The 132,188-nt window shown below is 36.8% G+C and overlaps 18 protein-coding genes across 36 annotated transcripts; 9 read left to right on the top strand and 9 right to left on the bottom strand.

Annotated features, from left to right (window-relative positions):
- Nucleotides 1-3,172: 3,172 nt before the first annotated feature.
- On the top strand, nucleotides 3,173-13,290 carry LOC306844413 (myosin heavy chain, fast skeletal muscle-like; the record flags this gene model as incomplete). The annotated part of the gene is made up of 39 exons (XM_079376513.1): nucleotides 3,173-3,376; nucleotides 3,472-3,615; nucleotides 3,730-3,886; nucleotides 3,999-4,026; nucleotides 4,125-4,236; nucleotides 4,391-4,483; nucleotides 4,580-4,643; nucleotides 4,728-4,826; nucleotides 4,981-5,084; nucleotides 5,195-5,333; nucleotides 5,419-5,537; nucleotides 5,649-5,798; nucleotides 5,880-6,050; nucleotides 6,153-6,459; nucleotides 6,542-6,612; nucleotides 6,702-6,789; nucleotides 6,925-7,042; nucleotides 7,411-7,534; nucleotides 7,616-7,752; nucleotides 7,845-8,100; nucleotides 8,211-8,453; nucleotides 8,532-8,708; nucleotides 8,833-8,978; nucleotides 9,061-9,151; nucleotides 9,223-9,612; nucleotides 9,693-9,819; nucleotides 9,920-10,038; nucleotides 10,114-10,310; nucleotides 10,382-10,565; nucleotides 10,657-10,822; nucleotides 10,933-11,057; nucleotides 11,138-11,446; nucleotides 11,529-11,732; nucleotides 11,818-11,943; nucleotides 12,024-12,194; nucleotides 12,593-12,697; nucleotides 12,773-12,868; nucleotides 12,954-13,085; nucleotides 13,270-13,290. 39 exons carry the CDS (start codon nucleotides 3,173-3,175, stop codon nucleotides 13,288-13,290), a joined length of 5,814 nt encoding a protein of 1,937 aa, XP_079232639.1.
- Nucleotides 13,291-14,442: 1,152 nt separating this feature from the next.
- On the top strand, nucleotides 14,443-20,116 carry p4htmb (prolyl 4-hydroxylase, transmembrane b). 2 transcript variants are annotated; one of them, XM_079376546.1, is made up of 10 exons: nucleotides 14,443-14,752; nucleotides 14,991-15,363; nucleotides 15,451-15,532; nucleotides 16,274-16,464; nucleotides 16,624-16,720; nucleotides 16,881-17,043; nucleotides 17,193-17,378; nucleotides 17,557-17,647; nucleotides 17,760-17,883; nucleotides 18,765-20,116. In XM_079376546.1, the coding sequence occupies exons 2-10, from the start codon at nucleotides 15,016-15,018 to the stop codon at nucleotides 18,983-18,985; spliced, it is 1,503 nt and encodes a 500-aa protein (XP_079232672.1). In that variant the 5' UTR covers nucleotides 14,443-14,752; nucleotides 14,991-15,015; the 3' UTR covers nucleotides 18,986-20,116. The 2 variants fall into 2 exon arrangements, with proteins under 2 accessions (XP_079232672.1, XP_079232673.1); XM_079376547.1 differs by having other exon boundaries at nucleotides 14,977-15,363.
- On the bottom strand, nucleotides 19,998-27,864 carry slc26a6l1 (solute carrier family 26 member 6, like 1; the record flags this gene model as incomplete). Its single annotated transcript, XM_079376533.1, has 19 exons — nucleotides 19,998-20,357; nucleotides 20,473-20,618; nucleotides 20,706-20,760; nucleotides 20,841-21,263; nucleotides 21,613-21,723; nucleotides 23,745-23,837; nucleotides 24,074-24,143; nucleotides 24,260-24,366; nucleotides 25,065-25,160; nucleotides 25,297-25,374; nucleotides 25,460-25,573; nucleotides 25,656-25,803; nucleotides 26,010-26,092; nucleotides 26,403-26,555; nucleotides 26,643-26,807; nucleotides 26,975-27,150; nucleotides 27,307-27,417; nucleotides 27,491-27,630; nucleotides 27,731-27,864. The coding sequence occupies 19 exons, from the start codon at nucleotides 27,862-27,864 to the stop codon at nucleotides 20,334-20,336; spliced, it is 2,427 nt and encodes an 808-aa protein (XP_079232659.1). The 3' UTR covers nucleotides 19,998-20,333.
- A 1,368-nt stretch (nucleotides 27,865-29,232) lies between these two features.
- Nucleotides 29,233-34,063, top strand: kbtbd12 (kelch repeat and BTB (POZ) domain containing 12). Its single transcript, XM_079376538.1, has 6 exons — nucleotides 29,233-29,386; nucleotides 29,599-30,766; nucleotides 30,964-31,234; nucleotides 31,453-31,603; nucleotides 31,914-32,111; nucleotides 32,250-34,063. Exons 2-6 carry the CDS (start codon nucleotides 29,685-29,687, stop codon nucleotides 32,417-32,419), a joined length of 1,872 nt encoding a protein of 623 aa, XP_079232664.1. The 5' UTR covers nucleotides 29,233-29,386; nucleotides 29,599-29,684; the 3' UTR covers nucleotides 32,420-34,063.
- On the bottom strand, nucleotides 32,504-36,218 carry ccdc36 (coiled-coil domain containing 36). 2 transcript variants are annotated; one of them, XM_079376543.1, is made up of 8 exons: nucleotides 36,043-36,197; nucleotides 35,731-35,820; nucleotides 35,418-35,574; nucleotides 35,080-35,247; nucleotides 34,905-34,953; nucleotides 34,713-34,800; nucleotides 34,418-34,515; nucleotides 32,504-34,320 (listed from the first exon to the last, which is right to left on the bottom strand). In XM_079376543.1, the coding sequence occupies exons 4-8, from the start codon at nucleotides 35,229-35,231 to the stop codon at nucleotides 33,298-33,300; spliced, it is 1,410 nt and encodes a 469-aa protein (XP_079232669.1). In that variant the 5' UTR covers nucleotides 35,232-35,247; nucleotides 35,418-35,574; nucleotides 35,731-35,820; nucleotides 36,043-36,197; the 3' UTR covers nucleotides 32,504-33,297. The 2 variants fall into 2 exon arrangements, with proteins under 2 accessions (XP_079232669.1, XP_079232668.1); XM_079376542.1 differs by having other exon boundaries at nucleotides 32,505-34,320; nucleotides 35,080-35,231; nucleotides 36,043-36,218.
- Nucleotides 36,219-37,101: 883 nt separating this feature from the next.
- On the top strand, nucleotides 37,102-41,474 carry cUnh1orf159 (chromosome Un C1orf159 homolog). 4 transcript variants are annotated; one of them, XM_079376573.1, is made up of 8 exons: nucleotides 37,102-37,160; nucleotides 37,635-37,710; nucleotides 37,866-37,950; nucleotides 38,134-38,217; nucleotides 39,037-39,171; nucleotides 39,328-39,353; nucleotides 39,463-39,493; nucleotides 39,707-41,474. In XM_079376573.1, exons 2-8 carry the CDS (start codon nucleotides 37,648-37,650, stop codon nucleotides 39,811-39,813), a joined length of 531 nt encoding a protein of 176 aa, XP_079232699.1. In that variant the 5' UTR covers nucleotides 37,102-37,160; nucleotides 37,635-37,647; the 3' UTR covers nucleotides 39,814-41,474. The 4 variants fall into 4 exon arrangements, with proteins under 4 accessions (XP_079232699.1, XP_079232701.1, XP_079232702.1 ...); XM_079376575.1 differs by having other exon boundaries at nucleotides 39,000-39,171; XM_079376576.1 differs by lacking the exon at nucleotides 37,635-37,710 and having other exon boundaries at nucleotides 39,000-39,171.
- A 3,539-nt stretch (nucleotides 41,475-45,013) lies between these two features.
- Nucleotides 45,014-46,365, top strand: LOC306844437 (RING finger protein 223). Its single transcript, XM_079376566.1, has one exon. The coding sequence runs from the start codon at nucleotides 45,018-45,020 to the stop codon at nucleotides 45,690-45,692; it is 675 nt and encodes a 224-aa protein (XP_079232692.1). The 5' UTR covers nucleotides 45,014-45,017; the 3' UTR covers nucleotides 45,693-46,365.
- A 791-nt stretch (nucleotides 46,366-47,156) lies between these two features.
- Nucleotides 47,157-53,112, top strand: LOC306844417 (uncharacterized protein). Its single transcript, XM_079376531.1, has 4 exons — nucleotides 47,157-47,249; nucleotides 49,008-51,494; nucleotides 51,572-51,688; nucleotides 51,827-53,112. The coding sequence occupies exons 1-4, from the start codon at nucleotides 47,240-47,242 to the stop codon at nucleotides 51,892-51,894; spliced, it is 2,682 nt and encodes an 893-aa protein (XP_079232657.1). The 5' UTR covers nucleotides 47,157-47,239; the 3' UTR covers nucleotides 51,895-53,112.
- LOC306844415 (arginine-glutamic acid dipeptide repeats protein-like) lies at nucleotides 49,022-62,192 on the bottom strand. 5 transcript variants are annotated; one of them, XR_013781914.1, is made up of 19 exons: nucleotides 62,057-62,192; nucleotides 61,171-61,219; nucleotides 60,807-60,931; nucleotides 60,543-60,642; nucleotides 60,191-60,289; nucleotides 59,959-60,039; nucleotides 59,719-59,872; nucleotides 59,471-59,563; nucleotides 58,514-58,710; nucleotides 58,251-58,427; nucleotides 58,025-58,135; nucleotides 56,705-57,852; nucleotides 56,278-56,488; nucleotides 55,233-55,923; nucleotides 55,001-55,141; nucleotides 54,468-54,645; nucleotides 54,115-54,196; nucleotides 49,815-49,874; nucleotides 49,212-49,236 (listed from the first exon to the last, which is right to left on the bottom strand). XR_013781914.1 is itself a non-coding variant. In XM_079376518.1 (18 exons), the coding sequence occupies exons 1-17, from the start codon at nucleotides 62,080-62,082 to the stop codon at nucleotides 54,163-54,165; spliced, it is 3,615 nt and encodes a 1,204-aa protein (XP_079232644.1). In that variant the 5' UTR covers nucleotides 62,083-62,192; the 3' UTR covers nucleotides 49,022-49,236; nucleotides 54,115-54,162. The 5 variants fall into 5 exon arrangements, 4 of the variants coding, with proteins under 4 accessions (XP_079232644.1, XP_079232643.1, XP_079232645.1 ...); XM_079376518.1 differs by lacking the exon at nucleotides 49,815-49,874 and having other exon boundaries at nucleotides 49,022-49,236; XM_079376517.1 differs by lacking the exons at nucleotides 49,212-49,236; nucleotides 49,815-49,874 and having other exon boundaries at nucleotides 51,746-54,196.
- An 881-nt stretch (nucleotides 62,193-63,073) lies between these two features.
- On the bottom strand, nucleotides 63,074-70,271 carry LOC306844431 (alpha-enolase-like). 5 transcript variants are annotated; one of them, XM_079376556.1, is made up of 12 exons: nucleotides 70,074-70,271; nucleotides 68,388-68,476; nucleotides 68,187-68,282; nucleotides 67,491-67,549; nucleotides 67,310-67,379; nucleotides 66,664-66,797; nucleotides 66,135-66,357; nucleotides 65,847-66,044; nucleotides 65,550-65,751; nucleotides 63,752-63,860; nucleotides 63,590-63,648; nucleotides 63,074-63,474 (listed from the first exon to the last, which is right to left on the bottom strand). In XM_079376556.1, exons 2-12 carry the CDS (start codon nucleotides 68,470-68,472, stop codon nucleotides 63,408-63,410), a joined length of 1,302 nt encoding a protein of 433 aa, XP_079232682.1. In that variant the 5' UTR covers nucleotides 68,473-68,476; nucleotides 70,074-70,271; the 3' UTR covers nucleotides 63,074-63,407. The 5 variants fall into 5 exon arrangements, with proteins under 5 accessions (XP_079232682.1, XP_079232681.1, XP_079232680.1 ...); XM_079376555.1 differs by lacking the exon at nucleotides 70,074-70,271 and adding an exon at nucleotides 69,218-69,581; XM_079376554.1 differs by lacking the exon at nucleotides 70,074-70,271 and adding an exon at nucleotides 69,345-69,554.
- Nucleotides 70,272-72,486: 2,215 nt separating this feature from the next.
- LOC306844444 (peptidyl-prolyl cis-trans isomerase-like 1) lies at nucleotides 72,487-79,594 on the top strand. The gene is made up of 5 exons (XM_079376579.1): nucleotides 72,487-72,733; nucleotides 77,772-77,829; nucleotides 78,565-78,719; nucleotides 78,973-79,041; nucleotides 79,298-79,594. Exons 2-5 carry the CDS (start codon nucleotides 77,774-77,776, stop codon nucleotides 79,516-79,518), a joined length of 501 nt encoding a protein of 166 aa, XP_079232705.1. The 5' UTR covers nucleotides 72,487-72,733; nucleotides 77,772-77,773; the 3' UTR covers nucleotides 79,519-79,594.
- LOC306844424 (sodium- and chloride-dependent GABA transporter 2-like) lies at nucleotides 79,523-86,302 on the bottom strand. Its single transcript, XM_079376540.1, has 14 exons — nucleotides 86,024-86,302; nucleotides 85,315-85,449; nucleotides 84,851-84,991; nucleotides 84,322-84,409; nucleotides 83,963-84,095; nucleotides 83,627-83,761; nucleotides 83,384-83,487; nucleotides 83,048-83,172; nucleotides 82,631-82,743; nucleotides 82,397-82,534; nucleotides 82,099-82,201; nucleotides 81,917-82,017; nucleotides 81,611-81,781; nucleotides 79,523-81,429 (listed from the first exon to the last, which is right to left on the bottom strand). The coding sequence occupies exons 1-14, from the start codon at nucleotides 86,190-86,192 to the stop codon at nucleotides 81,313-81,315; spliced, it is 1,773 nt and encodes a 590-aa protein (XP_079232666.1). The 5' UTR covers nucleotides 86,193-86,302; the 3' UTR covers nucleotides 79,523-81,312.
- An 11,047-nt stretch (nucleotides 86,303-97,349) lies between these two features.
- LOC306844931 (fibroblast growth factor receptor substrate 2-like) lies at nucleotides 97,350-104,517 on the bottom strand (the record flags this gene model as incomplete). The annotated part of the gene is made up of 6 exons (XM_079377378.1): nucleotides 97,350-97,778; nucleotides 99,197-100,114; nucleotides 102,226-102,347; nucleotides 103,015-103,176; nucleotides 104,116-104,302; nucleotides 104,452-104,517. 6 exons carry the CDS (start codon nucleotides 104,515-104,517, stop codon nucleotides 97,350-97,352), a joined length of 1,884 nt encoding a protein of 627 aa, XP_079233504.1.
- Nucleotides 104,518-107,747: 3,230 nt separating this feature from the next.
- Nucleotides 107,748-109,123, bottom strand: LOC306844581 (uncharacterized protein). Its single transcript, XM_079376817.1, has 3 exons — nucleotides 108,936-109,123; nucleotides 108,495-108,656; nucleotides 107,748-108,402 (listed from the first exon to the last, which is right to left on the bottom strand). The coding sequence occupies exons 1-3, from the start codon at nucleotides 109,018-109,020 to the stop codon at nucleotides 107,768-107,770; spliced, it is 882 nt and encodes a 293-aa protein (XP_079232943.1). The 5' UTR covers nucleotides 109,021-109,123; the 3' UTR covers nucleotides 107,748-107,767.
- A 1,223-nt stretch (nucleotides 109,124-110,346) lies between these two features.
- LOC306845341 (translocator protein-like) lies at nucleotides 110,347-116,992 on the top strand. 4 transcript variants are annotated; one of them, XM_079378074.1, is made up of 6 exons: nucleotides 110,360-110,625; nucleotides 112,222-112,364; nucleotides 113,573-113,613; nucleotides 115,205-115,378; nucleotides 115,521-115,659; nucleotides 116,036-116,992. In XM_079378074.1, exons 4-6 carry the CDS (start codon nucleotides 115,206-115,208, stop codon nucleotides 116,210-116,212), a joined length of 489 nt encoding a protein of 162 aa, XP_079234200.1. In that variant the 5' UTR covers nucleotides 110,360-110,625; nucleotides 112,222-112,364; nucleotides 113,573-113,613; nucleotide 115,205; the 3' UTR covers nucleotides 116,213-116,992. The 4 variants fall into 4 exon arrangements, with proteins under 4 accessions (XP_079234198.1, XP_079234200.1, XP_079234199.1 ...); XM_079378073.1 differs by lacking the exon at nucleotides 113,573-113,613 and having other exon boundaries at nucleotides 110,378-110,625; XM_079378075.1 differs by lacking the exon at nucleotides 112,222-112,364 and having other exon boundaries at nucleotides 110,394-110,625.
- LOC306845342 (ubiquinol-cytochrome-c reductase complex assembly factor 2-like) lies at nucleotides 116,534-118,983 on the bottom strand. The gene is made up of 4 exons (XM_079378076.1): nucleotides 118,704-118,983; nucleotides 118,228-118,302; nucleotides 117,835-117,904; nucleotides 116,534-117,569 (listed from the first exon to the last, which is right to left on the bottom strand). Exons 1-4 carry the CDS (start codon nucleotides 118,839-118,841, stop codon nucleotides 117,460-117,462), a joined length of 393 nt encoding a protein of 130 aa, XP_079234202.1. The 5' UTR covers nucleotides 118,842-118,983; the 3' UTR covers nucleotides 116,534-117,459.
- Nucleotides 118,984-119,029: 46 nt separating this feature from the next.
- LOC306845343 (mitochondrial import receptor subunit TOM6 homolog) lies at nucleotides 119,030-119,401 on the top strand. The gene is made up of 2 exons (XM_079378077.1): nucleotides 119,030-119,162; nucleotides 119,280-119,401. The coding sequence occupies exons 1-2, from the start codon at nucleotides 119,068-119,070 to the stop codon at nucleotides 119,374-119,376; spliced, it is 192 nt and encodes a 63-aa protein (XP_079234203.1). The 5' UTR covers nucleotides 119,030-119,067; the 3' UTR covers nucleotides 119,377-119,401.
- Nucleotides 119,402-124,588: 5,187 nt separating this feature from the next.
- On the bottom strand, nucleotides 124,589-131,553 carry LOC306845051 (protein DDI1 homolog 2-like). Of its 3 annotated transcripts, none has more exons than XM_079377582.1 (10): nucleotides 131,170-131,553; nucleotides 130,117-130,243; nucleotides 129,781-130,041; nucleotides 129,563-129,689; nucleotides 129,322-129,449; nucleotides 128,926-129,054; nucleotides 128,730-128,833; nucleotides 128,262-128,454; nucleotides 127,525-127,576; nucleotides 124,589-127,270 (listed from the first exon to the last, which is right to left on the bottom strand). In XM_079377582.1, exons 1-9 carry the CDS (start codon nucleotides 131,305-131,307, stop codon nucleotides 127,566-127,568), a joined length of 1,218 nt encoding a protein of 405 aa, XP_079233708.1. In that variant the 5' UTR covers nucleotides 131,308-131,553; the 3' UTR covers nucleotides 124,589-127,270; nucleotides 127,525-127,565. The 3 variants fall into 3 exon arrangements, with proteins under 3 accessions (XP_079233708.1, XP_079233706.1, XP_079233707.1); XM_079377580.1 differs by having other exon boundaries at nucleotides 124,591-127,270; nucleotides 129,549-129,689; XM_079377581.1 differs by lacking the exons at nucleotides 124,589-127,270; nucleotides 127,525-127,576 and having other exon boundaries at nucleotides 128,122-128,454.
- Nucleotides 131,554-132,188: the final 635 nt, after the last annotated feature.

The following is a 132,188-nucleotide window of genomic DNA, read 5'->3' as shown; positions in this document are numbered from 1 at the left end:
GAAATTTGCTGTGGGCCAATCTTTTAGATAGAAGATGATTCACAATATCATGGCGCACCTACTTCTCCCAATCTGTGGAATAATGACCTGCTACTTCAACATGCTCCTACAGGTCTGTTGCCTTCTGTCCTCATACCTTTCTCTATGGTGAAACCTCCACTTGAAGACTGGTTGAAGACACACTTCATCCATGTGTATTTATCTAAACCATAACCAAAAACATAAGACACTTCCTATATACTATAAATCTGTGCCACTCCAGTTCACTCTTTTATTGTTTGCTTCAGTATGATAAATGATGTAAGCTGTTTTGGTTCTAAGGTAAAGTAAGCTAAAGTAATTTAAAATGTATTATATCGAACCTTTAGATTCATACATTTACAATCAACTGTAGACTCATCGTCCTCACGTTCCTTGTCACATTTGTTAAAATGAGAACCTTTACAATCTCCTCATCTTATGAACAGTATCCAAATTGTTTTGTGCTGGTGGTGGCTCAGAAATTATGCACCATTACATGAAATATATGTTTATGTACATACCTTCCTTCACCAATCTAGAAGGTTAATTCCATATTTAAGATATTTTATGTTTGGGAAGCTCAGGGCTTACTCTCTAGAGAAGTTTGTTTACTTACAATTATGTTTATTCAGCACACTGAATATGACTTGCAGGTTCACTATATTGCTGCTTTCTTAACGTTACATTTAAGAATTATCCCTTAGGATGAAAACAGCACCAGGATCTTTTTATCCCTCAGGTACTCATTCTACCTGGCCTTGGTTTGAAACCAATATTTTAGAGAACTGCACCCTGTGTGTTAACACAAAAGTTTAAAAGCACCCCAAACCAAGTCTGTGCAATATCATGCAACTGCATCAAAAATATTATATAAATGAAAATATAATGAAAATGTATACTTATCTGTGGTGGTACGCAAAGGAACCCAACTGCATCCACCAAGAGAAAGAGGGACTTTGTAAGCAGCAGATCTTTGCACGGTTAATAGTGTAAATGTGGCATCATACTCACACATTGAACAATAAAGCAAAGCCAGTACAAACTCATTTGTCTTTTCCCATGAGAAGCAAAGACGCTGTATTATATTTCAAAGTCCTAAAATAAGAAGCCGCAACGACTTGAAACTATGATACGACTGTCTCATCCAAGAACCATTGTACCAACCCACAATCTTTAACGATGCACACTTGCAGGCTCTTGACAGACACTAAAACACTTGGATTTTGTTTTGCAATGTAATGCAGGAAGTTCAAGACACAATGAATCCCCTGAGCCTGCTGCTATTTGGTGGGTCAAGACTGCACTGGTGGCTATATTTGTATTTTGTCCAAATAAGAATGTAGTGTTATGGGTGGGTGATCAAGTTTCACATTTTATTCAATATATCTCAAGAGTAACTCCCCCACAATTTTTAAAGCTTTCTGCTCTTTGCCAGTATGGGATCACCTTTCCAGTGGAAAGACTAACCTTAAGACTCATAAAGCCTACTTTAAATCTAATCTCATGTTACACCTAACCAAACAGAGGAGAACTATCAGACTAAAGAGGTCCTGATCCACAGGTCTGGAAGGTCTTGATAAAGTGTCATTCTGTTTGAGGTTTTCATTAGAAAATATTACCCATTTGATTTCAGATGAACATAAATGTACATTGATTTATGCATAATGCATGTCTATTTCAAACCTTAAAAGGCCATGCACACATTCTTCCAGCACTCTCAGTGTGGAAAGGGACAGCTATTAGCACACAATGACTCAAGTTGGCCTGTTGACATCAAGAATTTTGTCACCACCTTGGACTTTGTTTAATCCCCAAGAGAGGCCTGGAGAGCCTCAGCTGTTCTTAGCAAGGAAAGGCATGATCTTTTGGCATCCCTGCTTGTGTCTTAGAGGGACAGAAGTATACCAATTTGATTTCTTTGTAACATGTCAAATTTGTAAGGCTCCTGCAACTTTACACCAGTGACATTTGAGGTCTTCTCCACAACGAGGTGGATGACTTATTATTGCCAGACATTCTTAAGACAGATTTACAACTGAGGGTTAGATGCACTGACTTGCGCATCGTGGTTATTCATTTGCTCTCCTTATTTGTCTCTACTGAATTATTTAAGTTAAAAATAAATAATTAATTATCCAATGTAGGCTCATGATTGAGGATGTTTGGAATATAGTTTTGTCATTTTGTTACTTGATACATTTTTGTGCATACAGTAATGATGCGGATTCTGACCAATAGTGACAAGTAATTCATAACAGTTCAGAATTACATTTAAACACTTTAAACGGGCAAAAAAAAATTCTCCACTTTTCTGTACTAGACAATAACAATTTGAAGAGATAATACCATCTCGGAACTCCTTCTCAGTTCAAGAGATAAAAATAATACAGTGATGCTGAAGGGGACAAATGGAAGTGGGCAAACAGGACTCATGACCAAAAATTAGATGCTGATATGTGCTGACAGGACACTCACACTGCAGTATAAAAGAGAGCTTTTCCAACTCCCCCCTGGGATCATAACTACACAGCAAAGGTAAGTGTTTGGACGCTAAGCCACAAAGCAGATGCTTTCTCTACACACAATTCAGCTTTTTCTTTTTGTTACTTTGAACAAAAAGGGATATTTTAGGCCTTTTATTCCAAATTATAACATTGTGCTCCTCAATGAAAACTAATGTTTAGTGCTAATTGTAAGATATTATTTTTGCTTGATGACTTATTTTATATTTTGGGCAAATTTCAACTGACAGCAAATGTCTTGTTTTAGTTTACAGTACACAGAGGTGGTGAATTACAACATCAAGATCAAGTCCTAAGAGTTGGTGCAAAACAAAGGTAAACATGGTGCATCTTTTTAATTAACTTTAAATGCTACACAATGTGGCAAATTCGTGCATAACTTTTTTTTTATCAAGGTTTTTGACATTCTCAACCACCATCCCCCAAATATGAAGTTATATTAATATATATGATTGAATACTGTAGGATTTTTGGCTTTGGGTGACAAGTTAATCAACCAAGTACTGGAATATTTGACACTTTAGTCTATTGTTAAAGGGTAATATCACACATGCATAAATGTAAATGATCCTTTGAATATAACTTGCATTACAAACAGTATTGGTTGTTCTTCTGTCAGAGTTCCAACCATGAGTACGGATGCGGAAATGGAGTGTTTTGGCCCTGCGGCCATCTACCTCCGCAAGCCAGAGAAAGAACGACTGGAAGCTCAAAATACACCATTTGATGCCAAAACTGCCTATTTTGTGACTGAACCCAAGGAGATGTACCTCAAAGGGGTCCTCAAGAGTCGGGAAGGTGGCAAAGCTACAGTGCAAACTCTGTGTGGCAAAGTGGGTATAAGAGATACTTACATGAAATTTGACAAATTAATTTTATAGCCATCTGCATTGCGTTTTTGATAACTGTAAAATGACACTCCTTCCAGACCATCACAGTGAAGGAGGATGAAATTTATCCAATGAATCCCCCCAAGTTCGATAAGATAGAGGACATGGCCATGATGACCCACCTCAACGAACCCACTGTGCTGTACAACCTCAAAGAACGTTATGCAGCATGGATGATCTATGTACGTAACCAAAAATGCTTAGTGTTAATCTGCTTCAAAAGCATTGTGCTGTTTTACTTATAAATCAATGCAATGTCTATATTTAGCATGTGAAATAACATTAATCTCTTGCAGACCTATTCCGGGTTGTTCTGTGTCACTGTGAACCCCTATAAGTGGCTCCCAGTGTACGATTCTGCAGTTGTGGCAGCCTACAGGGGCAAAAAAAGAGTTGAAGCCCCACCTCATATCTTCTCCATCTCTGACAATGCCTATCAGTTCATGCTCACTGGTATGAACAAAATAATGTTAATGGCTAAGTTCAATGGCTAAGATTGTTAAAAGATATTGTTTTAAAAAACACTTATTCTGAGTGTAATAAATTACTTTCTTCTCTTTTGTAGATCGTGAGAATCAGTCTATCCTGATTACGTATGTATTACATATAAAGTATTTTCACCACAAATGCAATGTGGTAAGCAGAAACTGCAGTCTGATGCATATTATAATATATTGTACCATATTTTCAGTGGAGAATCTGGTGCAGGAAAGACTGTGAACACCAAACGTGTCATCCAGTACTTTGCGACAATCGCTGTTTCTGGACCGAAGAAGTCAGAGCATGTCCCTGGAAAAATGCAGGTATATATGCTTTTTGTTTGCCTATATGATAATGAGGATGGATTTATTAAATTGTATAGTCATCAATCAAAAACAAAAAAGTCTTGGTAAAATTAGCAAAGCAGTAGAACACTTGACTTTGACTGGCATATCTAACACATTATGTGCCCATCAGGGGTCACTGGAGGATCAAATTATTGCAGCCAACCCCTTGCTGGAAGCCTATGGAAATGCCAAGACTGTAAGGAATGACAACTCTTCCCGCTTTGTGAGTACTGAGCCAACTGCCATGCTTTACTAAGTGTTTTGGTTCTGTAATGGAAAACTGTTTTCTAATCAATCTTGCATCTGGTAAAATCTGCAGGGTAAATTTATCCGAATTCATTTTGGCACCACTGGAAAACTGGCGTCAGCTGATATTGAAACTTGTGAGTCCTATATTCTTTCACAGATCAACTATTTAATATTGGCATTCATTTTATCCCTCTGACAATCATGTTATTGATCCATAGATCTGCTGGAAAAGTCCAGAGTAACTTTCCAGTTGTCTGCTGAGAGGAGTTACCACATCTTCTACCAGCTCTGTACTGGCCATAAGCCAGAACTGCTGGGTAAGAAACTCTAAATTATTGCATGTGATCATATTTTGCCATATTTAATTTGAATTTAATACAGTTCTTCTAAAGAATGCAAGAACAGATAATATGAACATTCAATCTTTGAATTAGTATAAAGTCTTTCTTTCTTGTCATATTCTTTTTGTAGAGGCTCTTCTGATCACCACTAACCCATACGACTATCCCATGGTCAGTCATGGTGAGATCACAGTCAAGAGCATCAATGATGTAGAAGAGTTCATTGCAACTGATGTAAGCAGAACTTACAACTTGTCGAGTAATTTACATAAAAAGCTTATTTTGTATTTGCGATGCAGCATCAGCAACATAACAAGAGACACATGACTGTTTCTGAATTGCAGACAGCCATTGATATCCTGGGCTTTACTGCTGAGGAGAAAATAGGCATCTACAAGCTGACAGGAGCTGTGATGCATCATGGGAACATGAAGTTCAAGCAGAAGCAGAGGGAGGAGCAGGCCGAGCCTGATGGAACTGAGGGTGTGACTTTATTTTAACATTATTTTAAAACATTAAACATTATTTTAATAATCTATTAATAATTTACTTTAAATATTTTTTCCAGTGGCTGATAAAATCGCTTACCTCATGGGACTGAACTCTGCCGACATGCTGAAGGCTTTGTGTTATCCCAGAGTGAAGGTCGGGAATGAATTTGTGACCAAAGGTCAAACTGTTCCTCAGGTGTGTGCACTTAAAAATGTATAATTAATGATTGCATCACTGAATTTGTAAGAATATACCGTTTGTTTTTCATGAAATGGAATAAAATGGCATCATTTTTTTCTAAATTAGGTGAATAATTCAACCATGGCTCTGAGCAAATCAGTCTATGAGAAAATGTTCTTGTGGATGGTTGTCCGAATCAATGAGATGCTGGACACCAAACAGCCAAGACAGTTCTTCATCGGAGTGCTTGACATTGCTGGGTTTGAAATCTTTGATGTAAGTTTACAAGAAAAACAAATTGAATCTGTTGCTTTAGCTTCTTGGTTCTGATACTGAATTATTTTGTGTTCACTACAGTTCAACAGCCTGGAGCAGCTGTGCATTAATTTCACAAATGAGAAACTGCAACAGTTTTTCAACCACCACATGTTTGTGCTGGAACAAGAGGAATACAAGAAAGAAGGTATCGAGTGGGAGTTCATTGACTTCGGTATGGACTTGGCTGCTTGCATTGAGCTTATTGAAAAGGTAACAAATTCAACTTTAGGACATGGTGTTTTTCTTTTTTTAGCATAATTGCTTTGCTTTGATTCCTTTTCCTATCTCAAAGAACTGTGCTCTTTCTTGCAGCCAATGGGTATTTTCTCCATCCTTGAGGAGGAGTGTATGTTCCCTAAGGCAACAGACACAACCTTCAAGAACAAGCTGCATGACCAGCATCTTGGCAAAACTGCATGCTTCCAGAAGCCCAAACCTACCAAAGGCAAGGCTGAGGCCCACTTCTCCTTGGTGCACTATGCTGGAACTGTGGATTACAACATCACAGGCTGGCTGGATAAGAACAAGGACCCTCTGAACGACTCAGTGGTTCAGCTGTACCAGAAGTCTTCAATGAAACTGCTGGCTCATCTGTATGCTGCTCATGCTTCTGCTGAAGGTCTGCAAAACAAATTCACACATTTATGACTGAAACATTATGCAAATATAAATAGTTCTTTACTATACTGCTTCATCAACAGCTGAATCTGGTGGCAAAAAGGGTGGGAAAAAGAAGGGTGGCTCCTTTCAGACCGTATCTGCTCTGTTCCGGGTAATGATTTGGTTTAATTTTACTCCTTAATATTTTATAATATTTTTATTACTGGGTGATAGCTAATCAGTTTATTCTTCAAACAACAGGAGAACTTGGGAAAACTGATGACCAACCTGAGAAGCACTCATCCTCATTTTGTGCGTTGCTTGATTCCAAATGAGTCAAAGACTCCAGGTCAGTAATTTTTGTTTTCATGTTAGAATACAGAAAAGCATGCAATATATTTAAATTAGTAACTCTGTGTTAAAATGAACATGAGCGACTTTTATCAAATCAATAATCAAGTTTATTGAACTCTTTTTATTTGAGGTCTTATGGAGAACTTTCTGGTCATCCACCAGTTGCGCTGTAATGGTGTACTGGAAGGAATTAGAATTTGCAGAAAAGGTTTCCCAAGCAGAATCCTCTATGGTGACTTTAAGCAGAGGTAATCAATGTACATTATGTATAAATATGTCTTACAATTTTTTTTTGTAAGACATATTTATGTCTTTTTGTATTGAAGAATCTGTATTTTTCTATATGAAGGGCATGTACCCACAGCTAGTAATTTGCACAAAAAAGTGTGCTTTCTCTAACACACATATCTCATGGGCAACAAGATCTTATAAATTCGGAAATTCACATACACAGATTTTACACACAAAAGCATGTGTGTAAGATTAGTGGGAGAGACTGGTGTCCTTTCATGTATGTACCATTCAGGTGCAAATTTCAACTTAGTATGATTCCAAAACCACATTACTGAATTAATTCAAGGTAAATATTGTTATATTTTGTATGTCTTTTCTTTAGATACAAAGTATTGAATGCTAGTGTCATCCCTGAGGGCCAGTTCATTGACAATAAGAAGGCTTCAGAGAAGCTTCTTGGCTCCATTGATGTGGATCATACCCAGTACAAGTTTGGACACACCAAGGTTAGGATGTTTACAAGACTCTCCAATCACTGTTGATTATGCAGTTGTCACTAACAATATGAAAACCAAACCAAATTTCAGGTGTTCTTCAAAGCTGGGCTTCTGGGTCTTCTTGAGGAGATGCGAGATGAAAAGCTTGTTATACTTGTGACCATGACTCAAGCACTTTGCAGAGGCTATGTTATGAGGAAAGAGTTTGTCAAAATGATGGAGAGAAGGTAGTTTTTCTTGAAATAAAAAAATACATTAGGGGAGAACACTTCATATTCACACACAGGATCTGACCATTTCTTCTGATTCTATGATCCAGAGAGTCCATCTTCTCCATCCAGTACAACATCCGCTCATTCATGAATGTGAAACACTGGCCATGGATGAAACTGTATTTTAAGATCAAGCCTCTGCTTAAGAGTGCAGAGACTGAGAAGGAAATGGCAGCCATGAAAGAGAATTTTGAAAAAATGAAGGAGGATCTAGCAAAGGCACTTGCCAAGAAGAAGGAGCTGGAGGAGAAGATGGTTTCCCTGCTGCAGGAGAAAAATGACCTGCAGTTACAAGTGGCAGCTGTAAGTTTTTCACCGGCATCCTGCTGAAAAGATCACAAATAATCAATTTGTCTTTATAACGTAACAAATGCACAGCTAAAATTAAAATCAAATGATGCTCTAATCAACAGGAAAATGAAAACCTTTCTGATGCTGAAGAGAGATGCGAAGGACTAATCAAAAGCAAGATCCAGCTGGAGGCGAAGCTTAAAGAAACAAATGAAAGATTAGAGGATGAGGAAGAAATGAATGCGGAACTGACAGCCAAAAAGAGAAAACTAGAGGATGAATGTTCTGAGCTGAAGAAAGACATTGATGATTTAGAGCTTACTTTAGCCAAAGTGGAGAAGGAGAAACATGCCACTGAGAACAAGGTTAATATCTTGAGAAACAGGTTTTGGTACACTTTCATTCAGATTGCAGTCACTGAAATTATCCACTGTATCTCTTAGGTTAAAAACCTTACTGAAGAATTGACATCTCAAGATGAGGTTATTGCTAAGCTGACTAAGGAGAAGAAAGCCCTCCAAGAGGCACATCAGCAGACTCTTGATGATCTCCAGGCAGAGGAGGACAAAGTCAATACTCTGACAAAAGCCAAAGCAAAGCTTGAGCAGCAAGTCGATGACGTGAGTTTGAAATGTAACAAATTGTGCAAATTAGTACTCACCTGTCTGGCTGTTGTTAATCAAGCATGAAAATAATATTCTGGAGGAAAATTATGCTTACCAATCTTTCACATTTGTGAAACAGCTGGAAGGCTCTCTAGAGCAGGAGAAGAAACTCCGTATGGACCTTGAGAGGGCCAAGAGAAAGCTTGAGGGTGATTTGAAACTTGCCCAGGAATCCATAATGGACCTGGAGAATGACAAGCAACAAATAGATGAAAGGCTGAAAAAGTGAGGAACTATCTTATCCTACTTACCATTATTATTCAGACCCCTTGTTAACTTTCAGAATAATTATGATATTTTTTAACAGGAAGGACTTTGAATCAAGTCAACTTCTGAGCAGGATTGAAGACGAGCAGTCTCTTGGTATTCAGTTCCAAAAGAAGATTAAAGAACTTCAGGTCACTCAAAGTGCTACTGTGATTTTATGCTTATTCCTTAACTGTAACTCATCAAAGTTATGCTACCACAGGCTCGTATTGAGGAGCTGGAGGAAGAAATTGAGGCAGAACGTGCTGCTCGTGCAAAGGTCGAGAAGCAGAGATCCGATCTCTCCAGGGAACTTGAGGAGATCAGCGAGAGGCTTGAAGAAGCAGGTGGTGCCACTTCTGCTCAGATTGAGATGAACAAAAGACGTGAGGCTGAGTTCCAGAAACTACGCCGTGATCTGGAGGAGTCCACCTTGCAGCACGAAGCAACAGCTGCAACTCTTCGCAAGAAGCAGGCCGACACTGTGGCAGAGCTGGGAGAACAGATTGACAACCTCCAGCGTGTGAAACAGAAGCTGGAAAAAGAGAAAAGTGAGCTTAAAATGGAGACTGATGACTTGTCGAGCAGTATGGAGGCTGTTGCCAAATCAAAGGCAAGTATTAATATGAAATATTGGACAAGAAACAGCACCGTATTGTGTAAAAATATCCATAAACGAATTGTGTTTTGCAGACAAATCTTGAAAAGATGTGCCGTACACTGGAAGATCAGTTGAGTGAGTTTAAGACGAAGCATGACGAACATGTACGCCACCTCAATGATCTAGGAGCTCAAAAGGCAAGACTTCAAACTGAAAATGGTAAGTATTATGTTTTTACAGACGGGATAATAAAATGACATTCTCTATACAAACACCGATACAACACTGCAGTTATTGACAATCATTAAATCCATGCAAGGTGAAATGGGACGTCAACTAGAAGAAAAAGAGTCTTTAGTTTCTCAGCTGACTCGAAGCAAACAGGCTTTCACTCAGCAGATTGAAGAGCTGAAGAGGCAAATTGAGGAAGAAGTCAAGGTGAAGAATTAGCATTTTCCTAATGAATGACCTTATGAACTGAACTTACTGAATAAATGTTTTATTGTTTTAAAGGCCAAAAATGCCCTGGCTCATGCTGTCCAGTCAGCACGACATGACTGTGATCTGCTCAGAGAGCAGTACGAGGAGGAACAGGAGGCCAAATCTGAGCTCCAGCGTGGCATGTCAAAGGCCAACAGTGAAGTAGCTCAGTGGAGATCCAAATATGAGACTGATGCCATTCAGCGCACTGAAGAGCTTGAGGAAGCAAAGTAAATTAAATCACCTGTTTAAACAGGAAATAAAGTAGAAACAATGTCTAACATTTCATTGTTGCTCTTAGGAAAAAGCTTGCTCAGCGTTTGCAGGATGCTGAAGAGTCCATTGAGGCTGTGAATGCCAAATGTGCCTCCTTGGAAAAGACCAAGCAGCGACTGCAAAATGAAGTTGAGGATCTCATGATTGATGTGGAGAGAGCAAATGCTTTGGCTGCCAACCTTGACAAGAAGCAAAGGAACTTTGATAAGGTAAATCAACCACGTCTTTTGCACATTATTTCAGTTACATTTAATATTGTTGTGATGCACCTCACCATGTATAATGTTCAATGTCATAAAGGTCTTGGCAGAATGGAAGCAGAAGTATGAGGAGAGCCAGGCAGAGCTGGAAGGAGCCCAGAAGGAGGCTCGTTCTCTTAGCACAGAACTTTTCAAAATGAAAAATTCTTATGAGGAGGCTTTGGATCAGCTGGAGACTCTGAAGAGGGAAAACAAGAACCTTCAACGTATGTACAATCATTTATTGCAGAATTGTCCTTTTCTTTTGGTTTTTAAATCTTCTATGGAATAGTATGTTTCAACCCACTGTTAATCATGTGCTCTTTCACGTATACAGAGGAGATCTCAGATTTGACTGAGCAGCTTGGTGAAACTGGAAAGACTATTCATGAGCTGGAAAAAGGAAAGAAAACTGCTGAAATGGAAAAATCTGAAATCCAAGCTGCACTTGAAGAAGCTGAGGTAATATGGTGCTTTTTTTAAAAATCGATTATTTCCACTGTTCTAGCAAACAATTCCCTATAAACTACTCTAATTTTCAGGCGACCCTAGAGCATGAAGAAGCTAAGATTCTTCGTGTTCAGCTTGAGCTGAACCAAGTGAAAGCGGAGATTGATCGGAAATTGGCTGAGAAGGATGAGGAGATTGAACAGATCAAGCGAAACAGCCAGAGAATCATTGATTCCATGCAGACCACCCTGGATGCTGAAATCAGAAGCAGAAATGATGCTCTGAGAATTAAAAAGAAGATGGAAGGAGACCTCAATGAGATGGAGATTCAGTTGAGCCATGCAAATCGCCAGGCTGCTGAAGCTCAGAAACAGCTCAGGAACGTCCAGGGACAACTCAAGGTTTGTTCTGTTACAGCAGTGTAGCACTGTCTTGATCTGACTAATGAGATCAGAAGACCTAACTATCTCTTGATTGCTTCAGGATGCTCAACTCCATCTTGATGAGGCTTTACGAGCACAAGAGGACATGAAAGAACAGGTTGCTATGGTTGAACGTAGGAACAACCTGATGCAGGCCGAGATTGAGGAGCTGAGATCTGCTCTGGAGCAGACAGAGAGAGCTCGCAAAGTGGCTGAGCAGGAACTGGTGGATGCCAGTGAGCGAGTGACTCTCTTACACTCCCAGGTAAGAAGAAGAATTTGCTTTCTGCAATTTTTTAAGGAATAACTCATAATCTATGTTATTTTTAACATTCTCTCACTTTCTTCAGAATACCAGTCTTATTAACACCAAGAAGAAATTGGAAGCGGAACTTGTTCAGATTCAAGGTGAGATGGAAGATGTAGTCCAGGAAGCACGCAATGCTGAAGAGAAGGCAAAGAAAGCAATAACTGATGTGAGTAAAAACGGTCAACTACTGATTTACATATTTTTATTAAACAAGGAAACTGAATTCTGAGTAAAACATTTTTGCAGGCCGCCATGATGGCAGAGGAGCTGAAGAAAGAGCAGGATACAAGTGCTCATCTTGAGAGGATGAAGAAGAACCTGGAAGTTACAGTCAAAGACCTGCAGCACCGTCTGGATGAGGCTGAGAGTCTGGCCATGAAGGGTGGAAAGAAGCAGCTCCAGAAACTGGAGGCCAGGGTATGTAGCTATACACATAATACATGACATTTTTAGAGACTTAACATTGGCTAATTTTGCAGATGAATGATGACATCAGTATAATTAATGTTTTAAAAACTGGGTGGAGGGCCTGAATCATTCAACGTACTAAAGAAAGCCCTGCGCTGAAACGTTTGCATTTTGTCCTGCTGGTGATACATGTAAAATAAAACGATAAAAGAAGACTATTTTTGTGAATGCGAATCATGGTTTTATATGCAAAGTAACTAAAGAGATTGATGCATCAAAATAAAGTATTAAGTGACGAAAGAGTGCGGTGCAAATGGCTTTGTGGAATATACACATGGAATATACATTCACATATTTTATCACAAGCATAAAGTCAGGAATAACATCAATTATAATCTGTGTTTCAGATTCGTGAGCTGGAGGGCGAAGTTGAAGCGGAACAGCGACGCGGTGCTGAAGCGGTGAAAGGTGTCCGCAAATATGAAAGAAGAGTGAAGGAACTGACTTATCAGGTACTCCATCAAATACAAATATGTATGTAGGCATGATACATGGTCCGATTAAGGCATTACATTTTTCTGATGCAGACTGAAGAAGATAATAAGAATATTATTAGACTGCAAGACCTTGTGGACAAACTTCAATTGAAAGTCAAGGCCTACAAGAGACAGAGTGAAGATGCTGTGAGTAATTTTAAAGTTTGATGAGTGGTGTGCAGCAAAATATTCTGGATATGACGACCCTAAACACGTGTTATTTCATTGACAGGAGGAACAGGCCAATAGTCACCTGACCAGGTTCAGAAAGGTGCAGCATGAGCTGGAGGAAGCCCAGGAGAGAGCTGACATTGCTGAGTCCCAGGTCAACAAGCTGAGAGCTAAAAGCCGTGAATTGGGGAGGGTAAATATCACACTTTTATTTAGTTCATTATTTGTGCTCAAGCATTTTGTTATTCATACAAAAATTGTGCATAGGCCTAAACCTTGTAAACAGTATCTACAATATTAAACATTATTAAAAAGTACAGTAGTGTGCTCATTTTGATAATGCTTCACTTTATTTGACTTTTTTCATTTGTTTACAGGGTAAAGAGGCTGAGGAATGAACCTTTTGAGAAAGAGAGTGGGCAGAGAAACAAGAATATAATCTGAAATCCTTGTAACATGTCCACAAAAATCAGTAACTAATAAAAAAACTGTTCATCTGAGGTATTTTTGTGTTTTGTTTTTGTTGGTTACATTTGTATAGCCTATATGATATTTAAAACATAATTGCATACATCAATATCTGTGTGCATGAGTCCAATAAAATTTATTTTTGAGGAAGTCCAGATCTATAGACGTGGGAATACAAATACCTTAGCACATCCCAGCCTAAAGCTAAATGGAGCAATGTACTGAAAGACATGTATAATCCTTCTGTAGAAAAACCTACTGAGAGAAACTTTGTTCAAAACCATGACAGCCATCACTTACCTTAAAACCACATTCGCATCCAGCAAATAACTCATAATCCACAAGCCACATCGACAGAATTATCTCAGAAAGATTTTAAAAGGTTGCAACAAATATTAGAAAAGAAACACAATTTCTGGGGAACCCTAAGCAAGCAGTAAATAAAGTTATTTTTTTAACTCACTATTTTATTCAGTCTCTTTTCTAGATACGATTTGCCTATATATGACCACCAGGGGTTGCTATGCGCTACTTCTCGCTCAAGCTGCAGTACAACCCGCGTCTGTCAAGGGAAGTCCTCGTTCCCTCTATTCGGTTCTTTCGAGCAGTTCATTTCAAAGAACAAGTTCAAAGAACTTGGCAGTTCATTTCAAAGAATTTTTTGAAAAAATTTTTCAAAGCAGTTCATTTTCAAAAAATTATTCGCGATGGACGTCACGTGGTCCCGTGCCGTGACATACGCTAAGAAATAATTAATTTACATTACTTGGTTTTTGTGCATTCTAAAAGTAAAACTGCCACACAATCAATTTGTAAACGTATTTCCAGTATTTTGTTACATTCTGCTATTCGACTAATTTTCTTTTCACAATATTAATCAAAAACCACTGTTCACTCCAATTTACTAACTTAATCATTGGTTAAAAATCGTTCATCGTTAAGTCCCGATTCATCAACGGATCGTTCAGGGCTGCGTTTCTCAAGGTGTACGATGCTTTTGGGAAACGCAGCCCAGACAGTTGTGGTTCGTGCACCTGTTCAACCGACTCCTTAAAAGATTCGATTCCGAAGAACGGCTCATTAGAGAATCGGACGGTGGGAGATGAGCAGTTGTCAGGGGAATGGCGTCCCTCGAGAGTCCAGTCAGCTGCACGTTCACTTCGAGACGCACAGCTAAGGAAGCTGGCAGATAAATTCTAATCATTATAAGCAGACACTACAAGACACTCATTACAGGGATTTTGAAGAGAATGAATTTCAAAACGGTGCGTCGGCGCAGGAGACTAGAAGCTGCGCAGTTGCTATAATAGTCTCGATGTAAACAAGAGAGTGAATGTTGACAACTGGAAGTGCTGAGTAAGCCAGAGAGTCTCACGCTACCACAAGCCGGAGGTACGCTTATACTGACAAAATAAAATGCCTTTATACGCAGTTTAAATGCGCGAGCATATTTTGCTCTCTGTTTGTGTAGTTAATAAGCTTGTTACAAAACTAGCCTTTTTAGTAGCAGGTTAGCCAGTCAGCTACTCTTCTGGGTGACGTCTGTTTTAATGCGGGATTTTCTATCTGTCAAATACCAGCTATGGCTTGTGTCGTAATATTCTTGATTGAAATAGTGTATTTTAAACAGATCAATAAAAGTCTCGTCTGTCACAATGATGGAGCCCCAGGACAATATTGAGGAGGATAACGCCGCAGCATCAGCACCATCATCACCGCCACCCCGGTCTCTGCGCCGTCAGCGCGTCTCTCTGCAGAAGAGCAGCGTGTGTTCTCGCTCCTACTTCATGGTGGTGATGGTTTTTTTCCACGTTTATATAATCAATGTCATTGCACTTCTGCTTTATGTTCATTATAATAACGGCTCTAACGCGATAACGGCAAACCGGGAGTTTACAAGCAGAGACAACAGTCCTAAAGTTACCGGAGCGTCTAATCCTCCGACCCCTGCAGACTCGGGCTTCCCTCGAAATATGCATCTTCCTCGCATTGAAGGAATACGGGTAAAGGGTATAAGATGATTTGGAGCCCTGTGAGTACTCTCATGTTCTTTGGTCTTCCAAAAACTACAAAGTCTTTTTCATTTTTAGGTGGGCCATGTCCAAAAAGTGTCACTGGTGCCAGGGAAAGTCCATGAGATGAAGACACTCAGTCTAAAGCCCCTTCTGTTTGGTAAAGAGTAAGACATGTTGCTAGAAAAGAATAGTTCACCCAAAAACTAAAAATGTCATTCATGTTGGTCATAACTCGTATGATTTTCTTTTAGTGAAACACACAAAAGGTGATATTTAGCAGATGGTCCATAGTTTTCTTTTTAGAGCAATAGTTATATTTATCCATAGTTACTCTTAACTAGTAAAGTTTTAACAATCATTTTAATTATAAGAGAATAGTGACGTCCACAACAGTTAAAACCATAACAGCAGAAAGTAACTTTACCTTTGGAATGGAATCTTTTCAGAATGATTTTTCCAGCGGATGAATATAAACATTGACAACCAATCAGAATAGAAAAGAGCTTGAGCATTTAAAACAGCAGACGACTTAAACACAAGTGCATGCTTATAATAAACTAAATGCATATCATCCCATTGGTGTGGCTGCTCATATCATATTGTTATTATGCTTAGTGTGAAAGAACCTTAATAACGCTTATAATTTACATCCACAAAAATGCATTGATTTCATTAACAAAAATGTTTCATTAATGATTCCCAGTATGCTCAAACATGAATGAAAAACATGAATGGTATCTTTGAGGTCATTTTTATTTTTGAGTGATCTGTTAAAATGAAAACTTACGTTTCTTGTTGAGGTATGCATTGTTTGCAGTCTAAGTGTTTTTGTGTTTGTTGAGTCCTTCATCTGCATGAAACATCATTGTGGCTGTGTTTGCGTTTGTGCTTGCTGCAGAGATCCCTGAGTTTCTGTCAGAGGACGAGTGTGGTGTAGTTGTGCGTCTGGCTCAGCTGAAGGGTTTGATGGAGAGTCAGGTTATGGTCCCTGAAGGTCAAGAGGAACTTAATCAGCAGCTCAACCTCACTCCTGAGGAAATCTTCAATTTCCTTGACCTCAACCAAGATGGCCAGCTGCAACCACATGAGGTCTGTTGACAGTCGCCAGTGTCTGTTGAGCCTTAGTTTTGCAGTTTGGCAATGCTGAGAAAATGTAATGTGTGGAATATCTTGCGTTTATCTCTGTTTGTGTTTGTGCATTTACTTTATGTGTAATCTGTAACTTGATTGCCGTATTCTCTGGTGTAGATATTGACACACTCTCGAGTGAGAGATGGACTCTGGTTAACTTCTGAGAACCTTAAGGAAATCTATGATGGCCTAAAGGTTGATCAGGATGGAAATGGTAAAGACTGAAACTGGAGATCTTATTTGAACGTTGCAGCTTAACTGATAATATATCCGATAAGAGGACACTCAAAAGATATAAAGATCATAGATCGCCAATATTTGTTGAATATGAGTACCCATATATATGTTTTGAGTATATGTCTCTTTTGACACAGGTCTCTTAAATTTAGAGGAGTTTAGGCATCTGAAAAGTGATGCCTTTCAGCGTTTTCTGCTACAGCGTGGGGTGGAGAGGAGCCAGCTGGTGAGGAACAGCAGACACACCTGGCTCTACCAGGGTCAGGGAGCACATCAGGTTCTTCAAGACCTCCGCAAAAGGTGTCCACCAATTTCCTTATTTGCTCTCCTATTGTTCACCCATCAAGTGTGCTGATTTTCAAAATCCACTCATGTGCTTTCTTCATGTATCTCCTCCCATCCATTCTTCTCAGTTTGTATTAATGCTATATCTCTTTATGTCTTTCAAGAGTCACTTGTTTAACACGACTACCAACCTCACTGGTAGAGTTAAGTGAACCTCTACAAGTGGTGCGTTATGAGCAGGGTGGCCATTACCATGCTCATCATGACAGTGGGCCAGTGTACCCTGAAACAGCCTGCACACACACTCGCCTCGCTGCCAATACCACCTCCCCATTCCAGACGTCCTGCAGGTAAGACAAAGAGATTAAGATTAATATTTTACATGTAATCATATAATGGGATAAATAATATATAAGCATTATCACACAAACAAAAAATGTATATAGAACAATAAAATGATATTGTTTATACCATGTAATATCAATTTCAGACAAAATGTGGAATGCTGTATTTTTAATTTTTTTGCAGGTACATCACAGTTCTGTTTTACCTTAATAATGTAGAAGAAGGGGGAGAGACCACCTTTCCAGTGGCAGATAATAGGACTTACGAAGAAGCGGTGTGTCCTATTGAATAAAGCATCTTTGCATGTGTATTTGTGACTCAAATGCAAGAATTTTGGGGACGTGCGACAGACGATAATTGGGTGCATATATCCGTGTGTTTCCCAGTCACTGATACAGAATGATGTGGATCTGTTGGACACCAGGAAACATTGTGATAAAGGCAACCTGAGAGTGAAGCCCATTAAGGGCACGGCAGTTTTCTGGTACAACTATCTCTCCGATGGTAGAGGTAATGAACATAACTTATAGGCTATTTTGTAATGCATTGTTTTATTGTTAATAAAATGATTAAAAATAATTTTCAGCAAATGAAGTAAAGCTGAAGTAAAATATTAATATTAAGCAAGAAAACTTGAAAAACTTCAAAAATGTTATATAAGCTAAAGTACTAAAACTATTAAAACAAAGCTTTACAGAAATATTAAAAAATGAGTTAATAAAAAATGACAGAAACATAAAAATTGCATGAACTTAAATTACAAAAATGAAAACTATTTCTAAATTTTAGTAATTATTAAAATAATATGTAAATAATGCTAAAGTAACACTGTTTTGGATTAAAGTTAAGTGAAACCTAATGTTAGTGTGTAATATTAGTCTATTGTTAGTTATACTTAAATGCTATCTGCCTAATTGTTTGATACAAAACATCATGCTGTGGTATAAAAATGTTTCTAAAAGGTGTTACTCAGCTTAAGTGAATGATGAATTTGTGATAAATTACAAACTTGTAGTACTGTAGATACAGTAGAGTCCAGAAGCATGACTTTTCTAATTTAACATTTGTTATCATTACAAATTGTATTATTACCACATCTTGAGTGAAAAAGTTAACTGAAATATTTATATAAATTTCAGAATGTCTTTGTTCCCATTTTCTTAAATGATAGCAGCATGGTATGAACTCCACAACTTTATTCAAAATCTATAAATCCATCTCCAGCATTATTTAAGAAAGATCCAGGAAGCATCTTATGGAGTTACATTTGGTCATGAATTTCTTTAAATGTAATTTTAATGTGGTCTCACACTGTTGATTGACCCCTCTGTGAGAAGTTACTGCATCTAGAAAATGTTGTTCGTCATCTTGTGCTGTGCTACCCTCTGTAGGTTGGGTTGGTGAACAGGACGAGTATTCTCTTCATGGTGGCTGTGTGGTGACACGAGGGACTAAGTGGGTTGCCAATAATTGGATCAATGTCGATCCAGACTACCAGCGGCAAGCACGCTACCAACAGTTTGTTTCTCAACAACAAGAGACACAAGAGCAAGAAGAACTCATTTCAGAACTGAACTCAGACCAGCACATAGAAAGGCACCAAGACCTATAAACACATGCATATATCCAGGTACAACAATGCACATATATACACATTCACTTCTGTGTTACAATCTATGTATAGTCATTCACTTCCTCTTTCACACACACATCCAGACACACAGTTCATTGTCTCTGCATCACTCATACACCCTGAAGCACTGACCTCGTACCAACAAACACAAAAATACACTCGACCTTTGTACTGTATGTTTGGGTCGCTCTTCCCTAAGTACACACATTTGCACACAATAGAAATTTAGCCCTACCAACATTTCCTCATTTTTAGAATTGAATGAGCTTTACTCAACCTCCAGTGGTCCCAATGTTGGAGCTGGAACTTTTATTGGGTTGGATTCAGGGATAAGCAGCCTGAGATTTATGCAATTGTGAAAGACAATGCTACTGTTCCTAATATAGATATATGGAGGCATTATTGTTTATTTTTTCATGGGAATGCAGCCATATTCGATGACTTTGTTTACATACAGAATGACACTCTACTGTACCTTCCAAAGGCTGAACACACCGCAGCTAATTGCAATGATAGTAAATAGAAGTGCATACAAGATGTGTAGCTCTTCCCTGTACATGTTTTGACTTGTGATTTTGGTGACTTGCAGCAAATAAACTGCTGTCAGTGTAAAAGCAAACTTCACAATTGCTGGAGGATGTAGTGTGTACTGGCCAAAGAGTGTAGGAAAAAAAAATTGTTATTGCTTTCTAATGAAGCGACATTTACACTGACATCTAAATCACCGAACACTCGAGGAAAGTTATCTGCAGGGACACTCAGTATTGACTAGTTCTGTCAATGGACTACAGGTTAGTTTAATTATAACTGTTAACAAAAAATGATTAAGAGTTTTAACCTATGTAACATCTAGTCAGCCTCCATCTCTGCCAGGATGTTTCTTACACTTATGTCCTCTCAGATGTTCCTGAAAAGAAGCATGTAAAACTTGCACAATCTGTATGATTTGTTTGAATTTCAATCATTTATTTTGTAATGTTTTTTCTTTGTTAATTGCAGTGCATCCAAAGACTGACTGAGGTTAACTTATTTTATTTATTTGTTGTATTGATTGTTTCTGTTAAAATGCACAGAATCACTTTGTCAATAAATTAATCTGACCAATCAGAGACTAGGTTGTTTTCTTTAAAACAAACAAACAATCTAACATTGCATTTTCTATTTTAACATTTGACATTGTGCAAACAATTTCTCATAAAATGGTATCTGTATAATTCACAAAAATCCTTATAGTTCCTTATAGTTAATCCTTTAGTTATTTTATATATATATAGCTTTAATAAAATCAAAAGGGCTTGTAGAAGAAGAAGGAATCAGATGACTTCTGTCATAGTCGGGTCCCACTCATATCCTAAAATCAGAAATTTAAAATCATGTATATAACTCATTTATATATTCCACAATAATTCCACGTACTGCATACTGTAAGAGAATGTGATATTGAGTTCATATAATGGTGAACCTACCAGAACATTCTCATAGCTGTGGATGATCTCAGATCCCCGATGCTTGAGACAATACAGAACTGCATCATGCACAGTAGCAAAGACACGTCCTTCAGTGATGACATCAGAGAAGAAGCCACCACGTTCAAGCTGTTCCACCACCAGTGCTTGGGTGAAAAGAAAGCATTGCCCAGATATTTTTCAATCATTCACTAAATGAAACATTCTAAAACAGTTCACTGTGATACTCTTACCTTGACAGCCTGCCAAGTAGATATCCACGCCAATCTCGCCAAAATCGTGGAGTGTCTGCAGTAAAAGATGGTGATGAGAGCTCGGCTGAAATGCACAGTCACTTTTCTCAGTGGGACTTTTGAATCACTACTTACATTTCTTAATGTCTTAATGGCAACAGTATCAATAAAGTTAGCAGTGGAGAAATCCAAGATGATGGAATGGATGTCCCAGGTCCACTTCCCCAGGGATCCCAGAGAAACCCTCTCCAGGTCCCGGCTTAAAGTGTCCTCGCTGCTGGAGTCCAGAGTGGTGGTGTCCCCATCATGTAGATCTGACACTGACCCCAGGGTGGTGGTGTCAGGGTCAGTGCCCTTAAGATACATCCAGGTGTGATGGCCATCAGATGTCCTCGCTGTCTCGGGTATTACAAACACTGTACTGTTTTTCCGCTCTCTCCAGCCAAGCTCTACCTCTCTGTGTATGTCTCCATTCGTTTCCTTCAACTGCCCTGCTTCCTCTTCCACTGAAAATACAGCTTTTTTAGATCGCTGAGAGGCTTCCCTGAAAGCTCTTTTCTGTAAAGAAAAAATGAAATTATGATTACATGTTGATAAGTTGGTGTGATACTATAATATACACAGCACACATATAATAAATAAATATGATTTCACTAAGCTCATTAGAATGAATTATGGGACCACCTTTTCCACAAAGGTGAAGCTGCCTAATAATTTGGACAAAATGAGGTATCTGATCTCTGTAGGCAGCTCACTAGGTTTTTGGAACAAAGCATAATAATACAGGATTGGGCCTAGCTCAAGCTAATGGAGCAGTAATATAATTTTTATAGCATATATGTTATATAATATAGCAACATCATATAGCAAATAATAACCATGAAAACTATTAGCAGAGATCATCTACCTGTCTTTTAGCCTCTCTTCGGGCTCTTCGCTCTGCTCGCCTCTCTCTGCGTCTCTGCTTGGCCTCCTGCCTGCGCTTATAGGTGAGCATTTTCCCGATGTCCAGGCCACTCTTTGCATAAACAACAGCAATTGATATGCATTAGCAAAAAATTATACAGTGGTTCTCAACTAAAGGCCCCCATTGTTCACAACAATATTCAAAGATTCCCTAGCCATAGTTTTGTTTTCAAAACTTATTTTAATCTACGGAAACTCATTTCTGTAGATTAAAAAAATATTATAATAATAGTAATAATAACTAGAATGTACATTTCCTAAAGAAAATGTGAGTGGTGCTTGCCGTGGCAAAACTCGGCACTAGGCCATCAGTAGAGCCTTCGGCATGATTGTAGAGAGCCAACTCCCATGTCTGTATGATGTTGTGGAGCTGAGATATGGCTTCTTTATGTTGCTATACATAAAGTATAGCAACATAAAGTGAAATCTGTGAAATCAGTGAAATCTGTCACTATAACAAATTCCTTGTATGTGTAAACATACTTGGCCAATAAAGCTCATTCTGATTCTGATTCTGATTCTATACGGTTGCTAGGGTGCTCTATATGGTTGCTAGGGTGTAGTTGCACAGTCGCCATGGTGATACTTACAGACTGGCTTTTCAGCCCAAACAAAAGAGGCCACCCCATATCTATACCACTTTCTGGTGCTGAGAAATTGCTTATTCATGTGTTCGTTCAGTTGCTAAGGTACTCTAAATGGTTGCTATGGTGTGGCTATACAGTTTATGGGATGGTATTTAAAGACTATTTGACAGTCTGAATCAACAGAGCCCAACGCCATGTTTCTACAATGTTTTGGTGCTGAACAATTGTGTGTTAATGTCCTTTTACGGTTGCTAGGGTGCTTTAAGTGGTTGCTAGGGCATAGCTCTGAAGTTGTCATGTAAGTACTTCAGTAGCCTCTGTGACCTCCTGATCCAAAGATATAATCTCACAAATTTTGTGCCAATGTTAAGTCTATGGGACTTTTTCGCCTAAATTTTTATAGCTATTCACTGCTAGCATGTGTAGCATGCATGAGAGAAGTCCTGTTTGTGGACTCAAAAGAGCAAAACCTGCTTGTTTCTATGACACTTCTATCCAAAGATATTCCTTTTGATCTGTTTTCAGTGGAATGAATCAGTGAATGAATGAGGTCTATGGGGTGGTTGCTAGGGTGCTGTAAGTGGTTGCTAGGGAGTGGCCATGAAGATCATAGGTCATTACTTATTGATTACTTAAAAGATGAGTCAAATGAGTGTGTGTGAGTTACAGAGAGAGAGAGAGAGAGAGAGAGAAGGGGTTCCTAAGGGCCTGTGTGTGTGTGTGTGTGTGAGAAAGTGACAGTCGAGATTCAAATTCAATGGGACTTTTTTGCCTGTTTTGTCATCCGCTGTGTGAACATCGTAGGTCCGATCACTTAGAAAAGATATAGCACACCTCTCCTCAATGAGCCGGTCAATTTGACACCCTATTCATGGGTCTGTGACAAACGGTGCGGGAGGAGTAGCGAACCAAAAATTTTGTCCAGAAGAAGAATAATAAGAAGAAGCAGAATAATAAGTATGCAAGATAACAATAGTGATGCCTTGCCTTTGGCAAGCACCACTAATAATAATAATAAAATTTAAAAAAAGTTCGGCATTCCAGACATTTACATTTCAGAAATCCAGAAATATAATTTTTTTACTCACAATTTGTACGACAAAATATTTTAGAGAATGATACAACTAGTATATATAAATATTCATTATAAATATGCCCATGGTATGTTAACATTTTATTATTTACATAATTTTTATAGAAAAAGTCTAGAAAACATGGTTTTAAAAATTGGACTACCTCATATATCCAGGTTTTTCAACCTTCAATTGAAGTCTCTTCAAAGGAAACAAACATATATATATATATTTATTATTTGAAATTGTTTTGGTTTAGTTTAATGCATATTTTGTCTTATTATAAATTTGTCCCCTTTTGGATGGAATGCCCCTTTGTGGGCCCCGGCCACTAACTGAAAACCACTGTTATAAGACATTCCAGCATACTGAGTATAGTTTATGGTTACCAAGTTCAAATAAAAAATATTTACCTTTTTTTTAAGGGCCTCAAGATAAAGTTCAGCATTAGCGAAGTACATGGTGGCAGAAGAGCGAAATATGGTGATACCTGGTACCTCCCTCACCTGCAAAACACAAAGCATGTTTGTGATAGATCTGCTTAGGTAGATACATTGATTACAAAAGGTCACAAAGGGGTAATGAAGTCTAGTTTGCTTTTAAAACTGTCCTGGAGTTACAGTGGTAATTGAGTTTTAATAAACATAACTAATTATTATGCAAATCATTAAAAATGGTGCACAGTTCAACATTCCAGTGTAGTCCTGTCTGTTAAATGGATAAATGTCCATGTAAATCTCACCTCCTTGTGTGTCTCCATATCTAGATACAGCTCAGTGCCAGGGAGGTGTCCCAGCAGCGAGTAACTGGGCCTGAGAGACAGAAAGAAGTGAAGCGATAAGGTCAGACATGATGCAGTAAGAGAATAGAGTAGATGACAGTGGTGAGAAACACTGCCGAAAGATTAGAAGTAGGGAAAGACTCCAACCGTTGAGTTCTGAAGATAACAGTCAGCAGAGCAAAACCCATGGAGGCACCAAGACCCATATCCAAATTAAAGAGCACAGTGGACACAAATGTCACCAACCATATCAACTACAAACACAAAAAAAAGAGTGGAGACATGAATAGGTACACTAACAAACCAGCAATCATGGAAATTATCAACAGAATTAAATATTAGTGGTGCTTATATGCAAAAGTCATCAGTGCCTGTTTTCTATATGTGTGTGTGTGTGTGTTTATGTGGTTTATGAGGACACAAATTGTATAATGACATGGGTATGACAGAGGTATTACAATATGAAGGTGGTTTATGAGGACACTGCCTATGTCCCCGTAATTCAAAAGGCTTAAAAAAAACATACTAAAATGGTGTTTTTTTGAAAATCTAAAAATGCACAAAGTCTCCTGTGAGGGCTAAGTTTAGGTGTAGGGTTGGTGTAGGGCAATAGCACACACAGTTTGTTCAGTATAAAAACCATTACGCCTATGGAGAGTCCCCATAAACCACAAAAACCAACATGTGTGTGTGTGTGTGTTTTTAAAATCACATTGCTATGTGATGCTATTACTATGGGTTTTTTTCTGACATTTTATGATCCTCCAGGCAAAGTTTGATCACTTGGAAAATAAAAAACAAACCCCCTTTTTAAGGCACGCATTCTGTCTTCATGAATATAACGCTGCAGGACAGGTTTAATACTTTGTATATAGGTTCAGATAAATCTCAGTAAGCACCACTAAACATTTGTAGCTGAAAAAATACCTTTTATGACTTTATCAGAACTTACCAGATCAATCTTACTACTACGCCACAGTGTGACTATATCGTAGTACTGTTTGAACATTCCCTTCATATTCACAAATACAATGGCGGCAAGAACTGCCTAGACAGACACACAAAGAATTTAAATTGTATTTCACACTTTATTCATTGCTCGTACCAAAATAATGAATCTAAATAAAGCACAAATAGATTGGTAATCTTACTAACAGACCTCACAGAGGTTTGTTGACACATACCTTGGGCAGCTCTTGAAAAAGTGAGCCTAACTTTAGTACCGTCACCAGTACTATTACAACAGACACTACTCCTGCGATCTAAAACAACGCAATGTGATGAAAAAACATACAGTAGATATATAAATGCATGCATTCATAGTTTGTACAAGTGCATTTGTCTTGCCTGTGTCTTGCCTCCTGTGCTTTCCTGTATGAGACTGCGAGACATTGAAGGACAAACTGAAAAACACTGGAAAAATCCTCCTACTGTATTACTGAGACCCAAAGCCACCAGCTCCTTCAACACAGTGAGAGAAAGACAGAGGTCAGCTGTGCCGTGACATTATCTGTTTATCCATGAGTTATTCTGATTTACCTACCTGGTTGCTGTCTACTTTGTAACCGTGTTTGAGAGCGAAGGTTTTGCCCAAAGAAATAGAAATTGCATAACCAACAATGGCCATGGCAAAAGCATCCAAAACCACCTCAGAAAAGACATTGGTGTTTGGAATGCTGGGAGGCTGAAGTCTGAGAAAACACACCAGAGTTACCAAAATAATGCATGTGTTATAATAATATCATCATCATAGAACCATTTCTGCAATATTTTATGATATAGAACTTGATTTGAAGAAAATTTTACTAGTGATGCTTGTCATGCATTGCCTTTCCCAAGCACCATTAAAAAAATACTTTTTATAAAAAAGAAACATATTTTAGATGTGAAAACTCACCCACTTGGGATCTCACCAACAACTGATATCTTATAGGTTTCATTCAGCCGAGTGTAGAACGATATTACTGTCGCTACCACAATCTAGCATAAAAACATACACATTTCATGAGCTAAGGATAAAATGATGTTAATGATTCCTGTGTAGTGAATGAGAAGCCAGACTAGTTGCAATTAGTTATTGCTAGGAGATATGACGCAAACACTATAATGAAGAAAGTTGAAATGCTGACTACACAGATTAATAACAGAGAGGGCATTAAGGACAGGCACTACTGATAGATACAGAGTCACTAAAGAGTAAAGATTTAATGAATCCTATAAAACAAAAATAGTACAACGAAGAAGAAAAGCAGATGGCATTTAAAATTGACATTTTTCATTGATTACGTACAATGCAGAGCTCCACCGGAATAGGCACCAGTAGTTTTTGCCTGAGCGCAGTGTTAAGCTCTTTGGCAGTGATGAGAACCACAATGGACACAATACTGGCCAGCAGAGTTGGGAGATGAGTCTCTGGCAACAGCATAAACAAGTCTGCTAAAGTCTGCACAGAGAAATTACAGAGAATTAATCCTTAGGTATATATGCATTGAGCCATGTACATCCAATGCATGAATTTGATTGTACTCACATAGACAATAGACAGTGGTCCACTGAAGCGCTTAGGTGAGACTCCAATGATGTACTTTAACTGGGCTACTACAGCATGAGCAGAGGCAGCTGTGGTATAAGCTCTGACCAAGGGCTCTGAGAGATAAGTACCAACAAACCCAAACTGCACCAAGCCTAATACAAACTATGAGTGAAAATACAAGATTATATTAAACTGAGACAATAAATTGAGACGTTATAGTTCATGATATTTAAATGGACCACTGTATACAATAGAATGTTGTGGGTTAAGGTATATACATTTTTGTGTGTAAGCATCAGCCTGTGTTTATATGTGTGTGTGTTTATCACCTGAATAAGTCCTCCCAGTACAGTGGCAGCAGCAGCAACCTGCACTCTGTAGAAGTCTCTAGATATGATATCCACCTCCTCAGTCACATTAGTGCCATTGTAAATAAGGAAATCTGAATCGGGGGCCAGTCTCTCTGTCACACTGCCAATCATAATACTGAGGATGGTAAATGTGCCTATGCGAACACAAACACATAAATACAAGTCAAAGCTTTATGAGCATCAAAAATAGAAAACTTGACAATTCAAAGAATTGAAACAACGCATTTTGACTAAATCAAATCAACTGAGGTTAATAGGTTTCAGTAATATTCAAAGATAAATGATCTCACCTATAGATATGTGTCTGGAGGTCCCAAAAATAAAATAAATTAATGGAGGATAGAGGGATGTGTAGAGTCCAAATACTGGAGGTAATGAAGCCAGCAAAGCATATGCCATTCCTAAAACACACACAATGTTTTAAACAGCCACAAATAAAGATTATATTGTAGGTCATTAAAAACTTGCTTTCACCTTGTGGAAGGTGCATGATGCCGACACTGATGCCAGAGACGAGGTCTGGCATGCCATAATCCCAGATGGAGTAACGGGGCAACCAGGACAGAACAGGCAAGAAACCAGCTATGCTACGTTTCAGTCTGGGTGTAGAACAGCTGGTATAGAAAGAAAGGAAAAATAAACATTGATTGAAATTGGTGTCAATGCTGCCTAATTTCTTTCAAACAAACCTTTGCTTTAATGGCTGTATCCTACCTGAGTGATTTCTTCAGCCGTTGAGAGATGGGAAGGTTGATCTGGGAAGGGTCCATTCTCTGAGATCGCTCTTTCAGCCTCTGTTCATCTATAATCTCTCTCTGTACATGATATTCTGTATGTCCTGAGTCCATTTTCTCTATTTTGTGCTGTATAGCCACTATAAATAGTCTCTGTCAAGACTTAATTACAAACCACAAAATTACACTGACCTCCGTCTCGATAAAACTTTACCTCTAAACCTGTGAGGGTTGTTTAAAAGGGAACACAATGGGGTTGGCTTTTATTAAAAAGAGGCTGTGCTTTCTAACAATAATTAACTTAAGAACAAGTAATAGCACATAATAATTTAAATAGATATGTACAATTTCAGAAGAGTTAAGCAAAATAAGCAAACAAAAATATTGCCAGTGTCATTATAAGAAAAAAATAAGTGCAACAAACTGATAGTTCTATCTTTCAACTGATAGTTCCATCTTCAACCCTTTCAACTGTCTTATTTTAGTGCAAATGCTGACTCAGACTTTCCTCTCTTGTTCATTAGTTAGTTTTTGAACTGATGAACTGCAATGGAAACTTTTTTAGTGTTCCGGTAGAATTTTCCTTTGTGTTGTGCAGCATATTATAAATTGATGACTTTAAAAAAGAGGACAGGAAGAGATGTTTTGACGTCATTCATCCTGTAACTTTGCAACACATGAAGTGGTCCTTAAAAGGGCTTAAAATAAATGGGATGGGGTTGTACAGAGGGGTTAAAGGTTTAACATCTCTCCTCTGTGGGTAATATATTAATTAATAATTGAGTAGACTAAAGTTTAGACCTCTGTACCGATTACACTTATGTTACTATTTTCATATTCACAAATAAACATTGGGAAGCTACAACAAGAAATCAGTTTGTTTGGAGTTATCATAGTTTGAGTTCAGGGGAAAATTTGTACACACACACAACAAAAAAACTTTTTAAAATAAACCAATCAATATATAAATGTCACATGTTGGAATAAACATGGCAAATTGTAGAGTTCAAAGGCAAATTTACCAAAAAACAAAACTATTATTTATTTAAAAATAAATAAAATGTGTGTGTTTAATATTGTACAATATTAAGAAATAATAATTCAATCTCATAGTTCTGCTTTATCAATAATAAGATAATACTTATATTCAGAAATAGCTATAATTGCATCAAAACTAATGGTTAAGCTGCATTAAGGAACAAATGCTTACACATAGATCATAGATTGTGTTGTCACTTTAAGAGCATGATGGGGTGAAATTTGACCTCAGCTCTCATGAGGGCCTTTCCCCCAATGTCATGCCAGAAATACTTAAACATAAGCAATGCAAAGACACTAAGCAAAATTACAATATATATACACATAAAAAACCTTCTAGACATGCTGTAATATAAAGTAATATTCTGTGTTCAACAATACTTGTTGAATGTTTTTCTTGTTTCCCCCCTTTGGTCGTTTGACAAATCATGGTCTATAATTAGTACTGTTGCTTAGCTGGAATGGGCATAGAAGGTTGAGCATGCACCCTCTCCCAGTGTTTACTGTCAGGCGCAAGGCAGCCAGCATGTTTGTGTCGAGTGTGGGTAATGGACGAATTGTTGCCTGAAGGCAGACACCACAGGAAGCCAGAGATCTGGTACGATTCACTGATGCATGTACTAATATAATGCAATAGACTTAGCTTGTTGCCAGTAACGTGACTGATACTGCCTTCTTTTGACATGTCGGAGCATTGACCTGTTTAGCACTGACCCTTAGAGCAAGATAAAATTATTGGTGCATCAAAACGAACTAAATATGCTTTTTGTTTTGGCTAATAATTTGTTTTGTTTTGTTTTATCTCTTCAGATACAACTTTTGAAGGACCTCCAGGATGTATTTAGGCTAACGGTAACACTTCTCTAGTTTTAAGCTATCAAGAGACAAAAAAAAAAATGGATTTGAGAGCCAAACATGGTTTGACGCTTTTGGAACAGCTAAATCGAATGCGGGATGCTGAACAGTTAACAGATGTGGTTCTAGTCGCTGAAGGTGTTAGCTTCCCATGCCACCGTGCGGTGCTTTCTGCCTTCAGCCCCTACTTCCGCGTAATGTTCACCTGTGGCCTGCGTGAGTGCACCAACCGTCAGGTGGTGTTAAGAGACATGCCGGCCCCAAGCCTGGCCCTTCTGCTGGAATACATGTACAGCTCCAATCTTCCACTCACCACAGCCAATGTGCAGGGAATCTCTGTTGCCGCTTTTCTTCTACAGATGGATGATGTTTTCAGTCGTTGTCATATCTACATGATTGACAACATGGATGCTTCCAATTGCCTGGGCATCTATTATTATGCCCGTGATCTAGGGGCGGAAGAGTTGGCCGACCAGGCTCAGCGCTATCTGCGACAGCACTTCACTGAAGTGTGCCTTGGGGAGGAAGTGCTGGAGTTGGAGGCACACCAGTTAGGGGCATTATTGGGCTCAGACGATCTTAATGTCTCACGGGAAGAGAGCATTTTGGATGTGGTGATGTGCTGGGTGAAGTACCGTCCAGGGGGTATAGGCTCAGAGGAAGAGAACCGGGCCAGGCATCTTCCAGAGCTCTTAAAGAAGATACGTCTTCCACTGGTGGGTGCAGATTATCTGAAGGGGACTTTGAAACGGAACACAGCACTTTTAGCTGATGCCGAATGTCTTCAGATAATGGAGGAGGCAGTCGAAGCAGCGAGCTTGGATTCGGATGCTCCACCCCGTCGACTAAAGCTGCGCTATGGCATGGAGACCACAGACCTCCTGCTCTGCATTGGTAATGACGGCGGAGGCATTCGCTCACGTTATGGAAGCTACACAGAGCGTAGCTTCTGTTATGCTCCCAAAACAGGACGGACTCTTTTCATCACCTCCCCAAGATATGGTGATGCGCTTGGATATGTCTTTGCTGGGGTGGTGACTGAGAAGAATAACATTATTGTTGCAGGAGAGCTGGGAGCAAGAAGGATGTCAAGACAGAAAGACAGAAATGTCGAGATTTTCATGTGAGGCTTCGGCAGGAGAAAATTACAATAATACTACATATGCTTTCAACATCAAATAGATGCAGGCAAACCTTAAACTAATCTGTTGATTACAGTACCTAAAAATAAGATTAGAAAATTTGATAAAATCTATCACATTTTTACGGACAGTAAAAGAATCACAGACAAGAATCTAATATTTGCTATGTCCCTTTCAGGTACAACAAGGAAGCTCAAGGATCCTGGAAACACTTGAGCTCAGCAGAGTATCGTGATTCTTACGCATTGGGCTCTTTGGGAGAAAACCTCTACCTGATTGGGGGTCAAATGAAGCTGAAGAACCAGTTCCTCATCACCAACAGTGTTGAGCGTTGGTCTCTACAGGGTGGACCATGGCGTAGTGCTGCCCCTCTGCCCATGCCACTGGCCTATCACAGCATAGTTCGGATGAAGGGCCGCCTGTATGTGCTCGGGGGACGGACGCCACAGGTAATATACCAAAATAGTGCAAATTTGCCATCTTTATGGTACAATCTGCAAATATATTGCACAAGAAGAGTCATGAGAATATAACATTTATGGAGCAAATAAAATAAATCACTATAATTTGGAAAATAAAAACAAGTGGGGATCATAGTAACTGTCTGTTTACTGCCTTCTCTCTTTCCCTCTAATGCACCTGTCCTGCCATGTCTCATGAACGACAGTCATACCGCACAGATGACGAGCCTGACCGCATGAGTAATCGCCTGCTTGAATATGACCCAGAAACCAACAAGTGGAGTGAACTTGGCCCTATGAAGTATTCAAAATACCGTTGCAGTGCAGTTGCACTCAATGGGGAAATCTATGTACTGGGTGAGAACGTTAACAGGATGAGTACAATGTGAAAACTTATTTTATATAAAGGATAATTTTGGATTAACTTAAAGGATAAAGGATTAATTTAATACTGCTCAACACAAGAAGCTTATGATAGTAGTTATCATTACAATGGTTCACTCACTTTCATGAAAGCATAATCTTACCCATGTGTGAGACCTTGACGCCATTCTTCCAAAATGTTGCTTGTTTCAATTTTACATTTATTGATTCACCTTAAGGGAAAAAAGTAATAAAAACAACCTAGGCATAGCCCATAAGTGAATTTCAGTGTCTCCTCCTGCAGGTGGTATTGGGTGTGAAGGTGTGGATCGTGGCCAATCACGTCACTGCCTTAATGTAGTGGAGATCTACAACCCTGATGGGGATTTCTGGAGGGATGGTCCTCCTTTACCATGGCCTCTCCTATCACTTCGCAGCAATGCATCAAATGCTGGTGTTGTTGATGGTAAACTTTATGTCTGTGGATACTACAAAGGAGCAGGTAAAATATGTATTGTAATATCAGTATCAATTGATTTACTTCAGCCTTCAACCTGATGTTAAATTCATGCAATCACAAAATTCAATTCAACACCCATTTACAACATTTAATTAAAAATGTACTCCACTCTTTTCCAAGATCGTCATGATACCATCACTAAAGACATCCTGCAGTTGGATCCCTGGGAAAATGTATGGACTGTGGTGGCAAAGCAGGCTCTGATGCATGACAGTTATGATGTGTGCTTGGTGGCAAATCTGAATCCTCGTGGACTCATGCCCCCTCCTGCTGACTTGGTAGAGGAATGACAACACTATCTATCCAACAGTGATTTCTCATTTAAACCAAATATGCATTTTTTTCATTCACAAGACAACTGAAAACTATAGATATAGGGAGAGAAAGGCTTTAATAAATAGTTATGAAACAATTTTAATTTACAATGCTGCAAGTGCGTTAATGATTATAACTATGATACATTTTAAATTTTTGGATTTCAGATATTACCAATAGCTAAGGTATATAGTATGAGTTAAGATATGCGTTGAAGATTTTGAGATACTCACAAAAGTTACAGATCAGATTAAGTAACACTCCAAGAAGCAGTGCTAAAATATGATGTTACTTTAATAGCAAAGTAAATATGTATTGCAGAGTTGCACAATACAGTACATGTACTGTAACTTTAAGCAGTCAATGCAATTTAATGTTAATTTGTAAAACTTAACAATGGCGAAATCTGTCAAATTCCAACTGAAAATAAAGTTGAATATAGTTTAAAACTATTTTATACCTGTTGATGTTGCACTAGGGTTGTCTAAAATATGTGTAAGACCTAAACAAAGTATGCACAAATTTCTCAAACATGCCTAGTTACAGAATGTGCTTGAATGTTATTGCTTTAGAGTCATACAGCATGAGAAAAACAGAACAAATTGTTTTCAGATCTAGCAAAGGCTGCCTATTTGTCTTTATGTTTTTATAATCCATACTTCAAAAGGAATCAACAAGGTAAAGCAACAGAAGAGGAACATGTCTATAGCAAGGAAAGTGGTTAGAGAACAAGGTTTGCATGTTCACAGGCAATTTCAAGTTCTAACTTTCAAAAAAATGAACATAGGAGATACTCTAAATAATGTCTCAAATGTAAGTGTAATCAGAATACAGTATGGAAGTATTCTGCATCTTATTCTGAGTCATTAGTGAAGTCAAAAAGCTGCCAGAGGCCACCTTCTCCTTCTATGACACTAGCTTTAGGTTCAGGCACCACATTTTCCCATTCAGACATCTTGTATTCCACCATCATTTGGGAGCTGTCTGTGTCCTCAGACCACAAACTGAAGGGGTTTAGTGGTTGTTCAGCAACACACCTACTGACAGGAGCTACGGTGGCTTGCTGCTGTAGTTTTAAGCGATTCTCTGCAACAGATTTGTTGGTCATTTTCCAGTAATCGCAAAGAGAAGCCAAAGGCTCGCTGTCTTTTTGTTCACACTGAAGGTCTTCGTTCTGCTGGCTGTCCTTTGAGAAATTTGCTCCTTTTTTTCTAACCGGCTGTCTTTGTGGGAGAACAAGGGCTCTCTTTTTCCCCCTATAATTCAGTGATTTTTGGCGCCTCTTAGGTACTTTCAGTGGTGGCATCGCATCAGTGGCAAATCGGTTCTCTCTCACATGTAGTGGTTTTTCAGGCTTCAGGTCTACATACTGTCCTCCATGTTCCTCTATGGATGCAAAGGACTGAACATCCACAAGTGGGCTTGAAGGTCTGGTCTCAACTAATTGTGTGTCCCATAAACTCTGCGAAGCATCAGTGGAAACCTCCTCTGTGACTACTGTCTGCTGTCTTTCTTCAGGCAGAGCATGTGCATTTATCTTTCGTGTCTTCTGTGTTGTGAGTGGACACTGGTTCTGCTCTGCTGCTTTTCCTGAATAAATGACAGGCCTGTTGCATATCATCTTGCTCTCGTGTTCTTTTTCAGCTGATATGACACAGAACCTCTCTAATAAACCAGGTGATGTCTGGACCTCACTGTCAATCATTCTAGCCGAGCCAGGTCCTGTCATCGGCTTGTGAATAGAAATCAAAGCACGAAGCTGAGACAGAATTTTTCCCAGCATGCTCTGCTCCTTGCTCTGCTCTGCTTTCAGATGTTTCAGATCCTGTTGGAGGTTAAGCATGCCTGAGCTCAACTCTTCTGCAGCCAGACTGCTCTATTTAATAGAAAATAAATGTTGCTTTATTACCAATGCCAATATAAAATACATTATTGAAAGCTTTGCATCGATTGTCGGTATGTGTAGTCCTTACCTTGGCATCCCGGTCTCCCATTTCTATTTGTGTTTGGCTCTGCAGAGTCTCAAACTGATACGTTATACCTTCTTTCACACTGTTCAAATAACCTTCAACTGCAATAGACAACGTAATGTCATAGGTTATAAATAAATAACATTTACAACACTTATTTTAAAAATTTGTATCTGATCAAATGATCTTTAATGATATGATATCAGTGGAATTTAGGGTGCCAGCATAGGGTAACTGTTAAGAACCATCTGCATATATTTAAAAGAATAAACAAAACATAGATGGAAAAAAATCATACTTGTTTTTGAAAAAGTATCCAATTTCTCCATTACAACTTTGGTTATGTCATTACTTCCATCAATGCGATTTAACAAAGTCTCTCTGGTCTAAAAGGGAAGAGGTAAGTCAATTATAGTATTGAAACTATGACTCTGTGCAATATAAACTAAATGCATTAAACACGCGTGTGTGCCCTAAGTACAATGCTTACATTTTCCAGAGATTCCTGCAGTTGTAGAATTCCATGAGTGAGAATTTCCCTAAAAAGGGAAAAAGTTATATTAAACAATACGATGGGACAGAACCAAAACTACGTGAAAAACTGCAATAGGAAACTAGAATAGAATAGATTTTCACTGCACAAGGATTAAGAGTAGACTAATTACCTTTCATATTTTTCTTTGGCTTTTCTCTTCTCCTCCTCAAATTTGTCCAACATGCCAACAAATTTGCTACTAGTGAAGTTTGAGATTTTGCCATCACCACCAAACAAAAACGGCTTAGAACTATAACTGCTGGACACCATCATTTCCTTCATCTGTAGACGATTTAGACTATTTAGAATTAATATGAAAATTTAAATATAACATTTTACAGACTTGTTCACAACAACATCAGTTTTGTGGGCCAAGGAAAAAAAACAATCAAGTACATGTTCATTTTATTATACCTGATAAAACATGTTCTACAGACCAAATAGATAGTTTAGGCCTGAAATATTTACCTCCTGTGAGGTATGCTGAGAACCTCTGCTCTGTCCACTCATCTCTTGAGTAAACCCTTGTGAATTGTCAGGCCACATTTGAGAGCCCAACAGAAACTGGGAGTCACTCAGGCTGGAGTAGTCACTGGTTCCCGGACCCTTAGCAGTTTTTATCCCTCTATAACAAATAGAGCGCAGAATACACAAACATAAATATAAACACTACATTATTAGGCCCTATTTCAGGATCATTAATTGGGTAAGTGTAAATAATAGTAAAAGTAAGCAGACAAATTCTCTAGTAACGTTACAGAATTCAGTTATGAGACGTTACCCAGAAGTCGCGGGGATATTCAGCATCTCCTTTATATTCCACACATTGGGCTTCATATCCAGGCTTTCAGTGTCAACACATCTATTTCCACTAGAAATAATAAACATGAAATTAAAATGATGATTTGATTTAAACAATGACTTTTGTTTTCAAAAATATTCCAAAATTTATCCGAGCGAACGTAAATTGTCAAAAATGACGGTTCACGCGCGAGGTCGACGTCTCCCGTCATTAAAGCTCAGCTACTTTTCACGACTAACTAACGTCAGCGAGAAAACAATCGTTAGTTAATTTCAAAGAAGTGATACTTACCAGAAATTTACTTGTTTGATATGCAGTAATGATTCTGAGGCAATGTAAATAAATTCTGGTGTGAGTTGATGCTGGCAGTTACAGTTTAATGAAGCTTTTAACAGACTGCGGCGGTTTTCCCGCGCTACGGAATTCAAATAGTTCGCGCAGCCAGTAAATATTTACCTCTGAAGTTCTCCATTATTTCTAGGAAAGGTCGATAGGTGGCGCTATTTAAATACTTATAAAGTGTGCGAAAATATTGTCGTTTCGTTTATATCACAGTATAAATTAATGATATTAGTTTTTTCATGTTTATTTCATTTTAGTTTGCATGTAATTTTTGTTAGATATTTATAAAATATAATGACATTGATGAAATTATAATGACAATATGATGGAATTGTATAGTGTCTCATGTAGCTAAATCTGCTAGTTATATTGTTGCGACATAAAAAATCTTAGTGCGGTGGTAGTCAGTCTAACTGGACGATCAAATCATCTGTGGCAAGCCGTTTTGACTTTTATTCCTTCTCAGGATATGAACTCAAGAGTTAGCATTTTAACAAGTGAAAATTGAATTGTTGATATCAAGAATTGACATTGTTACTAGTAGAAATCTAATTCCTGATATCAAGAAATAACATTGTTACTAGTAAAAATTCAATTGTTGATATCAATAATTCATATCCTGAGAAGGAATAAAAGTCAAAAAGGCTAGCCATACACCATCATGTTGAGAGCTAATAAACTGTATCCTAGCAACCAAAATCACTAAAGCTAATGTCTTCTTGATAAAAGTCTTCAGAGTTTAGAAAATTTAAAGCAGCTCATTCTGATACTGCATCTCACATATATCCATTAATTTTATCATGAAAATACACCGATATGTTTTTAAGTAGAAACTCTTTTAATGCCACAATGAGACATAAAATCTCTAACCTTACAACGCTATTGACTTCTGATATCTGTTTCTTACATTAGTTACTAAATACAATTCGCATAATTTTTTATTACTAATAAAAATATATAATAAAAGCTGTCTAATAAGCTACAACAGTGAAAGACTTGTATTTTGGCAATGCTGTTTATTAATCAGGAAGTAAAGTCACGTTGTCAACAGAACTTGCGCTACACGGGTAAGTTCAAGTGTTTATGATCATAAAATCTGGTTTATGTCGTCGGTGAACGAAACAGTAATGACTATAGACTGTTTTGTGTCATGCCATCCTAGTTATCCATACAGCAAGCTAAAGTTATTAGCCAGCTGCTCATAGTCTGTTGAAGAACTTGTTTGGTGGGGTAACGTTAGCGCTTGTTTGTCGTACAGTATGTCTTTATAACTAGTAATAAATGCCATTCTTTATAGAATATACACCCACCGACCGAGAAAATAAATCTGCATTACTAGTGTAGATTTAAACGCCTCGGAAGGGGCCAGTCGTGAGATGATGACTTCTGCAATGCCTTGATGGGTCACACCCCTATAGTTTTATTTAAATATATAAAATGACATGTTAAATTTAACAGAAAACGGATTACCTCCAACTGTGGCATTTTCGAACATAATCATAATGGGTTTCAGATCCATATTGACTTCATCTAACCCACAGGAGTAATCTCATCATGAGTAGAGTCTACTACATCCTCAGTGCTGCTCTTTTTGTGTTAGAAATACCAGAGACCAAGGTATCTCTTGCTTTTCTCTTCAGGAATGTTTTCACACAACATTCAGTATGTGAGAGCCATAATTATTGTAAATACATTGGTTACTGTAATTCTGTGCCCTAAAACTGAATCTAAGATCTCTTCCAATCTTGATGTATTTTTGATTTGTGTTTCAGGCGCTGCTAGAAAACTCCAATGACTGTTGTGAAAGAATAAAGAGAATGAATGAAACCTGTGGGAATATTACACTCTGTGATCCTGGTATGTTTCTAGAGTAATATCTTTAGCTAAATTTAAACAGAGCTGAAAATATATGTGCCTTTTTAATGCAACATGAGCAAATTAACACATGAGCACATTTTGTTTCTGTGAAATGTTATATGTAATTCTCATGGTCATTTGGTATAAATTATATATATTTTGTAACCTTGAATACTCCTCTAGGGCTCCTTCAAGTTCAGGAGAACAGTACATTTTGTGTGTCCTGTGACTCAACGGAGCAGGGGAATTCAACTTTACTCAACTATAGTAAGTGCTGTGACATTAAAGAACTTCTCTATATTTTAGAAGATTGCCCGTAATGTATTTTTTTATATAAGTAAACACACTTTATGTACATGCATGTATCATTCCTCTATCTTTCTTTATTCAAATGTTTAAGAAATAGTTCACCTAAAAATGTAAATTTGCTGAAAATGTACTCCCCTTCAGGCCATTCGAGATGGAGTCTAGATGAATTTGTTTCTTCATCTAAACAAACTTGGATCAAATTTAGCATTACATCACTTGCTTCACCAATGGATCCTCTGCAGTGAATGGGTGCCTTCAGAATGAGAGTCCAAAGAGCTGATAAAAACATCACAATAATCTACAAGTACTCCACATAACTCCAGCCCATCAATTAACATTTTGTGAAGTGAAAAGCATTTTTTGTAACAAGCAAATTTAAGAAGTTTTTGACTTAAAATCGTTGCTTCCACCTAAAATACGACTCCATAATCAATAATATTGCTTTATCCAGTGAAAAAGTCGCCTTTTTGGAATCAGAATACAAATATGTACAAATCAAGTACCATTTACAAGGAAAAACAATCCAGTTCTAAACAAATATGTCAATGGATTTTGATGTGAGAGGACAACAGGGGATTCACTGGAAGAAGCATTAATTTCAGCTAGTAAATTTTCAGCAAATTAGTCACAGGATTTTAATCACAGTGATTGGTAAGTTACTACAATTGTTTAATGCTAGTTATGTGGACAGACCACAAAAACAGCTTTAAAACATTTTTTCTATATTGATTTGCACTCAGGAATCTCATCGTCTGTGCAATGTGTCTGTAATGGCAGGTGGTCCAGGTGTAGCAGCTTCTGTCCTTCTAGGAACTCTACTGATCAGCCTGGGTCTCATCCTCTCGGTTGCATCTTTCTTTTACCTTAAGCGGTCCAACCGCCTCCCTGGTGTCTTCTACAGGCACGATAAGGGTAAAAAAAAGTCTTAAAAGCCATAAATATTTAAATCCGTTAAAACCTTGGTTGACTTCGTTTACCCAACTGTGTTGGATATTTTATGTATGTATTATTATTGGTAGTGTTTTGGAGTGGTTTTTATTCAAGATGAGGTGTCATTTTATGTTCCAGCTTTTATATTCCAACCAAGTGAGACGGTAAGACATCTATAATTTATTATTTTTTTCTAAATATTTTTGATGCTATATAAACAAACACAGTATTGTATGGATACCAAAGTACTAACTTGTTCATTTGTCTAACAAGGCTGTCATGATTCCTGAAGCTACATCATCAGGTAGGAGCAATTTGAACTTCTGTATAATCTGTATTTTAAATTTAATCAAAGTTCCAAAGTGGTGGTGCATTCTAATTCCAACTGTGCTAAATTCCAAAATATTTATTGGGAATATCTGATTATTAAAAACTTTTACATGCTGTGTTTAATGTATACTGTATGTTGAATGTGACCCTTCTGTTCTTACTCCTGTATCTTTTAAATCATCTACAGTTCGCAAGCCAAGATATGTCAGGAGGGAGAGGCCGTCAGCAACATCATCAGCATCCAGCAGTGCTACTGTGGCAACAGGGGCAGTAACCAAGGTATACAGTGTGTGACCAGCCTCCAAGGGCCAGCTATGAGCCTCCATTTAAAACACGAGTCTGTCCTATAGCACTGTTTTCTTATAGGATTTACTTTTTGGTGAAATTTCCTTTGTAGGCTACATGAAGCAGTGATATGTCTTGATGTAGGCTTTATCTTGGAAACCTTTTCTTTTCACTGAAGCCAGTTATTTATTTCTATTTATATATTTTTCACATAATGCATTGTTCCTTTTTTTTTTAAGAGACCTGGTGTTGCACTACTAGAGTATTTTTGATTGTTAAGCTATAATTCCGTCTAGAGTTGTTTTTTCAATGAATTTTGTAATGGTTTATATTTAGTACCAGTATTTTTGTGTAATATTGCACTTTTGAATCTTGTGACATTGAAACTAGTATCCAAAAAAAAGACTTCTGCAATTAGTCATATTTGCACACAACGTACTCCTCAAACATCATTGAAGTTAAAAAATAAATAAATAAATACATAAATAAATTGACATATTTACCATTCAGTTAAAATAATTGTTTTTGTACCTGTATACACATTTTTTTCTTTCTATTAATTCTGTACCATTTCCACAAATTCCATTAGCACTTATTAATGCCATATTCATATGCTGGAAAATACACTGAACATTTAAACATTGAAAATATTCCTGGCTTAGGTTTCAATGTTAACAGCATATTGATGTTCTACTATCAAGTGTGCATGAAATATTCACCTGCTAACAATGCCACATTCCTCACTATATTCAACATAAACGGTTCTGGCTTGCGCCAAAGGTTTTCCCAGGTAAATAATGATCAATTCAAATTTATTAGGCCTTAAAGTTGCAAACTTGCTGTTAATACACAATATTAACCACAAGTAAAGTTGTGAAAAAACCATTGCCAAACAGTTACCTACTGTATTTATCCCAGCTTTCTATTGTGTAAGACAAAGTGCCATTAAGTGAATGTGCTAACGAATGAAGACCTATAGTCGCCATTTTTGATTTTGTAAATTTTATACAAAATTCGAATGTAAAATTATGAAAGAACTTAACTAAATTGATCCTGTTTCTTGGTTGGAAAAACAAACAAACAAAAAAAAGCTTGATATCATTGTAGTGTTATAAACTGAGTGATACACTGGTATTTCTATAAAAGGAGTCAAAGTCCGTTACCTTTTTTACTTTGTTTCGTAGTTGTTTATTGCAAATAATGGCCTTTAAAATGCCATATCATCCCCTATGCCTATATATTTATGATTTTCTGTGTAGTTTTTAGGTTTTCTCATTTGGAATAATGGTTCTGTTTATTTAAAGGATTTTTTCTGATTTTTCTGAACATTGTTTTGTGAAGTTTAAAATCCTTAGTATGCTGGATTAAGGAAAAGCTAGGAATGTTTACTTAAGGTGAAGGTAAATGATGTGGTTTCGTGGGGATACATCAGTGAAACTGATTCTAGAATATAACTTAAATTCAACATTTCTCGTGTCATTTTATTGGCTGTTGTGCAGCAACTGGAAAGCATGTCAGTAGATTTTGTATATGAATTATGTTTAGATGGATGTTGATGATGAACTTTTTTTGTATGTTGATGTCCTAACAGAGTGAGTATTGATCACATATTGAATCATATTTGATGAAGATTTCAGTGTTTACAGAAATAAAAGATATTTTGATTTGAGAAACAATTTACTTGTACAAACTTTATATCATATCATTGCAAAATGTCATTTAAAAGATGATGAAAGAGCCACAGTGAACAAAATAAACAGTCCAGGTGGTGACTGGTGTTGATCATTAAAGACTCATTTGCCATATAGAGGTTCTGGGAAGTGGTAGAGTAAGGTTGGGTGTGGTGGTTATAAAACTCTTTAGAATTTGAATTGCTGGCAAGTATTTTCATTGTGTTCTCATCAGTAGAATAATTATTAAAATGCTAAAACATTAGGTTGAACTTGTGTCAAAAACAGTTTCAGGAAAGCACTCCTGTGAATGTGACCAATCACCAGTTTACATCTGTCTTTGGCAAACAGATGGAGGGACTTTGATCCCATTTACCTATAATATTATCACTTCCTTATAAGAGACAATAGTAGATCAGAATAGATCAAGTACCATGTGACTGTCTTTCCATTAGCTCAGTCCTCTGTGATGTTTATGTCTCGCTATTTAACACAAGTGCAAATATACACATTTCTAAGGGATTATTTAAAGCATTCATCACAAGTGAAGTCACAACGGTTGGCACACTATAAAATAAAAACACAAGTTACTGCACACACCCTAAGTGAAAAAAAAAAAAAAAAAAACACGTCACTGTTGCACATGTAAACACATCCCAACCATTTTCCTTATACCTGGCTGCTTATCTCCAAGTGAGACAGAGAGTGGTAATATATTCAGTCATGTGATTTTGAAAATCGTAAGAATTTATGGCTGATTTCTTTTGTATTATGGTTTTGTTATGCACGTGCAATGTCTTATCAGTTCCCATAAGCGTTGTTTTTGTGGAACCAGATGAATAACAATTAACGTGTAGACCGTTGTAGTTTGTCAGCAACATTTTTTTTTATGGACAGTTCACCAGTGTCATCATGTACTCACACAAGTTGTTCCAAACCTGTATGAGTTTCTTAGTGTTATTGAACAGAAAAGAAGACATTTTGAAGAATGTCGATAACCAAACACAATGTGGAAGTCAACTCTAAGGAAAAATAAATATACTAAATTGTATCTGAAATTATTTCATGCCAAAATACATTTACATATTTATGTGCTTAATAAAAATACCCCGCACTTGTACTTTTAGTATACTTAAAGTCTAGTATACTTAAAATTGGAACAACTAATTTTGTACTTAATGCACTTTAATGCAGAAGAAGTGAGTTAAATGTTCTTGGCAGTAACCCAACCACTATTTACCCAGCTCTGGGTTGTATTTAACCCAGCATTTTTTAGAGTGTAAGTATATTTGACTGTGCTAAAGTGGAACTATTGCAAGTATACTTCAAATATCTTGCATTTAAAGACTGATATTATTTAAAGATCATACAATTCTCATCAATAGTGACATTAAAATTTTAGGTTTAAAATTTAAAAATGTGCGTTGAGCACAGTTAGTACTCCAAATAAAGTTTAATTGTAATTTTTATATCAGTAAGTCTTTAGCGATATGTCAGTAAATATATTAATAGGTTTGAACTATACTTAGTATGAAATAAATGTATTTTAAAGATAATACATGGAATGGCTACTGTCAACTGTTTGGTTACCATCAATCTTAAAAATATATTTTGCGCTCAACAGAAGAAAGAGTTTGGAACTTGAGGATGTGCAAACAATTATTTTCATTTTTGGGTGAACTATTACATTAAATAAACACATTTTTATGTGCGATACAAAATATTCAGTTGCAGCATCTACCTACTGTAACTTGATTAAACTATTAAAATCTGAATAATTCACTATGATGTAAATGAATGTGCTTTAAAATTTGTGTAAAACATTATTTGCTATGCTTTGTCATTCTTACGCTAACCAGGTTATACAATGACAAAGCGTAACCTAATCTTGTCGGAAAACCAGTTCCTACTTCCTTCTCTTTGTCATCCATCCTGCTTTTCCATAATTTGCACAGGTACATGTGTCAGATGGTGTATGTGTGAAGGAGGGGTTGAGGATATGAGAGCGAGGGACAACAAGGTAAAGATTTATGGTTTAACTCATTTGAGTCACAGCTCAGAAGTATAACTCAAATTTGTGAAGAGCAGGTGAAGGCAGTTACACTTTACTGGAAGACCAAGACAGACAGGTCTGGAGAAAGACAGCCATTGAAATACGTCTTTTGGGAACTTTTCACACTTTTAAGTCTTTATTTGAACCCATCTACACGAAATAGAAGAAAGCATCAACAAGATAAAAAGAAGAATACTGTATTCCTCTTTTTAAGGTAAGACTTTTTTCTTCGGTTCACACTGACCCAACATAAAAACAAATAAAAAAATATTTGAGTTTTATTGGATCAGCATTTAACCATGTTTTTGTTGAGTTAATGTGAAACAACTGCAAATTTAACAAATGTTAATATTAACATTTGTTGGGGCAGTTTAAACCAGCTTTAAATCCTTTGATCCAAATTGTGTATGCTTGTCTAGTCACAGTACAATAAATGTAAAAACGAGTAAGTCATGATGAACAGGTATATGTGATGCTGATTAAAATGTAAAATGATATGCATCATGGAAGTCCTTGTCTAAAACAGTATTAAAAAAATATTCCTTTCATGATCGTTTTTTAGATTCTGCACATGTTTTGTCTCAGCATCACCTTCATATATAACATATGCATGGCATTAATGATGCCCATAGCAACCACATTTACATTTTTTAACTAATTTGTGGATTGGATTTTGCTCTTTTCTCATTCATGCAGTTACACAGCACAGTATGCATTCTATTAATAAAAGATTGAAGTTAACTTTAATCACGTCAGACGTTTTTTAGAACAGTTCAGCATTGAGATTAAATTCAGTTTATGTAAACTAACTCATATATATATATATATATATATATATATATATATATATATATATATATATATATATATATATATATATATATATATATATATATATATATATATATATATATATATATATATATATATATATATATATATATATATATATATATATATATATATATATATATATATATATATATATCTTTCCTGTAGCTCAAATAGTAGAGCATGGTGCTAGCAACGCCAAGGTCATGGGTTCGATTCCCAGGGAAAGCAAGAGCTGATCAAATGTAAAAACTGTAACTTGAATGCAATGTAAGTCGCTTTGGATAAAAGCGTCTGCTAAATGCATAAATGTAAATATATATATGTTTAGCAGTGCATCAGCAATATATTTTGAGTTTCATCATATTTTCCCATACTGTACTTTAAGTAATACAGGGATTCACTCAACTCCCTGAACTACACTTGTAAGACTTAAAAAAAAATAAAAAAAAAACATTTCATGTAAATGAACCAAAATTACTGGAATATGTTTAAAAATTCAGTTTTTCTCTTTTAAATTTTTACATTTTAATGTGTTAAATGCTGTTTCTTAGTATTTTTTTAGTGTAGGACAACAGCATTTATCTTTTAAGTTGTGCCAATGAATAACTTAAACAATTCATTTTGCATTTCAGATTTTCTTCTGACCACACGACAGAATGGAGGAACCAGAAGTATCTACAGCATCACGTACCAATTCAATACGGCACCAACACGAGACACTGGGCTCCGGTGATGACCAGGACAATGTCTGGGATGTCGGTCCAGAGTGTTCAATCTGCTTTAGCGCATACGACAACACCTTCAAGACACCAAAGCTTCTCGAATGTACCCATACCTTCTGTCTGGAATGTCTGTCTCGCTTTGTGACTATTTCACCAGAGCAGGAGGGTACCCAGATCACCTGCCCTCTTTGTCGCCAGCCAACATCCGTGCCTGAGCACGGTCCTCCAGATCTGGCCACCAGCCAGGAAGTTTTGGGCCAACTTCCAAGTGACCTGCAACAAGTGGAGAATGTTTTTCTAGATGGAAACAAGCTGTGCTACTCAAACCCTATGATACCCAACTGCGTCTGCATTGACATCGGGGAGCATAAACCAGAGGAGACGCCAAGAATAGAGGAGAGAAGAGAGGGTTCGGGACACAGGCTCCTGCAATTCATGGGTTTTAATGGAAACTGGAAGAAGCTAGTGGTCTTCTTCATAGTGCTTCTTGTGGTCTTATTCGTTATACTGTGGCCCCTCCAGTGCTTTATCATCTCTAAATCCATGTCACAATGCTTCAGAGAATCAACAGCTATAATCAGTTCTCCCAGACCTACAGTCGGTACCTAAGACACACAGGTGGACACAAGAAGTTTTTATTCAAACCTGGAAACAGTTTAAATTTCATGAATTGTAAATGACATTCAGGTTGTATGGGCTTCAGTCTAAAAGCATGACTGATAAGCTGAAACTGCAGCCACAACCTTTACAGCTTCATATGACAGGAAGCCTGTATTGGTTAAAGTTCTACTTTCTCATGTAAACTCATTCATGAAATTTCATTGTCATATCACATACTTCCTAAATGCCACTGTGCCACTGTAAATGCCAATATTTTTTATTATTTTCTGTGTTTAAAACAGATGAACAAAATAAGCACTAGGGTAAAACAGTTTTTATAATTTATCATTTTTAATAGGATCCTGCTTGCAGGTTTAATTGCTTTGGCTGGAACCCTCTAAAATCAGAAAAATATATTTTGCAAAATATAAAATTATATTATTTGATATTAGTTTAATCAAATGTATCAAATCTTTTTTATTAAAAGTTTCTCATTATATCTGTTTATGTATATTTTCACTACTAAATGAACTTATTTTTATTGCAAATTAATTATTGCCAAAAACTATGCCATAATGTATTTAAAATACTTTTTTTTCATACTAAGTATACTTCAAATCCATTAACATATTTATGGACATCACTTAAGCCTTACTGATATAAAATTATAATAAATGTTTATTTGGAGTATTTCTTTATTGCAAAATGCACATTTCTTAATATTATGCCTAAAATGGGTTTTAATATCATAAGGATTGTATGATTTCTGTATAATATCAGTCTTTTCATGCAAGATATTTAAAGTGTACCTGAAGTATACTTGCAATAGTTATATTTAGCACAATCACATATACTTTAGTATATCTTTAGTTGGACCTCAGCAGCACTACTTCTGCACAATTAAAGTGCAGTAAGCACAAAATTAGTTGTTAAATTTAGCAAACTTGAAGTATACCAGTTTAGTATACCAAAAGTACACTTACACTGTATTTTTATTAGGCACAAAAATTTGTAAGTGTATTCGTAATATACTACGCAAATACATTTTAGTATTGTTTTCCACTAGGATATGTTTACTGTTTTTTGTAAATGTCTTTTTTTTTAAACAAAATATAATATACTAGAAATATTCTTATGATATAGTTACAGTAATACTTCATGACACTATATAACACTGTCATACTTTTATTATCATAGATAAGCGGTGATTGATCATAACTTGTTTTCACAGTGTTCCTTCCTGAAAACCATAAAAGCAAAGGATATTCCGTCCAGCGTGTTGTTCGAGGATTTATCCCTTTATTGAATAGCAGCTTAGCTGATCAGTGACAGATTCATACCATCTCCTCAGAGAAACCCTATTTATAAATGTGAAATAGAATGCCCCTCTGAGAATGCAGGACACACGCAGACTTCCATGTGATCAGACACATAGCTCTATTTATAACAGACCTGGACGCAGGGCCCCTCTCTCCCACACGCAAGGGAAGTGGGGTATTTGAAGGTGTACCATGCCAGTGTCGGATCAACATTGAAGTGTTTCGAAAGCATAACTAATGACAAAAGGTAGGAAAAACATAAAAGAAATAAGACGTTGAAAAGGTTTTTAATGGAAGCTGACTAGATGCAGAGTTTGGTGCGCTGGAACTTTGTGGAAATATTCTCTATTGGCCTGTGCTGTGTGTACTAGTGCTACTGTATCAAATAAACTTAACCATGTACGCATTGAAAAAGGACATCATGCACAGGGTATCATTAATATTCATAAGCTAATAAAGAACTAAAGAAGAAAGTTTGTGTATTAAGACAATGGCTGAATCGAATAATAATTGCAAAACAGTTATGATGTTCCTGGGAAAGAAAATATAAAAATGAGCCTATAGCTGAATGCATTATCCTAATACTAAATGCATCTCCACGTGTGTTTGTAAGAAAACGCCCTACTAAAGATAAGACTGTTTCCCACTAAAAAGTTGTAAATTTTGATTGTCATTCTTGGCATCAAGAGACACATCTAGATAATTTTTAAGCAATTGAATCATGCAAAATATTTACAAAGGGCAAGTCACCCAAACAGCACATCATGCGGCTTGTGTTTTATGTGGGGCTATTTCCTCTCACTGACATATTTCAATACACAAATCACCTTGCAGTGAGTTGTTTTGAATACTTTGGGTCTGCTTTGGAGTCAGCTTACAGTCAGACCAGGATCATCCTCACAGGGGCTTTAAGCAGTGTTTTGTTTGAAATATTTCGGAATTTGAGTTGCTTTAAAACAAAAGGATATTTCTCAATTAATTTGTTGAAAAGGAGTTTGGGTTCTTGCCTGTTGCATTTGAATGGCCTACTGAAGGAAGATTTTGACTTTTGAACAATTGAAACTTGTTTACTGTACAATGTTGCTTTTTAGTTTTGTGTGTGGTGGCCACTGTCAAAAAATGTTTAATATCCAATTGCTAATGTCACAGTTTTTTTTTTTTTTTATATATATAGTTTTATTCAGCGGATCAATATAAATATTTCAATCTTAAAATTTTTGTTTTGTAACTTAAAATAAAAATCCTCACTTTACTTACTTTACTTTTAGTCATTTAGCAGACGCTTTTATCCAAAGCGACTTACAAATAAGAAAAAGTAACTAAAACTACAAGTTAACACTGTAAATAATCTATACACACACATTTAAGAAAATACAGAAATTAAATAAAATTGACAAATGCATACAACAACATTGCAAATAGGGAAACATAAACATAAAACATAAAAAGGGAAAAAATAAATAAAATAAAAATAAAATCCTCACAACCATAATAAAACCTTGTATGGTTGCTATTAGTGACAATGTTAGCATCTGTCATTCATGTTAACTTTTAACCAACAGTCTAGATACTAAATTAGGTTTGCATGCAAAGGCATGAAAAAAGATTTATACCACATTTTAAATATAGTCTTACTGAAATTAAACTGTTTTGGGACATTTTCACACAATACTTTAAGATACTTCAATTATTTTTGGATGTCCAATGTTTTTATTTATTTATGTCTTTATTTTTTGATGCCTTTGAACTCAACTGTAGCAATATCAGCTCTTGTTGGTCAAATGTTGCATGCATGACAGATATTTTAAAATAAACATGAAAATTATATAACTTAATTGAAAGATGCAGTCTGTACTGATTACTGTTCAAAAGGGGAAATTAATACTTTAATTCAGCGAGGATGCATTAAATTAACTTCCAACCACCAAACTTTTGAACAGTAGTGTATATGTTTTGGTAACAAATATTATTATTATGATTATTTATAATTGTGTTTTTTTTTCAGATGTCATAACTAACCTTTTGAGCTCAACTGCAATGGATGACTTAGACCACAGTGTGCTGATAGCAGAGCAGGACTGGGACTGTTTCTGTACAGAGAGTGAGGAATGTTCTGTTCAGCAGGCTAAGCTTGCAGCTTTAGATGAGTCTGGCTTCAGTGACACTGACGATGACGATGACAAAACCTTTGTCCACGTGCCAGCTGTTCCCACCCAGACTAGCCCTGACCAACTCTGTGAAGAAGATAGCATAGAAGGACAAAAGCAGCATCAAATAGGAGAATGCATATCAGAACATGCATCTGAGAATTCAGAATTTACTGAATATCCTAGTCCTAATACAGAGCGACAGAGTACCAGGTCTGCTGAGCAGAGAGCTACATTTGAAGACAGCAACCTGACTGAGGAGTTAAACTTGATAAATTATGAGAATCAGGAGAATGGTGAGAATAAATCTAACCAAGCCACAAACACGCCAGCCTCTGAAATGTCTATAGAAGAACTAAAGCATGAAAAGAGTATAGATGGTATAGAAATGTTAACTGAAGTGACAGACAGTTCAACAGTGGACAAAAAAGAAAAGGAACGTTGGTTTGTGACTGTAAATGACAGCCCAGTCCGTCTGAGAGTAAAAGATCCCACCTCAGTCCAAAAAAAAAGAAGAAAAAAAAAAACTAAAAACTTCAGACAGAATACCGGAGTGATGGAGAAGTGCTCTTCCTTACATAACAATACAGAACCAGATAAAGAAACTACTGAGAGACAACCAAAGCAGGAGAAATTTGAACAAGAAAATATTTCTTTTTACTCACCCAATATTCAAAATGTGCTTCATATCCAAGATATTAAATGCATTTCGCTCACTGGATCTTCTGAGGGTGAAGAGGAAAAAACAAGCTGTCCTATAAGTCTAAAACAGGAAAGCATGACAGAAATGCCAGAAGCAAAATTAGAAAGTAATCCCGCCGACTCTCTAAATTCACTTTTAACCCCCAAACAGATGCCACAGACCATATTTAAAGGTCTCACTGGCCTTTTGCCACAGTACTGCGATCATGAAACCGCAGTGTGTGATAAATATGACAAATCCGCAGTAGAAATTAATTGTGAATGTCAACATACAACTGATAATTTAAGCCACTTTAATAATGACACAGAGGTGAAAAGTCCCAGAATTATTCTGGGTACCTCTAAACCCACTGCTCCTTCAGATACTAAAGAAGAAAAAACAGAACAGCAAGAGCTCTTGGGACAGTCCCAAGAGACACAATCCTCCAGTAACAGTGCCAAGACGTCAGGTCCAACTCCACCCATATTTGCCATTTCCTCCTTTTGGGATGAAATGGAAAAACTAACAATTAACGATATTTTGCAACTTAGAACAGTCAATAACAGATCTGTACTGACAGAAAGCATCGTTACAGAAGAAAGCAGCCCTGTGGTTGCCGTCAACACTCATCTTCTAGATAGGGGTGAGGTGGAATCTAAAGATGATAGTTTAGAAGATGACACAGCAGATTCAGACTATTTCACACATTTGGATGATTCTAAACCAGACCGATCGAGCTGTGAATTCTCAACTTACTCTGATTTCGATGAAGAGTTTCTACAGCTTCTTCATGCAAGTGCAAACCCTAGCCCTGAACCCCTTGAAGGCAAAGAGCAAACCCAAAGGTTTCTTGAGTCTGTCATGGATTCAGAAGAAACTTGGCAGAGTGAATCAAATGAGATGGTGAAGCTGTGTCCTGAGAATGATCCCTCCCTATATTTGTATTCAGAAACAGAAGCAGAGTTGCAGGACATATTTCTAATAGCTAAAGAGGACAAGAACATGAATGCCTTATTACTGGACCATTGTAGCACAAGGAGAGCAACGCCTTCACCAGTTTTATCGATATCTGATATTCTAGACAATCAGTGTCTGCAGTCTTTCTTCGAAATCTTGAGAAGTGACACCGAAGCAGAGCAACACCAGACTTGGTTCCCATATAGAAGCACTTCACTTTGTTTTTCACAGAACTTATCTGTGGCTGAGACTTATGATGACTTCTTCTCAGACTTTGAAGTTGGGAATTTTCTCTTTCCTTCAATTCAAGTTTCAACAAAGAAAGAGAAAACATTGGTTCCTATCTATTCCTCTTCTCATTCAGTGGTAAAAGACATAGAATATCCAGAGGTAAAAGAGGTGATACCATTGCATTGTGAAGATGAGAGCACCCCAATCCGAGTTATGAGGTGTGAAAAGTCCTCTGAAACATCAAACATGTGCTTTATCACTAGTACCTGGAGAAACCTTTCTTTGAGACGCACCAAACTTTTAATGGGAAGGACCTGGTGTAGTATGGCCAACTCTTGGGTTTTTCCCAAAACAGCTAACACAGTCTACGGTTATAGAACGAGAACTACAAGTTCTTCTGCAGCTCCAGAGAACCAGGCCCTTGGACAAGTGACAGAACATCAGATACGTTTTGGGGCAATGGTCACAGATGCAGGTACATTCTTAAGAGCATTTTTTTTATTAAATAGATATGAAAATGTCAAGTCTAACATTGCACAATTCTGCTTACAGATAGAGATTGCTTCCTTTTTTCTTTAAAGCAAACAGACATGTGCCTTGTTTGCATTGCTTTTGCGTCTTGGGTACTAAAGACAAGCAACCCACAATCTACAGACATGTGGAAAGCAGGTAAAATCAGCATGCAGATGATGCATTTGTGCAATGAGACACAATGATAAGGCTGTTACATATTAAATTAGGCAATTTATTAAGATAATATGAGCACACAAAATTAACATGATCCTTTTTCCCTCTATTACTTCTCAGCTCTTCTGGCAAACGTGAGCGCGATATCTGCCATCCAGTACTTGCGGCGATACGTAAAAGAAGGATGAACCATAAAAATCTAGTATTAGAGCTTTCTGAGGATTTCTCACAAGGGGCCAGTGTACAGGAAAGGGTTAATTTTGCACAAATTCACAACAAACACTTTAGTAAATACGCATATTAGATTGTATTCCATATTTACTAACAGTCTAATATTTTCATGTTTAATATATTCATGTTACAAAATAGGTGTTCAATCAATAAATAACTTATCAAAGGACAATTTTGTTAAAGAAAAGCATACAAAGCAAAGGAGGAAACATAATTTTTTTCCGTACAAACACTTGTTCAGTTAGAAGACATATATTGCTTTAGATATTATGTTGATATGGACCAGAAATGACAACTGGTAAGTTTTGCGTCAGTTATATTCAGGACTCAAGCTGTGCTATACATATGTAATTCACAAGTAAACTATTTTGCAGTGTACATATAAAAAACATTTTCAATGATAATCACTCTAGATGCATCTATTAAATGCAAAAACATCATGCAGCCAAAGCTTAAAAAAAAGTTCATATAGTTTTTCAGTGAAGAAACCGATCTGAGCACATTTCATGAAGAATAGAAATTAGCACATAAAATATAGTTGGAAGTTAAGGAGGTATTAGAAAGTGCCAGAAAAATATGACTACTGCTGAATGTCAAATATTTCTATCATACATAAGCAAAGACTGATGTCAATGTGATAAATGTATATAAAACAGCCTCAAAAATTATGCTTACAAACAACAAATTCATATATTACTAAAAGAAAATGTACTGATGAAAAAATATAAAGATCTGAGTTCATGTGTTAATGGATGAGTAAAAATGATTCAAGCCGTTTGTAATAATCATGCATTTATCACTGAAATTAAAGTTTTGAAAAAAATTCCAACTATAAGGTAATTGCAACCAGACAATACTGTGCATGTGAAGACAAGTATGCATAAAGACATGGATCCTAAAATGAGAATATTTTTCCCATTAAAAATATCCATATACTTTGTAAAATGCTAGTACAAATGTTTAGTGTTAACTCGAAGAAAATAATGACTTTTTGGCAGTTTTGGAAAAAAAGAGACCCATCGAAGTTCCACAATAACGGCATTAACAGATAACACTCTTCAACTGTCTGCTTCAACACATACAAAACACTGGCACTCCATTTCATGTTTTCTATTGTTATTTTAACAATTAATAGTAGTGCACAACAATACACTTGTATTGCATTAAACCATCACAAAATTACTCTCTCTCTCTCTCTATTGTGTTTATAATGAATTTCATCTTATTCTGAGAATGCTGTGCTCTTTCCCAACCACCCGGACTATGAAAAGGTAACTTACTCAGCAGTAGCCCAGTTGTTTAATTGGCTAAGTGCACATGCTAGGATTGAAGCTGGTAGTGAGGATACCATCAAATATGCCATATGCATTTTATTGCTAAGTGCAGGTACCTCTTTATAAATGAACTTCCTAAACTTCTGTGCCAAGTAGGGTTTACCCAGGACCTGACCTGCTCTATCAAATTAGAGGTAAACACTGAAAGCACGTAACTGTCGGCCTGATCAGTCTTCCACAGTATCGTATGACCATGGCAGTGAAGCGACTGTTCTGCAGAGCTAGACAACACTACAGTCATTATACTAATACTCAGCCTGCATTTGGTCTACATTATTAAATTAAAAAGCTAAATTGCTGAAAGAATAAAAAGGTATTGTGGAGTTTACCACATGAGGGTTTTACTATATATTGATGAGCGCACTGAGGTTTAGATGAAGAGGCTTTCAGAGGAAGGGAAGGACAGAGTATGTAAAGCATGCATTTCTTGCACACAGGTCATCTGAAGTTTTTGTATCCAAATCTATCATTGCAACTTTTAAATTTCAACAGTTAATATATTATTTTAAACATATAATATTTACAATCTTAAAACGAGTGTTTCAATAAACTTTGAAACTAAATTGTGATAAACTCTGGATATTGGACAGCACTTTTCAAATACTTAGTAAATCTACAATATTGTGCATTTAGCACAAAAATGATGTTACATGGGAATTTCATTTATTACAGAAACTTCTAAATTACAGAAATTTCTAAATAGTGTTCATGCAAGGAAAGAAAATTCTGTGTGCTCCAAAAGGCTAATTATTTCATACAGCACAAAGGAGTCGGTCAAACGTTTATAAGTGCCAAAACAGAGATAAACCCATGCTGGGTTTTCTGAAATATAAGGTCTGATACCCTGAACACAGCATCACGCTGCAATCCACAGTGGAGGATTTGTTCATTTCAGGACTGCTTGTCTCCCTCTTTCTTCAGACGGCTGTCAAAGAGACAACAGAACAATGTTGTCATTTAAGGATCCAAGTAACCAGGTAATAACATAAAAGAAAAAAGAAAAAAAGTGTACTATGGAGTGACATTAATTAGCCTACTTAGTAAACAATTTTTTGCTTTATGTTCCCAGTCTTATTGTAAAACATTCTTATGTACATGCTACTTCAAAGAACAAATATTTTTTCATCAAAACATCTTGCTAAGTGCTTATTTACACATGCACTCTCGAACAGAACGTTAAGGTCTCTGTGGTTCACCTGTAGTAGTCTTCTTGGCTGGGGAGAGGAGCACTATGTAAATGTGCATGTCCATGTAGCCACTGCTGCTCCAGTGCCAGCCTCTGCAGCTCTGCTGACTGTGCCTGCATAGCCTGCAACTGATGGGCAGCCGACATAGGAGCCAGGGGTCCTGGTAACTCTCTGGGGAATGGTGCTCCTATTAAAGAAAGAGAGAATATCTTACTTCAGTTACCCTTCCCTCAAATAACTGAGAGCTATTTACTACTGTGAGACTGTAAATGTGTTTGTAGATGCTGGATGGTCTTGTGAGGCAACAATAAAGCAACAAGGGGTTGACAAATATTATTGTATTATTACATTAAGGACGTACATTTCAGCCATTTGAGTAATGAAAGTCACAATGATTATTATCATCAGCAATAGACAGGCCCAGACCAGAATCTATAGATCTTAGGCCTGGCTATATGGGTTGGAAATGTTAATTATTCAGAATTAACTTTAAACTTTATTTAATAATACACGTGAAACTGGGAGTCTATTTGGTGACTCACCAAACAGAGGGTGGCGGAGCATTTCATGCTCATGGGGTAACTCACTGAGTAGGGGGTTGGAGATGGCACTAGGTGGGTAGGGAAATCGTGCCAGAGGGGGGCCAGCAGCCAATGGGTCCACAAGAGGATGAGGCCCTTGGCCTGAAAGACAAATACATTGATATTTCCATTTGCTTTCTTGAAAAAATGTGATCTAAATAACTCTGTTAACCTGTGTCTCTGAAGTTCTCACCTTGATTAAGAGGGTCCTGTTGGTGCAGATGAAGATGGGAGTGTATATGTGAGTGCTGGTGGTGGTGTGGTGTAACATTGAACATCTGTAGCCGTGCAACAGGATCACCAGCAGCAACAGAGGCCATCCTTTCAGCATGGAGCCGTTCAGCTGTCAAACGCTCAGCGTAGCTGATTTCCGGCCGAGGGGGTGCCGCTACGCTGCGCTCCATGGCTGGGTGGAACTGGGCGAATGGGTGGGGCCCAGCCACGTGAGGCAGAGGCAGGGCTCCATGGCGGGCGAAATGCTCCATGGGATTTGCCGATGGATGAAGTGGGTTCTCCAGCTCTGGCGGTTTCACCTCAAATCCGGGCTTCATTCTCTCTCGGATCTCTCTCTCTCGAAGTTCACGAAGCTCTCGCTCTCGAAGGGCTGGGTCTGCTGCGTAGAGCCCTGGCATGTGATAAGCAAGCAGGTGCTCACCTGGCCCAAGTGGCATGAAGAAAGGATGGTTGCGGTTGGTGGGCGACATGACGTGGGGGCGGGCATACTCGCTGAGTGTGCGGAGGGCTGGAGTGTCAGGGCCGAGATATGGTGGAACTGCAGCCACGGTGGTGGGGGGAGGAGGTTCGAACGGCGGACGGCCTGGTTGCACATGGGCAGCAAGCAGGTGGTCACCTATTCGGCCATCATGGGATGAGCTTGAAGCACGCTACGTGAAGAAAAAAAACAATTTATAAAAAAGTAAAACAAATAAGGTTTTATATTATAAACTTCTTTAAAGAGGTCTTTATCAAAATTATTAAAAATACTTTTTTAAAAGAAAGAAGATCTGTAACTGGCCAACTATATTAAATTAATTTTAAACAGTGTAAGTGTAAAAAGATTTTTAAAAAAAGTTATTATAATTCAGATCTATTGTTTGCATTACAGTACTTGGCATGACATTACAGTAAAGAGAATTTGTAAAATAAATAAATAAATTAGCTAAAAATAGTTTTTAAGATGAACTATAATTTATTTACTTTTTTTCTGAAATTCAAAAGTAAACGCCACATATACTTACAGAGGCTTTATCAGAGTCTCTCTCCCTTTCTCGCTCCCGCTCTCTTTCTCTTTCTCTCTCTCGTCCCTGTCGAGCGCTCAGCTCTGCTTCTCTTCTGGATCTTTCAGCAGCTTCCTCTCGTTTTTTGGCCAGTTTTGAAGAGGTCAGTGGGGTGAAGTACAGGTCTGTGCGAGAGCAGGAGTTGTAACCTCGGTTGAGGTGTTTGATGAATCTGCAATTAACAAAGCAGAATTTACTATGCATGCTGAATTGTACAGTTATTTTAATAAATGCTGCATGTTAGTGATTTGTTTAATAGCATTTTAATAGCAGAGTTTATTTAAAATAGCATTTGTTTACAATATAAAAAATATATATCTAATTTTTTGTATATATAATTTTATAGATATTTACAAATTTCAAGTATTGACAAATGTGATCTCTATACCTTGCTGACTGACTTGCGTGACTGGGTATGTCAACCACTGTCGGTACTGGAGAGGGACTTCTGCGAGGGGGAGGCGGGCTATCGCACTCTTCCTCCTCATCAATTGGCTCCTCTTTGATATGAGCCTGTCCAACAGGAGTGCTTGCTGAGGAGGACGTGGAGGGCTGATGGGAAGGAATGGGAGAAGCGTACAGAGGGAATGAAGCAGTGGATTCCGTAGCAGGACGATTTTGGGGAAGCAATGGGTGAGAACTAGCTGCAGCTGGAGGGGCACCACTAGTATGACCTTTCACCTGCTGGCTTTGGGACGGAGTCAGAACGGAAGGTTGAGCGGGGTGATTTTGTGGAATTATATGCAATGGAGGAGGCTGGGAACAAGGCAAGTGTTGTGAGGGCAGGGAAGCAAGTGGTTTTAGAGCAGGAGGTGGAGGCAGATTGGGATGGATCTGCAGGAAATGGGGTGGAGGTGCAGAAAGGTGAGGAGGCTGCTTGTGAGAAGGTGGAATTGGAGTGGTCGGAGGGGGTTTGATTTGGGATGATGCTGTAGGGGGAAAAGGAGGAAGAGGGCTCTCTCTTTGAAGGTGCAACGGTCTGGAAGAAAACCCTGGTGGCTGATTCGCCCCAGATGAAGGATTCTGCAGCTGACCTGGATTGTGCTGATAATGGGGCAGCACAGGGAACGACTGGCCCTGCCCTGGACACTGCCCCTGCTGAGATGAGGAGTTTGAATAAGAGGTGGGGGTTTCGGGTCCCCTGGGACCGCTTCTGAAAGAGGTTGGAGATGGCATCTCCTGGGAAACCTCTATGGATGGTACCTTCGAGGTGGTGGTAGGAGCTCCAGGTGAAGGTGCGGATGAGGACACAGGCAGAGAGGGCTGAGGAGATGGTGGTGTTTCAGAGGGGGCATGTGTTGTTGGGGTCGAAGCAGGCTGCTGGGGCTGGGATTGTGGGGTTGGGCCTGGTGCAGGGGGCGGTGCTGGGGAGTCCGAGTCGCTTTCGTTGGCCTGCAGGGGACTAGCCAGGCTGGGGGAGGAACTGCGGTTATCCTGATCAATGTCTTTAGTGTCACTGCTGCCATCATCATTGGCGCTGCGGCTATCGGAGCTCTCGCCTTCACCCTCACCTTCTGATGGAGAATCAGGCCCCTCCTGGATTAGAGATACACCACTTAAAATCTAGACATCATGGCAGAACTATATGGTATAGTATATATATATATATATATATATATATATATATATATATATATATATATATATATATATATATATATATATATATATATATATATATTTATACATTAAATAATTTAATACTTACCTGATTCTTGGGTCGTTTCATGTTTTTCCTTTCAGGCTCATCAACATCTGGAGCTGCTGACTCTCTCTGTCTTTTCACACCCTTTACTATAGATGCCTCTACTTTTATCTTCTGAAGTTTAATAGGGAAAAAATGGAAATGAAAAGGTTAAACAACACAAAAAGCATAAATACACATCTATGCACTTTATAAACTCTAAACTGAGCGGGTTCCTTTTTATCACTACCTTGTTGGTCTTCCCAGGCACTCCATTTTTGATATCAGAGCTGGAAGCCCTGGTTGCCATAGCAGTGGAACTGGCTCTGGGAGACTGTCCATTAGATCGCACATCCTCGAGGGTGGGAGACATGCCCCTGTCTGGACTTCCGGTCGGTCTGTTGCGACCACTTCGAAGTGATGACATCTACATGTAAAAGGACAGGAAGGCTAAATTAAGCAAACTACTCTTTACATCACTATGAGCACAACTAATGTAAAGGATAGACCTACATGTGGAGGCACCCGACTGCGACGGGTCTTCATCCCATGTCTAACTCCCTCTTCCTCTTCTTTGACAGGTTTGAAGAGGTAGGGCGGATCTGCTGGTTTGGGAACAGGTGGCAGGCGCCGATGCTTGCTTAAGTGAGAGTGGCAACTAGAGCACAGCAAGACATTGTCTCTCCCTCCATGATGCCAGTCTTTAGAGTCTGAAAGAAACTTTTGTGTGAGTCATATCGAAAAAGAAGAATCATACAAATTCAAAGTATATACAGACATCTGAAGAGTTAATGGCTGACGGCTAACGTCAAAGTTAATTGATGTTTGTAACCTATTTTATTTTTGTAATTTAACATTCTACCATTCAAAGGTTTACTAAAAAAAAAATCATTCTAATTTGCTGATTTGGCGCTTAAAAACATTTTTTTCTTATTATCAATGTTGTAAATAGTTTTGTGGCTTAACATTTTTGTGGAAACTATAATTTTCAGGATTCTCTGATGAATAGAAAGTTAAAAAACATTAAAAAAACTTTAATAAGAGTATACAAGTCTTTGTCAGTTTTGACCAGTTTAAGGCATCCTGAATAAAAGTATTAACTTCTTTAAAAAAAAGAAAAATACTGAAAGCAAACTTTTGAACGGTAGTGTAATTCTGAGTAAAATATTCAACAAGAGTAAAAATGTAAAACAGGACTTGATTATATCCATTGGGAATTGTTGGAGAAACATTTTCACAAGCCCAGGAATGTACATTATGGAAATAGGGTCAATTTTGTATCTCAAATTGATTAAGAATAGCAAACCTAAGCAGGTTGAATCCAGTGTAGGGTGACTAAGTACTGCAGAAAGTCACTTTCAGAACAACCTGATGGTTGATGGATACATGCATATGCTCATATTATTAAGTATAAACGGCATTCTCAATATAGAGGCTGTACACACCACCGAAGAAGGTTGAAGAACTTACTAGTGGTCAGACAGTGACTGCAGGCTTGACCTTTGCCACCCTGCTCACTATCCTCACTGTCCAGATCATCTTCACTCGCTGAACTAAGTTCCACTACAGACAGGGAGACAGAAAACAAAAAAATAAATGTATTAACATTACTTCTTGTGGAGTTACTTCCTTTAAATTATAACTACATCAGATTTGCAATCATGTTTTGACAGTCTGCAATAAATGAACAGACATATGGAGCATAGTGCCACACTTACTGGAAGAAGTGCGAGATGTTGCATTGGCTGCAGCTGTCGCGTTGCGAGTTTTCACTTTGCGAGACACCGGCTGCCTTCTCTGCTGCCGATGAGGTCGTGACGCCATGGCTTCAGGAGTTTTCTTCCAGTAGTAGTAGAAAGTGATTAGCTCACCCTGAGATGACAAATATGTTTTAAAAAAATAAAAGACTGAAGCTAACACACATATATAATTAGATTTGAAATGGCAGGTTTCCATACCGTTTTCTTACTAGGAAGTAGCTCCTTACGGATCTTAAAGAAGTTTTTGCCATATTGCCTGAGACCTTTGATAAACCGTTTCTGTAATTGAACATGATAACAGATTGAGAAATCTTAACTTTGACTTTTTGAAAAGCTCTAGTATCTAGTCTCATTCCACTATAAATTATCAAGCTATATCAGTGACAAAAATGTCAAGACAGAAGTGAAAAATACAGATTCAGTTTCTCACCACTTCATCTTCTGACCAGCACTTCTCAATGAGTTTTGGAACTGGTTTCTTCACCAGACACTGCAGGGCTTTGGCTGCATCATATTGGCTTTCATGGAGCTGTGCACAAAACGAAATAAAATTACATACCACAGCAAATTAATTATACTTGAGATTAAAAGTAATGTTTATTTTTGAGAAGTTTTCACTGCCTTCAATTTAATTACATCAAAGATCATAAATTCCAATCTACATTCAATTATACTTACAATATTTTTCTTAAAAATACTACAAATTGAATTAATTTGAATTCAGTGGAATTGTGATTAAAATTTATTTTATGATAAAATATAGTAAAATTACAAGCACTGACCGTATTTAAAGCATTTAATGTGGTATCATCCCGGGAAGCCGCAAGACAACCATCCTCCGTTGATCCTCCATCACACATCCCTGCAAAAGCTGCCATGCTCCTGTTTATTCAGAGAACACAGAACAAAAATGCAGAAGATTATGTTGAATCACACACCATCCACAGACACCTCAGATCCCTTTTTTTTAGACATACCCTCAAGCGATTATGAAGATAAATGTAAAACGGTGAATAGGAACTGGCATCCAGCCAAGCAGCCATTACCTGGCAGCCCGCAGGTACATGAGAAGGTCACAGTCGTTGACCCCAGGTGCCCACACCAGCTCCTCATTTTCTGTGACCGACTCTGTTCCCTGAGTAGGTGGCGGCTGTAATTCAGGTAGCTTGGCCTGCATATGATAATATAATGGTCAAAAATATAAGATCTTTAAAAGGAGCACTCAGTAAACGGTTAACATTTCGATTTATCCCTTTACTAACAGTGGTTTTGAACTTTCAGCATGGCTGTTGCCTCTTCCACATTGGAGAAATGTTTCTTTATTCATAAAACTTTTTTAAATTATCAAAATTAAATTACTGACTGCAACTTTAATGCACTACTTTTGGAAACACTTTGTAACCATTTTACCTGATGACTTGGTCCAACTCGAATCTCTCCTTGTGTGCTGTTCAACTGCCTGAAAGACGAAATATTATTTATTAAATGAAATATGACTGTGCAAGTACATTAACCAATCAGTACATTAACATTTTAAGGCTGAAGCAATACTTACAGCCAACATTCCGCAGGTAAATACAAAAAAAAAATAACGCCTGTAATAAACAATACATGAATACAAATACCATATTTAAAAGAAACATGCTAAGTTAAAAAAACTTAAGACCCTGTCATGTGAGCTGTTTCATGCCACCCTTTTAAATCGCCTCTTTTCAGTGTTAATCATAAAATGTGATTTGCCTATCAGCAGTCGCGATGATCAATCCAAATCCCGCCTACATAGCATAGCCAGCCAATCAGCGTCCGACTTCTCCGTTCCCTCCAAGGGTTACATAAACTGAGGCTTGGACATCCAGTTCATATATTTACACATAAATCATTACATTGCTGCGTGCACAATCAAATCACAGTGCGAATCCGAATCAGTACGTTCAACATACAGTGTGATGTGCACAAACACCGTTCGCTGTGTAATCATTTTGGGCGAGAGAAAATATGCTAAAACAATTTCCTGGACAAATATTTACGGAAGAGACGAACAAAACTAATTTTTAAGAGCAGCACCTCGTTCAGCATGCATTACGTACTTAGCAGTCGGTTACAGTATCTACACAAAATCTGCCCCATTTTATCTCGCCATGCTCCGAGCTGGCCTTTGCGTGTGTGTGGCCGAGCGAGACGAGCTGTCAAGTTCAAAATAATCTCGGTTTGCACTAGAATGCAAAAGTATTCACGGTGTAGCAAAAAGCGTGGCGCGCGCAAAAGCATGCTTCGGTAATAAAAAGAAGCAACAAACCTTCGCGGACTGAACAGGTCGTCCATGGCAGAGGCGGTTTCGCTAGTGTTTACAGTTTGTTTGCTGCGGCGGCGGCTCAAAACTATGCTTTCCTCTATTTCTTTCTACTCAAAATGGAGGCTGCGCTGAGTATTTTTTCCTCAGCGCAGGCGATGACCTCAGTGTTTACGCACAGCCTACTGAGATCCCTTTCAACAAGCATAACTGAGCATGTGCCGCTGCAGCCAGCGCTAATGGGATCATCTCCGTGTCCGTTGTCTGTGGAGATCAGCTTCAGGGAGATGTGTTTGGCTATCCTCCCGTGTTATGTCTCGATAAATTTAACCACCCTAGTCTTGATGGTGTTCCTTTGCATATTTGATAAAAAGCACCATGCACGAACAGTAAAGAATAACAAATCTCGTCTTGTTATAGTCAGTGTGTGTGGGTTGATGTAGGATATAAATACAGTGCGTGTAGATTAAAGGACTGCCACTGTGGAGACGGTGGATTTATTTCGGCTCAGTGGAATTAGGCTAGACGCTTTAAATGCAGCCCTGTCTGCTTAGATGTCTTCATACATCTCTACAGCTTTACTGTTAACAAGAGGGCCGGTGAATTATTAAATAATATTAATAACAATAAGGATTGTATTATTATTATGTGGATCATTATTTTTTAACTAATTTTATTAATTTATTTAATAGGGACCATGCATATTCATGAACATTGTTGTATAAAAATACATTCAAAGGCGTTATTTTACCACTAGTTTTGTACCATTTTAAATCACCTACAAAATTGGTAAAAGTGATATTGAAAAGTAATGCTGTCAGGATCTGGAATTATTTATAGCCATGCAATTTTAGAAAACTATCAACCAATCAAAATCAAGCATTCATCAGTGTTGTGGTAAAAATGTTTTTTAACTTTATGAAATAAAAGATTGGTATTTCTGTCTGCACAAGACATGCTCAAACCTGTCAGAAACAGGCAAACTGGAAACTATTTATATTATGATACTATAAAAAGGCTTTTCGTTATTTGAGGTAATGTTTTTATTTAAACAGTATCCACTATCACAAGCACAGACCTCAGGAATCTGCTATGCAGCATTTACAGGAAAATACTGTTTGCTCTTTTTTTGCAATACAATCATCATCACACAAGTACTGTACATGTAACACTCATCCAAATGGACACCATCACAAAGTTTATGATGCTTGTTTCTGTTTCCTTGATATGGTCCCTGTAACCACCCAGTCTTTAGTTATAACACATACTGCTTTCTGTTGTATTGCGACATCTCGAACTGAACTATTAGTACGTTTACTGTAGAAGGATAAGTAGTTCTAATTGTACTACTGTGGTCTCAGTTCAGTGGATTTCTGAAGTTTTTCCCAGCAAACTTAGCTTTATCCCCCAGTTCCTCTTCAATTCTGTGCATGAAGAAAACAAGCAGGTATGTGAAAAAAGTGAAACATATGCTTATGCATGCCTATATGTTTAGAACCAAAAATATTTTTATTCTAATAGAATTATCTGTAAGCTTACCTGAGGATCTGGTTGTATTTGGCCAGACGCTCTGAACGGCATGGGGCTCCTGTTTTAATCTAAATAAGAGGAAAAATAAAGAGTTAATTAACTGAACATGAAGAGGTAACCTTAAAATGAAATTCCTAAATTTTTATGATTAACCTAAAGCTTATTCAGTACCTGTCCAGTGCAAAGTCCCACAACCAGGTCAGCAATGAACGTGTCCTCTGTTTCCCCAGAGCGATGACTCACCATCACACCCCAGCCATTGGACTGAGCCATCTTACACCTGTGGGGGGGGGCTGGTTTAAATGAATCTGATTTTTTTCACTGGGATTTATGGAAGGATATTCCAGACAATCTTCAAAAGGACTTGCAAATTGTATTTTTAATTGAGTTTTCCATATGTGGATGCATAAATTGTGACATAATCCAAACGCAATTGCAAATCTTGCTTTACCGTTTGCGTTTTCGTGAACACACAGTGACTGCCAAATTAAAAAGCAAAGTCCATTTGCAACTGTATTTTCCATGTCTTACAAGTTATGAGCCTGTCATATCTAAATAGCAATATTAATTACCACATCTACTTCATCACTATCTCTGCGTCATGCATGTAACCTGCCAAAACTCAAGTGGAATTGCAATTCCTTTTGCATTTGAATTTCTGATGCCTTGCACAGAAAGCTGTCAATCAGTGTCAGGGGCGGGACTATATTGTATTGGGAGGTGACGTCACTCACAGACGATTGTGCCAAATGCTAATACCATTAACCGAACGTTTTATATTATATTATATTCCTCACTTTTAATCTGTAAAGGAGCACGCGTTGCACCTGCCTCAAGATCTTCTACTGTTTGCACCCATTTTCCATCTTACCTTATATTTTATTCAATCGCTTTAAGGAGTGTGCGTCCCAAACACGTAAGTGTCACGCCTGTCTCAAGATCTCTCACTGTTTACAGCTACCGGACACACCAACTGATGCATGTGATTTATAATATTAACTCACCTTGGCGGTGGCATGTTCTGTGCCAGCTGCGCCTAGATCTGACAGGTGAAGTGTCATCTGGCGAAGGCAGAGTAGGAGTAGCAGCATGGTCTGTTTTGTCACATGCATCAATCGGAGTGTAAACCGACAGAGATCTTGAGGCAGGTGCTCCATTATAAGATAGGAATAAGATATAGGTGGCATATTGGTAAATATGTATAGATTTGCACTGTGACCTTTGCACAGTCCTTGAGGCAGGCGCGATTAAATGTCTATTACAGTTTAAAAGAGGAATAAAATATACAGTAATAAATGTAGAATTGCAATGTCCGTTTACTCACTTGCATCAGTCAGATTGTAAACAGTGAGAGATGTTGAGACAGGTGAAAGCGTTTGGTTAATAGTAAATATTGACCTATTGTTTGTACTGTTGTGGCTGCCGCTGTTAGCAGGGGATAATTGCTGCATTTGGGGTAAAAAAGACAGAATTATTTATTGTGTAAGGTGCCAAGAAGGTTGCACTGTCTGTTTGTTCACACAGGCAGGAACTAATTGGCAGCTGCCTTTAGCGGAGCCTTTACCAATTACCTCCATTGTTCAAAGCAATCGACACGATCATCTGTGAGTGACGTCACCTCCCGACACAAACACGCCCCATAGTATAGTCCCGCCCCTGACAATGATTGACAGGTTTCCATGTAGACATCGGAAATTCTAATGTTAAAGGATTTGCGATTCCATTTTGGGTTTTGGCAGGTTACATGCACGACTCTGAGAGTGATAAAGCAGATGTGGTAATTAATATTAATTAAAATCCTTCCATAAGGATTAGAAAGTCCACACTGAAATTATGGAAAATATATGGACAAAGTGTTAAGTTTTTGTCAATTTCATGAAAATGCTATACACTTTAAATTTATATGTGGTATCAGTATATGGTAATGTGGCATCATTGTACAATTGCAGGATCAGGGTTTTGAACTCACGCCTGTAGGGATTCGGTAACACTTCCAATCTGGTTGACTTTGAGCAACAAGCAGTTGCAAGCCTTCTTCTCCACTGCGTCAGCAATGCGTTTGGGGTTAGTGACAGTAAGGTCATCCCCCACCACCTGTATGTCCGTGCTGTTGGTAAAATTGGTCCAGGCCTCCCAATCATCTTGATCAAAGGGGTCCTCAATGGAGACCACTAGAGTAATGATAAAAACGAAGTCACATCTCTGCGTCCGCGCTCAAAGAAAAAAATAGGTAATCTAATTAAATAAGAAAACAAATGACCGATACCTGGATAATCCTGAATGAAACTTTTGTAAAGGTCAGCAAGCTCATCAGGGCTGATGTATCGATCAGGGTCATCAGGAGACTTGAAGTCTAAGTCGTACTTTCCGTCACGATAGAATTCCGATGCCGCCACATCCATGCCAATCACAATCTCATCTGTGTATCCAGCTTTACTGATGGCACTCTTTAGCAGCTCTAGGGCTATTATAAGCATACAGAAAAGAGCAATAAAAAGTTGTAAGTCATTTTAACTGTATAGTCTCAAACAGTGCAATTTGTTTTTTCAGATACCTTCTTGGTTCTCCAGGATGTTTGGTGCGAATCCTCCTTCATCCCCAACATTGGTGGCATCCTTGCCATATTTCTCCTTAATAACATTCTTCAGATTGTGGTACACCTCTGCACCAATGCGCATGGCTTCCTTAAAGCTACTGGCCCCAACGGGCAGAATCATGAATTCTTGCATAGCCAACTTATTGCCAGCATGTGAACCACCATTGATCACATTAAAGGCCTTTGGGAAAACAATATGCAAAATTCAATGGGAGAATAATATTTTATCCCATAATTTGCTTTCCTACTTTTATTAAGATTTAAATAACAAAAGAAACCAAATAGGAAAACTGTCTGTATGGCTTAGGCTACTTGTAAAATCTGAAATTATTCATGAGGACAAAGCTGGTCTGCACTTAAATACCCTCTTAAAATAAAATGACAATCTCTTCGAGCTCAAACACAGTCTAATTAATGATCTTTTAACATTTTCATGACACTTTTCCATATTGTACAATTTCAAATACAAGACTTTTATATTTCTCACCGGCACAGGCAGGATGACCTCAGGGTTTCCAGAAAGGTCAGCTATGTGGCGATACAGAGGAACACCTCTCTCTGCGGCTCCTGCCTTACACACAGCCAGGGACACACCCAGGATGGCATTGGCACCAAATTTAGCTGATATTCAAAACAGACACAGAAATTAAAGGACTATGACTAAACACAAAACCTAATATTTACAATACTTTAAATATGAAAAACTATCACTTTTGTGTTTGAATTTGCCTTTTTTGTGACAATGTTTTCAAATGTACTCTACCATACAAAAGTTTACGGTGTGTAATCATTTTTAAAGCTTAGAAAGACATTTTATTCTCACCAAGGCTGTATTTATTTGATTAAAACTACAGTAAAAACAGCAATCTTGTGAAATATATTAAAAAAAAAACAGAGAAAGAAAAGCAAAAGCAAGGCACTTATTTTAAATAGAAATCTCTTGTAACATTAAAAATGTATTTACTGTCACTTTTGATCAGTTTAATGCATCCTTGCTGATTAAAAGTATTTATTTCTTTAAAAACATCTAAGAAACTTAAAGGAGAACAGCCATTAAGGGGAAAGGATTTTAAAGCAAAGGACAACTGCCTTCCTATTGTTAAATGCATAAACATGTAAATATTATGATTTACATTTGTTATCAGTTCCGTCTAGTTCCAGCATGAACTGGTCAATCTTTTCTTGCTCTACTACAGGAATTCCCTATGTGACAGAGAGAAAGAGAGCAAGACAGACAAAAAATATAATTAACAACCCAAAAAACTTACAGTTAATAATTCCTTTTGCTTCAGAATAAAATGACAAAATACTCACCTGGCTGACCAAGGCAGGTGCAATAGTTTGGTTCACATGCTCAACAGCCTTTGATACACCTACATTAGAAAGAAAAAGAAGGAAGATATGAGCAATATACTACAGGTATAAATTATTGTGGATTGAATGGTGCTGCAATTAGACACATGCACATCTCTAGATTCCCTTGCTTTGTTTATGCCACAAAGCTACAGACTGTCAGATTTTTCTAATTTGTAATGTCAGCCAAGCGAGAGCCATAAACAATGTAATTTATTCCATGCAAACATTGTGCACTAAATAATACTGGAATACCACAGTGCAGATACTTGCATTATTCACTGATCTTAATCACATGCACAAGCACTTCAGATTTTACGTAATTCACACCACAGAATTCGACACTGGGTTAAATATATCGTGCAAATTCAGATCCATCAAACCAAAAACAAATTTTTCTCACTAGTTCACTAGGGTACCTGTTAACACAAGGCTGAACCCAGTTATTAATCAGTACATTTAATAAGTCCTCCTTTCCACTCTAATAGGAAAAAAACAGAGCTGGGAAGAGAAACAGTACTTTGTGTTCAGTAAACAAATCTAGCTCAGCAAGTCTTGGTTATTTCCAAAACAATTAACAATAAATTCTGTAAAACCAGATGAAATGTGATTTCTAGATTCATTCTGTTCATCAGAAACATGAAAAAGCAGAGTTACCTTTGCCCAGGTAACGTGATTTGTCATTGTCTCTCAGCTCCAATGCTTCATAGATTCCAGTAGATGCTCCACTAGGGACAGCAGCTCGAAACAGACCTGTTTCAAAACCAGTAGATGAGTTTTCATTCTGCTTGTAATGTCAGTACACTAAAACTTCTTAGTTTAGTTTTCAATGTGGAAAGAAATGTCAAGGCGAATCACCTTTCTCTGTGTAGAGGTCCACCTCTACTGTGGGGTTGCCCCTAGAATCAAAAATCTCACGGGCATGTATCTTTCGGATAGACATGTTCCTTAAAAAACAATAAATAAATAAAAAGTTTAAAAAATCAGATTATAAAATAAAGGGGTCTGCTTCTGCTGAAACTACAAATATAACCACACATCTAAAGGAGATTTCAAGGTAACCGGAGAACACCATCTGCCTTACAGTAATGCTACTGACCCACAGGGTCACTTTGTCAAATCCTCTTTCCTGTTATTAGGACTAACCATTATTGAAGGGAAACATCAGCATGAATAAATCCACATCTCTTTCAAGCAAATATCTGATTAATAGCTTTCAAATATACACAGTGTTTTGAAGATTGTGCTATTCCTTGGGGCATCATACAGAAGCTCAGGTCTAATTGGATTAGCAGCTGTCACACTCTGGTTATTATGCTGTCAACAGAACTGGTCTAGAAGTTTTTGCCTACACATAATACAAACATCAACGCTATTTGTTCAACTGTACAGTGCCAATGGCGAGTCTCAAACTCATTTCCTTCCTGGAATCGGATTTCTTTCTCGTATAGTTTGTTCTGCAAATATTTAATCCCATCACAGTGTGTGAATATGAGTGGGCGTGATGGAAAGCACGACTCATCACGGTCTTCAATGTCACGTGCTTATTTATGGTGACTCTCATCCAGCAATTTATTAGTTAGACACAGTACGTTAGATTGCCCGAGATTAACGAAAAAGACGGATTACAATATAAATCAAATGTAATGTTGGCTAGAAGATGGTCACAATTGAATAATGCAACTTACCTCAGCGATAGCGTATAATTAAAGGACAAGATGAAAAAAAAATCAAGCTTTCACTCAAATTCACACTCACTACTGGCGGCTCTGGTTAGAAGAGCTCAGCGTGTACTTGCTCTCAAAGAAAACTCACCCACAGGAGGAGATCATAGAAAAGACTAGATAAGGTTGTTTTACAACGTGTGATGAGGAAATGGGCGGAGCTTCGCGGCCGGGATATACATTTTTACTGTAGCTCTTCTGTTTTTAACATTTCACTGTATATTTATGAATTAATGGATAAGATTTTGCTCAAGAAATAAAATCTTTTAGAGCACTTGCGAAGGGGACGGTGTTTTCACGTGTTACCTGTTACTTTTCTCAACGCTTCTAGGGCTTGACCAATCACAGTCGTTGACGATTAAGAGATTAAAACATCATAAAAAAATTATTAAATTATTTTAATTTATATGACAGTTAAAATCTTTAGAATTAATAGATTTACTGCTGTATAATCGATTAATGTCTACACTAAAATAAAAAATATCTGAAATTTTAATGCAGCTCAATGGAGATTTCGGCTTTCTGAGCAGCCATGCGCTCCCTTGAGGAAGAAATATTTGTCTCATAGGAAACGGTGATTATTTAGCAATATTTTCCACACAGTGGGGGCGAATGCGTTCTCCAGCAGTGCAACAAAATGCATTCTTCAAAATAAAACTGATTACATGCCATGGTTTGATAATTAGTTAATTAGATAATTAACTGAATTTTAAGAATGTAGAATGTTCAATGTTTTCCGAATCTTGCTGAGAGTTGAAGCTCTGGTCGTAAGATTTTGTAGAAACAATATAGAAGCAATATATTTTGCCAATGTACTTACAACACACAGGAAAGCAAGAGGATGATGCACAGTCCTACTAGGCCAGTCTTCTGCTGTAAGCAATGTAAATAATATCTCAAATTCAAAATCTCAGATTGTTAATCGATTAACCTTCCACTGTATTCTTGTCTGTGGGGAGAATGTGATGCAACAACAAGAGGCACAATAGAGTGTTTGTGTGCTTTAGAATCCTGGCAACTCATTCCCTTGGGCCAGTAATCCCTCAGGTCATTGCCCCCACCCTCCCTCTTCCATTCCCTCTTTTTATCCCACTCTCTTTCCACCTTCCCTCTCACACACATACACTTCCACTGTTCCTTTATTCGTTCACTTACTCTTCCTATAATGCTCAAACAAGCCATACTAGTTTAGAGCAGTTTCACATACAGGTACGTATTTTCCCTTGTGTACGGTTTGTTTTGTGGAAACGGTTGATGTTTTGTTGGTTCTTTCAGGTACAGGTTTCTCAGGAGGCCTCCTAACAGCCAGCTGATCCCCGTGTTCCTCCATCCTCATGCCTCACAAATAAGACCTCAGGGATCTCATTAGCAATCCACACACAGGTTTGTGGATATAGTGAAGCATTGACCTGTTGCCTGGGTTACAATGCAGTCCCCGTGTCCAGCATAAACTCCTGCTAAAGTTGGAATTCTAAGATCCTTTGTTCGGTGTGCACAGATGCATATTCTAAAATTCGATTATTGAATGCACAAGTAGTTTAAATAATTGTATTTATTGCATGCAACAAATAGCCATCAAAATCCACAGAGCCCCTTATCTACAGTACATTTTTTTTGTTTAAAGAATTATGTGCATCAAATAGACAAACTATATATATATATATATATATATACACACACACACTTAAAAATATCTGCAGATTCATGGCCAAAAAAGAAGCAAACTGAGCTTTTTTTACCTGCTCTTTTTGAAGCAGTCCATGCAAGTGATGCTACCTATCTCTGAACAGACCTTTAGCACAAGCACTTCATTGTCCAATGAAACCTTAAATATAGCTCTAAATGCTAAAAGCACAATTTAATAGTACTTTTATGATGGCAAAGGGAGTGGATCTTTATTTTTATAGTCAACAGTCTGCTGACGAAGTGCCTTTTCCACAAACACACACACACATATATATCTATATATATATATATATATATATATATGTGTGTGACCCTGGACCACAAAACCAGTCAAAAGGGTATATTGGAAAATGACATTTATACATAATCTGAAAGCTGAATAAATAAGCTTTCCACTGATGTTTGTTAGGATAGGACAATATTTGGCCAAGATACAACGTTTTGAAAATCTGGAATCTGAGGGTGCAAAAAAAATCAAAATATTGAGAAAATCACCTTTAAAGTTGTCCAAATGAAGATCTTAGCAATGCATATTACCAATTAAAAATTAAGTTTTTATATATTTATGGTACAAAATATCTTCATGGAACATGATCTTCACTTAATATCCTAATGATTTTTGCCATAAAAGAAAAATCGATAAATTTGACCCATACAATGTATTTTTGGCTTTTGCTACAAATATACCCATGCTACTTATGACTGGTTTTGTGGTCCAGGGTCTCACACACACACACACACACACACATATGTCTGTTTGTGTGTGTGTGTGTGTGTACCATATTTAAGATAAAATATTACAGGTGTGCAGACTTATTACTTTATCTTCATCTTTAAGTTATAAAAATGAACACAAACTCTCACGACAATTTGAACTGATAAGCCAGTCTGAATTTAATAATCAAATTGTTTAAATTTATAACAGAAGGACAATTTGATTCATACCTTGATGTTAAACATTTTTTGATAATCTTGCATAATTGTTGTAAAAAATTAACGGTTTATCTATCATGGTTTCTGTTCATGTCTTTGAATTACAGATTATTTAAATTAATAATGTAGAACTACAGTAAAAAGCATATTTATCTGGGCCTTCAGTTTAATTTCTGCTGTTTTCATATTGTCTATTCAATGCCCCAGTGGAGTTTATTATCAGTGTAAACAATGTAAATGATCATAGGGCCTCACAGAGAACACTTTTACTGATTGCTGAATGCTTTTTTACAGTTCTAATCTAATGATGAGCGGTAGAAAGGAGAGTAACACTGAATAAAGAGGAGAAGAGGCTTATTCTTGTCTGTTGCCCTGCAGTCTGACCCAGAACAAGAGAGACGGAGGATGGGGCGTGGTCTTTTTGAAGGTTAAAAGCTTGTCTCATTTGTGTACTCTGAAACCCAGAGGCACTTCCACATTAAACTAACCAATCACAGAACAAAAGACACACCTGCTCTTAGAAGAAGGCCAGGGATTGGTCCCAGCGTAAAAATGACACCTGGGCAGGGCTCCAAGGTTTACCTGAAAACCTAGATGTTTTGTAGGAACGGTTTCTTCGCTTCAGGAGTTTTAGGAGATTGTGTTTCTTCTCATGCTTGAGACTCCATTACTATTGTCTATGCGTCTTCATCAGGTGCCTTTAGACCGGTTTGAGAGGTTTGGCCTACCGTGGAATGAGCAATCATACCTTTAACAAGGAAGGAGCAGGAAGTGATCTTCCTCAGCTAAAGCGACGCTGCGACACAATGGCATCTCTTGTCCGGGACTCCATACTGAATGACTGCAACAGGAATTCATAGGGTAACGAATAGTTTTTTATTATTATTATTATTATTATTTGAATATGTTCAACAATTTGACTAAACAATTGCAAAAAAATAATAATAAATTGCAAAAATATATATTTTTATATGTATCTCAGGTAATATATACAATATTATAGTTTACTATTAGTAAATGCTAATAGTAAACTATTAAAAAGGACAATGAGATGGAAAAACAATTATATTTTAGATAAACAAAATCTTCCTTTCATTCTTTCGTGTAAAAATCAAGTATTAATTTTAGTCTGAAATATAGATAATTAAGATTTGTGAAACATAAAGGACTATGAGTGCCCAGCATGTTAACTTTCACTTCCGTAATGTGTCAAACCTGTTTGATCAGTTTAAAACAAAGGGGGTATGAAGTAGAAAATGTAAAGCATTAAAATAAATTATATTCAGTTATGCAACAAAAGTTTTTAATGTTATAATATAAGGTGTTTTGTACAAATTAAACATAAATTAGAAAATAGTTTTGCATTTGAGAAACTATTTATAATCTTTAAAAATTGGTTGATACATGGACACACGCTCATAAAATCTGATTGCTGATACAATCTCATATACACAATTTTTCCTCTCTTCACTTGAAAGTGTTCTAATAAAAAGGTACAAGGAAGAGAAAATGTAACCTTAATTGATCATTTCGATTTTACTGTGAGCTTTGACTTTAAACAACAATAGAGCCAAAATGTAAAAACTTACTTAACTCACTTACTACTGAAAGCAAGCTATCTAATCTAATCTTATCTAATCTATTGTACAGGTTAAGGGTCAGTCGGGTGCACACTCAGGTATAGGCGACAAAGATCAGCCATTTTGATTAGCATGACTAAGCGCTTTCCTTACCATCTATGTTGTGTGACTGTAATGGGATTTGGAGACTGTAGACGCAATTTTGTTTTGATGAAGGTGCGACCAATTAGTCAAACTCTCCCAGGTGATGGAGACGTCTCAAAGGTCATGGTTTCTAAGGATGCAGGCCAGCGCGTACACCTAAAAAATAAACTTCTGGTGTTACAATGTTTTCGTTTTTTCTAATAATAGCTTTCAAGAAAATTAATAAGTGCATAGTGAAACTGTAAGTGGTCCAGTCCAAATGAACATGCACGGTAATATGCTTACATCAAAAGCCTTTGGGGTCTGTTGCAAGATAAGGAGTGTTTAAAGGAAATCCACAAAGCTATAAAAAAGATGGGCCAGTCATGAAAATAGATAATCATTAACAAACACCTTACAATGTCTTTGTAAAGTACAGTAATTCTGATTTTATAGTGATAGACATTAGCAGAGAGTCCTTGCCTCCCCTCATGTTTCATGCCGAACTGAAAACAATTAGATGGAAAAAAAAAACATGGCAAACACTGGATGACTATCTCCATCTTACAAGGCAGTTTTGGATGTTATATCTTCTCTAATACTGCCTGGTAATGATGCAGATGGTCCTCCTCAAGCATCGTTACAAATGCTTTGCATCTGGGTGTGGATGTGCAGACTATGCAAATAAACGCACACACAAATACACAAAGGAAAGTATGCTATGAAAAGATGTGTATTCTTTGGCTGGATCATTTGAATACTATGATGCAGAAGAAGTTCATTCGTTGTCTCTAGGGTACATCTTACCTGGCAGTGCTTGATTGTTCACTGATGTTCTAACACTGTCTGGTAACGATGCACTCTGGGGGCTCAGTGACCATGACTTTAATAGTAAATGAACAGAAAATGTTTTCAAATTTGTGATCAAGTGTGGAATGTAGCATTTTTTGACTTTAGAATGTGTTTAAATGTTCTTTGATAAATCAAGTTAATGATTTAAACCAGGAAGACTGGATGAGATTGTAATTAAAAGAAGAGGTATGAATATAGATCCTCTCACTTCAGTAAAGTTATAAACCCCACCCTGTTACATCCAAATGCCTTCATGAATGTCACAAAAGTAATTCCTCCATACTCGCACACCCTCTATCGTGTAATGTGCCGTTCAGCGATCAGTTCATCCTCCTTTTCTTATTGTGTGCATGAAACCTGAGATCTGTGTGACAAACACTAATTGAATTGCACCTACACAATTCACCTTTCCTGTTTGCTGTGCTAAAGAGGAATTAATGCCAGTCAGGAAAATATTAAAAATTATTAGGTTTTATGTGTGTGTGTTGCTGATTTGAAACCCATTTCACTTATTTTGCAGGCTATTATGTATTCTACGATGGAATGTGCAAAGAAAATTCTAAGTTTTTATGTGATTTAAACAAGTAAATGATAAAAGAAAGATATAAATAACACACAGACTGAAGGGACAACTTATATGAAAAATTAGTTTCTATGGAAAATGGATCTGTAAGCATGACTCAGTAAAATGTGGTTGTATTCTGAATGTGAATGAGGAAATAAGGTAATTTTCTGCCCATAAGTCATTTCAGGGGAGTGTTGTTTACCGAGAAATGAAAATTCTGTCTTCTTTTACTCACCTTCATGCCGTTCCATACCTGTACGAGACAAACGATCACAGAAGAAGATATTTTGAATAACATTTTAGCTGTTTTTGTCCATATAAAACATACTTACCAAGTTATCTCAAAATCCACTTGGATGCTGACGCTTTATTCTGACAATACCCCTTTGAATCTCTGCTTGCACTTTATCCTTTACTAACAGATCTTGAAACAGTTTCCTTCAAGATCTTTCTCCTGAAAAAATAACCTTAATTCTGTCATTTTCTTTTTTGTCTGCTTTTACCTCTTCTACAGTCACATGAAATCAGACCCTTTCTTCTGCCTCTCCGCTGCAGTAAAATCCTCTGATTTGTGTCTTACCAGGCAAGTTTAGATGTTGATACTCTGTCTAATACTGCCTGGTAATGCCATCAATCACAAGGAATTTGATCACCATTTTTCCTTTTCCTTCCTTACCTACACTGCCACAAAGGATGAGTTTTTCATTTATTTATTTACTTTTTAAGCAGTGTTTAGAGTGATCTTCTTTTTTTAAGTCTTTTAAATGCTGTACCTGATATGTGTAATTTTCTTAAACATGTATTAAAGAATATGGTTCTGACTCTTTATATTGTTTAATTGTATGTATGCATATTTTGCTTAAATGCACACTACATGTACATATATTGTGTATTTTGGTCAATAAACACAATAAAAGTGAATTACAATCAAATAGGTATTTGACTTTGTGTGTCAATTTGTATATGAAACACAGGATTGCCACATTTTGACAATTTTTGATATTACATAATTCACCTTGTATGCAGGTACATTTTATTTTTTGAATGAACAGATTTAAACAATTAAATTTTTGTCTGATCACACTATACCTTTCAACATTTAATTTACACAAAAATGTGCAGAGCAATAAATAGCCAGTAAAATATTTTAGAACAGAGCCAAACTAGAAAAATATACTACATATTATCATACTACACTATATTGCCAAAAGTATTGGGACACCCCTTTCTAATGAACAGGTTTGACTATTTTAGTATTAATTTACTAATTTCCATGAGTACAAATCTTAATTAAGCATATAATGATATTCTAGGGAATTGTGTGCTTCTAATTTTATAGCAACAGTTTGGACAAGACCCTTTTCTAACATGACAGTGCCTCTGTGTATTATTAGGCAAGGTTAAAAAATAAATGACTGATTCAGTCATTATGGAAGAACTTGACTGGTCTGCATAAAGCAAAGTCCTAATCCCATTTGAACACCTCTGGTGTGACTTTAAATGTGGATCTTGAGCCAAAAACTCATCACCAAACACCAATGACTTGTACATATACTGCCCTCCAAAAGTTTGGAAACACCCCTGGAAAAGTGTGGTTTTGGACGATATCAGCATAAATCCTTATCATTTTTTGGTGCAAATACATTAAAGTAACTTGCATTATCATTGAAGACCAGAAATAAAACATAATAATGGCAATATATACATGTCAAAGACAGACAGCTGTGATGCCTGGTTACTGGTTTAAACTTGCCCCAGGTTTTTAAAAGATACTGTAGCTTCAACAATTGATTGCCAATTCAAAGTCAGTGTTTGAATAAACTGACAGCTCGGATGCCCAGATTATGCAGAGCTGTAATAGCTGCTAATGGTGGATATTCTGATTAATCGAAAGTTTTTTCTATGTAAAAACTTTTTATGCAATAAAATATGTTTTCGTAGTTTGTGTTGTCCCTTATCAGTGCAAAATGATCACAAATTAAAAACGATTCATGCTAGTATTGTCCAAAACCGCAGTTTTCAAGGGCGTTTCCAAACTTTTGGAGGGCAGTGTATATATATATATATATTGTTGACACGTCCAAAACTGTTGCAACAGAGATGGAAATACACTTTTTAAATACATGAATTATTTTTCCATCTTTGTTGCTACAGTTTTGTTAGTGCCTTTTTCTGTTCTAAAGAAGGGGGTGTCCCAACACTTTTGGCCGTACAAGTCATTGGTGTTTGGTGATGAGTTTTTGGCTCAAGATCCGCATTTAAAGTCACACCAGAGGTGTTCAGCTGGGATCAGGACTAGACCAGTCAGGTTCTTCCACACTGACTGAATCACTCATTTATTTTTTGAACCGTGCCTTATACACAGAGGCATTGTCATGTTAGAAGAGAAAAGGGTCCTGCCCAAACTGTTAAAATTAGAAGCACACAATTCCCTAGAATATCATTATATGCTTAATTAAGATTTGTCCTCATGGAAATTACTAAAGTAATCAAACCTGTTCATTAGAAGGGGGTGTCCCAATACATTTGGCAATATAGTGTATAAACATTTTGGACAGTTTTGGTCGTGTATATAGCCTAGCGAGTGTATGAGGATGTAACCCAGACAGCATGACTTTATCATCCAGTCCACTAGATAGCAGCACTTACATCATGTGGTCTTGAGGGTTTACAATAACGAATAAACCGAACAGGGCTACTACTTCCTTATCACGCTTTGTGACATAGTTTAAAAATAAAAATTAATACTTTCTAACAAACCATATTTGTTGACCAACAGACATGTCTGGAATTCCTCCGGATTCTTGGCAACCCCCCACAGTATCGGTGGACACAACGTGAGTCGCAGAATAGACATTAGTAATAGATGTGAATGAATGAGTCACGTTTTGATTACACAGAAGTAAAGCTGTGATCATTGGTTTAATCGTTTCATTATTTATAGATGTATACAAACGTAAATCTTTGCTGCATGTTTGTATTAAACAAGTTCACGTTGATCAGTTGTACTGGTTACATTGTTTTAGATCAGAGATGGTGCTGTGATACACAACTCATTCGCAAAATGCACGCGTTCTTTTGCGTTGTAACGTAATTACGTCGTCCCGTATTAATTTTAATTTATTATGTATTAAATGATTGTAAATTTTAAGATTTTTTAACTTTTAATTCTCTAAAAGATGTTGCATGGTCTTACATACAGCAGCTAGATGATGGAGTGTTTCTATATTCTTAATGGCAAATACTACATTCACAAAACTGACTGACTTTTACTAGAAGAGGAGTCACTGAAAAAGTCTTTATGCTCCTTTAAAGAAAGAAAGAAGCACTATTAAACTTTATGGAGAAATATTTACAATGTAATACCCCTACTCTACATCCCTAATTATTAAGTATTTTGAATGGAAAAATTATTTTTTTTCTATTTTCTTTCCAGAATGATAATATTTTAAAGGAATCTTTACTTATCTTTTATCAACTGTCTGTTTCAATCTGTTTTAATCAAATAATAATAATAATTTGCAGCTACTTAGCATATTACGACCAAGCCTCACTTTACACTGTCTTTCCAGGATGGGAACTGTCGTGCTTGAATTGTACTGGAATCATGCGCCAAAAACCTGCAAGAATTTCGCAGAGCTGGGCAGAAGAGGATATTACAACAACACCAAGTTCCACCGGATCATCAAAGACTTCATGGTTCAAGGAGGCGATCCAACAGGGACAGGTGAAGATAAAAGGAACACTCATCAATCAACACTCCTTTTAGATATTTCATTTGAGAATTCCATAAAATGAATCACAATTCCATAAAATGAATCACAGTACGCTGATTTAAGTGGCTGTTGAGAAATGGCATAAAGGTGGTGAATGTTTTATCAAGCGAAACAATCTACTTTGTCGTCAGTACAATGGACTTCCATTTTATTTACTGTGAGTTTGTAAAATGTATTTCTATATAATCTATTTTATGTCTGCAGGTCGTGGTGGTGCATCTATATATGGCAAGCAGTTTGAAGATGAATTGCATCCAGAGTTGAAATTTACAGGTGAGTAATATAACAAATAATGCATGAGTAGATTTAATAGTATTGTTAAAAGCACTGCTATTTATAAAACTATGACAAGTTTGTAAGCTGCTCAGTAGATTCCATAAATTGCTCAGGAAATATTTTGTCAGTTCACAAATCTACGGCATACTTTTATAAAAAATAAAAAATAAAGATCCAGCATAAGAACTAGTTTACAGCTTAAGTATTTATATTACAAATCAGCCTGTGCTTGATTTATTTATATATTTTGTAGGTGCTGGAATTCTCGCAATGGCCAATGCAGGGCCAGATACAAACGGAAGCCAGTTCTTCTTCACGTTGGCTCCCACACAGTGGCTGGATGGGAAACACACTATATTTGGACGGGTCTGCCAGGGCATTGGAGTTGTTAATCGTATTGGCATGGTTGAAACCAATAGTCAGGACCGCCCTATGGATGACATTAAAATTCTCAGAGTGAATCTACCTAACTGAAACGTCTGCTTGCATAACGTTTTATGCCTTATTTTTGTACAGTCCTTTTATTACATTAAACTTTCAGAGTTTTCATAAAATATACTCTCTGCTCTCTTGATTCCCCCAGTACATATCAATGACCACATGGTGGCGTCTTAACTATATGAGTTTGGGTTTATTACAGAAAAATGGCTATTTAATGTGTACATTCCTTTACATTACACCAAATGACACAGAAAGGTTAAGAATTGTTTGGAGATGTAATTGGAGAGGACAATCATGATTTCAGCACAGTCACACTGCATTAGTTGCTCATAGATTTGAAATTCTTTCTTTGAAACAGAACAAGATAAAACTTGATCGTACAATTTCTCATATCAATTACAGAAATAAAGCTTACTCATGGCACAGCACAAGGTCACCAACAGAATATGTAATCATAAATCATTGTCTTTTCTAACTCCTGGCAATGATGCTAATTATTAAATATTTAAAACTGTATATTGAGTAAATGTTAGGTGAAAAGGGTTAAACAGAAATAACGCGCACAACATGGCCTAGCAGTGACTTTTTTTGGCAGAACAACATCAGTTGAAACCAATATCACCATAATCCCGGTTTTCTGGACAGATGTTTTATGATCCTAGACTTCAAAGGATTTTTATGGAAAACCCACATTTCAGAATGCAGCTCTCCTGGATTAAACTTAATCTGTGTCTATGGAAAAAAGTAAACAAAGCCATAGAGGTTATGACCCACAAAATCCTATTATTGTTGGAGCCTAAAAATGCTTGCTCTCTATGAGTAGTATAAATTATTTGAAAGCATTGCTTTTTATCATCTGGGAGATTGGGAAAATGACCAGACGGAAAGAAAAATTATTTCTCTAAATAATCTAAAATACACGAAACACACTTCTGTATGTGTGATTTAGACTAATCTGAAGGATGCTAAAAAGATTCCTCCACTACATTCTGATACGTTTACTTTTTTTTTTTAATACATTTATACTGTTTTTGTTTTATATGTATAATAAATCTAAAAAAGATACTAGAATATGAGTTTAAAAAACTACTATAAAAGACAACATACTACAAAACATACAACTATAAAAATACATATATCTCCCTATCCATGACTTGTATTTTCCAAAACCTTGGTGCTGATTAAAATTTTACATAATGCCCTCAAGGTATGTGAAACACTTAATATTACTGAAAGAAATATCAATAAAGCTCTTGGATCACATAAAAACAGTGCCTGAAGGCTCAATTTATCTCATAGTAGGTTAACTTGCATGAGAAAATCATAAAGAAAATCGCTAATAAGCTGTCCCCTGAGAATACCCAACTGTCAAAATGCATGAATGCTTTGTTCGTCATGGCCGCTCTGCTTTAAGGCAGTTTGTACTTATGTACAGTATGCGTTTGTATAGTAAAAGTATCTGCATCTGTAAAAGCAAGATTCAGTGTTAGCTGTGAAACAAATAATCATCGCTTTTTTTTTATATATATTTTGTAAAAAGGTGGGCTCACAATCACCACTAATAGATTACAGTCCATAAATAAATGTTTTATATAAAACAAGGCACTATTAATTGCTTTATGCAGAAGGAAGGATATATGCAGTTGTGTCAGCTGTTGTCTTAAGTTAAACTTTTGCCTGTTTAATATTAGCTTAACTACCACTAGGCCACATACTGTAACTAATTTCTTCTTCAAAATGAAAAACTTAATAAATTTTCCCATTTGGACTAATTGACTGAACTGATATTTAATATATAGGTACGGTTGGCGTAATGGCAGTTGAACATTAAAGGTTGTCTGGGGTCTTTTCTCTGTCTGTACAGGATGACAGAGTATAATCATGTGCCGAGGGTCTCTGAGACTGAGGTAGATCCTCTGCTGGAGTGCATGCCATCTGGAGACGCTGAGGGCAACACACACAAAAGATTTTTCACTTATCCCCATTACATTTCAATCCATAGGAAATGAAAGAAATTCATTCCTGTTGTGAAACAACTGTTGCCTGCTGGTTCTGTTAAAGGGTTCAGAGAAATTTCTAGACATTAAAATGTTCATTCATTTTTATTTTTCTTGATAACACCTACCTCCCAGAAAGTCCCTTTCCCCTTGTAGAGTTTGTAAATCATGTTAATGGGGATGAGAGAGAGAGAGGATATTGCGAGGAACCAGCCAATACCGTATGCCCACCACGGATACATATATGTGTTATTAAACTTCAGGGGACTGTACTTGACCAGAGAGAAGATAAAGGTGCCCTACAGAAAACAATTGACAAAAATGTACTTTGATTATTTTGTTTGTTTTTAGTTTTTTTTACATGTGGTGCATATCAAATACTGTGTTTCGCTCAAATGTGTTCCCATTTTACCCTGTGATAGAAACAGACTTACTACGCAGACAAAGGGGGTGACATAGAGCCAGCAGTACTTCATCATGGAACAGGGTTTGTAGCCAATCATGTCTTCTATGTTCTCATAGAATCGGTCAGCACCTGGGAGAGAATAAGCACATAAAGCCCAATGAAAAAGTAGTAAGTTCAATTTTAAGGCACATTTAAGTGTAGGCTACTCACCATAAACCCAGCCAATGGCCACAGACTGACAAGTAGCCAGGAACAGGAGAGTGGCTCCACTACACACGTAATGATCAAACAACTGAATGATGTACAGACCACCCTGTGAAACAGAAAGAAGGATACTTATAAAAGCAATGATATTCTAATGAATAGTATTCAAAGCCATAGAATGCACACGCCTTATGTTTGATTTCAGTGTAACATAAGTGAAATCTGCAAATCTGAGCTGATTTAAGGTTGACTGTAAGGTTGCTTGTTGATTTTTTATTTATTAGCTGAATTGTCTTGGGCCAACCTCTGTGATCATGAAGAGGCCCGTCAGGTAGCAGACAAGGCAAATCCCTAAAAGCAGCAGCTCTCTTCTAAAGCCACGTCTCAACACCGTGGGAAAGATATCTGTCACCGACGTCATTATGCTCTCAAGTCCAACAAACTGAGTGACACAAAAAAGGACATTGGATGGGGAGGCAGGAACAGGGGGAAGAGCAAAACAACAGATGTTAGGCTAAGAAAGAGAAGGAGGTCTAACCTGGCTGTCCAAGCCCAAGAGGATGATCATGATAAAGAAACACACAGCCCAGAACTGAGACCATGGCAACATTGTCACCGCCTGAGGATACACTATAAACACCAGTCCTGGACCTGACGACAGCCAAGGGAAGAGGGACAATGACCAACACCACCTAAAGTATCTTACAGTATCCATGCATTACCCCTTCCATTACATAGCGATCAAATAAATAATGGGATGTGAACGGAAATCCAGTAGGATGACAAATAATGGAGTTTGCCTTAATTTGTTTGATTATTAGACTATTGACATAACAATTATGTATTAAAACAAACAATGTTATTCCATTCACATTTCAATTTGATAGTTCATTTGGTATGTTGTAATGTATTGTTAAAAAAAAAAAAACTATAAAAAATGTTTTCTCTTACTTACCAGACTCGGCCACAAGGGATATGTCCACCCCCTGCTCCTGTGCCATGTGTCCCAGAATAGAAAAAATGGCAAACCCACCTAAAAAACTGGTTCCGCTGTTCAGCAAGCAGAGGTAGAAAGAGTCCCTGTAGGAACATTTTTTAGAAATGCTCAAATTAACAAAGTCAGATCACAAATATTTTTGTGTAAAAATGGTCAAATATTGTGTAATATTTTATATAGATCTAGAAAGAGAGGTAGAGAAGAGAGAAAAGGACCAATTTCAGAACTACAGATAAAATTAATCTCTTTTATCAGTTCAAATAAAATATTGTACTTCATATTATGCACACTCACCTATAACAGTTATTGTTATATTGATTATAGCTTCCAAGAGAGCTGAGGTATCCAAGACATATGGCATAAGAGTAAAAGACTTGAGTACCAGCGTCCATCCATACCTTACAAAGACAAAACGAGTGATACAATTCAGAAAGAGCAACATAAAAAAACAGGATATAGCAAAAACTATTGAGATGGTTGATTAATTTATCAATCCAGATTTTCAGTAAACCATTCTAGGCTTTCGAATGCCTTTACCTGTGGGTCAGCTAGCCGTGTCAGATCTGGGTACATGTAGTAGTGGATGCCGTTGATGGCACCAGGTAAAGTGACCCCTCGTAGGAGCAGTATCAGGAGCATAACGTAAGGGAATGTTGCTGTGAAATAGACTGCCTATAAATATAATAATTATTTTAGTTAGACTTTTAATTGAAAGTAATATACAGTATCTGAGTATTGCATGCTAAAAGTTGTTTCCTGATACTGATAATCAAAAGATTTGAAATATTTACATACTTAAGCCATTTGCAGGACATTTTGTCATTACGCTCTTAGCTTTTCATAACAGGCAGGCCTAATACGAATGTGTGTAACCTTCCCAGTAGATTTCACGCCTTTCCAGATGCAGAAGTAGATCAGGATCCAAACAAGTAAGAGAAGAAGAGCCAAGTCCCACCTTACTGTGCCCAAATGCTGTATTCCACTGGACAGTCGCAAAACTCTGTGACTGAACATGCAGAAAGCATTTAAACGATATAATAAAATAGTGAGTTGGCTGACTTATATAAATGAACTGCTGTATGTGAAATGATAGACACAAGCAAATCATTTTCATATTCATTTCATACACCACGGTGCACCATTTTAACATGGTACCATGTCCAGTAAAATCTATAAAATGTCTTTAATATTAATTGTTATGTGAATGTTAATTGCATTTTTATTTAACTCACCGCCAGAATTCCATCACAGAGGAAGAGGCATTAAGAGGAGACGTCCACCCTGAACTAGAATTCTTCCCACTAAGCACAATACAAGCATCTAACACCAAAGAGATACAAATAGATGAACGCAAATAACATATGGTAACAATCATGCAGAAGCCTTATACCCAGACCTAGCCTGATGAAATTTATCAAAACATCTGGTTCATACAAAGGAGCTAAACAAGATTCTATACATTTCATACTCTATTCCTGGCATAAGCATCAATGTACTGACACATTTAATATAAACAATGTAATCACAATAAAAAAAATCACAAACTTGCATGAAAATGCTAGCTATAACAACTTAATTAAATTCCTCCACATTATATTTTCTTTTTAGAAAATCTTGTCTAAGTAGGACATTTTAATTCCAGCTTAGAAACTATTAATGTGCCAGCACCCCATCAAAAACTCAGCCTATGAAAAAATATACTGGTAATTGTTGTTATTGTGATTCAAGGCCTACATACATCTGACCTTTAACCAAATGTACCTGTGTTCCACTGATTGCTGCAGCTGGCCCAGGGCAGTTCCACACTGAAGGCTGAGAAAAGGTACAGGAAGGCCCAGACTATGATGATGATGTAGGTAATTGAGCCATAGACAATAATAATTTGACTGGCATAACCCATTCCTGAAAAAGAGTGTTGTGTTAACATGGATTTTTTTAAACAAATGTTACCTTATTTTACTTGCTAATAAACTGAAATCATGTAACATTCAGTTTGCAATAAAAATATGAAAAAGTACATGCTAGAGATAGAGGACACTGTTTAAAATTTAATAACATATTTAGCAATTAGCTAAACTAATTGTGGACCACTAAATTAGTATAATAGATGAAAACTATATGCTACAAACCTTTATTTATTTAAAAGAGACATAACAAATATGTAATTTAACTACATTTTAAGAAGCGTCACATAATGCATACAAATTGATAAGTGAGCAACCCACCTTCAAAAAGAGGACAGATCTTTCTCCAACATGTGATGCCTCCCTGACTGGTGTACTGACCCAAAGATGTCTCAAGCACAAAAAGCGGGATACCACAAGTGAGCAGGTACAGGATATATGGAATAAAAAAAGCCCCTAAGGATTTAAGAGAGTCATTAAAATATTATATACTATATTATATTATATTAAAAATAGACAGACAGACAGACAGATATAGACAGACAGACAGACAGACAGACAGACAGACAGACAGATAGATAGATAGATAGATAGATAGATAGATAGATAGTTCAACTTTTCTACATAAATTTTGGTGCTACAAGTTAAAATTTTTAGAAATACCTAAAATATTAGATAGAACATTGTTTAGGAAAAAAGTTCCTGTTTACTGTTACCCACCTGGAATAGAAATGCAATTCACATGTGTAACTGACTGTAAACGTTAACTGGCTTTATAATATAATAAGCACAGGGATTTATTTTAGTATATGTGCTGCCGAAGCAAGCACGCACAGGGATTTATTATGTAAACTGACAAACAGATGGTTTATAAATAAATGCTACTTAATAAGTATCACAACCGTAAAGCGATAGATAGGCATATCACTCACAAAAAAATCAGATTATGTAGTGCCTTAGTCACACATAAAATTAAAACCATAACCAACCCTATCATAAACTATCTAAAGTATTGTCCAAAACTACTTACCTCCTCCATTTTTATAGCAAAGATATGGGAACCTCCAAACATTTCCAAGCCCAATGATAGCTCCGGCCACAGTCAGCAGAAATTCAATCTTGTTTGCCCATTGGCCTCTCTCTTCGGGACTTATATCAGCCTGTTGATTCCCTGTCCGACTGGTGGAGGAGCCTGCCATACTCCCAGTGTTTACGCCTGTGTCTCTCTTTGCTTATGTAGGTGTGCGTGTATAATTTGAAGAAGCGAGTCTAGACACAGTGAATATCTGAATTACTGGGGTGCTTGTGTATTAGCGTGATTCTTTACCACAGCTTTTAAGCATTACTGGGGTGGGCGGCGTGTGATCAGGTTACCAGGTGTTTTTATCCTGAGGACAAGAGTAGAGATGTGTTAACTTGTTCTTCCACTTAGTTTATTAGTTCTGTGACTACAGGCATTTTTAATAATAATAAAAAAAAAAAAGGTTTCTTCTTAGCAGTGTATCTATGCTGTCAATCATGCCGTGACCTGTGCAGTTCTTCTAGTGCCCTTTACTCAGCTTCTGGTTATGGAGGTTATGAGGGGTTGATCTGCTGACGTTAGTAACCCGACAGCTGCTAGCCATTATCTCTGTACTTTCATCTTTGTTCAGTGATTTCTGAGACATGGGAAAAAAATGGGTACCTGCCACTAACAAATTTTGCACTTTGATTATAACTAGAATGTTCTTAAATATGCACTATTTGATTTCTCTTTATGAAAAAGTATAACATTCAATCCCCCTAAAATCATTTTAGACCAGCAGAACTTTATACTTCCTATACTGTTGGCTACAATGGAGGTTAAATAAACTTATACAAAGTAGAAATATAAATATCTATTTCTTATAGAAACATTACAAAAATTTCCCGAAAGAAGAAATTTCACAACCACCTAGTATAAGATTTTTATAAATATTATTTACAGTAATTTTTTACATTTAATTTTACAAAGTAATTGTGTTTATAATCCCAATATTTCACAACTATGATAAATCATCTTTGACACATAATAGTAAAGAAAATGGGATTGGGATTTGTGTATGTTTATCTAACAAATAAGGGGCCTTTTATGAATTTACTCTTCGAATTAAATATTAAGGTGCTATTATTTTTTTCCTATACTGCCATTTAAGGAGTCTGGTATGAGGAATGTCCCTAGTTATTTTGATTTAGACTGTGTTTATGGCATCTGTTAATTGCTTTCATGGGAGACGTTCATATCTGAGAAGTGCTTAGTTTTGACTTTGTATTAGGAAGGTCAAGATGGCCTTGTGTTGAGGATAAACTGCTCAAAAATCTGATTTGATGCATAATTTAATAATAGTAAAGATCAAGCATTGCAATAAATGATGCAAGCTTAAAGTTCTCATACTTTGTCTCTAGTGTCTTGACTCCGCCCTTCTTACAAAATTCATGCTTATATCATCTCAAAAAATTACTAATGGGAACATTGCAGAACAGCTTTTATAACACAGGATTTGATATACCTCACGACTGAATTGTTTTAAAAAAAATCTGTTATTTAAGAGTTGAATCATTGCAGATTCTTTGGAATGCATCTTCCCATCTTTCCTGTTGGATTAGGTGAAGGATGAGAAGGCACTGTAGATTACATATATTAACTGAATGGCATTGATTAACTGATGTATTGTATAAGCCGATACAAAATGCCTCTTAAATATTTTCTATGAGAAAAATGTGATGAGAAAAATATCTCAAAATTGTCCACTTGGCAATCAGATTAAATTCAATTCAAGGTATTTCAAGTATTTAGTATTAAAACAGTATTTTATTAATATACAGTACAACTGTAATCAGTGAAATCATAATAATCATAATAATCATTCTATAATTTGTGGTAGTTTCTTACCAGCAATTCGATTTAAACACACAATACTGTAGCTTTACAAACTGTCAGATCAACACTGATAAGCAAGGCAAGTTTTGTGAGAAAATGATTCAAGTATTGACAGTTTAATTACACTTAATTACATCAAGTGAATGAACATTTTTCAACACCTTTGGCAAATTCTTCAAGAATTACATCAGCCATGCCTGTAAATTTTTATGATGATATTTTGCACAACTTCTGCAGTTAACATATCTTTCTCAGCCTAGATGTCAGAGCACCTGACTGTATACATATAGCTATAGAGCAGGGCCAACTTCTATATTTTCTTTTTAAAATTAAATAACAGAAAAAAGGCAAATCATTATTTGTTGCAATATGTTTACAATATAGTTTGTGCAATTAACAAAATATTAATGAATCAAAATTTGGTCAAATAGAATTATCGCTCTAACTAAACATCCAATTTATTTTGCCTTGTATATACACCTTGTTAAGATCCACATTTTTATTTTGCCTGCAGATCATTATACATAATATCATAATAGTCTGAAGTGCATCTTGACATTTTTAGTCCATGTTTTGTTTTCCTTCATTCTCTGCCGTTTCAAGAGGTATAATAGTAAAATATAATAATAAAAATATTCATTATATAGCCTATTTAGTTTGTATGCCCAAAGGATTTAAAACAAACAAACAAATCATCATGTGTTTTGTTTTTGTGGTTTGCTATATAAATATGAAACAGTTAAATATGATACAGTTAAATAATTGGTACTTTGTTTAAACATACTTAACTGTTACAGGGTGAAGTTGCATTCTCAGGTGCAGTTAAATGTGAAAACCTTTCTTTTACTGTTAGATCATGTCTCCATGCCAGAAATATCAAGTCCAGCCCCGGATGCCAGATCCTGTCAGAAAATATTCATTTTGTCTGGTAACAGAACAACTAGTCAAATACCCAAATTGTCTACCCAAAACCCATCATCACCAGCGAGTCTTGTCTGGAACTTGTCTGGTACCCAAAACTGTATTAATAATCTTCTTTGAGTAAAGTTCCAGTAAAAAGTATTATTATACCAAAAGCCATAGCAATGGAAAATCACTACTTCACAACTGTGACCTTGGAAAAAAGTAATTTGCTTATCTCTTACTCATGAAGACAAATAGCCCTTGAAACCACACATCATAAGACTAAACAACAATGGAAAAATAATAATATTAAAACCAGTAATATAAATGAATAATGGTTATACTGAATATTATAAATGATTATATGATTAAATGGAATAATAAAATGATGAAATGATAAATGATTATGAATTAATGAATGAATGACTATAAAATAGATTCAAATGTATGATTGCTCTCTTGAAGCAAGATACACTTTGCATTTGAGGATCCTTAGATCTGTTATTACCAAACTGCCAGTTTTGTGCGTAAGAGAGAGAGAGAGACAGAGACAGAGACAGAGAGAGAGAAATAAAGTAATAACAAATATTTACTTGTCATCAGAACATTCCAGCCTGATCTTGTTTATGGGAAAGGAACATTGGGCATCCAAGGGTTTAGTCATTTAAGAATTCTAATGTTTTTGTTCTTCATTAAATGATTTCACAAATGTCTTAGCTGACAAAAACTTGTCCAAAAACAATAATAAAGTAGCAAATGAAACACTGCTTACATTTATATTTTATTCTGTGATAATTCTGGGGTGGCACAGCTTTTTCGGTGGATCCGCCTGCTTACTAACAATGCTAACAGTTACTCACCAAATGTTCATTTGAATTGAAATTATTTTATATTCTTCTTAGCTATGTAGAGATTCCGCTAAGACAACAGCACTTTGAGGTCTCATCTTCTAGACATTGAGACTCAAGTTGACGCTATTTGGGTTTGTTTGAAACGAGAGTCCGCGAGTGTGATGTGTGTGGTTTGCAGGCGAAAATTACTAATGATTATAACGATGATAATAATTATAGGCTATAAACATGTGATATCAAATAAGTATTAATAAGCTGTATTTTACTATTTCTTAAGATTATAAGTGGTGCTTACCTGTGTACTTCCTAGCAGCCACAATGCCATGATGCCAGTTATTAATTGGGGTTATCACAGGTGGTCGGTGTTCTCAGTAGGCTATTTTTTTATTTTTTCCAGGGTGTTATGGAATTGTTTTTTGTTTTTTTGTAATAGGCGTGATATTTTTTTCCAAAAGAAATGGATTCGAATTTAAAAAAATAGAATTATTCATGTTTCTGACACGTGACTTAAATCAAATCCCCCAAAATATTGAGAAATGTTTTTCGTATCAAAATAGGCCACCAAAATACAGATATTAAAACTAAACTGCACCTGAAAAGTATCTAAAAGTATTTCAAGTATAGCCTAAATGTGATTATTATGCTATTGATGCTTATTATGAACTGGCAGGCTCTTGACATGAAAACGTAATGCTCAAAAAAGAGGAGCACATAATCTTTAGACTGATTGTTTTTTTTTTTCTAATTGCTTTGAATAGGAAATGTTTGGTGATAAAAAAGTCACTTTTCTTACTCTAAACATTTTCTTAAAATAAAACAAGACCTGATATTTTCTATATTCCAACCCAATTAGCAATAGTAATAATAAAAGTTTAACTAATATGTTTTTATTAAATTAATTTAAATGCACATAAAAATGATTTGTTTTAGAGGGGTGAGAACCAGACATTTACACAAGGCGTAAGTGACATTTTACCAACTTTACAGGAGAGCCAAAACTAAAAGTTTACCCTAGTTTGATCTGACTTTGTGTACTAATTTCAATTGTTTATAATAAAAAATTGTATACTCATGGATGACAGTACTTTTGCTGGTAGAATGAGCTCATTAAGAGCTTCCATTTGATCTCCATTTCACCAAAAATGTCACTTACACCCTAATGGATCTCACCTCTCCATATATTCATTACCTTGTTAGATTATTTGTTTGTGTGTGTGTTTTGTCATTCCAAAACCTAAACCAGATTTGAACCTCCTAAGAATCTTACATTTCTTTGTTCTTCTTTTACATGCTCTTGTAGCCTTTGCTGCCATCTAGTGTACTAAGTAGACAGCTCACAATAGAAAGAGTACATAATGTTCACTATTTCTGTTTTTTTTTTCAAGAGAGAGCTATCCATCTTGTTCTCAGACATTCAGACATGCATCAGAGAAAACACTTAATGACATTTCCAATTTTAATGTTGACATTACATTTAATCACATTCATTTTATTATACAAGCCTTTCTCTTCAAAAGTTTATATGACTGAAAATAACATTCAACATGGGGCATGCCTGCTTTGCATTGTAAGAATGGGGAAGGGTTGCGACTGCAACATCAACAGACCATAGGAGGTCTCCGATCTGTTTATAGAGACTGCAATGTCCATCTAATGGAATGACTGTCAAGGCGTTGCTCTTTCTACAAATGGCTGTGGCAAAAGTAGTGTCTGTTGCGCCAACACAAACGAACACAGGAGAAGCTGACTGCAACTGCATACCCATATATGTTATGTACATACACAGAATTACATACAAGAAAATGTAAATACTGTATATAAAGAAACAATCAAAAAATTGAATTGAAATCGGAATTCTTGAGACGAAACATTAACATTAACACATCTTTTCATCGGGGAGGATAGAAACATTGAGTGTAAATCACCTCATCTGAGCATTTTACAAGTCCATCTCTGTGTGGTACATTCATACAGAGAGTAAGACAGTTTGAGAGCGAGACAGTTTGAGGAGCTTCAGAAATGCAGTCTCCAGTAAAGAGTCCATGCATGGGCAGCTCTCGTTCTCTCTTTAACTCTGACACTTTTGAGACACATTCACATTAATTTACAGTACATCACAGTCATTGAGCTTCGCCTAAGCTTTATTATGACAATGTAAATCTACCGCCAATAGGACAGGTCATTCGATAAGGTCACTGCAAAACCCTCTTCAAGTGGAATACTATACCAGGTTTAGATGAGAACTGAATTAAAAACCACTCGATGAGAGGTTCAATGTTGGTTTCATGGAAACAAAAAAAAAACTGAAAGGTTTAAACTATTTCCTGTTTAGGGCAATAAGCACATTCAGTCATTATACATCTTGGAAATTTAGCAAAATCGTGATTTCACATAGGGACTTACAGTACTTTCAGATGATTGCTCACCTCATTACAATTTCAGTGCATTTAACCTGGGTCTAACACATAACTCAAGGGCTGATTTCCCTTGATAATGAATGGAATTAATGAGGTGTATGGAAGGTATAAAAACATAAAACAAATAAACCAACCAACAAAACAAGCATTTACACTCCAAAGCGGCCCCCACGCAATCAAAGTCAACACAGGATTCTAGTTAGTATGTGCTACTGTACCTTTAAATTTCCACTATAGCTACACGTTATTTTAAAAGAGTGGACAAAAATCACTTATGGCACAATCAAATTCTCTATGATCCCACGCCTACAGACAAGATGACTAGATTTTTTTTCCTCAAGCCTGGTTTAAATACACATATAGCGCATGTTTATCAAGATGAGGCCTGAGAAAGACAGTAAACCCACTGCTGATCCAGTCCTTTCTGAATGCACACACAATTGTGACTTGTATCACAGAACATGTTCGTGATCAACTCAAACAAATTGATATGACTCCATTAGCTGTTATTGCAAAATGTTTATCATACCACAATACCAAAATATAGATGTTAAAAACTAGATCGATCCTCTGAAAAGTGTCTAAAAGTGTCCAAATAGTTCATCATCGCATTCTTTAAGTACAATATGTATGTAATTGTGATTGTGAGTGTAATATGTTGATTTTATTTGGATTTACTATTTGGCAGCAATATTGTATTGAACTGCAAGGCTCTCAAAATGAAAACGTCACAACGATGTAGCAATCTTTAAATCATTTATTTTCACTTTTATTTTTAAATTTGAAAATTTTGGTGATAAAAAAATAAATCATTTATTACTCTGAACATTTTCCTTAAAAAACAAGATACTGGTACCTGACCCTTAAAATATTTTCTCTCAATTATATCTACTCTAAATCTACTGTGATGCCGTTAGATTCCAATGGAGTTAAAATAGTAAGTACAACATTTATGTTAGTTAAGTTATGATCAACTTTTTGCTAAAATATGTGTGCAATAAGTAAGGCCCACAAAGCCCTGCACTCAGAACAATAAGGCTGCCAGTAAGATTTCGAAAAACTGGGTCTACATCCCTGCCCAGCAAAAAAAAAAAAGATAAAAACCTCTGCTTTTGGAGGTCCCTAGCAAAATTTTCATAACTTCTTAAATGTATAGCTACATCAGTATCGTTGGTGAGAGATCAATTCATTTTAGGGCTGAATTAACAACCACAAGAAAGCAAATGCTCAAATTGAAAAACAAAAGGTGTGTAACCATTTTAGAACATCAACTGTGTTATAAAAATAGCTGATTTATGAAATTCCAATGAAAAACAGCAGTAATGTTAGAGACTATAAAATATCACCTTCAACTAATTAGGATAGATATAATGGGATTTCATTGGGAATACACTGACATGTCTAGTTTTTTTTTGTGTACTTGTAGACAAAATATTATCAAGCCCTGAACTGATCATGATGTAATTGTAAAGAACAGCTGCATTTATGTTTTACATGTTGCTGATTGTTAGCCCTAAAATTCAACATTTACCAATGGCACATAGTTCAGTGATATCATTATATTTTTGGCACAATATGTTCAAATACAGTTATTATTCAACATGAAACTGCAGTTTAAAAAAGACATTAAATAATACCAAGGTAGATTCTGTGGTTTCCCATACCACCTTTGGTATCTCTAAAACGACTAATCTAACAACATGTTATGTACTTTACAAATAATTCAAATACGAAACAATAAATAAATTAATAAATAAACAAACAGACAGCTAGATAGATAAATAATTCTAAATTAAATAAATATGTTTTGCCTCATGATTCCTGGCATATTTTTTAAGATATAAAAAATAATTAACATTCTTACCTCTGAATATGCATATGGTGCTTTACGTAGCTTTACAAAACATAGATGTACATAAATACACTCTCGGATTCACAGAGATTTGTTACTCTCAGGTATATTGTCACTGGGGATGTGAGCAGTTTCCCTATCAAGGGAACTTCGAACTGCGTCCTCTAGAGGTCGCTATGGGGAACTCCATCTACGTGACCCGTGTTATGAACTGGCGGCAAGTCATCTATGAACATGCTGCTCCCTCCTGAGAGCATCTGACAATATGGTTTCTAAAATCCATATTAAATGGTAAGTGCGCACGCTAGTCTCTGTGCATTTTTCAAAAAACCACGCTGTGGTAAGATCGCACACCAAGTGTTTTGCGGTCTTTTCTAAAAAATCCTGTATGGTATGGGGCTTCGTCCCATTCTTTGAGTTGGTTAGGCCTCGGTTTTTACCTTAGGCCCCACTCTACTCATGTATGTGCTGAGTATCCTCTCATGCTGAGAGTTGAGTTTTTCCGCTATCCAGAGCTCTGCCTTGGTGGAACTACCATTGCTTCCCCTCATTATAGAGGGTCACCTATGAGCATGCTGCTCTTCTTGTGGGTCGAGCTGGCATTTCTCTCCTCTCTATAGAGGATCACATATGAGCATGCCGCTCCCTTATGAGCGTCTGAGTCCCCTATTATGTTGAGGGTTAAGTTTTTCGCTTTTCAGAGCTATGCCTTGGTAGAGCTAGCATCGCTCCCCTCATTTGAGGGTCACTTATGAGCATGCTGCTCCCTCTAGAGCATTTGGAGAATAGAATTTTCAAATCCATGATTATGGTAAGTGCGCACGCTAGTCTCTGGGCACTTTCTGAAAGCCACGCTGTGGTAAGATCGCACACCAAGTGTTTTGCGGTCTTTTCTAAAAATCCTGTATGGTATGGGTTACGCGCTGAGGCTTCGTCCCATTCGTTGAGTCGGTTAGGTCCCGGTTTTCACCTTGGGCCCCACTCTACTCACGTATGTGCTAGTATCCTCTCATGAACTGAGAGTTAAGTTATCCGCTCTCTAGAGCTCTGTTTTTGGTAGAGCTAGTATTGCTCTCCTCTTTATAGAGGGCTACTTTGAGCATGCTGCTTCCTCACTAGCTCTCCTTGTTGGTCGAGCCGGCACTGCTCCCCTCGCTTAGAGGGTTATCTATGAGCATGCTGTTCCCTCCAGAGCATTTTTAAAAGAACGATATTTATAAATCCATGATATGGTAAGTGCGCACGCTAGTCTTTGTGCACTTTCTGAAAGCCACACTGTGGTAAGATCGCACACCGAGTGTTTTGTGGTCTTTTCTAAAAATCCTGTATGGTATGGGTTACGCGCTGAGGCTTCGTCCCATTCTTTGAGTCGGTTAGGCCCCGGTCTCCTTGGGCCCCACTCTACCTATGTATCCCCAGTGATACTATTTGAACGGGGGCTACTACTAAGGATCTGTTGATACAGTTCCTTCAGCGAGCTCTTGAGCAAGCAGTAGCCCCTGGGTGACAGGCCAGGCTTAGTTACTATCCTAAGCGCTTGGTCGTATCCCCTTAAAGGAATCCTTCTTTCTGATTCCAAGCCTTGAGTTTTACCCAAGGTCCAGGAGGTCCGGCCTCTATCAGGTAAGTTCCGGGGTATGAAACTCAGGCCTTTGGCCGAAGGGGATAATGTCACTGACAGCCGTCAATTCATCCCAGGGACAACTCCTTTATCTTTTGATAAGAGTTGATGCTTAGTGCTCGCCTTTGGAATGGCATGCACTTCCCTCAGCATGGCGGCGTGGGTATATCGTTCCCCATAGCGACCTCTAGAGGACGCAGTTCGAAGTTCCCTTGATAGGGAACGTCTTAGGTTACGTTTGTAACCATGGTTCCCTGAGAGGGAACGAGACACTGCGTCCTCTAGACTTTAGGCCATGCTTCGGATGCATGTTCAGATGAAGAAGTGGATGACGCTTTCTCCCGTCGCCCTTTTATACTGTGGTCGCACCGGGAGTGACGTCATAGGCTGTCGCCAGCCAATATTTGGTGTTTTTGTATATATGCTTCAGACACGGGTCACGTAGATGGAGTTCCCCATAGCGACCTCTAGAGGACGCAGTGTCTGGTTCCCTCTCAGGGAACCATGGTTACATAAGTAACCTAAGACGTTTTTTTTATTGTATCTTACTTTTAACTATTTAACTACTTTTACTATTTTTTTCTTTTTTACTTGAAAATATTTATTTTCTTATTTTCAATGCAATTATCTGCTTTAAATTGCTCTTTTCTTTCAATTTCTGGGAAAATGAAAAACAATATCAGACTGTGTTCTGAGAAAAAAAAGCTAAATAAAAAATGACTATCAATGGTGCTAAGAGCAAAAGCTTGAGCAGATACTGAACAAAATAAGCTCATTTGTAGATCAGAATTATCCTCCCTTTCCATGTGTTTTGCTGGGCCAAAGTCTGGATCTTAGCACTCAAAACAGAGCACTTGAAAACATAGAATTCTCCATTTCAAAACACCACAAACCCAAAGAGATACTATGGATCATGTTCTGATTAATTACTTTTAATTGTGTAAACTTTCATTTGCCATAACTTAGTGGGAAATTATGAAATAACGGGAGACTCAATTACAATTTGAGAACTATAAGTGCAAACTGAATTGATTGAATCAATTCCTGAGGATAGTAGAATCAAGAGGCATTTATATACTGAACAATTAGCTCTCTTCATCCTCGTTGCAGCCTCCAAATAGCTACATATGGGAACTGAAACAGGCAATGAGAGAGACTACTGGAGTATCTTTATCATGACGAAGATCTTGTCTTCAGTTAGTTACAGAAGAAACTTGAAATTATCTTACATGTGGTAATGAAACACTTATGGTGGTTTCAAGTCTGTTCTGCTCAAGTGTCAAAGACTATGCTGCCTTACTGAAAAGTAAAGAAATAGTTCACCTAAAAATCATCTATTATATATGATATTTTAGTTATCTAGCAGGCTGCTGTGTTTCAGGTTTTTTTATTACTTGGGTGAACTATCCCTTTAAATCAATAAACCATAAATGACAAATATAAAACACAAACAAACAAAACAAAACTTAAGACACTTAGAAACACTGCAGATTGTTTCCTGAATGAAGTATTTTTTCTGAACCCAACTCTTTGGCCCAAAGCCCAGACAGCAACCCAAAACCACGGTAATGAGTAGTTAACTATCATCTTCCAACCTTCCCACGCAAAATGTGAGAAAAAAATAAATAAAATGCTCAGTGTTCGGCTCAATGGAGTTACTTTTTCATCAAGCAGCAGTTGGTATGAGTGTAGAAAATGAGAAAATAGAGGCTTCACTATAATGGTGGGAGGAAAATACCACCAAAACTCTCTCTTTCCTGAACATTTTCCCTCATTTTTATTCCTGTCATACCTGTAACTCTCTTTTTTCCTCTCACAGAGGCAAGTCGGTACTGTTGTGGCGTGTCTTCCGTGAGGTGCCGTCATCCCGAGGGAGAGCCTTCTGTAGGTTGGACATGGCTGCTGTCTTCTTTAGGTCGATCACGGCGTAGCATTCTCCACGGCGGGAGGATGGAGCCGCTGCAGCGGCAGCCATGCCACGTTTGAGGGGAGGAGGTCTCTGTGGTACCGGAGCCCCTCCTCCGTGTCCCGAGCAACCAGAGGGCTCATCCTCCAGGTCCACCTGGATGTAGTTGAGCTGGCGAGAGGGAGGAGGAGGCGGGTGACGACTGTGCTGCTCGCAGGTGGTGCTGCCACGTACCGCTCGCTGACGTCTGAAGTCGAAGTTGAAAACCCGGTTAGCCCTCTCAGGCGGGTGAGGGTGGGGAGGGCAAGCGTGACGGAGACGTGTTTGAGGCTGTAGCTGTTAAGAGTTTGCATGTAAGTATATTTCAGTGTTACATGTCCCAGGGTTTCCACTGAGAAATGACTTTCAATGATTACTGGATTTTTTAAAATGATTTAATACAAATTGAACTCTTAAAGAGCAATACCTAGCCAATTACATTATTTTAGAGCCAAGCATAACTATAAACGTATATTATCACTCTATACATTTTCCTGACTATATAATTATTTTATAATTACTATTCAATTAATTTATTATATTTAATTTTCACATTTTATGTCACTTTGTAATTTATATGGTTGCTTTACAATTCCATGATATTTATTTCATAACTAGATTTGTGCTAGTTCACACACATATTTAGTGTTAGAAGTTACAGGGATTCCAATTGATTTTCTAAAAATCATTTTAAAAATTATTTTACACAATTGTGAAGAAAGAGCAATATCATAATAATTTAATGCTAAGCATAACTATAAAATATATATTCACTCTTGAAATTCCACAGATTTTACTTTTTTAATTTATTTTGTATTATAATTTTGACCAATGATTCTTCATGACAAATATACAAATATTTTTCATGACAAAAATACTTTCATATAGAACTTTCAAAGAGCAATAACTAGCCCAATAAATCATTAGAGCTCAGCATAACTATATAAATAAATATTCACTCTAGATATTTCCCTGACATTTATATTATTATTATTTACTTTGTATTAAGATTTTTATAATAAAATGTATTTATTATATTTTATTTGTATTTTTATTATATTTGATTGACATTTTATTTAATGTATATTCAATATTCATACAAATATCTATATAAATATATATTTAAAATATATTTATTACATTTTATTAAATTGTTTACTTATATTTAATTTAATTCATTTAATTTTATTAAATGTTTCACACACACACACACATATATATACACATATATATATATATATAGTGCTGTCAAACGATTAATCGCGATTAAATTGCATCCAAATAAAAGCTTTAGTTTACAGAATATAGGTGTGTGTACTGTGTATATTTATTATGTATATATAAACACACACACATACAGTATATATCTTGAAAATATTTACATGTATATACATTTATATATTTATATTCTTATATTTTATATTATATATAAATATATTTAATATATCAACATATTTTTCTTAAATATATATATGCATGTGTTTGTATTTATATATTCATAATAAATATGCACAGTATAAACACACAAAATGTGTAAACAAAAACTTTCATTTTGGATGCGATTAATTGCGATTAATCGTTTGATAGCACTAGTATATATATGAAATTTAACTTTCCAGGCCTGAAAATCAGTATTTTACAATTCCCTGATATTACCCTGGAATTAGATTTGTCATATTCTTTACATGTATTTGCCCATGCTTTTGTTGACGCACCTGTTCAGTGTTGACGTAGTTCTGCAGGGCATCGCGATGAATCCCACCGCTGCCGCCACTCTCCTGATGGTATCCGTTTGGGGTTGCGGGCCCTTCAGAATATTCATACTCATCATATTCTTCTTCCTCTTCCTCCTCATACTCGTCCTCATCCTCATCTTCATCCTGATCCTCTTCTTCCTCACGCTGAAGCGCACGGTATTCCCAAACCGGGGGGAGCGACGGAAGGTTCTCATAGTTGAGCAAAGTGGTGCGCCGATGACCACCGACCCCCATTCCCCGGTCACAGCCGTATCCCTGCGGAGGCAGCGAGGAACCGTGCGTATGTGTGAGCGGGAGAGAGTGCGGATGTGTGTGTGTGCGGGAATCACCAGTGGTGCTGCTACTGCTACTGGAGCCCAAAGACTGAGATTGAGACACAGTGCTCGGACTCAGCCTTTGCCTACGTGCCCCTCGGAGTCCGTTGATATTCTCGTACGTTAGCTGGTTTTCTGGGCAATGCTCCATGCTAGGGTGTCGGTGCATTAGATGATGGCAATGGTGGTAAGAGTGTGTGTTGCACATGTGTACAGATGGAGTCTCCTCTCCTTCTGTTTCAGAGCTGCCGTCTGGCGCTCGAAGAGGGTGAGAGATGTGGCGGTCTCTCTCTCTTTCCATCAGGTGGCGCTGTGCTGGAGTCGGACCCAACATGAACTTCACCTCCTGGGCTCCAGACTGGAGGAAGACCTGAGGGTCTTTGTGAGGGTCGTCCAGGGGACAGCAGTGCATGCTGGGCTGGCCTGGGACTGGGCCCCCACGTATGGTGGTGGTGGTTGAGGTTTCCGGGTAGGTGGTGGGCCGCACTTCCGGCAGGGAGTGGACACAGTGGCGGCTTGAGAGGTCAGTTTCCATGCCCACTGTATTCACATACGTATGGGTCTGGAAACAAATTAGAAAAGTTAGTTAAACTGATGTTTAAGTAACTGACAGCACACTATTTACCTAGATTTTGCATTATGAACATTTTAACAATTTTTAACAAAATGCTACAGTTCCACTTTATGCTGCATGTGTGTGAAGCACAGGATCTGAACTGTCCAGTTGTAAACAGACTCTTATTATAGACTCTGATGATGTGTTTCCACAATGAATAATATTGTACATCTAAAGGAAAAAAAAATATTATGTAGATTTATGACACTATACTTTGTGTTTTTTAACCTTAGCATTAAATGAATGAAAATTGGTTAATTCTGCTGTGTTTCTAATACATTGGCTAAGGGTGTTACAGCAAAGTCTTTCTCTCTTCCAACCAACATAATCGATCTGTCAATATTTTTATTTCCTCTTTTTCAAAGTCATAGAAATGCTATCATGAACCTATCAAAACCCCAGAAATTTGAAAAAGGTCCACGTCCTCTTATTCAGTTCAAGTTAAGTAATATTATTATTCAAATGTACAAAGCCCTCAAAAGTATTTTTGGTAACATTTTATTTTAAGGTGTCCATAATACAGAGTAATTACCCAGTTAAGTACTTAGTAGTATCTGTTGTATTTGCATGAAACAAAATGTACTTACCATGTAACCAAGTTATGGAACAGCCTGCAATTACAGTTTGTAATTATGTACACAGCTACTTATGTAACCAAAAGATTGTTACATATGTGTTGCAGACTTTATACAACGTAATTATAAATGTAAGCACACAGACATAAGCTACTTAAAATAAAGTGTATCAAGATTGTATTTAAGTGTACTAGTAGCTGTGTAACAGACTCGGTCTGTTACATATGTGTAACAGTAGCTACCTGTTACATCTACATAATTACAAACTGTAAGTACAGGCTGTTCCATAACTTAGTTACATGGTAAGTACTTTTTGTTTCATGTAAGTACCATAGATACTACTAAATACTTAATTAGGTAATTACTCTGTATTATGACACATTAAAGTAAAGTGTTACCGTATTTTTTCTGTTTTTATTCACCTTCAAACCATCCTAGATGTATATTATAATATATTTTTATTTTACACAAATACAATCGGAGTTATATTAAAAAATGTCCTGGCTCTTCCAAGATTTATAATGAAGGTGGGTAGTGGTCCATATTTTAAAGCAAAATAAAGTGCATCCATCTATCATAAAAACTGTTCCACGTGGCTCCAGGGAGTTAATAAACGCCTTCTGAAGTGAATTGATGTATTTGTTTTAGAAAAATACCTAAATAACTATTTACAATTTTAAAAACTGTAATCTCTATCTGTCGTACGCACATTCACAGGAGAATGGCGTTCCAGTGGATTATGTTTTTTTGGGGGGGGTAATTTTCATTTTTGGGTGAACTATCCTTTTAAGACACACTTGAGCATATTAATGTCATTGCATTAGATAACACAACATCAAATCAAGTGTCATTTAAAAAAATCTTTTGTTAGAAGCTGTAAGGTTTTAAGTGTTAGTGGAATATTACAGTTAATCTTATGAATTTGAATGTGATGAACCTAAACCTGTGGATATCCTGCTAGAACCCCTTTGTGAACTTGAGGAGGACTGACCTCAAGCATCCAATAAAATTAGGGTTGCTTGACTCAAAAATTACAAATCTGCCATTATTTACTTTCATGTTGGTCCAATGTTGTTTTGGACCCCAATGGCTTTCTTTTTTTGGATAAAAACATCCTTTAAAATATCTAAAAAAAAATTTATGTTTACAGGTTTGGAACATAATGAAATAATGATGGCAATTCCCATTTTTGGGTGAACTATCCCTTTAAACATAGATGATTTTTAGGTGAACTATTTCTTTACTTTTCAGTAAGGCAGCATAGTCTTTGACACTTGAGCAGAACAGACTTGAAACCACCATAAGTGTTTCATTACCACATGTAAGATAATTTCAACTATCCCTTTAAACAAAAAAAGATATGTTTTGAGAAAAGGTCTAGCATTATTTGTTTCTGTTTATTTGTCAAATACAATGCTGCTTGAGCATCCAGATACTTTTTGTGGCTACTGAATGTGTGCACAGGCAGGTGTTTTTTCTCACTTGGTCATCCAGTCCCATGAGGCTGTGTCTGTGGTCGTTGGTGAGAGAGGGCTGCGATGAGTCTGCACTGATTGGGTATCCTGGGTATCCATTAGGAAAACCCTGCATCGGGAATCCAGGGGCTACACAAACAGTCCAAAGCACAGTACACATCAGCAGGTGACATTTAGGTCTTCCTTCTGTAAGTTAAGTTCTATTGATATGTGGGCAAGATATATGTCAATAATAACATATGAAATGAGTCATCATATTTTTTGGTCTATTTTGCCTATGACCTCAATGGTCAGTGTCTAACAAAAGCCAAATGATGACTGAAATACACAAAACAATTTTGTTTCTATGGGGTCTTTATAACAATTACCCATACCTACACTGAATAGCTATGCTTTAAAAACTAATTTCTTACATCTCAAGACTTTTTAAGTAACACTGAAACAAGCACGCTCTGTAATGCTGCTTTGAAACAACACACGTTCTGAAACCGCTATACAAATAAAACTTGAATTGCAAAACTAGTTACATAAAGGTTATAAAAAACTTAATGTCAATGTTACTTGACTACTGTACATTTACAGAAATGTCAATGCTTACTGTTGACGTGGCATTATAATTAACTTGTTTATCCCTATTTCATAACTGATATCGAACATGACCTCACTGTTCAAATATTTGTACCCTATTAAAACAGTAAAGACTAATCAAGTGATTAGTGAACAGGTCAGTTTTGTTTTACACATATATGTAGATATGAAACCCTGTGTGTTCAAGAGAGTAGATATTCCAGCTCACTATTGGGTGTCTGTGGAGTTCGAGGCATGTCCATCTCTGGTGCATGCCCGGGCCGTGTCATGATCATGGGCTCCTCCACTACATTGATGCTGTTACATTGCATCAACTCCTGCAGCAGGTTGAAAATCTCTTCTGCACGAGAGCACTTGAATGCAAAGATCCCTGTCAAAACATTCAAGAAAACAGGAAAACAGAATCAGAAAGGGGGGGGGGGGGGGGGGGGGAGTAAATGCATAGGTGGAGTTTTACTATCATGCATGAGGGAAGGCACAAAAAATATATAGGCACACAAAATCTGAATTAGGATGATAGCATTTAACTGAACTTAATTAAAATGATCTATAACATTACTAGAAAACACATTCAATTAAAGGGGTAGTTCACCCAAAAATGAAAATTCTGTCAGAATTTACTGATCCTCATGTCATTCTATTAGAAAATTTATATATTTGTAATGAAACCTGAGTGGTTTGTCCCTGCATTGGATGTCCAGGAAACCAAATCTTAAAAGATCTGAAAAGATTAAACCATATGAATTGAGTGATTTAATTCAAATCTTGTGATGAGATATGATCACTTAATATGATGAACAGATTTAATTTAGCCTTTTATTTCCCTTTTTTTATTCACAGAACAAACCTCAATGGCACAAGCTTCCGTATTTGCTATGTGTATGTTTGTGTGCAATCATTGTTTTCATGTAAATAAAAGCCTATATTAAATCACATAAAGCAATTGTATCTCTTCACAAACTTCATTTGATTCATATGGATTTGCTCTACATCATTTACTTTGTCTTTTTTCAATCTTTAAAGCTTTGGTTACCTGGACCTTCAGGTTTCAGAGGGACAGAAACCGTTCAGGTTTTACTAAAAATTTGCTAATTTGTGTTTCAAAGATTAACCTTATGGCTCTAATGGGTTTGGAATGAGTAAATTATGAGATAATTTTTATTTTTGGGTGAACTACCCTTTAAGGAGCCAAATCAACCACTCACCAATACCTACTAATGAGCAAATGCAAGGGTTCACAGAAGGTTTCCATATTTGCTTTACACACAATTTAGTCTTCTGCATAAACTAGAAGTAAGAATCATCTTACCTTGTCCTGTCTGACAACGACGGCCACTCTCGAAAGAGAAGAGATTGGAATCGTAACCGTATCGGCGCAGACAAAGGTATGGCCACCGGATAGCATCACGTTTGCGTGTGTGCAGAATGAGCTCTGTCTGTGTGAGCTCCATGGTTCCTGAACCCAATTCATTTCCCTCATCGTCCACATTAGTCACCTGTCAGACATAACAGGTTATCACAAAACCAAACAGTGCTCTACTATGTGAACCAAGTAACTATTCTCAAATGGTGCACTTAAAATTAATATTTACTGACAGTGCTTTTTAAAGTTTGTTTTTATCATAAAGTGTCTTGTGAAATGCACCTTGAATTTGTTGAGATGGTTGTCTCGGATAGCGTCTCTGTATAGACAGCTCCAGCAGCTCCCCATAGCTTCAGCAGGCCAGCTGAAACCTTAAACAGGGACAAACGGGTCAGATACTGCAGGGACTATATGGAAACAGCTAAATATTAAAAAGCAAAACATTTTGAATTGTTTTATTTATGTAAAATAAATAGGTAATGCGTGAAGAGACAAAAAAAGTACACAAATGCTCACCTGGTCCAGGCCATCAGTGGGAGTGATGCTTGTGTCAATCCCAGAATCCTCTGCTGGGTGTCATGGCGGAAGTGGGGTGTGCTGGTAAGAGCATCCAGTCCCAGTGCACAAAGGTTTCATTTCTCCTATGAAGCAGAGAAAAAGAAAGAACTTGATGTACAATCCTTTGAGTATACTGTCCTCTTTTTCAAAAACGCCCGAGCTGTGATTAAGACACAGGGAATGAAGTTGCTCTGACTCCCAGTGGATAAATAAAATGTAATTACTTTATACTGGGAACCTTATTCTCAAGTGGAATCAGCATACAACTCATGGTTTCACCTTCAGCCTATAAGATGTGCACAGACACTGTCTAAATAACCGATAACCACAACAAAATACCATGGAAGTCAATGGTGTCCACGCTGATTAATATAGCATCATGAGCATTTCAAAACAGCAGCATAACTCAGTAAAATGAAGCATGCATGATTAAATGCAATAAGGTGGAAGATGTCAGCATTTTTAAAAGTGTGCCAGACCCTTCAGTACCATTCATGTGCAATTCATTCATAAAGTTTGTAATGCACATGAAGGCCCAGTCATACAGTTGCTTTCCACATACACCCAAATTAACATAAACAGTATCTGTGCCATGTAGACAGAAAAGGGAAATAACAGATTGATAAATAATGCAACATTTTATCTCTTTTGGATACTGATATGTCAATATCAATATGAGCATGTCAGTTCATAACATCAGGCCACACAACGTCTCGTGCCTCACACAGCAGTTCACACAGTCGAACCTGAAATCCACATTTGATTCTCTGAAGTCTGCCGTGCCGGACCAGACACGTTTGGCACCTGGAAAATTGTGTTTTTGTCTGCAGTTTATGCAATAACCCAGAATCTTACATCCAAATCTCGTGCAGCAGGTCCCTCGAATAGACACTGAGTGACTAACAGATGCAACTTGAACGTCTTGTAGTGCATCGCCGCCAAGAATAGGTCGAAAAACCGGATAAATGCAGCATAAATCTGCAGGACTAGCTTTTCTAATGCGAAGACAGAAAAGCAAAGTAGAAGTCGAACCAGTCTAAAAACAACACTTCAAGGAGATGGCTCGCTATGTTCCAGCCTTTGTATCAACGTTAGTGTTACACTACCACTAACCGTATGCAGCTGGATGCTAGTAACTATTGTATCAAACACAGCACATTCACGCAAACTAATGAGATGAATGAGAGCAGGATGCGATCGAGCGCGCGCTGTACCAGCAGCATCAAAACACGTTTAGGCTACTGCAGAACAATTCAGCTGCGGTTGCTACTCACATGTTTGGCAATGATTGCAATACGAGACGAGACAGATGAAGGATGCGAACAGCAGTCCACGGCGGATGCTACACCATCGGATTTGGCGGTCGGTGTGCTGGTCGTTTTTGATGCTTATTCTAGTGGCAGGACTAAGAAAATGCGAACTGCTTGAAAATATAACAATAAAGCCAATTGTTTTTTCCCCGTAACGCCCCCTTGCTGCGGCACGGGCCTCTCTTTGACATTTCCCGACCACCAGGGTGAGAGTTCAGGCAGACAACGAGGGCTGCTGGAGCGACAAGAAGGTAGAATATGCTGGAGGACCAGAAGATGAGGTGTGAATGTGTTTGAGCATCACACGATGACGTGTTGGCAGCAGCTCTATTTAAATCCACCTTGCTGTCATTTTAGACACAAATCCAGTTCACATTGGTTTAATGCGTTCGGCATTCTCGCAAACAGGTGTTTTACGATTAGGGAAATGGATAAAACTTTATTTCTGAATCTAACTGTGCTATGTTCATTCCTTAGGTTATGAGCAACTGTTAGAGTTTATTGAAGAAGAATAGAAATTCAGCTGTATGAATGTGGAAAACGTTTAACTCAAAGCCATCTGCACGTGAGCCAAAAAATAAGCATGCACTAGATGATATAAAAAGCTAAATCTTTTTTTAACACTTTAACACAAAATTTTGTGCTAAAATATGATATTGCACCATGATTCGAACTGAACCATCGATGTATGTTATGTTTTTTTTTTTTTTTTTTTTAAGGAAAGGACAATATTTGGCTGAGATACAACTATTTGAAAATCTGGAATCTGAGGGTGCAAAAAAAAAAAAATATATATATATTGAGAAAATCGCCTTTAAAGTTGTTAAAATGAAGTTCTTAGCAATGCATATTAGGCTACTAATCAAAAATTAAGTTTTGCTGTATTGACGGTAGGAAATATCTTCATGGAACATGATCTTTACCTAACTTCCTAATGATTTTTGCCATAAAAGAAAAATCTTTAATTTTGACCCATACAATGTATTGTTGGCTATTGCTCCAAATATACCCGTGCTACTTATGACTGTTTTTTTGGTCCAGGGTCACATAAATCTGATATTTAAAAATAGTTTGTGACCGCTTAAATGTTTTCTTATTTATGGTAAAGTAACCTGAGGTTGTATGTCAGTCTTATGGCATATCCTTTTCAACCTCAGATCATTGTTTACTGAGGCTGATGATATATAATTATGAAATGAATCCAGACTGTAAATCTTAGTCCTTCTCAGACACAGCATACGACTTAGAATAAATGGATAGATCAGCTTCAGGTATCAGTTACATGTCTGTCAGCCTGTAAAGGGCAACATAACTGCAAGTTTGATCAAATTGAAGTAGTGAGAGGCATTTCAGTGGGATAGAATAAGTTTATTTTACATGGAACGCGATCCCTTATTGTTGCCATATCACATGATTTCACAATCCAATCCATTTCCGATATATTGAATCAGTCTTACATTATGGAAGTAAAATGGGTTGTGAATAGCAATTCGCATTCACTTTCTTGTTCAAGTGCACGATAATCAAAATTTATGGATCACCGCTTTCAGGGATTTAACCTGCAACCTCTACAAGCTTAGATATAGTTAACCATCACACATTTTCTTCCCAGAAAGTGTGATATCCAGCATAGCTCAAAACATATATGTTATTTTTGATTGAACATCCCCAGATGACCACAGACAATATAGGGAAACATTCAAGACTTTTAATTTGCAAATAGCATTGCTTTAATCGTAAGAAACAGTGCTTTCGTCTGAGAAGATAGCACTATAAAGAGTTGTGAAAAAATCTTCAACATATTCATTAGAGTCCAGTTGAGGCTTAGCATGTGGAGGCTCAAAGAGCTCCAAATCATCAAATATGGCAGAACTTTCGGCAGCAGCAGAAGAGGAGTCACTGACAAAGAAAATAGCCCTCTTTCTCTTTCTTGAGCCTGTAACATAAGACAGAAGTTCCTCAGAATCAAAGGCTGCAGCTTCCATGTGGTGGTTAGTGATGACATCAGGATTGAGCGGGAGCTTGTCCTTGTCCTCTTCTTGCTCGACAGGATCAGTCTCAGTCTGTTCATTGTATGCATCAACAGAGAGGCCTAGTATTTCAAAGATATCCTCATTTACATGAGAAGAAGGTGTTGAGAAATTCAAATTCTCAAGAAGCTCTTCAAACGTATTATGAGGCACAGAGGAGGATGGATTCTTCATGTTGCTGCTGTCATCAGCTCTGTATGTCTCATCCACATTAATGCCAAGATTCTTCACCTTATCCGTTAAGCTGGCAGGCCAGAAGGGCGGTGGAAGGTTATAAACACCTAATAATTTCAGTGGACCAAGCTCCTGTAGATTTGGGGGATCCCAGATCAAATCTAAATATAAAAAACATAATAAGCAACCCAGTATCTTTTTCACCTTTGTGCTGATAAACTGCATTGGTGTGATATTTTTGTTGAGAAATTACTTTCAGGTGTGATAACACCAGATGGGGTCTCAATTGTGTCAGATCTTGGAAGGGCCAGATTGTGGCTGTTAGATGACACCCCTGCTCTGTACTGCTGTGAGGGAGGAGGTGGAGATAGTAGTGGGCATGGAGATGCCATAAAGTCATTTTCGGTGGCGGGTCCTTAAAAATTACACAATGACTTTTAATTTAAACATGCAAAAATCATTCAATGAGATTTAAATGATCAATGTAGATACATTGATGAAACATGTTATTCAAGAAAAGTTATTAATAATCCTAATTCATATAAGATCAATTTTGGAAGAATGATTGAAAAATAAGTGATAATTAGCCTACTAAATAATTTATTATTTATTTCATAATTTGCTAATACAGAAAGTTGTTTTGAACTGATAATTTGTTTGGTTTAAATCAGGAAATGCTAGATGGTTGTCTTACCATTATTCTGGCATATTTGAGAGGGTGGAGAGTAAGAAGGCTGCTCGTTCCCTGGCTCGGGCTGGGAGCAGTCGTAGGAATTCATTGAAAAGTATATATTTGTGAAAACATTTGCTCTCTCATATCAAGTGCTCTTTTGAAATTGTTAGCAGCCCAGTTAGCCCTCAATATTCTCATCTGCTGTTAGTATGTTGAAATGTTCTTTTTATGATATCATTGCTAGTTTAATGGCTCCATACATTCTCTTAGAAAAGTTCAAATGCAAACAAAAATTTAGAAAAATACATATATAGAGGCAATATACAGAATACATTTGCTAAAAGTTTTTTAATTATTGCATATTCAACATTTTTTAAATGCCATCTTAAATATTTTTATTTTTAATGTTTTGTATAAACCATTCTAAGGAGTTATAATAATAATAATAATGCTAAAAATATCTTAATGTCAGTTGTAGCTGCACAGTTGTGATGCATACACAGTTTCATTTAATTTTTCAAAATAAAATATAAAATAAGTGTGTTTTCTGAGATTGACTGCAAACATCCATCTAATTTAATTTTGAATAACTTAAATTGCTTTCATAAAATAATCACATAAATTATAAAGCCATTTGGTTTTTATTTATTAAGCTTTTCATTCTTTATTTTTTTTTTACATATTTGACCACATCCAAATTCATAATGAATTAATTCAAAATATAAAATTCAGTCTAAAACAAAAATGCAAATTTAATTTAATTAATTTCTTACTTTTATATAACACTGTATTGCAATTGCATTTTAAGGGTAAAAATGACATTAATACACCAGTTTCAACTACTCAGGAGTTTGCATAACCATGCTAAAACAATAATTGAGGAAATGTTAACAGTGATTTACCACAGAATTGTGATAAACAGTAGCCTAGTGTGCATATTTTCATAAAATCTTGTTTTGAATGAATCACAATAATAATAAGGCTTAGGGGTAGGTTCAGGGTTAGTACCTAGTTATTGTAATTACTAAAATAAACATGAGTAACATGATTGTAAAATAAAGTGCTATCTCCCATAGAAACAGTCTACTAAACACATGGAAGTATCCTACAGAGGGAGTCATGTTCATGGTCTGTAGTCTACATTCTGCATGTTTGCACGTTTCCTCGGTGCTCTTACCCAGACAAATCAAGGGAATATAAATTTTCCATGAGATCATCGTCTTCATTTGCATATAATATTCACACCTGCACATTATTCAGTAAATCTATACATATACACACATTACACAACAGATATTTATTTTGAGTGACAGGGTTTTGTTGTGGTCTCTGAGACAGTAAATGGTTCGTTATTGATTTTGTCAGCTCTCTTAGTCAACTGATATTTGACACATAATACGTCAAAGCTAATTTTCAAAGCATCTGTTCCAGCACAGCGCTGCGATGATCTTCTTGAACACACCATTCAAGCATTACTGTGCTGTGATCGTTTCACAACACCAGGAAGAAGCGGCAGATGTTTACATGCCTCTCTCTAATGGCCAGCGTTTCAGTTGGATTGTTTCTACACGAGAGCAGCCTATCCTTCATGCACGCCCACTGTCTGTTACACAAACTCGTATCATGATTTCAAGATCACTCCGGTCATAGAAGGTCATCGAGACGTCTCTCTTCACACAACATCGAGCAGCGCTTCGACCTGTCAATTCAGGTAAAGACAACAGCGTTGTTATTTAGTAGCTACAACATTTTCTCTTATTAGTCCGTCGTTTGAATTCGTGAACAAAATTCTACCCTCGTTAAATAATCTTCTGCTGAGCGCGTGACTAACATTATACAAACCCGTCATGCTATTTAACATTATTTGCACGAAAAAAAATATGTGGGTCTTTGCGACGTTCTCATCACTATCTTGTATAAATAAACACAGTTTTGTGAGTCGTACAGTAGCCTACGTGCTTGAATAGTAGGACAAACTGAACTGGCATGAACCAAAACTTTACCATGAATTCTTAATAAATTGTTGTAATTTCATACAATTCAAATTAAAACCGACAACTTTTTGATTGTGTACGATAGCATGTTTAATAATAAAAAAATATTTTGGGCAGCAGTTCAACTTTACTGATAAAATCTACGTTTACTATTTTTGACTATATTTGTTGCACTAGTTTACCTAACAGCTATAGATTAATATTATCATATTTTAATATTTACTGATATTTTGTATTTATATGTGAGACTTGCATCAAGCTTATGTTGTACGATGGCATTAGTGCGGTAAAGTTGGTTTTATGTTGGACATTCGTTAGGCATTTGCCATGCAAATTAAGGGACTGTCTCAAAAGTGCTTACAAATAATAAAAAGGATATGCATTCCAAGATAGAAAAACATGCAAGCATCATGCAAATAAAATGTAAAGATGTGAATTAAGTGAAAAAACATTAATACATTATTTTAAGCTGTGAATAGGTTATTCACTATGAATTGTTACATTGTTATTACATTGTACTCCAACATTTTCTTTTAACTGGTAGAAACAGGTGTTGTTATGGCACCTGTAATATATTCAGTGACATTTTTAACACATCATAAATGACTTGGATTTTGGAAATGTCATTTTGTCTATTTTTAGTGATTTTTTGAAATATTACAATCTATACAACTTCCTGGTCATGTGACCCGATGATGTCACACCAGTTGTAATATCTTCGCACACACCTGACACACATCTAACACCATTTGGATTTTGCTAATATGATTTTGTGTATTGAATTGTTGAAAATTTACAATCTATGTAACTTCCTGGTCATGTGACCTGATGATGTCACACCAGCTGTAATATCTTCGCACACAATCCTGACACACATCATACATGACTTGGAATTTGGAAATATGATTTTGTGTATTTTTGGTGAATTTTTGCAATATTACAATCTATGCAACTTCCTGGTCATGTGACCTCATATTGCATACCCACTGTATTATAATCATAAACATTTGTCAAACACCTCTCATGCAGTTGTTTGTGGAAATATGTCTTTGGTTGTTTAAAAATAGTTGTTGTTTTTTTCAATCATTTGTGTGTGTGTGTGTGTGTGTGTGTGTGTATAATTTGTATATACATGTTCTATATATACAGTTGTGGCCAAAATTATTAGACAACTAGTATTTTCAGCAGCTGAAAAATGTTTTTAAATCAGTTATTTATCTTTTGCTGTAGTGTGTCAGTAGGAAATATCAGTTTACATTTCCAGACATTCATTGCCAGTTGTAATAATCCAGTGAGATGTTTGTTTGCACAAGGAGTCTTGACGACAGCCAGTGCTCCACACAGAGATCTGATCTCATCATCATCCAGTCTGTCTGGAATGACATGAAGAAACAGAACAAACTTGAGACAGACTAAACCCAGAAAAACTGTGGCAACGTTTCCAAGATGCTTCAAGGTAGGTCCTGCAAAGCTATGCACAAGTGCACCTAGGGCAAAAGCTGCTGTAAACGCAAAGGATGGTCACACCAAATGTTGATTTAATTTAGTTAATAGAAGTTAATTGATAAAGAAAATCTATTTATGATATACTGTATTTATGATGTACTGTAGCTTTGCAGGTAGGTTTCTTGAAGCATCTTGGAGACATTGTTACAGTTCTCCTGGATGGTGTTCTAATCATTTTGGCCACCACTGTGTGTGTGTGTGTGTGTGTGTGTATATAGGGTGAAGTCCGCTAAAATGGGCCAAATAAGGATGTAGCATCGTATCTCTTTAAATTTTTACAGAAAATCACAATAACTGATCTTGCACTGTTGCTTCAACACTTGTTGACATGTAACAATAATTTTTATAGGTTTTTTAAGGTGCGCAGGGCAGAGTGTTACATGAAGCTTGTCAGAGAAATTGTAAGGTAATTGAGCCTGACATAGAACGTTTCATTAATCACTAATAAGGGTACTAAAGTAATTATAAGTAAGCTTACCAACAAAGCAAAGGTTTATGAACAATGTTTTGATATGCTCTTTCAAATAAAAATTTTTTTTTTTTATAAAAGAAACTTTGATTTTTGTGAAAAAGTTCATTTTATGTAGAAATGGCTGGTTGAAAATGGGCCACAATTTTCAGCTAAAATGGGCTGCATACACATACACACACTTTTAGACAGAAATTAAGGGTGAAAATAGGTTTATAGGCCTAGATATGTATCCACACAAAATCTTAACAGTCTTTTTAAAAAAATTGCATCGCAGACAGTATGGTAGGAGGACTAGCAAAGAAAGAAAACAGAGAGATGAGAAGAGAAAGGGAAAGAAAGAAAGATGTCAGTAAAATGGACACGCACACTTTTACACAGAAATTGAGGGTGAAGATAGGTTTATAGGCCTACTGTAGATATGTTTCCATACAAAAAAATACAAGCATACACACATATGTGCACACAAAAGACACCTACAACATGATCAGTTCATTTTTAATTACATTGTTTAATTAAATATTCATTCAACTCTCTATTTAATGAAATACATTTATGGTGTTGCTATTGCACACTAAAGACAAGTGTGCAAACTGACAAAGTGTCAATTTACTGTTAAAAATAAAGTGATTTATGCTGAAATTACATGTGTTGTTCTCTTTTTATATTGGCCCATTTTAACTGAACAGCTGGCCCATTTTACCTGAATCTTCTGCCGTGGCTTAAGAAGGTACCTGCTGATACTCTAACTCTCATAATTGTAAAACTTTTATACTTTTTCACATTTAAAAAATATAAATATATTTAAGAGACCCATGCTAATTGATAAGAATATCAAATATTTATATTTGAATTGTCATGTGATCTAATGATTTCACTTTGCCTGTTATCTGTAGAAAATGCCAAAAAATTAAATGCTTAGCAGAAAGGTTAGGCTCCATAAACTTATATTTCCTCACACAAACAAAAATATGACAGCACTGAACATTCTAAGTTACATTTTGAATTATTAACAGACAAATCTGAAAATGCCTTTTCAAAATTTTCAAATGTTGAAAAGTAGTTGTAGGAATGAATGGTACAGACACAGTGAACTGTCGTTTAGGAAGTTGAGGCCTGTTAGCTCAGGCCAGCGTTTCCCAATGCCAGTTCTCGTGTCCCCCCCCATAAATGTTTGATAGGCACATAATATAGCAATGTAGATCATTTTTGTTTGAGAAATGTTTGTGAATATGAACCGGCCTTGTGTAACAATATCAGGTCACATAACCAAGCAGTAAAAAAGTTTTCAATAATTCAAATGATTGTCTAAAAACAACAAATATATTTCCAAAAGAAAACAAATATGAATGTACAATGTGGGAAAAATGTTTATAAATATAATACAGCGGGTGTGACATCATCAGGTCACATGACCAGGAAGTTATATAAATTTGAATATTTGAAGAATTCACCAAAAATACACAAAATCATATTTCCAAAATCCAAGTCATCTATGATGTGTGTCAGGATTGTGTGAAGATATTACAACTGGTGTGACATCTTTGGGTCACATAAGCAGGAAGTTATATAGATTTTAAATTTTAAAAAATGTATAATAGATGCATAAAATATATATTTTTTAATCTAAGTTGTTTACTATATGCTACATGTATGTATAAAAACATTATAGGTGATTTGAGCTCTTTCAATAAAACAACCACATAGTTAAATTTATTTCATTAAGACATTCAGTTTACTTACATATTTATAAAAGATATAATAATCATTTAAAAGTTAAAAATCATCTTAATTTATACTTGTAAAAGGATCACGGTTTTAGTGTTTTTATGGAATAATGCACATATTTAATCAAGTTTATTGTGGATTTTGCACTTTTGAGACACTCCCTAACTTGACGTGCGCAAGGATATCGTTGTGAGGACTTTTTCACTTCAGAAGTTTAAAACAATTACATCATCGAATAATTTTATTATTAATTTTGATATTATGTTTTTAAATGTGACCCGAGCGAGATACAGCATGATCCATGACTATTATGCGATTACATATAAATGAATTCTGAAGTAAAGATCGAATGTGTAACGAATGTCCAACATAAAACCAACTTTACCGCACTGATTGCATTTATTGCGAGAGAAGGCTGTTGTCCTAATTTTATTTACTGCAAATGAGCCCTAAGCTACTGTTGGCCTCTTTGTCTCACATTCTGTGGAGATAAGCTGTCAGACTTGGAAGTTATACAGACAAAAATGGTACATAATGTGTTACATAATGTACACAGGCAAATGCAACCTTAATTTGTCATTTTGCATTGAAAGGATGTGGATTCCTATGCTGAGTTTGACTGCCCTTCCACACATTGGTGGGATATTTGGAGGTTTCATCACACGGAAGGAGGTGAAGACCTGGTACACCACGCTCAATAAACCCTCATGGAGGCCACCTAACGCTGCCTTCCCAATAGTGTGGACCACTCTCTACACTGGGATGGGGTTTGTTCAAACACTTCTCATTTACTATATCTGGCACTTATTCATTTAGTAACTTTGAAGGAAGTTGTAGTTGGGTTTACAAGTTAATGAGTAACTAAAGGTACCTCCAGATGGTGTAAATGATTTTCTCTTTTTTTAAAAGCTACGGTTCATACCTTGTGTGGAAAGAGCTTGGAGGCTTTACCCAGGATTCACTGGTACCACTGGGGCTCTATGGGACGCAGTTGGCGCTTAATTGGGCCTGGACCCCCATCTTCTTTGGCGCTCACAACATTAAACTGGTGGGAAGTTATCATGAGTTTCAAAAATCCTACTGTTATTTCAGTTAAATTACTTAAGAGGTAAACCAGGAACCAGTTTCTCTGCATATGGTCGTGAGATAGTATAAGAGGTTTTTGTGAAAACTCATTTACTCACCCTAATGTTATTCCAAACCTGTATACATTTATTTCTTCTGATGAACACTAAATATATACATATATATATATATATATATATATATATATATATATTGCAGGATGTTACCAAAGAGTTTCATTTCCCATTGACTTCTACTGTATTTATTTATTTTTTTTTGTCCCTACATTGATAGTCAACGTTTATATAATATCTTATATGGTTAAATATAGTGGTGTTCTGTTCTTCTTTCATATCCAGGCAATGATAGAGATAGTGATGCTGACTGGCACAGTGGCAGCCACAATGGTGTCTTGGTATCCCATCAGCCGCACTGCAACACTCCTCATGGTACCATACTTGGCCTGGCTTTGCCTCGCTACCAGCCTCAACTACTGCATTTGGAGAGACAATCCAGATCCCAAAAAAGATGACTAAAGAGTCCAAGAAAATGAACACTATTCTAACTAACACTGACTAGAACAAAAATGCAACCGCGTTTTTTTTATTTTGCTTGTTGGCCATTTTGAAGTTTACTAATGAAGAATTTAATTTTTTATCTTCACTTATAATGTTGTAATATCAGACAGTTTCACAATGTGTCTTAATTATAAAAGAAGGAAAGGCAATAAAATGAGAATGTTCTAATACTTCCATTATATAAACTCAGTCATCAGTTCACTTAAGTTCAGCATTTTATAAAGATCACTTTACTCTTCAACTCTAAATGTTTCTGATTGTTAACAGAAAGATGTTTTGCTTGCTTCCTTGCCTATTTTTTATTAATAAAAATGTTTTAATGACTTGGTTCTTGGAAGGAAATTAGTTAAAACATTGTACATAGATTTTATTTCAAACACCAAGCTCTGGACTTAAACCTTTGTGACTGTGTAAGGGTGGTGGTGGTTTGGCAAAGTTTTTATCATCTAGCTATCTTTTGTGAACATATTGTATGTCATGGCACGCACAGACCATATTATCAATATCTGACAGGAAATTGCCCAGTGTGCATTTGCTTTATGTTACATCACTTTTCTGTGCAACTTTATATTACTCAACTGCAGTTATTCCATCATAACCCTAACTTGTTTTTAAATAACATTATAAATTATAAACATTTTATACTTTAATCGCCACACTAACTTTAAAATGGTGCACGCACTCAGCCAATAAAATGTTCACAAGAATATATTTGGAATAAATACCTGTATAACCTTCAAAGAAGCTGAAACCCTTATTTTTTTCTGTTTATCTCTTCAAAATACACCCATCTAGAAAAATATACTCTTAACAAAATGGTGTCAAAACATACACATGAGCAAAAAACAAAGAATGTATATAATACAGCATAGCTTTTATCCAGTGAAATCAAAACGAGAGATACTATTCTGTTATACGGGAAATACAAAAAGTATTTATTTGCATTATGGATTGAAGAAAAAGAATATGCTATAAAACTGAAAAGCAATATTCTGTAAAACTGAATATTGCTTTTACTTTATCACATTTCTCTAACTTTAACTCAGCTCTCCAGATACCATTAGTTTTACTTCTTGGAAGTCTCTGTTCACCTATCAGCATGAAGAGAGCTACAGCTGTTAGAAGTGAAGATTTAGATAGACACCTTAATTGATTTATTTGAAAAAGTGCCAAGGGGAATAAATAAGATCTGTGCAATATGATTATTATTTTTCAGCTTTTTCGGGGGTTCCATCTTCAGGTTTGGAGGAGAAGCGCTCCATTAGTGTCTTCCACAATCCTTTCTTCTCCTCCTCATCTGTGTGCTGCATGTTTCCTGCAAAAATAAAGAAATGACAAAGTAAAATGCCGTTTCTTTTTACTTAATCAAATAATTTACCACTGTTTCCACAAACAGTTTTGATGAGAAGAAATACTATAATATGCCAAATCAGCATATTGGAATAATCTGTGATGTGTAGTGAGTGATGGGTGTTGAAAATTCAGCTTTGCCATCATTAAATAAAAACATTAACATTTTAAAATCAAATATGCAGCATTGGTGAACATAAGAATTACCAGTAAGCTCAAGAAATCCTCACCTGTTGCCAATAACATACGGCACTCTTCTACCGTTACGCCTGTAAAACTTGTATCTTTTGCTCGTGGAAACTGAACACAAACAAACCAAAACATTATGATGCGGTCGCATTGTGAGGCTTCGGTCAATCAAATCAATGAAAGGCATTTTATTAAAAATATGTGAGGATAGGTGTTTAGACAGAATAAATGCAAATGAACTCATACGGTTTATTCACCACAGAATATGCAAGCTATGCATCTCTTTCAAAGACAATAAAAATAATAAAGTACATTTCCATAAAAATACAGGTCAGCTAAAATAAATCTAACGGTAATTTAATTATGCTTTGTCATGTGGATGTCTCCATTTTCCATAAAGGTTTAGACCTAAGCATTTAGAAAATGTGTCTCACCTTTTCTTTGTACACATTACTGTTGATGCGAGCCAGACTTTCATACATCTGATCACATTTCTCTGGATCTGAAATCTTCATTGAAACAAGACAAGGTCAATGGTGCATTAGATATTTGTATTGTTGCATAAATTATTTTGAGAAAGGATGTTTACAAGAAAACATATACTAGACAATAAAAAAAAATAAATAAAAAAAAAGTAAAAACTCTTAGAACAAGAGCTTTATTGCCAAGTGTACTTACAAAGGTTTTTAATTATTTATTATTATTGTGGTAATGAAGCTTCCAGTGTACACAAATTCAAGACATTTAATGGAAACTTTATTGTAAAAGTTAACATATCCAAATAAATTACGTTTGTGCATCTGTTGGAAGCATTAATACACAAACATGAAAGATGACATTTAGCTTGTCTTACAACTTGCAATACAACACGAGTAAATCGTGCAGTAATTCACTCAAGTAAAAACAATACCTGTGTATTCTCCCCTTCTCGGAAAGCACTAGCGACTCTTTGGCGTAAAAATGTTCCTAAATCTCGCCCTTTCTTGGACTCGTCCTTTGGCCATTCCTCGCATAGCTTTAGAAATCGACGGTATCTGGTGGCAGCCATGGTGTGCCGTTTCACAACTGCATTGTGCTGAAAATCTGTAAGCCGCGGAGGGTCAAACGATACTGCGTTTCAAAATTAATTACTTAACACAGGAAACCGCCTGTCTGTCGACACGATATGTTCCAGCCGAGGATCCGTAGCGCTATAGTGTTAGCCACGTGGTTTGCAGTAGAAATCTCAAGGTAATATCAAAGAGCCTCTGGTTTGCTTGGCTAATACAAATAAAATGAGCGGAAAGAAAACAGATGGGCAATCAGGCGGTGTCATGGGATGGATAAACTCAGCTTGCCGTTTCGCGGCGGACAGAAATGATTTCAGAAGGTTTGTTGTATGAAATGTTCGAAGCTTAAAAACGACGCGAACATTGCGGTTGAGTGCAACTCATATACTCGAAAACATTCAAATGTATATAGTTTAACGTGTTATGTTTTATTCTAGGAATCTCCTTGTAAACCTGGGTTTATTCGCAGCGGGTGTTTGGGTCGCAAGAAACCTTTCAGATTTTGACTTGATGTCTCCTCAGCCGGTCACGTAGCTCCCACTCAACAACAAAAAGGACGTTAACAGGTGAAATAACAAATCTTGAAAACAGGGTTCACTCCTAATCATCTAAAATAGAGCTGAGACTTAACTCCTTTATTTTGTCTTTTCATGATAGGTGGTGCTGAAATGGAAGAACGGACATTTTCTACCAAGGGTCTTGTTGAACAAGCCCCTTCAACACTGAAGGGAATAAATCTCAACAATTGGATGATCACAACTGTACATTTCTTCTGTACATTCATTGTTTTGCTGAAATAAATCTCACGTTGAGTCAGTTGCTTACAGCCTTTTATTTAAGAATTTACATTAATATTTAAATATTCAAAAAATTAAAAATGTCCATTACAGTTAGTATTTTAGAGCACTTCATGGTGCCCGTTTCTTCACGAGCATCATTCCTTGTTGCATTTCCACACTTGTGGTTTCCTATTTTAAAGAGAGAACTTTCATCCAGGTCTGTTTTTCTGATCTGAGAACACAATTACCATTTTAGAATTAATCTTTTATAAGAATTTGCAAGATGAATACTTGCATTACCCAATATATTGTATTGCCAACACAAGCAAGTCACCTTGTGTGTGCAGCCAGTATCAGGGCAGTGGAAGATCTGCTGTGGTTCTTAGTTAGACGGAGCAGGAACGATTCAGGGGCCAATCCCAAAGTCGTTGTTTTGATTTCCTCCACATGCACATTATCAGGAAATAGTGCATGGTCCTGGACAACAAACCGGTGTCCACTGAGTGGAGTATGAAAAACAATATTATACACCAAAAATAGCAAGTGTAAGCTCTGAAAACTAGACGGTCAGTAAAATAAGATCTTCTAACAGCCCATACCTTTTAACAGAGAGGAGCAGGAGATCATTGAAAAGGTGCATATACACATCTTTGCGAGAGACTATAGAGACTTTGTGACTGCCACCAACAATTAGATGCTTCAAAGTTCCCTCTTGAACCAAATGTCGCCCTCTGGTGATTAATGGAATGGACTGATTGAGAACAGAAGAAAATGGTTTAAAAATATGACAGCAGAAAAATAGGGATTACATTAAGGTATTTTGTACCTTAACGTTTCCAAAGTCCACTAACTTATCCAAACAAACAAGCAGCTCTGTCCTCTTCATTTGTTGGACACCTCGGTCACACTCTTCCACGATCTATACATTTAGATGCATTCATTTGTAAGGTAACATGATTGACATGTAATGCTGATCGGCATGCAATAAATTGGTATCCAATTCTGATCATTTTCATTCAGTTATATGGGGGGCATTTATTATTTTGAAAGCAAAAGCCTACCTTACGTACAGCTTCGATGGCTTCCGTCAGATTAGGCACATTAGAATAAACGCCTTTAGCTCGCTTGAGGATGTTCTAAATCAAATAACATAAAATGTTTGTGTTCTCTAAACAATGATAACAGGAAATTCTCTGAAGAGTCTGCACATCTCTGGCCTGAATAAAGGAAAGCCAACCTCAAGTAAGAGTGTCATTCTTGTGATCCTCTGGAAGGGAAGAATCAGGAAAGACTTGAGCATTTGTCTCTGGCATTGTGGATCTTTCTCTAGTTTCTTCAGGATCAGTGCAAATTTCTTATTTCCCTGCCTGGTGTAAAATGGTAATTAGAATGCTAACGTGCCATAAAATTAAACTGATATGTTCAATATGGAAGATACATGAAAGTAGGACAAACAGCAGCTGAGCGATGAGAGCCTCCTGGTACATCATGTTGGTGATATACGGCACATAAACTTTTTGGAAGCCTTGCTGGTGATTCAAAACAATATCACCAACCTGCGACATCACCACATGCTGCCCAAGATGGGACTCCATGTCCTGCAGAAACCTAAATTGACCAAAATAAAATTATAGATGGTTCATTTAAAAAAAAAAAAAAAAAAAAAAAAAAAAAAAGTTATAACAGTTATTAAAATTATAAATAACATTAAATAAAATATAAATAACGTGTTTAATGTTTTAAATGCAATTTATTCTAGTAATGGAAAAGCTAAATGTTGAACAGCTATTATTCCAGTCTTCTGTGTCACATTCTAATATGCTGATTAGTGCTCGAGAAACATTTATCAAATATTAATAGTTGTGTGAAAACCATGATACTTATATGAAATCAAAATCTTTCGTAACATTAGAAAAATGTCTTCACTGTAACTTTAGTTTCCTTGCTGAATAAAAGTACTAATTCTTAAATAAATGAACTACTGACCCCAAACTTTTGAATGGTAATGAATTTATACAATTATAGAAATTCATATATTCAAAATAATACGGTTCATATAAATTCTTTAACAAGAACTCCTAAACTTATTAAGAGAAGGCAGCCCAATATATCTTCCATATTCAAAATTCTATTCTAGTGTATAGTACTGTATATTCAAGCATTTTATCCATACCGTCCACTGACTCTGCAGACGTCCTTTAGGTTGGAGAACAAAACATGATGCTCCACACGGGACAGGATCTGTCGGAGTTCTGCGGAGCACTGAAACACATTCAGTGCTACGATCAGACTCTTCTGATACGAGGCCTCTGACACAATCAGCTCAAACATGGCCTAGAGCACAAAAACAGAGGGATAAGTATTGTGGAACAACCGTAGACATCAGACCAAGGTCATGTTTTGCAAGCATGCACAGCAGACTTGTTAGTCTCCTACAAGACAGACCTCCTGAAGCTGGATCTCATGCGCACTGAGGGAGTTCAGCAGACTCTTTACTTGCGGTAGCTCCTGCCACAGAGCATATGGCTTAGTCTGTAGTCCTGGTGGGCTCAACACAGCGGTCGGCTTTAAAGCAGGGGGAGTTTTCAGACCAGGAAGACGCATAGATGTCACCAATTCTGAAAGTCCAGTGTTCTGTGCTCTATGTAAATCCTTCTTCAGAGAGTTTATCCAATACTCCTGATACAAAGGGACCGCTATAGGAAAACCAAATTTGAGCAGATAAAATAAATAGGAAATATAGAAGCAAAATAACCATGTGCTTTTTGTTGAGCATCATACGAGACACATCAGGCTTTTATGGCAGATTAAATTGATAGAAATCAATGAGATCTTTATAACAATATAGCAGACCACTTTCATTTATCTACTAATATTGTCTTTGTAAGATGATATTTTAATGCTTTTATGATCAAAGCACTGTAGTTTTAATTGTGAGGGGCAAAACCTATAATCCAATGGAACATGATGATTTAGAGATGAACAAATAAATGTTCCTTAAAATGTATCACATGATACATCAGGCTTTTAACATGATTTTTCTATAAAAAGTATTATGGATAATCAAGTAAACCGAAGTTGCCTCAGTCCAGTAAGTATACATCTCGAAATATTACTAACAATATAAGTTACCCTTATGTTTACTTTATAAAACTTTTTGTAGATTTCACAGACAAAAAAAAACAAAAACAAAACAAACAAAAAAAAATCTAATCTGAAAGAGGCATTATACTTTTTTTTTTTTTTAAAAAGCACAAAGTATCAATCTGACAGCCCAAGGCATGTAGTGAACTGTGTTAAACAGGTTTTTAGCAAAGTTTCGATCATGCTAATTTAAAGGCCTAATTTAAAATTTGGGCATCAAATATTACTCAGTCGCCTTAAGGTTAAGGTTAAGCAAGTTACCATTTTTCTGTCTTTCAATGGATAAAATGTGACCCATGCCATGAGAGTACAGTATCCGGTCGACTGTTTTGGTGAGATTCATCTGTAAACTTACAACTGCTGATGTACTCCGATTCGAACTGGGCAACATACGTTTCCTCTGGCTGAGGACTGACTTCTGTAGCATCTGCCCTAAAAATGATTGAAAAGAAACTACTTCATTTTTGGGCAATGCTGATGTACAGACAGAAATGAATAGTTATTTAACAAATTGTCATTCATAAACGTTACCTTTTCACCTCACTTTCCACACAGTCCACGTCAGATGATTTCAGACCGGAGCTCTCCAGAGAGAAGAGGGATGAAATAGGCAGAGAAAACCCTATAAAGTTCCATAACTGTGAGCTTGCAACAGATCTAAGAGCTTCAGAAATCCCTTCAGATGTGCTAAGAAAAAGAGAGATCAAAAATTCAACACACCATCCGAAACGTTTTTATAACAAGCCTTGAACCTTATTGTGAGGTAGGTAAGCTGTTAAAGGGAAATAAAACAACAGGTTAGGAATAGCTATGATCAAGCCACTTTAGAACATAGGAATAACAAACAAATGTCACATTTATTATTCATTTCTTTTGATTACATACCAGTAAAGTCCTCCAGACGCTTCACAGTCCTCCACATTAGTTTCAGGGCTGTTTTCATCAGTGTCAGTGTCCCCAGCGTCTCTATCGGCCCAGGTTCTCTCATCTTCCATGACATGAGCCATATAGCCTACCAACACCACGGTGGCTTTTTAACTTTTAAAAGTTTTAAACGTGATATTGAATTTGATTTAAAAAATCCAATCGTTACACTAAATATACCTTTTTTGGCAAACAAAGTCAACGGAGTCTAATTGATTCGGAAGAACGTCCTCACCTGTCCAATTTCGTTCAGCCAATTTTACTGCATTTGATTGGGCGTTACTTTTTAAGATGAAGATTACTTTATTATTGGCTGAACCGAACAATAAAGAAAATGTCATATCACGTGTCACATTGTTTAAATTACGAAAAAATCATTACACAATATCTGAATTTTTTTGGAAGATGTAAATAAAAGATATTTGATATTTAAATTTGAATACGTTTTATAAGAAAAAAATTATGTTTCTACTTCAAAATTTCACTTTTAATTCAATGTTACTTGCCGTCTCTTTGTATTAGGTAACAAGAACGAACGAAGAATGTGCATAGGCCTAATAGATTATATAAGATGTGAAAATAAATAAAACTCAATCATGTTTAATTTTATTAATATAATACATAATTAAAATAACATTTCGTAATGTGTATTTTGGTTTTGGGGTTGTATTTAACGCTTGTGAGATCCACCCTTTTATCATCAATGACCCTGCGTTAATTGTAAGTAATTTAAGTAGCCTTAAGTTGGCATTTTACAAGTTTTTCCAATACTTTTCATATAAATCTGTCCAATCTAACATAAAAAATATAAAGCATTATGCTTATGCCCTATTTTCTTGCACTTGTCACATTTTTGCAGTCAACTAACAATACTAAAAAAACAGCCACACACTTGAAATATAAGAATCTCTTTTTTCCTTTTATTTGGTTTTTAAACGGTATACAAGATGAAACTGAGTTTCTCAAATAGACTGAACGTAAATTATATATGACCCAGAAATTAAAAACAAAAATAAGAAGGTAGACATGACAAAAGATGGAAAGGGCACATCCAGACTTTACACTAAAATCAAGTGTTTAGACAAGGGACAACAGATAAGAGAATAAAACAGACTTCCCAACAATATGTAGTGGTAGCTGCCCTAAGGGCACACAGGGAAGAAAAAAAAAAACCTTCTGTAGACTACTTTGTCAGCACCAGCTTTTTCCTATCTGTTTCATTTAAATCAAAAACACAATGTAAAAGACTACAGTCACATCCACAACATCATGAATTTGATAAAAAAGAGATACTACTGATAATAAAAGTATGACTTCCCCTTCAGATTTGTTTTATATCATTAACAAAACAATATTGTTCAATGATGGATTATGAACACATAAGAACAAAGTAATGGTAAGTCAATTCTTTAATAATTTCCAAAGGCAACCTATTGAAAACATGTCAAGTTATACAGGATTGGCAACTATCAAATAAAATAATAATTAAAGAGAAAATTATCTCAGCTTGAACATTATTGCCAATTCAAATAGGGAAAAAAATAATCTGAAATGGATGCTTTACCAGTTTAATATCTGCTCCTATTATCACAAAATAAATTTAGTAAGATGCTTCAGAAGATCAGTAAACATCAGGCACGTAAATCAATTCTGAGATCTAAAACCATGCAGTTGTTGGAAGATTGGAAACAAGTGGAATTTTATTACCGAGCCCCACCACCTGAAGTAACTATTCATAATCCTGTAAAATGTCTGACAGTTTATCAAATTTTTTCAAACCAAACCAATAAAATCAACAATCCATTACGAACTATTGAGGCAACATGCAAAACTTTAAAAAAAGACTCCACAGACATCATTGTTCTGTTGAAAGGGAAATATGGCCAGCTTCTCACAAATCTATTTTTTAAACATTATGTATGTTGGCAAAGTAGAGGAGCCAGAAGAAGACCATCAAGTACAAAACCACGAGGACTGCTAAAGGAAAATAACATGAAAAAAGGCTCAAATATTAACTCATACCACCACTAAGAGCTTATTCGGAGTCTAAGTGGGCACAGTGATCTTTCTCGCAAGCAGCACCAATAAGGCAAGCTCTACGTTGCCTTGAGACTGTTCCAGCGCCTCAGCAGCCTCAAGGGCTGAGAACCCTGACGCCTGGATCCTCTTAATGTGCTCTAGTGGAAACTGTCCAATCGAGGGCTGTGGTGCAGGTTGGATAGAGTCTCCAAGAAAAAGAGGATCCGTCTCAGTGGCTTGAGGAGATGCAACAGCCCCTAGGCTGGAACTGGTTGATGAGCCAGCTGCTACAGAAAGTGGGCGCTGCCGAGACAGGTCAGCTGAGATGTCAATGCCTGAGGTGTTTTTGTCCACAATCTCCTGCCCTTGCTGACCCTCAGGGAGCTCAAGATCTCCCTGGGAAGAAGTCCCAGAACCTTCTTCAAAAACAAGGGCCTGATTTCCTTCATCTGCATCAGGGCACTCAATCGTTTGTTCCACTGTGGGATCTACCAGTCTAGAAGGTTGGTTCTCTGTGTGCCTTGGATTTCTTGGTGTTGGTACGTCTGGAATATCCCTCATTGATTGAGAAGTAAAATCAGCTTTGGCAACACTTTCCTCTTTGTCGTTTGTGGTGGCAGTATTAGAGGATGAGTCAATAGTTGGGTTCAGAATGTCATGGTTTCTTGCAGCAGCATTCTGGTCCACCTCATCAACATCTTGTCTTGGTGTAGTATCATGAGCATCAGATAGAGGAATCCTTCCAGAAACTGTTAGACAACTGTTGGACATCAGAAGTTCATGGAGCTCCTTAAGAGCTTGAGCCAAGGAAGGGATGTTATCCATCTCTGGCTGGTCTCTTTCACCGGGTACTACACTCTCAGAGTTTGAATGTACAGAAGAAATAGCTGGCTCAGCATGACAGGGCTCAAGGTTCAAATCTGGAACAGGCATGAGTTGTGGTTGAGCTCCTGAATCATCCTCCATCATACTACCTTGGTCTCTCTGGCACTGATCAGGAAAGTCATGGCCAGCTTCTGGTTTTGCATTGGAAGAAACATCCATGTCCACTTCCTGATCCAGTGTTCGAGTCTGAGACCTTGGGTTAAAAAGAATAAAGGGAGATTCTGCTTCTACAGTCGCAGAGGAAGTGATATTCTTCCCCAAATCTGCATCTATCGGACTGCCGGAATCTCCTGAAACAATGTCGCCTGTCACCTCATTGTCCTCGGGCACAGTACTAGAGAATGGTTCCTGAGAGGGAAGAGTGCTTGGGATAGGAGTATCTGCATCTGTTTGCAAGCAAAACGATGTCGGATCTGCCAGTCCTTGGGACTGACAGCTAAAGGTGTCATCAGTGGGATCTGGAGAGGGTTCAACCACTTTCAAGGGTTGAAGTAGAGACGATTCAATCGATGTGGGAATTTCAACTGAGGACACTCCCTGGTTTATAGAGGCTGGGGCAGACTTGGAACGGTCTAGGGTGAGACTGTGGGGGTGACTTGAGGCTGAGGATGTTGTGGGTTGGTTGAGGGGTTTAAATGACAGGGATTGTGGTGAGGTAGTTTTTCCATCTTCAATATCTATGAGAGAAACAGTAACTGATGAAGTTGAAATTCTACATTGAAGTAATTTATTTAAACCATGCAAATTATGCAAACACTGCAAACCATGCAAAATAATCAGCATCATAGACAGGCAAAGATTAACTTATTTCAAGATATTACTCACAAAATGGAGGCCTTTCCTGTGCGTACCAATGTATATCATATGTCCAGTATTTACTGGGTCAAATACTGTATCAGGCTAATGAATATACCCATTGTCAATGTAGTACCTGGTAAGTAGAGCCCTCTCCAGCTGTCTGTCCATATGACATCAGTTTTGTCCTGCTCATAGTTAGGGCACACAAACGCCACACATTTCATGCAATAAGAGGCAAAAATTAGCAAAACACATCCAGAGAAAGAGAGAAAAGAGGCATGCACCTAATAATCACATTAGCTACACAGGGTGGCGTTCAACCCACATAAGGCTTTAGTGACCATGTCATAAATTAAGTCAGTAAGATTTTTAATATGTATTTTAAAGCAGTCTTTTATGCCCACTAAGACTAGATTTAATAAAAAAAACAGTATATATATATATATATATATATAACTACAGTTTAAAGGAACTAAAAAAAAAAAAAAAAAAAAAAAATTTTTTGAAATCTTTAGTAATATCAGAAATGTTTTTACTCTCACTTTTGATTAATTTAATGCATCCTTGCTGAATAAAACTTAATTTCTTTCAAAATAATCTTACTGACCCCAAATGTTTTAATGGTAGTGTATTTTACAAACATATTGTACACCACCTTGTGAACTGGGTGAGTGGTTCTGCATTGCAACCAGAATAAACAGACTACACCAAAACTGTTAAAAATTTTGTATTCTTCTGATCCCTAAACAAGGAAATCCTCATAATTCCACAATTAATGAGTATTCGTTCCTTGTGTTAAAATGCAACTCTAGCTTTTATTCCAATCCTAAAAGCCATGCCATCTGTTGGTCTACACATCATGCATCTCACCGCTGTCCTGCACAGATCTTTGTATTGCCTCTGCCAGTTCTCGATCTGCAGTCTCCTCAGGCCGGGTATCCTCTCGTCCCTCTGGCCCATATGCCAGCCGTGCACACTCAGGCAGCTCTGCCTCAGGTAGAAAACATGTCTCTGTACCAGTCGTCCCAATGAGGACGACATTTTTCTTTAGGTCTATGGAGCACTGAATGAGAGCAAATGAAGTTAGAAGATAAGATCGACAGACAGTATTTGTAAGATTAAAGGAGATATAAAATACGTATTTTCCTGAGTACACAGACTGACAATAATATGCAGACAAAGTACTCTCACTTGCTACAGTGTCTAGGGATTATAGAAAAAGTCTGCATCCTCAACTTTGTTTTATTCCATTAAAGCAACATTAATGGCAAGGCAAACAGATTCCATTACGGGAAATAGATTATTTGATTGACTATGAACCAAAGTTTCCAAGCAGACCTGGTGTCTCTTCAGCATGTCAAGGCCTAGCAGCATATCCATGGGCTGATCTTCCAAAATGGAGAAAGAGCAAGGCAGGAAATCTCCTTCTATTTGCACCTGAGCTGGATGTAAAATATATATTTAGTATAAGAAGATTTGGGGAAAATAATGGAGGAAATGCATAATGAATATTAAAGGAGCGGAAATGCCATACTCAAATGAACTCGGCCTATAATTTTCTGGGTGCCAACACCTTTGGCAATGCCTGCCCAGCGTCTGTCCACTAGACGCATGATATTACATCGCTCTGCACATGCTTGGCTCATAATTGTCATCTGAGCTCCTAAAGAAGCATAACCAGAAGGACAATAAAAAAAATTAGTACATAATATGAAAAACTCAAGTATTAAAAGGAGTTTCGAGCAAAAATAGCACACAACTGAAAATAACTCAACTGGATGCTGTATATTAACCCAAAGTATTTGACATTTGGTTATTAAGGCATAATGTTCAACATGACATTACTTCGAGCAATATATAACAAAGCGCACTCAACAGCATAATTTCCAGGGGACTTCAAATTCTTTTTTCAAAAATCATGATTTACTACCTGAGTCAACAAAGGCCTTTACTGGGTGTCCATTAACTTTGCAGTTGATGTAGAGCATGACCACCTGGCCAAAACTCTCAGGTGCTTCTTCCATAGCAATGGTCATATTCTCCTCAATGTTGTGCTGTCTGGAAGTTAAAAGTAAAGTGTCACAAATTCAGTGCTTTTCTTTTGTTTTATAATCCCTGTGCCATAGACCATGTATTTTGCTTTGCATATAATCTCACCCCTTCTTTGTTACCTGATTTCTTCCTCAATTTTGGCCTGAGCTTCCAAGTCAAAAGGATCTGCAGTCAGCAGTTTGATTCTCTCCTGTTCTCTTCGGGCTCGGTCCTGCTGCTGCTCCAATAGCACCTTGGTGAAGCGCTCTGAATAGAAGTAATCAAAATTATTCTGTCACTTAGAAAAACACATTCAATCTTCTATATACATGCATTTAGGCCCATCATCTTAATTTACCAAGGTCTCCACTGAGTAGAGCCTCAGCAAGAGGAGGGTTTCGCTCCTTCAGCAATGACAGTTCATGTGGATTTGCCAGCAACATGTCACGTAGCAAGGCAGGGTTGTCCAATCCCTGAGGAGAAAGGGCTGAGTCTGGTGCGGTGGTAGCTTGGGGCGGCTGTGACTGGGTGGCACTGGGACGTTGGGCTTGGTGCTGTCTGTTTTGGCCTGAGGAAGTCCCAGGAACAGCAATAGAACTAAAATCGATGCGAGGCAGACCTAAGACATTAAGATTCATTATGATTAATTAATACATTAATCCATTTTCAAATAGATCAAGTTATGCTGGTTTACCAGGAACTGTGGGTTGTGGCCCTAGTAACCTCTCTGCTTGTCGTAACACTACCACATCTCCATCTTTCAGCCCATAGTTCCCAAGGGCTCGGGTGGGATCTTGTAAAGGCTGCTCTGCATATGAAATCTGTAGAGCAAAGGTTGCACTATTTTGTTCAATATGTGAAAAAACAGTATATCATCTTCTCAAATCAGCAATGAAATTGTAAGTATTTCAAGTCTAAACTATACCAACTCACAAATACAAATGTCTTAGTACTGAACACTATCTGTGTAATAATTGATAGCTTACAGTTTCATTTCATGCACCATTAAATGGGCATACAGTAAAAGTTTCTCTTTCGATTTTCAACAAGCTTCATCTGCTAGCGAGACACACCCATATCAAATAAAGACTCTGTCATGTTTATTTTAACTATGGAAGTTCATTTCTGCCGCATAAGAAACAAAAACCACGCTTTGGGAAAGCATAATTAAGAGAGAGAGAGAAAAAAAACGATGACCACATAAAAAGTCAGTCGAAATTATAAGACACTAAGTCACAATTATTACATACATCAACAGTATAACATAAAAAGTAATAATTATAACAGAAAAGTCACTTTTGGCATAAAAAAAATATTTTTCATGTCATAATGACATTTTAAATAATAACTTTTAGTTTAGTATGACCAATTTGACTTTTTACGTCAAATTTACATCAAAATATGTCATAATTATGTTTTAGGAGAGCTTTAGGAGAGCATGATTTTTATTTCTGTTATGTGGTGGAAATGGTTGTGTGGCTTCCATGTTTAACAGTGCCCAAATCCGTGTATCACAGTTTCCTGTTATGATTCGTATTTTGCAAACATACATATTTTAGCGTTGTAAATACAGCTATGGCCTGTTAATCTTTCGAAATCTGGGGGTTTCCAGAAGTGTTGACAGAGGCTCAGTATGCTATTAATAGAAAGGACCTGCCGGCTTGTTTGGCACTAAGTTAATTTGTTTAGTCAGGTCGCTTAGCATAGAGGCTAAATAACTGTTGCAACACTTTTGAAAGCAGTTTACCTGAATCTCCCTGGCTGGTATTCCTGATTCTAATTCGCAAAGAGCCAAAAAATCCCTGAGTTCTAGCTCCGGGGACACGTCCAGGGCGAAAGTGGTTTCCGAGCGGTCTCTCGGTGCACAAAACACTGTGAGCAGCATTGTGCTCGGGGTCGCTGGAACCCGGTTACCGCTAGCACTACTCGTTGTCAGAAACTGCCGTTACTCCAGAGTTCTTCTGTGGGAAATGTGCCCAGGACTGTCCCGTTAAAACACTGTGTAATATCTGGTTATTAAGAGGTTAAGCGCATAGAGAAGCAAGCCAACAAGCAACCACAATTCACTAATAAAGAATTCGTTCACTTCCTTCCACAGCCCAACAGCCACTGCCGTAAACCGATTACGTGTGTCGTAGCTTACTGAGACAGGAAGTCAGAAACAACATTCAACTTCAAAACAGTAGCACATTTTCATAAATTAATTGAACAATGAAATAAATAAATTCATTTAATTACATTAAATGTTACATTAACAGTGTGGAATTTGTCATCTAAATATTTAATAACTAATAAGGTAAAGGATGTTTCGGTAACACTTTATTTTAAGGGGTCATAATACAGAGTAATTACCTAATTAAGTACTTAGTAGTAGCCGTTGTACTTACATGGAACAAAATGTACTTACAACTAAGTTATGGAACAGCCTGTACATAAAGTTTGTAATTATGCAGATGTAATAGACAGCTACTGTTACACGTTACCGAGTCTGTTGCACAGCTACTAGTACACTTAAGTACAATCTTGATACACTTTATTTTAAGTAGCTTATGCCTGTGTAATATTCTGTAATTGTAATATAATTAGAAGGGTATTACATGTATTTTAGCTGTGTATTAGTGAGCTAAACCAAACTAAGGTGCAGCTGTAAGGTGGACATTATAGATACACATGAAGTACACTTAAGTACAATCTTGATACACTTTATTTTAAGTAGCTTATGTCTGTGTCCTTTCATTTATAATTATGTTGTATAAAGTCTGCAAC

This window comes from Barbus barbus (genome assembly GCF_936440315.1).
Source record: "Barbus barbus genome assembly, chromosome: 25".
Classification (NCBI taxonomy): domain Eukaryota; kingdom Metazoa; phylum Chordata; class Actinopteri; order Cypriniformes; family Cyprinidae; genus Barbus; species Barbus barbus.
Note: the sequence above shows the minus strand (reverse complement) of the source record. Positions and strands in the feature narration are given on the sequence as shown.

What these genes read in the sequence shown, in the direction of transcription:
- p4htmb (XM_079376546.1), top strand. Translation starts at nt 15,016, where the DNA reads ATGATGGAGCCCCAGGACAATATTGAGGAGGATAACGCCGCAGCATCA. An exon ending in CCATTCCAGACGTCCTGCAG is followed by an intron (nt 17,379 to 17,556) that starts GTAAGACAAAGA and finishes ATTTTTTTGCAG; the next exon opens with GTACATCACAGTTCTGTTTT. An exon ending in ATAGGACTTACGAAGAAGCG is followed by an intron (nt 17,648 to 17,759) that starts GTGTGTCCTATT and finishes TGTGTTTCCCAG; the next exon opens with TCACTGATACAGAATGATGT.
- kbtbd12 (XM_079376538.1), top strand. Translation starts at nt 29,685, where the DNA reads ATGGATTTGAGAGCCAAACATGGTTTGACGCTTTTGGAACAGCTAAAT. An exon ending in TCGGGGGACGGACGCCACAG is followed by an intron (nt 31,235 to 31,452) that starts GTAATATACCAA and finishes CATGAACGACAG; the next exon opens with TCATACCGCACAGATGACGA. An exon ending in TGGATACTACAAAGGAGCAG is followed by an intron (nt 32,112 to 32,249) that starts GTAAAATATGTA and finishes CTCTTTTCCAAG; the next exon opens with ATCGTCATGATACCATCACT.
- ccdc36 (XM_079376542.1), bottom strand. Translation starts at nt 35,786, where the DNA reads ATGAAGCCCAATGTGTGGAATATAAAGGAGATGCTGAATATCCCCGCG. An exon ending in GCCAAAGAAAAATATGAAAG is followed by an intron (nt 34,954 to 35,079) that starts GTAATTAGTCTA and finishes TTCCCTTTTTAG; the next exon opens with GGAAATTCTCACTCATGGAA. An exon ending in TGGGAGACCGGGATGCCAAG is followed by an intron (nt 34,321 to 34,417) that starts GTAAGGACTACA and finishes TCTATTAAATAG; the next exon opens with AGCAGTCTGGCTGCAGAAGA.
- cUnh1orf159 (XM_079376573.1), top strand. Translation starts at nt 37,648, where the DNA reads ATGAGTAGAGTCTACTACATCCTCAGTGCTGCTCTTTTTGTGTTAGAA. An exon ending in TATTACACTCTGTGATCCTG is followed by an intron (nt 37,951 to 38,133) that starts GTATGTTTCTAG and finishes ATACTCCTCTAG; the next exon opens with GGCTCCTTCAAGTTCAGGAG. An exon ending in CTTCTACAGGCACGATAAGG is followed by an intron (nt 39,172 to 39,327) that starts GTAAAAAAAAGT and finishes TTTATGTTCCAG; the next exon opens with CTTTTATATTCCAACCAAGT.
- LOC306844437 (XM_079376566.1), top strand. Translation starts at nt 45,018, where the DNA reads ATGGAGGAACCAGAAGTATCTACAGCATCACGTACCAATTCAATACGG.
- LOC306844417 (XM_079376531.1), top strand. An exon ending in GGCAATGGTCACAGATGCAG is followed by an intron (nt 51,495 to 51,571) that starts GTACATTCTTAA and finishes TTCTGCTTACAG; the next exon opens with ATAGAGATTGCTTCCTTTTT. An exon ending in TACAGACATGTGGAAAGCAG is followed by an intron (nt 51,689 to 51,826) that starts GTAAAATCAGCA and finishes ATTACTTCTCAG; the next exon opens with CTCTTCTGGCAAACGTGAGC.
- LOC306844415 (XM_079376518.1), bottom strand. Translation starts at nt 62,082, where the DNA reads ATGGACGACCTGTTCAGTCCGCGAAG. An exon ending in GAGTTGGACCAAGTCATCAG is followed by an intron (nt 60,932 to 61,170) that starts GTAAAATGGTTA and finishes TATCATATGCAG; the next exon opens with GCCAAGCTACCTGAATTACA. An exon ending in TGAAACGACCCAAGAATCAG is followed by an intron (nt 57,853 to 58,024) that starts GTAAGTATTAAA and finishes TCTCTAATCCAG; the next exon opens with GAGGGGCCTGATTCTCCATC.
- LOC306844431 (XM_079376554.1), bottom strand. An exon ending in TGGGACTTTGCACTGGACAG is followed by an intron (nt 63,649 to 63,751) that starts GTACTGAATAAG and finishes CCTCTTATTTAG; the next exon opens with ATTAAAACAGGAGCCCCATG. An exon ending in AAATACAACCAGATCCTCAG is followed by an intron (nt 63,475 to 63,589) that starts GTAAGCTTACAG and finishes CTTCATGCACAG; the next exon opens with AATTGAAGAGGAACTGGGGG.
- LOC306844444 (XM_079376579.1), top strand. Translation starts at nt 77,774, where the DNA reads ATGTCTGGAATTCCTCCGGATTCTTGGCAACCCCCCACAGTATCGGTG. An exon ending in ACAGTATCGGTGGACACAAC is followed by an intron (nt 77,830 to 78,564) that starts GTGAGTCGCAGA and finishes CTGTCTTTCCAG; the next exon opens with GATGGGAACTGTCGTGCTTG. An exon ending in AGGCGATCCAACAGGGACAG is followed by an intron (nt 78,720 to 78,972) that starts GTGAAGATAAAA and finishes TTATGTCTGCAG; the next exon opens with GTCGTGGTGGTGCATCTATA.
- LOC306844424 (XM_079376540.1), bottom strand. Translation starts at nt 86,192, where the DNA reads ATGGCAGGCTCCTCCACCAGTCGGACAGGGAATCAACAGGCTGATATA. An exon ending in TCTGTGATGGAATTCTGGCG is followed by an intron (nt 84,096 to 84,321) that starts GTGAGTTAAATA and finishes CTGCATGTTCAG; the next exon opens with TCACAGAGTTTTGCGACTGT. An exon ending in ATCCCTTGTGGCCGAGTCTG is followed by an intron (nt 82,744 to 83,047) that starts GTAAGTAAGAGA and finishes GGCTGTCGTCAG; the next exon opens with GTCCAGGACTGGTGTTTATA.
- LOC306844581 (XM_079376817.1), bottom strand. Translation starts at nt 109,020, where the DNA reads ATGAATTCCTACGACTGCTCCCAGCCCGAGCCAGGGAACGAGCAGCCT. An exon ending in TCAAATATGCCAGAATAATG is followed by an intron (nt 108,657 to 108,935) that starts GTAAGACAACCA and finishes GTAATTTTTAAG; the next exon opens with GACCCGCCACCGAAAATGAC. An exon ending in TGGTGTTATCACACCTGAAA is followed by an intron (nt 108,403 to 108,494) that starts GTAATTTCTCAA and finishes TTTTATATTTAG; the next exon opens with ATTTGATCTGGGATCCCCCA.
- LOC306845341 (XM_079378072.1), top strand. Translation starts at nt 115,206, where the DNA reads ATGTGGATTCCTATGCTGAGTTTGACTGCCCTTCCACACATTGGTGGG. An exon ending in ACTCTCTACACTGGGATGGG is followed by an intron (nt 115,379 to 115,520) that starts GTTTGTTCAAAC and finishes TTTTTTTAAAAG; the next exon opens with CTACGGTTCATACCTTGTGT. An exon ending in GCGCTCACAACATTAAACTG is followed by an intron (nt 115,660 to 116,035) that starts GTGGGAAGTTAT and finishes TTTCATATCCAG; the next exon opens with GCAATGATAGAGATAGTGAT.
- LOC306845342 (XM_079378076.1), bottom strand. Translation starts at nt 118,841, where the DNA reads ATGGCTGCCACCAGATACCGTCGATTTCTAAAGCTATGCGAGGAATGG. An exon ending in GAGAAGGGGAGAATACACAG is followed by an intron (nt 118,303 to 118,703) that starts GTATTGTTTTTA and finishes GTTTCAATGAAG; the next exon opens with ATTTCAGATCCAGAGAAATG. An exon ending in GTAATGTGTACAAAGAAAAG is followed by an intron (nt 117,905 to 118,227) that starts GTGAGACACATT and finishes GTTTGTGTTCAG; the next exon opens with TTTCCACGAGCAAAAGATAC.
- LOC306845343 (XM_079378077.1), top strand. Translation starts at nt 119,068, where the DNA reads ATGAGCGGAAAGAAAACAGATGGGCAATCAGGCGGTGTCATGGGATGG. An exon ending in GACAGAAATGATTTCAGAAG is followed by an intron (nt 119,163 to 119,279) that starts GTTTGTTGTATG and finishes GTTTTATTCTAG; the next exon opens with GAATCTCCTTGTAAACCTGG.
- LOC306845051 (XM_079377580.1), bottom strand. Translation starts at nt 128,432, where the DNA reads ATGTCGTCCTCATTGGGACGACTGGTACAGAGACATGTTTTCTACCTG. An exon ending in AAGATCTGTGCAGGACAGCG is followed by an intron (nt 127,577 to 128,261) that starts GTGAGATGCATG and finishes AACTATGAGCAG; the next exon opens with GACAAAACTGATGTCATATG. An exon ending in GAGAGGGCTCTACTTACCAG is followed by an intron (nt 127,271 to 127,524) that starts GTACTACATTGA and finishes TTTCTCTCATAG; the next exon opens with ATATTGAAGATGGAAAAACT.